This window comes from Pongo abelii, chromosome 1, assembly GCF_028885655.2.
Source record: "Pongo abelii isolate AG06213 chromosome 1, NHGRI_mPonAbe1-v2.0_pri, whole genome shotgun sequence".
NCBI lineage: Eukaryota > Metazoa > Chordata > Mammalia > Primates > Hominidae > Pongo > Pongo abelii.
In genome coordinates this window covers 36,965,261-37,109,074 of record NC_071985.2, presented here as the reverse complement: position 1 = coordinate 37,109,074, position 143,814 = coordinate 36,965,261, and the positions used below count along the sequence as shown (strand labels likewise).

Below are 143,814 nucleotides of genomic sequence, written 5' to 3'. Positions count from 1 at the left end.
TGTGTGCTTAACTCACCTGGAATTCTTTTGTTTCATACTAAAAGTTTACGTTTTACCTTTAGCTTATGAGATCCTAGATGCTAGAAATTAATTTATTAGGGTGGAAAATAAACATTAGTTGTTAATGAGGGAGAGTAATTACAAGTAATCTCACAACCTTTCAAGCCTTTGTTTCCCCACCCTTTTCATGAATTTTCTAAACATGTGCTAATAAAAGTTTATCTCTTTTTATTTATTCTTACACTGTAATGGAAATACTAATGAGCAGTGGAATAATGGAATAAAAAGATATAAAAGAAAGGAACACAAGGAAGGTCATTTCAGTATTAGGGGATAGGTTGTTATCTTCTAATTTATTAAGTGTAGTATTACACAGTAACTTAATGTACAACAGTTTTAAATTATTTTCTCATTTCTTTCCTAAGTATTATTGCTTTCTATTTATTGAAGACTAACAATATATTAATTTTCTGCACTTTTAGATAAATAATTAGGACACTTGGCTGCTGTACTAGCCTGGAATACAGGCAGATTGTGTATTTTCACTTTCTTTTATTAATTACTTTAGTGGCACAGATAATTAAGATTTAATTATGTAGGATAGTGCCTAGCACATAGACCTTTTTAGGAATAAGTTGTATTTTAGGGATTAGAAGGCTTTTTTCTCTGGGCAATATAATTAGAAATTTAAACTAGCAACATACATATTTTACAACGTACACCTTTACATTGAAATAAGTCTTGGCCATATACTATATTTTAAATATTTTCATGGGCTAAGAAGAATCCAAAATGGTAGGAATCATAGCCTAATGCACTAACTTTATAGCCACAAAAATAAAAAGGAATATCTTTTATATAAGGTTGAGAAATACTTTTATTGCTTTGGCCTTTTTAATTGTGAATAGTTATTATCTTTTTAGTTCTTACGGATAAAAGAGCAGAGGGAAAAAACCTAGGCTAACTGTATTTAAACTATTCAAGGTTTATGCACAATCTATTGTTTTCACAAGGATTACAGAGAAAAACAGATTCTTAAAAAACTATGATTTTGTTAATGTTTACCTTATCCCAGGCAATGTTCTTTTTGGGTGCTTAATATATAATATCTCATATAGTTGACTATGCATTACTTTTTATATGAATTCTTTTATATATTAAATCAATTAAAAACCTTATTTACGAAAGTTTCCTCTTAATAGAGGTTGGAAAACACTGGTCACCTGTATTACTTGAAAGCAGCCTTTTAGGTACTTGTAGATCTTTAAAGTTTGCTTCTCAGTCTTTGCCTCTCTGACCCAAACATTTCTATTCCTTTAGCTTTTTGTATAGGTCTTATTTTTCAGATACTTTAATCATCCATGCTGTTTTCTGTTGGAACTTCTCCCAAGTCTTTTTAATGGTGAAGACCAGAATTTTATATGTTTTATTTTAACTCTCTTAGGAAAGACATGGTCAGAACTGAGTAGAATAGTAAGATTACACTCCTCAGTTCCCTATACTTTTTAGTTATCTTTCACTTTTTAGGGTATGTTTGGTGTACAGAAGTAGAAGGACTAGCCATACATTGAACATAGGTAAAGTTTGTCATTTTATTAGTGAACTGAATTCATTGGTGAAGTGCCTGTTTTTCTTTGCAACACTATTTCTTAGATTCTTGGAGCAAGTTATTTGTATAGAAGGCTGGGTGCAGTGGCTCACACCTGTAATCCCAGCACTTTGGGAGGCTGAGGCAGGTGGATCATGAGGTCAGAAGGATCATGAGGTCAGGAGTTCGAGACCAGCCTGAACAACATGGTGAAACCCTGTCTCTACTAAGAATACAAAAATTAGCCAGGTATGGTGGCACACGCCTCTAATCCCAGCTACTCAGGAGGCTGAGGCAGGAGAATGGCGTGAACCCAGGAGGCAGAGGTTGCAGTGAGCCGACATTGCACCATTGCACTCCAGTCTGGGCGACAAAGCAAGACTCTGTCTCAAAAAAAAAAAAAAAGAAAGAAAACAAGACCATAGAAAAACTTCAGTCACTACATAGAAACACAACCTCTTAACAAATGTGATTTTCATTCATTCAGTAAGCATCTATTGTGTGTCAAGCATTTTTGTAAACATTGAGGGTAATGAACTAAGCAAAATCCCTTACATCCTAGCAGAGAAGAACAAAATAATAATAAAATAATTGGCATATATTCTATGTTAGGGTGTGATACATTTTTTAAAATGTAGGATGGAGTATATAGAGAGTGACACTGGGACAGGATAAATTTTATAGAAGCATAATCTCGATTATTCCATTTTGAAGATTTCCAGCTCTGTAGATCACTAGTGTTTCTTCTGCCTCTATTTGGGATAACTATTCATCATTGTTATTTATTTATTTATTTTTCTGAGACAGAGTTTTTGCTCTTGTTGCCCAGGCTGGAATGCAATGGAGTGATCTCGGCTTACTGCAACCTCTGCCTCTCAGGTTCAAGCGATTCTCCTGCCTCAGCCTCCCAAGTAGCTAGGATTACAGGCATGCGCCACCATGTCTGGCTAATTTTGTATTTTTAGTAGAGACGGGATTTCTCCATGTTGGCCAGGCTGGTCTGGAACTCCCGACCTCAGGTGATCCGCCCGCCTCAGGCTTCCAAAGTGCTGGGATTACAGGTGTGAGCCACTGCACCCGGCCCTCAATATGTATTTAAGTAACTTTTTGTCATCATCTCTTTAGTGGTGCTAAGTTGGCGGTGTAACAGCACTTTGCTGCTAATTTTGATTGATCACCTAATGTTTACTGTGTCAGGTAAATGATGTAGATGAAAACTATGAAAGAATTTATATGTGGTATTTGTGAATGGCACAGGTTTCAATTATATATATGGTTCAATTATATATATGGTTTAGAGAATTCAGTTTGAGAGAATTAGAGAATTCAGTTTGATTTGTAGCTTGATGCATAAAAGTCTCCCATAGGACAGGCTATTACTCTGAAAACTGTTAAGCCTTAAACTCTATATTTCTGATGAAGATCTTAAGAAGGGAGAGTAGATAGGCTAATGCATGCCACATTTGGCTCATGTTTAATGTTTAACCTGATCCCACCTTATGATGGAATCTCCAGGGATTTGCATAAAGATTTGGAGTCTATAATTCCATACCATCAACCTATACTCTGCATTCTCTTCATCTCAAGACATGCTGCTTAAAAAAAAAAAAAAAAAGCCAGGCATGGTGGCTTACACCTTACCAGCACGTTAGGATGCTGAGGTGGGTGCATAGCTTGAGCCTGGGAGTTCGAGACCAGCCTGGGCAACGTGGTGAAACTCTGTCTCTAAAAATAAATAAATATATATATTTTTTAATCAAGACATGCTGCTACCTTTCTATAAAATAAAAGCCATCCTCTTCCTGAGGATCCAGAATCAAAACAAAGGATCCAGAATCAAAACAAATGCAGGGCTCAAGTTGCATATCCTCCTTAAAGCTTTTCCTACCTATTCCACAGTGGTACAGCCCTTTTCTAAATAGCTCCTGCACTTACAGTCTGTGCCACATAATATAATTTTTGTGTAGTGAATGGGCTTTTTGAGCCATACCATCCCTAATGTCTGTTCATATTATACATAGCCCAGTACTGGACATGAAAATAGGCACTGAATGAATTAAGTTGTGCCATTAATGAAACTGCATAGCAGTCCATGAGACTGTGCTGACTTTTCAGAGCACTCTGTGATCAGTTTTGTATATCTTTTTGTGTGTGTATACCCCAAAGCAAAATTATCTTTTATCTCTATTGTTGTTTGATTAGAAAATTATCTATGAATAAAAACTTAAATTGCTATCAAGTTTTATTTCTTGTTATATCCTTAATTTATGATAAACACAAAATGTTAGGTAACATTAGACCAGATAAGCATCACTCCTTTTCCACAGTTGGGCAGAGACACATCAAGCAAAATTGTATTTGCTCAGATCCCCGAACTGTTGTTAGCCATAGACTGTTACTGAACTCACAGTAATAAAAATGTGTTGTTACTTGGTGAACGATAAGGCCTAGATCTGGTAGTGCTTTTGTTTGCTATAAGGTCTATTAATTTAATGTAGCAATCTTTCTTTTCCCTTTTTCTTTTTTTCCTTCTACATCTAACCTAACTGGCTACCTAAATGTTCATTGAATGACTGTTTTTGCTTTGGGATAGAATCCTCCTTTTTTATTTTTAGGGTGTTAAATTGATATAGTATTGTTTAATAGCTAATAAGATACATTTTGGGCTAAGTTTCTGCCTTTTTATAGCTATTAGGTTACAATAAAAAAAACTTTAGTCATATTTGCCTTTCTCCTTGAAAGCAGGTGTGATAGTGACAAGCTGAACCAAATATTTAATTCTGATTTGTGGTAGCAAGTGAACATTTGCTATTACTTGTAGGTTGCTTGGCACTTTTATAGAAGGCCTGCTATGACTTCTAGTTTATTTGCTGTGGCTGGTACACAGACATTTCTTCCCTAGCCCTGTATTTATGTAATTTGGTTCATTATTTCTCAAGTGCGGATAGGATATGCTGGTTTTGATTTAATTAGTTTTCCCACTGTAGTTTTATAGAAAGACCGGAAGTTTTTCTTTTCCTTTCTTTTTAAAAATTAATGATACACTGCCTGTTTTATCTGGAGGTTGTTGACTCTGCATTTAAGAAACTCTGTAGTGATTAAATTGAGGTAGGTAGTAGTCCACTGGGAAGGAACATGTTCCTAGTGAGTATGGATTACAAAATAGGAATATATTTAATTAAGAAATATTTAATTTTATAGGCATTGTCCTTATTTTCTAGCTTCTGTAATTTAACGTTTTGCATCAAGTTATGTAAAGCAATAAATAAATCTCAAAGTTTATCAGCTTAGGAAACCAAATGGTGAATATATAGTTTCTGGGTTTGTTTATTTATTTTTGAGACAGAGTCTCACTCTGTTGCCCAGGCTGGAGTGCAATGGTATGGCACAATCACAGCTCACTGCAGTGTTGACCTCCAGACTCAAGCAATCTTCTACCTCAGCCTCCCAGTAGCTGGGACAACAGACACACGCCACCATGCCTGGCTAATTTTTTGATTATTTGTATAGACAGGGGTCTCACCATGTTGTTCAGGGTGGTCTCAAACTCCTGGGCTCAAGGGATTCTCCCACCTCAGCCTCCTAAAGTGTATTGGGAGTACAGGTGTGAATTAAAAGAAAAAAAATTTTTTATCAACTCATTACATTTTATAATGAGATCTGAAATCTCTCTACTAAGTTGGTAAGAAAAGGTGTGTTTTTAATACGAAGTGATAATTTAGGGTAATATTCTGTAGCCATCATCTTAGCCTTTATTTGACTTTCTCTCATAGTTGGTATATGAATTCTTCTTGAGATTTTTGGAGAGCCCTGATTTCCAGCCTAGCATTGCAAAGCGATACATTGATCAGAAATTCGTACAACAGGTAAGGAACTCTTTTGTCTTAGATTCTCTTATATTGATCTTAGCAATGATTTATTAACTTATGATTAAAATAGTGTAGTCTTTCAAAACTTTAATGGTTTAATTTGACAGCACTTAATATTACTGCCAAACCATTAGAATAAAAATGAAGTTAGCTCTGAGAGTACAAGAGTATTTTTATAAGGGTGAGAGTCTAATGAAGTCAATCAAATTATCCTATTTAATCCTAAATTATCATAGTTATTTTATAAATACCAGAAAAACAAGCCTTTCTGCAGTATCTGAGATAATTTGGTATGACCATTCAATCCAAAGGCAAATCTTTGTTTTACATTTGTAAGTCTTTGAACTTGACATATATTTTAAGCATTGGGACTTTGAAATGACAGGGGAAAAAAAGGAATAGAATCATTGTGAGGAATTTGGGCTTTAGGCTCCTTTCCTGTCATTAAGTATCAATTACCTTTTCCTTTTTTTTCCCTTTTTGCACCTAAGCATCCCACCACCCAATTCCTAAACCACAGATAAAATGGAATCATTAAGAACGTAAGGAGGTAGAGTTAATTGTGATGCCTTCTTTCTTTTTATAAACTGCTTATTAGCTGTTATTTTTGGAAACTACATATTCACAATTTCTAAGAATATATTCATTTTTATTTTCAAAACCTTTTCAAAAATTTAAAGACCTCTTTTTTTTTGAGAGGGAGTCTTGCTCTGTTGCCCAGACTGGAGCGCAGTGGTGCAACCTCAGCTCACTTCATCCTCCGCCTCCTGGGTTCAAGCGATTCTCCTGCCTCAGCCTCCCAAGTAGCTGGGACTACAGGCACGTGCCACCATGCCCGGCAGATTTTTTTTTTTCTATTTCTAGTGGAGACGGGGTTTCATCATGTTGGCCAGGCTGGTCTTGAACTCCTGGCCTCAAGGGATCCTCCCGCCTCAGCCTCCTAAAGTGCTAGGATTATAGGTGTGAGCCACTGCACTGGCCTAAAGGCCCCTTTTTAACAATATGGAATTGGCTGGCCCCAAAGAAAATTGTGAAGTAGACCAAACCTTTCTAGGCCTGAGTATGCAGGCCTCTTTAGGAATTTGATGCTGAGGCCAGGATTAAAATCATTGCAAAGACCTTTCCTACCCTTCAGACCACTTTGTATGTGCCCTATGATAAAGATTCTACGAATGTGAGTTTGGTGTATTTAGAGCTGATTTTTGGTCATTCGTAACTACCCTTGATCTCATATAAAGTATTCTGACCTGTTGCTGTGAAGGATTGATAAATGAAGAACATTGTCAGCCTAAAATATTTCCTTCAACCATTGAAGTAGCTCTTCATAAACTATAAAGAAATATTAGGTGTGTATTAACAGTAACATATACATTTTAATCATGACTAAAAATTAGATTAAATGGAGTTATGTTATTTTGGTAATTGCAAATGAATGCCTGTTTATTTCCTTGTGCAGCTCTTGTGTGGGATACATTAGGGAGCTCTAGTAATGCCGTATGAAATTGTATTTAATACAGTAACAGGTTGAGGGGAACAATTGCCTTAGTACTTTGTTAGTCTAGAGCTTGAGGTATTTAGGCTGTTGTATTATTTTGTGGTGTGAGGGGAGCAAAAAGAAAACTGGTGGGGCAGGATCTATTTTCTACCTTCTACTTTAAATGCCTGAATTATCTGAGAAGCTAGGGCCCAGTAATTGCTTTTAGCAGTTTATATGGCTGTTTTGCTCTTGTTGCTCAGGCTGGAGTGCAGTGGCTGGATCTCAGCTTACTGTAACCTCGGCCTCCCAGGTTCAAGCGATTCTTCTGGCTCAGCCTCCCAAGTAGCTGGGACTGCAAATGTGCCGACATGCCTGGCTAATTTTTGTTTGTACTTTTAGTAGAGACAGGGTTTTACTGTGTTGGCCAGGCTGGTATCAAATCCCTGACCTCAAGTGATCCACCCGCCTTGGCCTCCCAAAGTGCTGGGATTACAGTTGAGAGCCACTTTGCCCGGCTGCCATTTTTAATTAGAATAATTTGATCTGAACTTATTAGATATATTAACAAAAATTCTCATACTCCATAGATATTTTTTGCTGGAGTCTCATGAGGGCCTTAACAGCCTAGCAAACAAAGAATGGAAACTATAAATATGTCAGTTGTTTTGGGAGATATAAATATGACTTAAGTCATCCACTCTGGTTTCAGATGCATGTGTTAGCAATTGTATATAATTCAAAACAAAATGGAATAAGAACTTGTGATGAGGTTCAGAGCTTGCTGTCTTTATTGCAGTTATAAACATGAAAGTTCAGAACATAAAATTCCTTGACAGCTTTACAGATACTTGTACTCTAGAGAGAGTATTTTATATTTTTCTAAGAAAATCCAATGTTTAAAATACAGTATTTTTTTTGACAGAAATTAAGTTTCTTTACCATTTTAAATGGAAATTTGAGATTTTTGACTTTAACTTTTTCTAAAGTCTCTTCTCTCAGGTTTTGCTGAAACGTTGTGCAGAATATAGGAGTACACTGATTGGGCCAATTGAGGTATAGGAGAGTGCTGATTGTGGAACTGGTTTAAAATTTTTCAGCTATTTGCTAAGCTGAAAAATCTATGGGCTGGGCATAGTGGCTCACGCCTATAATCCTGGCACTTTGGGACACTGAGGAGGGTGGATCGCTTGAACTCAGGAGTTTGAGACCAGCCTGGGCAACATGGTGAAACCCCGTCTCTACCAAAAAATATATAAATTAGCTGGGTGTGGTGGCGTGCGTCTGTAGTCCCAGCTAGTTGGGAGGCTGAGGCAGGAGGATCTTGTGACCCCAGGAGGTCGATCAAGGTTGCAGTGAGTTATGATTGTATCACTACCCTCCAGTCTAGGCTACAGAGCAAGACTCTGTCTTAAAAAAAAAAAAAAAAAAAAATTGGCCTCATCTTTTAGTCCAGTGTTATTTTATATATGATTTCTACTCGATTCGTATGTATCTGCCAATATTTTATCCTAATAACTGAATGTTAATTTTTCAAATGTTGGCATGGTAACTGTCTTGAATTTATTGTAAATTCACAAAAAGAAGTCTTAGTATGTGTACGTCTTTCTAGTAAACTAGAAATATACATTTACACATGGATATTTTTAAGACTATTTGATGACTTGAAATCTAAAAACTTAAACGATTTTCTATGTAGTTTTGACGATCAAAAAGCATTAAAAATCCTAAATTTTAACACTCCAAAATTGTGAGCCTCTTTAGTATTCAAGAGTAGGATTGAATTTTAAAATCAGTGGGAAGGTAAAGAAAAATCCACTTTTTGAAATATTTATATTTATTGTAAATGTCATATTTTGAAGTGAAATAAGTGAGAAGAAATATTTCCTAAGCTTTTCCTCAGCTTCATTACTTAGCAAGAATAAAGTCAGTGTGGTAAGGAAGAACTCTAAAAAATTTTTAAAAGATGTCATGGATAATCTTTAAAATCAAAATTAGAATAAAGCTTTAGCTCGATTATTTTTTAAAAGTAATTTCTCAGATTTCTTTTAAAGCTCCTGGAGCTTTTTGATAGTGAAGATCCCAGAGAACGTGACTTCCTGAAGACTGTTCTGCACCGAATTTATGGGAAATTTCTTGGATTAAGAGCATTCATCAGAAAACAAATTAACAACATTTTCCTCAGGTAAATTAATCATTTATTGTATATTGCACCTTTTCCTCCTACATATCTTCTTGTATTCAAGTTCTTTTATTTTTATTTGTTTTTTGAGACAGGGTCTCACTCTGTCATCCAGGCTGGAGTGCAGTGGTGAGAACATAGCTCATTGTAGCCCCCATCTCCCAGACTCAAGCAATCTTCCTCTCTCAGCCTGCCAAGTAGTGGGGCTATAGGTGTCCACCACCATGCCTGGCTAATTTTTTTGACTTTTAGTAGAGACAAGGTCTATGTACTGTATGTACATAGTATATATGTAACATAGTGTATATGTAACATACTGTGTATGTTGCCCAGGCTGGTCTTGAACTCCTGAACTCAAGCAGTCCTCTTATATGGGGCCTATCATTTGCTTGTAGTCATCCCTCAGTATCTGGGGGGGGATTGATTCCGGGGCCCCTGCTAATACCAAAATCCAAAGTCCCTTATATAAAATGGCATAGTATTTGCATATAATGTCCACACATCCTCCTGTATACTTTATCTCTAGATTACTTAAAATACTTAATACAGTGTGAATGCTATGCAAATAGATGTTATTCTATATTTTAAATTTGTATTTATTTTTCAAAAATATTTTTGATCTGTAGTTGGTTGAATGCACAGATATGGAACCTGTGGATACAGAGGGCCAAGTGTACTTTATAAATATTAATCTGTTAAGTAGTTGCTTCAGATCAGGAGATTTCATAACAACACCCACATTCAAGGTTTGGTTTGTTTTAATTAATTGAAGATCTGGCAAAATTTGGTTACTATTCCCACATTGCAGCAATTAGAGATGAGTAATATCTGCCTCCTCTAGAGTGAATATCTTTCTCCAGTTCTCTGTCATCACTTCCTAAGCCCATTTCAAATATCTGCCCTATTCTATTTATGTCTCCCTGCTTTAAAGGCAACCCTAATCTTGGAAAGCTATGCAGCCTGGTGAGGTTTAAAGAAATTCTGATTAAAAATGGCTTTATTACATATGGGTCTTTTTCTCTTAGATTTCCCTATAATTAGGGGTTTCTTATTTTAAAAAGTATTTCTTTGAGGAAACTTAACTTTCTTATAAATTATTAAGTTGAATATTCCAGGTGAAATGACAATCTGTTATCTTCACATATGGCGAGTTTTGGCAAAGGCATACGTAGATCAGTAGGAAACAGATCTTCTTTTGTAAGATTGATATGAATTAACTGTTTGGGGCAAAAGAGCTTATAAGACCCAAAACATGCTTGTGTGTTTCTAATAGCTGTCCTTTGGATTGATTTCTTCACCCTCCTGCCTGTTTCTCTTAGTTTTCTGAAGTTTGATTTTGATTACATCTGTCTTTATTTTAAATTCAGGTTTATATATGAAACAGAACATTTCAATGGTGTTGCTGAACTTCTTGAAATATTAGGAAGGTAGGTCAGGTTTTTTTGTTCTTTTTAAGAATTAAGTAAGTGAATGTTTTTTGTATTAAAATCTTAGCTGGGGTTGGAGAAATTATGTCATATTTTAGAGTTTAAATGTAGAACACATAGTTTCTCAACAGAATTCTTTTTTTTTTTTTTTTTTTGAGACGGAGTTTCGCTTTTGTTGCCCAGGCTGGAGTGCAGTGGTGCGATCTCGGCTCACTGCAACCTCTGCCTCCCAGGTTCAAGCGATTCTCCAACCTCAGCCTCCTGAGTAGCTGGGATTACAGGTGCCTGCCACCACACCCAACGAATTTTTTAATTTTTATTTTTAGTAGACATGGGGTTTTACCATGTTGGCCAGGCTGGTCTTGAACTCCTGACCTCAGGCAATCCACCCACCTCGACCTCCCACAGTGCTGGGATTACAGGCGTGAGCCACCATGCCCAGCCTCAGCTGAATTCTTATTACCTTTTGCCATAACACTTTGCCTTCCTTATTCACTATGTATTAGTATTAAGAGAATTTTAGACCCTTCTGTTACTATTTAGAGAATGATTTTAGTTTCCTTTATTAATAGTAGAAAATGATTGTGGAGAGAACTATTTCTTCCTTTCACAGTATCCAACAAAGTAAGAAAAACTACCCATTTACTTCAGAAAATATTGAACGTTCTAACAATATTGTGATACTGACTCTCCTGGAGCTTTGGGGGCAAAAATAAAAGCAACAATGCATAAAGTGACAGGTTTGATAGAAAATGAAGATAGAAATTACTTGGGAATTAATTGACAGTCCTAATTTTCTTTTGGAATCATCAAATGACTTAGAGGAACAGACTTCATAGTAATAGTCTTCCTAAAGTAGTTTGAAGATGAATAGTCATACAACACCAGGATTGAAGCAGAGCACTGTTCCTTATGTACTCATGGATATGACAGCTTTTAGAAACAAAGTAGTAACTACTTAACCCTTCCCCTGCCTTTTTTTCCCTCCAGTATTATCAATGGCTTTGCATTGCCACTGAAAGCAGAACATAAACAATTTCTAATGAAGGTTCTTATTCCTATGCATACTGCAAAAGGATTAGCTTTGTTTCATGCTCAGGTAAGTTTCAGAAACATTTCAAATGAAATGAATATTATTTCAAAGGCAAATATAAAGGCAGAGAAATTGAGAAATACTGAGATGACAGTTTTAAGTATAATTAAGCAATTTGCTTACAGAATTACCCAAAGCAAATTTTTCTTATTTTAAAATATTTAGTTGTTAAGTAAGACCAATTATTTAATTTCTATATCTACACTTACACTTTAAGTATAAGATACACACTTTCCTCATATTTTAGTCCAGGTCTTGACCTAATTATGTGACTTGGAATAAATCCCACATATCTATAGAATGTTTCTTCCAGCTGCAATAACCTAGACCTAGTTAGAGAGATTTTGGTCTCTTCTATTAATATTTAGAGAATAATATATCAGCATAGGTGTACATGTAGAAACATGCTGAAAAACTAAATTGTTAGTTCTAGTCTTATTTCAGTTAACTTTACAGTCAGAAATTACTACTAAAAATGTTTTTTAAACTTGAAGTTACTTTCAAGGCTAAAAAGTTACACAATTGTGAGTAGAGTTCCACGATTGAGGTATTTCACAATTTCATTCACAGTTGTGAGTATATTTTTATATATTGAAATAATTTATCAAAATCAGGTAGTCTAAAAAATATTGGCTAAACATAAAAATCCTACATTATTAAATGTTATCTCACTAATATTTATAAACTGTCCCTTACCTTTTAGCTAGCATATTGTGTCGTACAGTTTCTGGAGAAAGATACAACACTAACAGAGCCAGTAAGTGTTCTATTTATTTTCATGTTTTTGGTCTGCATTAATAGCATTTCATTGTAGCTTTCTTTTTATAGCCTTTATAGTTATTAAATAGAATAATGTACCTTAAGCTAAAATCATTTAGAAGAAGAAATGTGAGATTAATCTACATTCAAAGAAGGGGTTAGGAGGGGAGAGTTCTCATGAGTTATGTCTTGAATAACCAAAATATAGACTACTATTAATATGTAGTAGTTAAGATGTACGATGATAGGATCAGATGACAGTGAAATTTTATATGCATACTGTCTTCACCAATAATCTTTTAAATCTTCATTCACCTTTTGGAATTAAAGCATACTTCGAGGGTCCCAAAATTACTACTCCCTTGAATTTTGTTTTGTTTTTAATAATAGAATTTTTGCCACTCATTAACAATAAACCACTTGATGGGGATAGAAAACATTTCCTTGCTTTTGGTGATTAAGATGTAAGATGTAATCTTGGAATAAAAGTTGTTTATGAACCAGCAAGGCAACTTAGTCTTTGAATTCTACTGTTATTTGCCTCTAGAATGAAAATTCAGGAGAGAGTGAAAACATAATTAGTTATGAAAATTTACTGAGGATTCAAGAAAAAAGATGAAGTAGGGTGAAACAGAAAAGTATAAAAGCATAGAAAACATTTTAACCTTGGTGAAGTAAGTATTTTGAGAGAATGCTTTCTAGGCATGTTCAATCTAAATAGTTACCTAGTATTAGGTTGGTGCTAAAGTGATTGTGGCTTTTGCCATTAAAAGTAATGGCAGCAACCTAATAAATATTTAGTAAATAGCAAAGGGTTTGAAAAACTAAAATATATATGTATTTTTACTATATTATGAACCTTCTCAGGCTATCCGTAGGGATGCTTGAAAAAATCGTATACTTAGTATTCTCCCCTTCCACTTGAACTGTGTGTAATGGAACAAAAGACATTTTTCCACTCCTTAATTTTTTTTAGTTTTTTGACTTTTAGATTTACAGTCTTTTCTAGAAACAGCTGTAAACAGTTTTTGAAGACAATTCAGGAGAATTAAACCATATATTTATACATGAAACCACATAAACCTCTGAAGTTGATTAAAACTTGGCTGGGTGTGCAGTGGCTTACAACTGTAATCCTAGCACTTTGGAAGGCTGAGGCAGGCAGATAACTTGAGGCCAGGAGTTTGAGACCAGCCTGGCCAACATGGTGAAACCCTGTCTCTAGTTAAAATACAAAAATTAGCTGGGCATGGTGGCACAGGCCTATGGTCCCAGCTACTCAGATGGCGAGGGCACAAGAATTGCTTGAATCCAGGAGGCGTAGGTTGCAGTGATCTGAGCTCATACTAGTGCACTCCAGCCTGGGCAACAGAGTGAGACTCTGTCTTAAAAAAAAAAAAAAAAAAGAGTAAAACCTTAATACAAATCTATGATAACTCCCATTAGAATTAAGAAAAAGAAAGCCCATAATAACACATACTGAAAAGTCATGATTCATGCTTGGTAAATAGTATACAAATAAAATTTTACTTAATTAATTTGGGGTGGATAAGGAAGACAGGTGATTTATTTTTAAAGAATGGAAGATAGAGGCTGGGCATGGTGGTTCATGCCTGTAATCCCAACACTTTGGGAGGCTGAGGCAGACGGATCACCTGAGGTCAGGAGTTCAAGATCAGCCTGATCAACATGGTGAAATCCCATTTCTACTTATTAAAAAAAAAAAAAAATTAGCTGGGCATGGTGGTGTGTGCCTGTAATCCCAGCTACGAGGGAGGCTGAGGCACAAGAATCACTTGAACCCTGGAGGTGGAGGTTGCAGTGAGCCGAGATGATACCAAAAACAAACAAACAAACAAAAACACTTGACGATTAGGGAGAGGGATGATGGCCAGTTATTCAGCTTTTATCTGGTTTGGCTGAGTTGGGTTAATGAAAATAGGAGCAGGATGAGGAGAGAGAGTAAGATAAATACCCAGGTTAAGAAAGGAAAATATTTTCCAACTCATAAAGATCTCTTGATATAGAGATCTTGCAATTTCTAACATAGGCCATTCCAGCACCAAAATTACGGCCATATTACTTGGGTTTAAGCCTTAATACTAATTTTCTGGAAAGCAGGCATTTCTATCAAAGCTTTCTACAAATTATAACTAGCTCAGAGCTTTTGTTTATTACTCAAGCCTGTAATCCCAGCACTTTGGGAGGCTGAGGCAGGCAGATCACCTGAGATCAGGAGTTCAAGACCAGCCTGGCCAACATGATGAAACCTCGTCCCTACTAAAAATGCAAAAATTAGCCGGGCGTGATGGTAGGCACCTGTAATCCCAGCTACTTGGGAGACTGAGGCAGAATTGCTTGAGGCAGGAGAATGGCTTGAACCCAGGAGGGCAGAGGTTGCAGTGAGCTGAGATCACAGCACTGCACTCCAGTCTGGGCAACAGAGTGAGACTCCATCTAAAAAAAAAAAAGTGCAGAGTGAAAGGATTAACTAAATATTCATTACAGCTAAATTTCCATGTAAAGAGGAAAAAAATGAAGAGTCGGCATGACTTTCAAAACTTTTATTTTTTTGGCAGTGTAAACCTTTCTTTCCACGCAAAGCTGCATTTTTATAAAACAAGCAAAACAAAACAAAACACCGTTCTTATTCCAAGAAAATCTAACTTGAGCCCCAAAATAATTTTTTTCTTTTTCCTTTTCCTTTTATTTTATTTTATTTTATTTTTTTGAGACAGAGACTCACTCTGTTGCCCAGGCTGGAGTGCAGTCAGTGGCACCATCTTGGCTCACTGCAACCTCCACCTTCTGGGTTCAAGCAATTCTCGTGCCTCAGCCTCCTGAGTAGCTGAGGTAACAGGCGCCCGATACCACGCCTGGCTAGTTTTTTTTGTATTTTTAGTAGAGATGGAGTTTCGTCATGTTGCCCAGGCTGGTCTCCAACTCCTGAGATCAGGCAGTGTGCCTTCCTCAGCCTTCCAAAGTGCTAGGATTACAGTTGTAAGCCACTGCACCTGGCCCACATTGACATCTTTTTGGGGACCACTAGTCAACCCAGTGTTCGTTATTCAATACTGCCTGACATTGAAATTTGTGTATGATGAGGGTAAGGAACTACATTTGGGTTTGTTTGTTTGTGTTTTGGGGTTTTTTTTTTTTTTTTTGAGACAGGATCTCACCGCATCACCCAGGATGGAGTGCAGTAGTATGATTGTGGCTCACGGCAGCCCTGACCTCCCAGGCTCAGGTGATCCTCCTGCCTTAGCCTCCCAAGTAGCTGAGACTACAGGCATGCACCACCATGCCCAGCTAATTTTTTTGTATTTTTGGTAGAGATGAGATGGGGTTTCACCATGATGCCCAGGCTGGTATCGATCTCTTGGGCCCAAGCCTGCCTTGGCCTCCCAAAGTGCTGGGATTACAGGCCTGAGCCACCATGCCTGGCCTGCATTCATTTTCAATTACGCATATCAAATGATCACAAAATTTATTGGCTTAAAATAGCAAGCATTTATGGCCTTTATCAAAGCTGCAGCTGCTTCCACGTAGCTGCTGTGGTCAAAAAGAAGCCGAGAGTGACAGTTTTCCTTGATGGTCATAGTTCTGTTTGCTGTAACTGATCTGCAACATTTTGGGAAAATATCGTTCCATTGGGAGGAAAAATGACAAGCATTTGTTGCCTTAGTTGCTGTGAATCAAGAATCTGGTCATGGCTTAGGTGGGCCCTCTGCTTCAGGGTCTCTTAAAAAGCTGCAATTGGAGTGTTGGCCAGAAGTTGAGTCTCATATAAAGTGTCAGATGGGGAAGGATCTGCTTCTAAGTTTACATGTATGTTGGCAGAATTCAGTTTGTCAAGTTATGTTGGACTGAGAGCCTCAGTTCCTGGCTGGCTGTTGGCCAGAGCCCACCCTCAGATCCTTGTCACCCAGGCTTCTCCAGCATGGCACCTTACTTCATCAAAGCCAAGACAGCGAGTCTACTAGTAAGACAGAAGTCACAATCTTTTGTATCTTACTCATGAAGTGACATTCTGCCACTTTTGCCACAGTCTGTTCATTAGAAGCAAGTCACTAGGACAGCTCACACTTAAGGAAAGGGGATTACACAAGGGTGTGAGGACAGTTAACAAGCTCATGAGATCATCATAGAAGTCTGCCAACCAAAGGAGCCTGCTACATTTTTCCTTTCTAAATAGTGAGCTACCTGTCCCAGTACCACCACTGTTTCCCATGGAACTGAAAGGCCACCTTTGTCATATATTAAAATCCATATATACATGAGTATGTCTAGATACTCATATATTATCTTTTCTCTCCATTTCTTTGCTAATATAATCTTGTTTTAGTTGCCAATATCCATAATACAGGTTCTGTTCCATTAACTCCCCCTACCAAAAAAACAATTCTTATCTATTTGCTTATATGTATGGATTTTAGAATAAATGTTTCTAGTTCCAAAAAATAATTCAATTGGCATTTGATTGAAATTATATTAAATTTACTTATAAATTAAGTACAGGAAAAATATCTCTGCACAATATTGAACCACCTCACTTATTTACAGTCATGTGCTGCATAATGATGTTTCATTTAATAACAGGCTACGGGCCGGGCACGGTGGCTCAAGCCTGTAATCCCAGCACTTTGGGAGGCTGAGGCGGGTAGATCATGAGGTCAGGAGATCGAGACCATCCTGGCTAACACAGTGAAACCCCGTCTCTACTAAAAATACAAAAAATTAGCTGAGCCTGGTGGCGGGCGCCTGTAGTCCCAGCTACTCAGGAGGCTGAGGCAGGAGAATGGCATGAACCTGGGAGGCAGAGGTTGCAGTGAGCCGAGATCGTGCCACTGCACTCCAGCCTGGATGACAGAGCAAGACTCCGTCTCAAAAATAAATAAATAAATAAAAATAACAGGCTACATATAAAATGTCAGTCCCAGACAGGCATGGTGGCTCAGGACTGTAATCCCAGCTACTTGGGAGGCTGAGGTAGGGGGATCTCTTGAGCCTAGGGGGTTGCAGTGAACTGTGATCACACCAGTGCACCCCAGCCTGGCCGACAGTGCAAGACTGGCCTGTCTCTTAAAAAAGAAAAATGGAACTGGGCATGGTTGCTCATGCCTGTAATCCCAACACTTTGGGAGGCCAAGGTAGGAGGATTGGTTGAAGCCAGGACTTTAAGACCGGCCTGGGCAACAGACCAAGACCTCGTTTCTACAAAAAGTAAAAAATTAAAATTAGCCAGGTGCAGTGGCATACACCCATAGTCCCAGCTACTTGGGAGGCTGAGGCAGGAGGGTCACTTAAGCCTAGGAGTTCAAGGTTACAGTGACCTCTGATCATGTCACTACACTCCAGCCTAGGCAACAGAGTGAGGCCTCATCAAAAAGAGAGAGAAATGTTGAGAGAGAGAGAGAGAGAAATGTGATTCCAGGAGAAGGAGAAAGAAAAATGGTGATCCCATAAGATTATAATGCTATATTTTTACCGTACCTTTTGTGTTTAGATACACAAATACTATTGTTACAACTGCCTACAGTGCCTACAGTATTCAGTACAAGAACATCCTGTACAGGTTTGTAGCCTAGGAGCAAAAGGCTACACCATACAGCCTAGGTGTGTAGTAGGCCATACCATCTAGGTTTAAGTACACCCTGTGATGTTTAAATGATGAAGTCGCCTAATGACACATTTCTTAGAACGTATCCCTATCATTAAATGACATATAACTGTATTTGTAGTCTTCTATGATCTTCAGTAAAGTTTTATACTTTTCTCCATATGTCTTAAGTATTTCTTGCAAATTTATTCTTTATGCACATTATAGTTCTTGTGAAAAGTACCTTTTTATTATTCATCTGATTTTTACTGATGTTTTATAAAGGTATTGATTTTTATATATATATTTTTTAATGTGGCCACATACTGAATTTTCCTGCTCACTCTAGTAACTTGCAGGGTTTTTTTTTTTTTTTAAGTTTTAGGGGATATATAAATATATATTTACACAAATAAGTGTAATTCTGGTATTCCTTTCCAACATTATTCATCACATTGTTATCTTACTGGATTGTCTCCAAAACAGTATTCTTCCCAAATTTAATTTGAATTAGTGTTCCACATTACTGGACCAGACAGACTATAAAGTAACCTAAAAAGCTGTCAAAGATCTATTTCCACAAAACCACCAGGCCTAGATGGTTTTACAGCCTGTCTCTAATAAATCATAATGTAGAATGATTGCTGGTGGTTTCTGATAAATTATTTTAGTTCTAGTTTACTAAATTTTTTTATCAGAATATGTAGTCAATTAAAAATGTCAAATAACTTGAAAATCTTTTAAAATGATGTTCCCCCCCAACTTTTAACCTATGAATCGAACCATCCTGGCATTTCTGGAATAAGTTACAATTAGGCATATAGCATTCTTCTATTGTGATTCAGTTTAATGCAAGTGTTTTCAACTATGTTTATTTAAATAAATAGTCTCCACTTTGGGAGGCCGAGGCTGGTGGATCACGAGGTCAGGAGCTTAAGACCAGCCTGGCCAAGATGGTGAAACCTGTCTCTACCAAAAATACAAAAATTAGCTGGGCGTGGTGGCGGGCGCCTATAATCCCAGCTACTCGAGAGGCTGAGGCAGAGAACTGCTTGAACTTGGGAGGCCAAGGTTGCAGTGAGCCAAGATCACACCACTGCACTCCAACCTGGGCGACAAAGTGAGACTCCATCTCAAAATAAATAAATAAAAAGTCTCTCTTGTTTCATTGTATTCTGGTTATAAAGATTGTGCTAGCCATGAAATAGACTGAGAAGCTGTCCGGGTTTTTTTTGTGCTTCATAATGGTTTAAATAACAGGAATCATCTGTTCCTTAAGGTTTCTCCCTAAAATAACCTCCCTCTCTCACCCCACCAACTTATATTTTCCTTTATTTTCTTAGAAGTAGCACATACTGTTAAATTGTTTTATTTATGTGTTTAATTGATCACTTGCATTGGTCTTCCTCCATTAGATGTAAGCTCTATGAAAACCAGAGACCTCATCTGTCTTGTACATCAGTGTGTCCCTAGCATCTAGAACAGTATCTGGTACATAATAGGCACTCAGTAAATATTTGTCGAATTAATAAAATTCTAAAGCTGAGCAGAAAGTCTACTTATACACTTATATATTAAGCAATATTGATTTACTTCAGAATGAGTGTTGATATAATCACAGCTATGGAAAATACGCTGGGATTAACTAGCTTCATTGTTAAATTCATGCTAAACTTTTTCTTTTTCGCAGGTGATCAGAGGACTGCTGAAATTTTGGCCAAAAACCTGCAGTCAGAAAGAGGTGGGTTTTGTTCACTAAATGTTAGTGCATTTTACTAGAACTTGTCAATTCCAGGGCTATAAACCATGCTTCTTTGGGCTGGCTGTATTGCTGTTGCTGAAGAGCAGGAGATGTACACAGACTTGGTAGAAGACCTGTGCTATAGTAAACTCTGTGCCATCCAGACATTTTTTTTGCCTGTTGTATACTATGCAGATTAACCTTCGCATTTGTATGGTTTCTATATTAGTTTCACATAATTTATCATGTTTCTTAAAATAAAATTTTTTTAACCTAGGTGATGTTTTTAGGAGAAATTGAAGAAATCTTAGATGTCATTGAACCAACACAGTTCAAAAAAATTGAAGAGCCACTTTTTAAGCAGATATCCAAGTGTGTATCCAGTTCTCATTTTCAGGTATGATGTTTTCAGTGAAGTCCTTACTTTACACTAGTATTTGTTTCCTATTTTAGTTTTGGCATTTCTCTAAATGTCTTTTTTTAGGTTGCAGAAAGGGCATTGTACTTCTGGAATAATGAATATATTCTTAGTTTGATTGAGGAGAACATTGATAAAATTCTGCCAATTATGTTTGCCAGTTTGTACAAAATTTCCAAAGAACACTGGAATCCGTAAGTATCTTTTATATAGGTCGTATTTTTTTCTTTTCTTTTCTTTTTTTTTTTTTTTAAATCTTTTTGTTATTGATTTCCTAACTCATACCTGAAACCTGTTACAGATTTGGAAGTCACTCCAAGGTTAACATCAGTTGTATTCTATTCTGTATTTTATATACATATACCTTTATCAAGTTATAAATGTGTGTGTTTGTTCTTCAGTATGTGGTCTTAATGTCAATTTACTTTTAAAAGTTTTTTAGAGACAGAGTCTTGCTCTGTTGCTCAGACCAGAGTGCAATGGTGCGATCATAGCTCACCGTAGCCTCAAACTCCTGGGTTCACGCAATCCTACTGCCTCAGCCTCCCGAGTAGCTACGACTACAGGTGTGCACCACCATACCCAGCGAATTTTTATTTTTATTTTTTCTGGACAGTTGACGTCTCACTATATTGCCCAGGCTGGACTGAAACTCCTGGGCTCAAGTGATCATCTCACCTTGGCCTCCCAAAGTGCTGAGATGATAGGCGTGTACCACTGTGCCCAGCCTTCATGTCGATTTAAAATTGCAAGTCTCCCTGGAGGTTGTGGTCAAACCCTCTTGGGGAGACCAACTGAACACTTGCAGAGGATACACAAACTACTCCGCTAATGCAGAGTTGTGTTGGTCTACTCTCAGTGTATAGTCTCATCTCTATAAATGGCACTGTCCCAGGGGAAAGCCGAAGTGCTAAGGGTAATATGTTCTAACTTCTTTAACATCCTTATCCGGCTTTCTACTTTTCTTATAAGTTTTGGTAATTGGATCTTTTTCATCTTCTTTTAATGGTGTTACTCAGGATTTCAGACATGAGACTGTAAAGCAGAAATGAAGATAACTATAGTGAACATTTTTAACTAGAGTTTAATGTAGGCATGATTAAGGGGAAAAGATTTAAGTTTTCTTAGACTGTCTCTACTACTACTTGCTGTATGACCTTGAGCATATTATAAACCTCTTGAGCCTCAGTTTTATCATCTCTAAAATGGATTAAATGAATCAGCCAACCTTTAACCCATTTTAGAGACCATAGTGTTACATTTCCTCTCTGTTAGCAGTATTATAACTCAGGACTGGCTCATTTTCATTTCAGGACCATTGTAGCACTGGTATACAATGTGCTGAAAACTCTAATGGAAATGAATGGCAAGCTTTTCGATGACCTTACTAGCTCATACAAAGCTGAAAGACAGAGGTATTTGATATTTTGAATTACAAAATTATCTATACATTTTATGTTAGTTGAATGTGATTCAGTTCAGGAAGGTATCTTCTCTCAGTTCAGATTTTCATATTTAAGAAGTTAATTATCTTATAGTAAACATTACAATGTGAAAGTCTCTTAACAAACATATAAGTCATTTCCAGATAAACTAGCCCCAGTATTTTTATAAATTTGTTAAAGCAGAAAAAGCAGTAACATTTATTTTTGAGGGTAGTTACATAATTTACTTCCTCTGATGGTTAGATTATGATTTTAATGTGGATCATAAATCCTGTTTCTCATTCTGAGCCTTAGATTTCCTCAGTCTGTTAGCATCTGCATATGAAATATAATTTATGCTGAATTTTAAATATCAATTTGTACAATTTGATTTTTTATCCATGCATTTACGAAAATCCTTTTTGTCCACGTGGGCTTCCAGAGTGAGCTTTACTTTTCAAGTGTTCTTTGTTAGCAGTAGGTAATTCTTATGCTGTGGATTATCAGAAGGTGGTATTTTAAAGTCAGCATAGTTCTCCTTTGGGAAGAGGGAAGTCACATAATGATATGACTTAGGGTACTATTAATATGTTGTTCCTTGCAATAATATGTATTTTAGAGTATAAATGTTAGCACATATCAGCCTTTAGGAACATGGCTTAGTGATTACCTCTTTTTGAGAATTTCATAAATTACTATAAAATAATCTTTCAAGAATTACTTTCTTCTCATATGTTTATTTCAAACTCAAGAAGTGCTTTCTTAAACTTAAGTAGTTAGTAACCAGTGTACCTGAGCCCACCCATTATTTGAGGATAATAGTTACCATTTACTTCTAATAAGCATATTACCTGTTCTGTTTAGAAAAGCTGATCTATTTTGACAAGTTCCTAGTTATGGTTATCTTAAAGTAGAAAATGGATAGCCTTTCTTCAAAGCCATCCAGCCCATTAATAACTAACTCAATGCATTATTTCCTTTAAATAGCAGCATTCAGGCAGGAATAGAAATTAAGTACATGTTTTGAGCCTCAGGAAGCAATGGGAAGAAAATAAGATGACTAGGATCATAGGAAACTTGTATTTGAAAAATATGTATTTCACATGACTAAGAATATACTCATCATTTCTTATCTGCATAAATCAGCAAATCCTTTAAAAGGATTTGTCCTTTTAACTCATAACTGCAGAATTATAAGCCTATGTTTTACATGTTCATGGAGCCTTTCAGAATAGACAGGTCCAAGTTATTCAGAAATGTTTTCCTTAGAACTGAAATTAAGTAGTCGAAACGACATATGAAATATTTTGACTTTCATTTTGTTCTAGAGAGAGATTACTGAACCTAAAGTTTTCATTTGACATGTAAAAGAGGAGCTAGTAAGATACAAACTGGTTAGTGGCTAGAGATGTGGCTGTTTGTTAGTGGCAAAAACGATGTGGCTTCTGTCTGGTGTGGTGAAGGAAGTGCTTCCTACTGACTTAGTGGCCAGCCCCTTCAGCCTTTGTAATAGTGATTAGTAGACTACTACAACTGCAAGATGTTTATGTGAGAAAATTAACGTGTAAGTACTTTGTTGACTATAAAGTACAGTGTCATGGTTGTGATAATGTGTAGGGGACAGAAATCAAGTAGTAACGTCTAGCTGGTACAGGAGATGCACAGACTCAGTACATTTAGGAGAGTGACAAGAAGAAATTAGGTGCTCCAGGTAAGTGGACTCCAAAGCTTTAGCAGAGGGATTTAAGTGAAATGTGGGTAAGTAATGTGTTCTCCAGTAAGCTGTCAAACAGCACCTCTCTTTGGGTTCTGAAATAATTTCTGATTACAAAAATTTTGGTTTATCTACAGAGAGAAAAAGAAGGAATTGGAACGTGAAGAATTATGGAAAAAATTAGAGGAGCTAAAGCTAAAGAAAGCTCTAGAGAAACAGAATAGTGCTTACAACATGCACAGTATTCTCAGCAATACAAGTGCCGAATAAAAAAAAAGCCTCCCACCTCTGCCGGATAGGCACAGTTTTGTATGCTTTTTTGAAATATGTAAAAATTACAAAACAAACCTCACCAGTATAATATAATTAAAAGGCCAATTTTTTCTGGCAACTGTAAATGGAAAAATATATGGACTAAACGTAGCCCTATGCTGTATCATGGCCACAGTATATTGTAACCTTTGTCTAATCATTGGATTTATTGTGTCACTTCTGAAGTTTCACAGAAATGAATGAATTTTATCATCTATGATATGAGTGAGATAATTATGGGAGTGGTAAGAATTATGACTTGAATTCTTCTTTGATTGTGTTGCACATAGATATGGTAGTCTGCTCTGTATATTTTTTCCTTTTATAATGTGCTTTTCACACTGCTGCAAACCTTAGTTACATCCTAGGAAAAAATACTTCCTAAAATAAAACTAAGGTATCATCCTTACCCTTCTCTTTGTCTCACCCAGAAATATGATGGGGGGAATTACCTGCCCTAACCCCTCCCTCAATAAATATATTACTGTACTCTGGAATTTAGGCAAAACCTTAAATCTCCAGGCTTTTTAAAGCACAAAATATAAATAAAGCTGGGAAAGTAAACCAAAATTCTTCAGATTGTTCCTCATGAATATCCCCCTTCCTCTGCAATTCTCCAGAGTGGTAACAGATGGGTAGAGGCAGCTCAGGTGAATTACCCAGCTTGCCTCTCAATTCATTCCTCCTCTTCCTCTCAAAGGCTGAAGGCAGGGCCTTTCCAGTCCTCACGACCTGTCCTTCACCTAGTCCCTCCTGACCCAGGGATGGAGGCTTTGAGTCCCACAGTGTGGTGATACAGAGCACTAGTTGTCACTGCCTGGCTTTATTTAAAGGAACTGCAGTAGGCTTCCTCTGTAGAGCTCTGAAAAGGCTGACTATATAGAGGTCTTGTATGTTTTTACTTGGTCAAGTATTTCTCACATCTTTTGTTATCAGAGTACCATTCCAATCTCTTAACTTGCAGTTGTGTGGAAAACTGTTTTGTAATGAAAGATCTTCATTGGGGGATTGAGCAGCATTTAATAAAGTCTATGTTTGTATTTTGCCTTATGTCATCTTTGCTTCTTTTAGCTCTAAGCTTAGACATACAGGAGAAGTCTGCCCCCCTTTTTACATACATATGTGTATTTATAGAAACTTTTAAGACAAATTGTGGGACGAAGTCTAATTTAAAAATAGGAAGATTGTGTGCCAAGGTTGAGTGTTCTAGCCCTTTACCAAAATATGTTTTACAGAATATTTGCATAAAATTCTAAGTTCTAGGATATCCCTTCCATCATCTTTCACATCCTTGTATGTTAAGAGGATGGGTTTAATTTACTTTGAAGCTAATTTTTCATAATCCATAATAAATAGCACTTTTAGTGAAGAGCAGGGAGCCTGTGGCACAGTTAGAAATCAGGTATTATTGGCTGGGTGCGGTAGCTCGCGCCTGTAATCCCAGCACTTTGGGAGGCTGAGGCGGGCCAATCACCTGAGGTCAGGAGTTCAAGACCAGCCTGGCCAACATGGTGAAACTCTCTGTCTCTACTAAAAATATAAAAATTAGCCATGCGTGCTGGTGGGCGTCTACAATCCCAGCTACTCGGGAGGCTGAGGCAAGAGAATCGCTTGAGCCCACAATGACCCAAGATGCACTCCAGCATGGGCAACAGAACAAGACTCTGTCTCAAAAAAAGAGAAAGAAATCAGACATTATTGTAATAAAGTGTTATCTGCTACTGATGTTTACTTCTGCTTTAATATTAAAAACTCTAGCACAGGGAACGCACACTATTCCCAGGTCATCATGAAAGCAGTGTACCAAAAGGAAGAGCACTAAAATTCTTTTACAACAATAGTTCATGTTTTAGTTTTCTCAAGTAGTAGGTATTGTAGTCATCTTGTCATGGCCATCAGGTTAAGGTGTTCCTTCTAGATTCTCTACACTCACCCAGGGTCAGCTAGTATTGCTGACAGCTGGGGGACGGCGCAGTTAAAAATGATGATCCTACACAAAACAGAAGGAAAAGGCAAGCACCTGCCTTTCCAGAAAGTGAAGGTTATGTCTAAATGTCTATTCTGTAGAAGGTTTAGGTATATTTCTGTTACTGAAGAGCAACCAGAGTAGATTTTGACAAGTTACAGCTAATAAAGGTTTTTCTCTTTGAAAAGGTAAAATCGTTCACTTCCTAATTATGTGCTTACATGAAAGCACATTTAATAGGTCTCTCAACTTTATTTTATTTATTTCTTTTTCTTTTTTTGAGACAGAGTCTCGCTGTGTTGCCCAGGCTGGGGTGCAGTGGCATGATCTTAGCTCACTACAACCTCTGCCTCCTAGGTTCAGGTGATACTCCTGCCTCAGCCTCCCAAGTAGCTGGGATTATAGGCACGTACCACCACACCCGGCTATTTTTTGTATTTTTAGTAGAGATGGGGTTTCACCATGTTAGTCAGGCTGATCTCGAACTCCTGACCTCAGGTGATCCACCCGCCTCAGCCTCCCAAAGTGGTGGGATTACAGGCGTGAGCCACCATGCCCAGTCTCAGCTTTCTACAATATAGAGAATATAGCATGTTCATTGAAACAAATTTTATTAGATATTTAAGTAATATTAAAGTGACTGGCTGGGCACAGTGGCTCACGTCTGTAATCACAGCACTTTGGGAGGCTGAGGCGGGTGGATTGCTTGAGCTCAGGAATTCCAGACCAGCTTGGCCAATATGGTGAAACCCTATCTCTACTAAAAATACAAAAATTAGCCAGGCATGGTGGCACATGCCTGTAATCCCAGCTTCCCAGCTACTTGGGAGGCTGAGGCAGGAGAATCACCTGAACCTGCGAGTCAGAGGTTGCAATGAGCCGAGATAGCGCCACTGCACTCCAGCCTGGCAACAGAGTGAGTGAGATTCTGTCTCCAAAGAAAAAGAAAAAAAAAAAAAAAAAAGAGAAAGTGACATATTGTCAGACATGCTTTAAAAAAACACACCCCCCTTTTTATCAGTACTGTTAATGTAAGCTTTTATGCCTGGCTTTGCATTTGCCCTGCAATAAAATAAGATTTTATAAAGAGACCTAGGCTAAAACTTGAATTCTCATGCTTCTGTGGAGCAGAAATGTGGCAGGGAATATTTCTTTATACAGTTCACTTTTAATCATTCATCCAAAACACAGTTTCTTCCCATTTAAAATGCCTATTCATACATTTGAGTTATTCCCTTTGGATTATCGGAAGCCAGATTACAAAATTTAGGAAATGCTACCAAGTCCTCTTTGAAGCAACAGGCACATAAATAATTTAAAACTCTGGAAACAATTTTTAGAACCTTAATGTGAAAAATAGACTTTTTTTTTAATGCATACTCATCTCTGTCAAAGGCTAGGCTAAAAGCTTTTTGAGGGTCATACTGCGTATGCCCCTTCCTCAGATGATGGGTAGTTTTGTGGACACAGTAAAGAGTTAACCCAGCTTCCTCGGGGACACCAGGTCACTCTTCCTGGACACCTGTCATCAGTCGCCATGCCTAACAAACCCTTCCCTGGAAGCAGTTAGAACATACCTTGGGAGTCAGATCCATCTTGGGAGTCCAGACTCATACTACCTTTTTGTCCTTGAAAGTCACCAAATGAAAGTAATTGTGCCCGATGATTGAGCAGATATTCATATTGTCACACTTGTTCCTTTTGTATTAACTTTTATTTACCTGTTAATGAAATCATCAAAATACAATGAGTAGGCACCTACTATTTACATCTGTCCTAGTGCTTTTGAGTGTTAATCTAAACTCATCAACAAACATTCTAGCCAGACAAGTAGGTGGTTAGTCAGTCCATTAAGAAACTTAATTACTAGATTCTAGTAGCTTTAAAGTCTCATTTAACATTTAACAAATCAAAGAGCAGGTCAGAGGCTGGACATCAATGGCAGATGACGCCAAAGTCATAGGGTTTTGCCTTTGTGTACAGTGCATAGGCTCCAAAGCATGACCCACACGTCTTGATAGTCAGGAATTTTTGGAAAAAGAAAATCACACTCTTTTGTCCACTTTTAAAAAGTGAAAAGCAGAGCCTTCATTACCCTAGTAGAGCTTGACCTAATACAATACAATGAACCAAACAGGAAGAAAGGCATCTTCTACAAACCCTATTCAAAAGTCATTGGCCAGCTCTTTAAAAAGTTTATTAATAATTTAAATATTTAAATAACTTGTAGGTTATCCATTAGCTCTCTTCTATTAGGCTCTACACGGCCTCTCTTGGGGTGAGGTTAGAAGTTCCAGTTTGACATGCTGTTCCTCCCAGCAAGGCCCCATTTCTTCAAGTGAGTACAGGATTGTTGATAGCTCCGTTTACAAAGTGGAAGTGATGACAACTCCCATTGATGTGGACAGTTCTCTAAACAACGCGCGGTGACTTCAGCTTATGTGGCTCGTTGCCTGACCTCTTCTTTTAAGGTATCTCTTTCTAATTTTGATCATCCATTTTATACTCAGTTTGGCAAACTCTGCTGCTTTAAATAATGCCAAGAAGGCGCCACAGAGAAGAGCAATTGTGTTCCAAGGATTGGCAGTGATTATCTGTGAAGCAAACAGAAACAAACAGGATTACTGGTTTGCTTCAGTCTTGATTCTTTTTTTTTTTTTTTTTTTTTTTGAGATAGAGTTTCGCTCTTGTCGCCCAGGCTGGTGTGCAGTGGTGCGATCTTGGCTCACTTCAAGCTCTGCTTCCCGGGTTCAAGCAATTCTCCTGCCTCAGCCTCCCGAGTAGCTGGGATTACAGGCACCCGCCACCACGGCCCGGCTAATTTTTTGTATGTTTAGTAGTGTTATTATCAAGATCCCTTCCCAAATTATTGGGACTATAAGAAAAATACCTGGGTTCTGAAACTGTCATAACTCTATATACTTCATTCAGACTATACTTTTAATGTCCATAGCTCAGTTTGAGGAGAAAAATACTGACTCCTCCCTATAATAAAGTGATTCTGAAAGAAAGCTGTTTTTCAAAAAAGCTCTGCACAAATAAGATAGGCAATATTTAATTTTGTGGCCTAATCCAACCATAAGTGACCTTGCTTTGAGACGAATTTCCCTAAAACTATACCCAATCCATAAGAAGGTGAGCTCCTCTTGTTCCCATCTCATAGTTACCATAGTTTCAAGTGTTTCCTCATTTCTAGTCCAGTGGCTGTCTTTCCTCCCAAACTCAGAGAAGGATTCCTGCCTCCAGTCCTCTGCTCTTTTCCCCATCTGCGATGCTTTCCTCCTGTCTAGGTTTACTCACCCTTCAAAGTCTCAGAGCTTTCCCTGACCACTAAGCTAAAACCCTTTCTGGACTTCAGCAGAGCTATTTATCCTATGAATGCCTTTCACAGTTACTTGTGGCCTGGAATCAATAATTTAAAACAATAGGATTGTTCTCTCACTAACTCTTTAAGGCAGAGTTGTAACTCTTTAAGGCAGAGTTCTTATCTTGGATTTCTGACTTCCACAACCTGGTAAGAATAAAATACTTTTTTTTTTTTAGATGGAGTCTCACTCTGTCGCCAGGCTGGAGTGCAGTGGCGCGACCTCAGCTCACTGCAACCTCCGCCTCCCCGGTTCAATCTATTCTCCTGCCTCAGCCTCCCAAGTAGCTGGGACTACAGGCACATGCCACCACGGCCAGCTAATTTTTTGTATTTTTAGTAGAGATGGGGTTTCACCATGTTGGCCAGGATGGTCTCGATCTTATGACCTCATGATCCGCCTGCCTCAGCCTCCCAAATAAAATACTTTTAAGCTCAATTTAGCAGGGTGACCTTAGTATGCATTTCATTGTTCACATATGAAAATGGTGATACCACCCCACTAGACTGTTGTGAAGCTGAGTAAAGCATGCCTCGGGTACTGGGCTCCACTTGGCCCATAATAGGTACCTCATACTGAATATAGTAGGTTAAAAAATGTTTTATCACACATTACACAACGAGCTGCAAGCCCTTCTCCCCAATCTTGATTCAATAAGCCTCTGCACATCCCTCTTCATACAAAGCCTTGCCAGTCTATAATTAATAGTGGTAGTGGGTGATAGCAGAGCAAGCACATCCATATCACAGAATCCCCACCTGGGGTTGGAAGCTTACACATTTGGGTCTCAGCTATGAAACTGTTTCCTGTAAGCCGTGATCACATCAGGATATATTATGATGACCTGAATGCCAATCAATACTACATTTAGGCCTGGCTCTGGTGGATGGTGTGTCTTAAATGTTCCTTTAGCAAAGCTGTCCAATTATTCCTCCCCTTCCAAGATCATGAGTCAGAATTTGACATTAGAGGAGGTGGAGCCAGATGGCTAAAGAGAACCCTCCAGCGATAGTCCTCTGCAGCAACACCAAACTGAGCTATCCATGTAAGAAAGTATCTACACAAGAGCCAAAAAATCAGGTGACAGATCACAGTATCTGGTTGAGTATACTAACAGGAAAAGACACACTGAAGAAGAGTGGAAAGGAGGGTCTCACGTTGCCTACACACCCCTCCCCCAACCTTAGGCAGTGCAGCAGAGAGAATCTGTGAGCTTGGCAGAGGGAAGTGAGTCTGGGACTTTTTTGCATTGGAACTTCACAAGGGAAAACAGCACCAGGCAGAACTCTGAGGCCTTGATTCCAGGCTAGAGCCCGTGAAAAGAGTATTAGGCCCACCCCAGATCAGAGGGGCATCTGCCACCCCAATGGGAGGAAACCAAGTCTGGGCCCACTTTACAAGAGACTAAAGTGGCCTTAGGCCCCAAATAATTTCAGTGGCAGCCAGGCCATAGCAACCACAGCCCTGGTACTACACTGGTCTGGGAGTCTGTGGGTTTGGGGTGTGATCCAGCATGACACCAGCTGCCTCAACTCCAGGCAGTGCAGCATGGTGGAACACTCCTGCTTGGGCAAAGGAGAGGGAAGAGTATAAGGGACTTTGCCTTGGAACCTAGTACCAGCCCTGCCACAGCACCAGAAAGAATCCCGAATCCCCTAATTATAGGCTATTGCTCCCAAATGGCACTTCTGAACCCACACTGGCCAAAAGGCAATCTGCCACCCTAGCAGGATGGACCCAAACCCCAGCCAGCTTCACCACTGGCTGACTAAAGTGGCCTTAGGCAAACCCCAGTATTGCATTGGTTTAGGAGGGACCCAGGGTGGTGCCAGCTGTGACAGCCATGGAAGTACCTGCCTTACCCCTCCCCAACTCCAGGCAACTCAGAGCACAGAGACTCCTTCCCCTTGAGGGAAAGATAAGGGACGTTGCCTGGGAACCCCCAGGGCATTCTCTCTGATCCTCCCCAAGTACATTAGGGCTGGATATCTAGAAGTCTACAAGATAGTCACGGTGTAACTTAGCTTAGACTGCCCTCTAGTGCTGAAACAGCTGCAGTGACTGACTACACGCTTAGGGAACTCATCATCAGTCACCTTTCAATTTGTAGAAAATCTCCTGAAGATAGATGGGTATAAACAAGGGCAGACTGTGAAGACTGAAATAAACACCTAAGTCTTCAATGCCCATAGACAGACGTCCACAAGCACCAGAAAAGTTCAGAGAAATACAACCTCATCAAACAGACTAAATAAGGTGCCAGTGACCAATCTGGGAAAGACAGAGATGTGTGACCACTCAGGGAATTCAAAATAGATGTTCTGAGGGAACTTCAATGAAACAAAAAGACTCAATTCAGAAATCTATCAAAGAAATTCAACAGAGATTAAAATGATTTTTAAAAATTCAAATAGAAATCCTAGAGCTGAAGAGTACAATTAACAGACTGAAAAATGCATCAGAGTGCCTCAAACACAGAATTCATCAAGCAGAAGAATTAGCTTAAAGCCAAATTATATGAAAATACACAAATAAAAAAAGAAAATAATGAAGAACACTCACAAGGTCTAGAAAATAGCCTCAAAAGGGTAAATCAAGAGTCAATGGCCTTGGCTGGGTGTGGTGGCTCATGCCTGTAATCCCAGCACTTTGGGAGGCTGAGGTGGGTAGATCACGAGGTCAGGAGATCGAAACCATCCTGGCTAACATGGTGAAACCCCATCTCTACTAACAATACAAAAAATTAGCTGGGCGTGGTGGCGGGCGCCTGTAGTCCCAGCTACTTGGGAGGCTGAGGCAGGAGAATGGCGTGAACCCAGGAGGCAGAGCTTGCAGTGAGCTGAGATCACACCACTTCACTCCAACCTGGGTGACAGAGCGAGACTCCAAAAAAAAAGAGTCAATGGCCTTAAAAGGGGGGTAGAGAAAGAGATAGAGGTAGAAAGTTTATTCAAAGAACTACTAGTAGAGAACTTTCCAAACCTAGAGAAAGATATGAATATCCAGGTACATGAAGGTCTAGAGAAGGATATGAATATCCAGGTACAAGAAGGTTAAAGAACACTTAAGTAGATTCAACCCAAGTAAGAATACTACACTAAAATATATAATAAACTCTCAAAGGTCAAAGCAAGGAGAGGATTCTAAAAGCAGTAAAAAAAAAACAGCAGACAAGATAAAGGAGCTCTGATACATCTGGCAGCAGACTTCTTAGTGGAAACCTTACACGTCACGAGGAAGTGGGACGACATATTCAAAGTGCTTAAGGGGTAAGAAAAAAAAAGAACTGCCAACCGAGAATACTGTACCCAGCAAAGCTACTGATGCCTTCAAACATGAAGTAGAAATACTTTCCCAGAAAAAATCTGAGGAAATTCATCACCACTAGAACTCTCTTATGAGAAAATCTAAAGGAAGTTCTTTAACTCGGTAACATGCAACAAGAAATCAACTGAACGTATAAAACTCACTAGTAAAAGTAAGCATACAGACAAATTCAGAATCCTGTAATACTGTAACTGTGGTGTGTAAACCATTCATATCTTTAGTACGAAGACTAAAAGATAAATCAAAAATAAGAACTACAACAATTTGTTAAGAGACAGGCAATACAGGCCGGGCACGGTGGCTCATGCCTGTAATCCCAGCACTTTGGGAGGCCGAGGCAGGCGGATCACAAGGTCATGAGATCGAGACCATCCTGGCTAACACGGTGAAACCCCGTCTCTACTAAAAATACAAAAAATTAGCTGGGCGTGGTGGCAGGCGCCTGTAGTCCCAGCTACTCGGGAGGCTGAGGCAGGAGAATGGCGTGAACCCGGGAGCTCGCAGTGAGCTGAGATTGGGCCACTGCACTCCAGCCTGGGTGACAGGGTGAGACTCCATCTCAAAAAAAAAAAAAAGAGACAGGCAAAACAAAAATATAAATAGATATAATAAAAAGTCAAAATGTGAGGAGTACGGAGTTGAAGTGTAGTTTTAAAAGTTTTTTGTTTCTTTGTGATCAAAGTTAAGTTGTCCTCAATTTAAAATAACTTGTTTTAACTGCAAGATGTTTTTTTATAAGCCTTATGGTAACCATAAAGCAAAAACCTACAATGGATATAATAAAAATAAAAAGTAAGGAATTTAAAGAGATAATCATTTATCCACAAAGACAGTAAGAAGAAAGAATGAAGTTACAAAAACAAAAAACGAAATAGCCATAGTAAGTCCTTCTCTATCAGCAATAATATTGAATGTAAATGGACCAAATTCTTAAGACACAGTTGCTGAATTTATTAAAAAACAAGACCCAACAGTATGCTGCCATACAGCATATAGTTCACCTGTAAAGACACACAGATTGAAAGTGAAGAGATAGGCCAGGCATGATGGCTTATGCCTATAATCCCAGCACTTTGGGAGGCCAAGGTGGGCAGATTGCTTGAGGTCAGGAGTTTGAGACCAGCCTGGTCAACATGGCGAAACCCTGTCTCTACTAAAAATACAAAAATGAGCCAGGTGTGGTGGCACATGTCTGTAATCTCAGCTACTCGGGAGCCTGAGGCAGCAGAATCACTTGAACCCGGGAGGTGGAGGTTGCAGTGAGCCAAGATCATGCCACTGCACTCCAGCCTGGGCGAGAGAGCAAGACTCCATCTCAGAAAAAAAAAAAAAAAAAAAAAAAGTGAAGGGATAGAAGAAGACATCCCACACAAATGTAAATTAAAAAACAGGTTTAACTATACCTGTAACAGATAAAATAGACTTCAAGTCAAAAACTGGAAAAAGAGACAAAGATCATTATGTAATAATGAGGGAGTCAATTTAACAAGAAGATACAACAACTGTAAATATGTATGCATCCAGTATCATCAGAGAAACCAAATATATAAAGCAAATATTAATAGATCTAAAGGGAGAGAGAGACTGCAATACAATAATAGTAGGGGACATCAACGTCCCACTCACAAAAATGGACAGATTATCTAGACAGAAAATCAACAAACGAACATGGGATTTAAACTATACTCTAGACCAAATGGACCTAACTGACATTTACAAAACATTTCATCTGGCCGGGCGCAGTGGCTCACGCCTGTAATCCCAGCACTTTGGGAGACCGAGGCGGGCAGATCAGGAGGTCAGGTGATTGAGACCATCCTGGCTAACACAGTGAAACCCCGTCTCTACTAAAAAATACAAAAAAAATTAGCCGGGCGTGGTGGCAGGCGCCTGTAGTCCCAGCTACTCGGAAGGCTGAGGCAGGAGAATGGCGTGAACCCGGGAGGCGGAGCTTGCAGTGAGCCGAGTTCGCGCCACTGCACTCCAGCCTGGGCGACAGAGTGAGGCTCCGTCTCAAAACTCCAGCTGCTACAGAATATACATTTTTCTCATCAGCACATGGAACATTCTCCAGGGGAGACCACATGTTGGGCCACAAAACAAATCTCAACTAATTCAGAAAAATTAATCATATTAAGTATCTTGTCTGACCACAGTGGAATAAAACTAGAAATCAATAATGAGGAATTTTGGAAACTGTACAAATACATGGAAATTAACATGATGCTCCTTAGTGACCAAAGGTCAATGAAGAAATTAAGAAGGAAATTTTAACATTTATTGAACAAATGAAAATGGAAACAATATACTAAAGCCTATGAGATACAGCAAAAGCAGTACTAAGAGGGAAGTTTATAATAAATGCCTACATCAAAAAAAGTAGAGATTTCAAATAAGCTAACGATCACCTCAAAGAACTAGAAAAGAACAAACCCAAATTTATCAGAATAATAATGATCAGAGCAGAAATAAATGAAACCGAAACTTAAATGAAAAGTTAGTTGCTTGAGGCCGGGCGTGGTGGCTCACACCTGTAATCCTAACACTTTGGGAGGCTGAGGCAGGCAGATCACAAGGTCAAGAGATCAAGACCATCCTGGCCAAAATGGTGAAACCCATCTCTACTAAAAATACAAAAATTGGCCAGGCATGGTGGCGGGCGCCTGTAATCCCAACTACCTGGGAGGCTGAGGCAGGAGAATCCTTTGAACCCAGGAGCCGTAGGCTGCAGTGAGCCAAGATCACAACTGCACTCCAGCCTTGTGATAGAGCAGGACTCCGTTTCAAAAAAAAAAAAAGAAAGAAAAGTTAGTTGTTTGAAAAGTTAAACAAAATCTAAGTTAAACAAAATCTATCTAAGAAAAATAGAATGAAGACCCAAATAAATAAAATCACACCAAAATAAAAGATATTACAATTGATGCCACAGTAATATAAAGGATCATTAGAGACTTAATGAAAAACTATATGCCAATAAAGGAAAACCTAAAAGAAGTGGAAAAATTCCTGGATAACTAGTCTACAAAGATTGAACCATGAAGAAACAGAAAACCTGAATAGACCAATATGAGTAACAAGATACAGGCAGTAATAAAAGAAAAGCCCAGCACCTGATGGCTTCATTGCTAAATTCTATCTAACATTAAAAAAAAATTAATAGCAATTCTACTCAAACTATTCCAAAAAATTGAAGAATATTTCCAAACTCGGTTCTGCAAGGCCAGCATTACCCTGATACCAAAACAAGACAAAGACACAACAAAAAATGAAAACTGCAGGCCAATATCTCTGATGAACACAGATGCAAAAGTCCTCAACAAAATATCAGCCAACCAAATTCAATAATATATTAAAAAGATCATTCACCGTGATCAAGTGGGATCCATCCCAGAGATGCAAGGATGATTCAACATATGCAAATCAATAAATGTAATACATCACATTAACAGAATCAAGAACAAAAATCATGTAATCATTTCAACAGATAGTAAAAAAGCATTTAATAAAATTCAACATACTATCATGATAAAAACTCTCAATGTGCCGGATGTGGTGGCTCACTCCTGTAATCCCAACACTTTGGGAGACCAAGGTGGGCAGATCACTTGAGGTCAGGAGTTTGAGACCAGCCTGGCCAACATGGCGAAACCCCATCTCCACTAAAAATACAAAAATTAGCTGGGCATGGTGATGTGCACCTGTAATCCCAGCTACTCAGGTGGCTGAAGCACAAGAATCACTTGAACCTGGGAGGCAGGGGTTGTAGTGAGCTAAGATCATGCCACTGCACTCCAGCCTGGGAGACAGAATGAAACTCTGTCAAAAAAACAAAAAACAAAAAAAACTCAACAAACTGAGTATAGAAGAAACATACCTAAAAACAATAAAGGCCATACATGACAAACCCACAGCTAACATCATATGGGGAAAAATTGAAAGTCTTTCTTCTAAGATCTGGAACAAGACAAGGATGCCTACTTTCATTATTTTTGTTCAACATAATACTGGAAGTCCTAGCCAGAGCAATTAGACAAGAGAAAGAAATAAAGGGCATCCGAATTGAAAAGAAGTCAAACTGTCTTTGTTTGCAGATGATATGATCTTATATTTTGAAAAACCTAAACACTCCACCAAAAACCTGGTAAACTGATAAATTCAGTAAAGTCACAGGATACAAAATCAACACATCCAAATCAGGAATATTTCTATATGCTAACAGCGAACAATCTAAAAAACTTATAGCAATGCAAGAATAAAATAAAAAAGAGAGCAATCCCATTTACAATAGCTATAAAAATATAAAATACCTAGGAATAAATTTAACCAAAGTAGTAAAAAATCTCTATAATGAAAACTGTAAAATAGGGATGAAAAAATTGAACAGGACACAAAAAATGGAAAAATATCCTATGGTTCATGGATTGGAAGAACTAGCATAATGTCCGCACTACCCAAAGCAATCTACAGATTGAATGCAATTCCTATGAAATACCAATGACATTCTTTACAGAAGTAAAAAAAAAATCCTAAATTTTGTATGGAACTACAAAAAACCCCGGATAGCCAAACCAATCCTGGGCAAAAAGAACAAAGCTGAAGGCATCACACTACCTGACTTCGAAATATACTACAAAGTTATAGTAAACAAAGCAGCATGGTATTGGCATAAAAACAGACACATAGACCAATGGAACAGAACAGAGAATCTAGAAATAAATCCATGTATATGCAACCAACTCATTTTTGACAAAGGCACCAAGAAAATACAATTGGGAAAGGACAATCTCTTCAATAAATGGTGCTGGGAAAATTGGATATCCATATGCAGAAGAATGAAACTAGACCCCTTATCTCTTACTATATAGAAAAATCCACTCAAAATAGATTAAAGACTCAAATCTAAGACTTGAAATTATAAAACTAGAAGAAAACACTGGGATAATGCTTTAGGACATTGGTCTGGACAAAGATCTTTTTGGTAAGACCTCAAAAGCAGAGTCAACAAAGGCGAAAACAGAAAAATGGGATTACATTAAGCTAAAAAGCTTCTGTACAGCAAAGGAAACAATCAACAAAGTTAAGAGACAACCTACAGAATGAGAGAAATTATTTGCAAACTATGCATCCAACAAGGGATTAGTAACCAGAATATATAAGGAATTCAAACAACTCAATAGCAAAAAAAGCCAAATAATCCAATTTTAAAATGGGCAAGAAATCTGAATAGAGATTTATCCCAAAAGATGACATTCAAATGGCCAAAAGGCATATGAAAATATGCTCAACAACGCTAATCAATCAGGGAAATGCAAACCAAATCCAAAATAAGGTTATCACCTCCCCTCAGTTAAAATGACCACTATCAAAAAGACAGTAAGTAACAGATGCTGGTGAAGATGTGGAAAAAGGGGAATGCTTGTATACTGTTGGTGGGAATGTAATAATTTACATTATTAAACTCACTATGAAAAAACAGTATGGAGGTTCCTCAAAAAGCTAAAACTAGAACTACCATATGATCCAGCAATCTCATTGCTGGGTGCATATCCAAAAGAAAGGAAATCAAAAAAGAAAAGAAAAAAAAAAAAGAAAGAAAGGAAATCAGTGTATCAAAGAGATATCCGCACTCCCATGTTTACTGCAGCACTATTCACAACAGCCAAGATATGGAATCAACTCAAGTGTCTATCAACACTTAGGATGAATGGATAAGGAAAATGTGGTATATATATATATAACACAATGGAGTATTAGTCAGCCATTAAAGAATGAAATCCTGTCATTTGCAGCAAAACGAATGAAACTGGAGAACATTACGTTACGTGAAATAAGCCAGGCACAGAAAAACAAATATCACACCTTCTCACTCATGTGGGAGCTAAAAAAAATGAGTCTCATGGAGGTAGTGAGTAAAATGGTGGTTACCAGAGGCTGGGAAGGGTTGGGGGAAGCAGGAGATGAAGAGAAATTGGTTAATGGGTACAAAAATACAGTAAGATAGATGACATGATAGTACAGTAGAGCAATTATAGTTAACAAGAATGTATTATATATTTCAAAATAGCTAGAAGAATGTTCCCAATGCAAGGAAATTATAAATGTTTGAGATGATGGATAACCCAACTACCCTAATTTTTGATCATTAGACTTTGTCTGCATGTATCAAAATATTACATGTACCACATAAATATGTACATTATGTATCAATTTTTAAAAAAATATGGCATTAATTAATGCTTTGTTAATATTTTATTTGTACCATTCTGTTCTTACTACAAGTAGTATTTATCCTACAGGGAACCATTAAGAAAAAGAATAACTTGCAACTGCAGTAACCTGTATAGTGGTAACTTAATGCTTTCTACTCAATTTATTCAACGAACATTACTACTAAGCAGCTACTTTGCACTAAGCACTCCACTATATCCCAGATAAATTATGGTGAGCAAAATGAAAGTCCCCCTCCTTTACAGAGAAAGTCTAGTGATGAAGACAAGACCAAACACAAAGAATATATAACACTGATGTCATAAATATAAATTACAAGCTGATTTGTGCTATGAAAAAAGATGAGGACAGGTAGGTAGACTTATCAGTCTACAAGAATAAGCCAAAATGCTTCAGGGCAGCATCATAATCTTAAATAATACATCTATCATAATCTTAAATAATACTATCATAATCTTAAATACTCACATCTTGGACTTTCTGGATGAAAGGATCTTTCCATTCAAAGACCACAAAAAACAACTGAGCACTTTTTTCGGCAGCTGGCCTCTGGTCAATGTAGTTAACCACACTTGTCTAGATATGGAGGAGAGAAAGCAGTGTTACCACCTCTGTGTGCTCTTCCCTCGCCTGTGCCCAGGGAAAGGAGAGAGAGTAGGCAGGGGATCATAGTCTGTGGTTCTCCTCACACTATCTTTTGGAGAGAGAGTGGCAAAAATCTCATATATACAAGATCCTGACATTGGTAGCAAAGCCAAGGCTTTACCTTGGTTTCCACAGTTCTCTGGGGAAATGGGATCTGTGATTTACAATAGGTGTTTTGGATTGTCACTGAAATTTGTCACTAGGTATCTGTACTCACAATTAAACCATATTCAGGCCAGGCATGTTGGCTCACGTCTGTAATCCCAACACTTTGGGAGGCCGAGCCAGGCAGATCACCTGAGGTCAGGAGTTTGAGACCAGCCTGGTCAACATGGTTAAGCCCCGTCTCTACTGAAAATACAAAAATTAGCCAGGTGTGGTGGTGGGCGCCTATAATCCCAGCTACTCAGGAGGCTGAGGCAGGAGAATTGCTTGAATCTGGGAGGCAGAGGTTGCAGTGAGCCAAAATAGCGCCACTGCACTCCAGCCTGGGGGACAGAGCAAGACTCTGTCTCCAAAAAAAATAAAATATTAAAAATAAACCATATTCAAACTACCATGTAAGACTCACAATTAAAAGCAATAAAAATTCCAAATTTCAAAGTACTTGGTTTTCAGATCAAGTATTTGTCTGAACTTTCAACCCTTGTTTCAACCCTTCAAGTTTACAGGGACAAAGCACAGCTGCATAGATCCACACAGCTGAGCATTCCCTGTAAATACTTAGTAGGTGTGCTTGGTGAGATCTGGTTGTCAATTACTAAAGAGGCTGTGTGGTGTAACGGACAGCAGACAGGTAACAAAGGCAGAAACCAGCTCCACTCAGAGGCTCGGATCCATCATCGAAGCTGAGCCTCAGCTTTGCCATCCGCAAAGTTGAACAAAATGCCTACATCACTACAGTATAGGGGCATACCTATGTGAGAGCACTCTAAAATGTGATTTTAAAACATTTTTTAGTTTTGTTCAAAAGAGCTCATAAGGCCAACAAAGGACTTCCAATTTAGACAGTAATAAAAGATGCTAAAATTTCTTAAATGTACAGGTTCACTAGAGTTTTCACCTTTGGTTTCGGATCACAGTGGGAGCTATCAGAAGAGCCAGGGTAGATGGGGTTGAACTTGAACTTAATTGTAAGGTAAGTGAACAGTCTCCTTCCTCAGAGCTGCTGTGGGGCCAGATAAGAAAGGACTTGAATTTCTTGGAGCAAATTTGGAGGTAAAAATCTGAGAGATGACAGTTATCTTACAAAACAGGAAGATTTTAAGGTCCAATCACCAGGAGGGGTTGTCACTTCCCAAGGCAGGAAAAACAGCCTTGCTTCCTTGAAGAAAACTGGCTTTGAGCCTCTTCCAAGTATCCAGGCTGGACTCGTCTGAGGAGCCAGGGCTCATGAAAGGGCCCTGTTTAAGACCAACCCAAGACAGTCCTCTCCAGCCTAACTTCTGGCCAGTGATAGCCTAGTTGGCTGGAATGTGTCTTTCTGCTCCAGATGAGCATCCCGAGCCACTGGGATACAGGAGGAAAAGACTAGCTTTTTTTGGTATTTATTTTTATCTCATCCTTTTAACATTTCTATTTTTGAATGTTTAAAGTGTATATAACACTAAGACAATAATAGGATGTTATATCACCTGCAAAGTTATATGTATATGGAGTATATGATCAAAAAGTTTTTACCAATGGGAAATCTGATCAAAAAGCTTTCAGCCCACTGTCCTAGCAGCCAGGAGATACACCTGGCATCTCTCGCTGTGACACCTGTGAGAGCTGAAGAGGACCTTAGGAAAAGGATCAACATGTACACTTGGGACCACTGTGTCTAGTCTCTCTTCCCTGCAAGTAATGAATCTGCTAGGCCACTGCCAGCCCCTCACAGTGCTGCTAGAGGCAGGACATCAGACATGGCTGGGCAAGTTACTGACCTCTCTGCAAGCCACAATGATCTCTGCCCCACACATGCATTCCGTGAGGACTGGCCAGTATGTGTGCTGCCTGCAGAAGCACACACAGACTCCCTGGCACAGCATATTAAGCCCTCCATGGGGGTTCCTTCTCATCCTGACCAAGGCCTACTCACCCTTAGGCCCTGCTCAAAGGACCCTTCTCTGCAAAGCTTCCCTTCACCTCAGACTCGAACGTGGAAAAGTCACCAGCAGTTTCGAGCAAAGCCAGAGCCACCTACCTCCTGCCGGAACTCCACTGCTTCCCGCCCATCCTCCTCCTTGGTCTTCACCAGTGACATCTTGACCCAGGTGCGGAAGCCCCCAGAGAACTTCCAGCTGGAATAGGCACTCTCACAGGCTTGCATGAAGCCTACCCTGTTTGGGCTTGGAGGAAGGAAGGAAGAAGAAGGAAGATCCAGGTCAATCCAGGTCTGGCAGCAGGAGTTGAAGCGCCCACTGCAAGCTGGTTTCTTTGCTGGCACAACCAGGATGCTGCCCACTCCCTGCCTCCTCTTGCGGTTGCCTCAAGAGGGCTGTCAGTCACCAGCAACAGCAAGGTCCATCCCTCTTTTCTCTCCATTTGGTTTCCAAATGGAGGGGTAGTCACTGGCCTCAAGGCAAGAATATGATCCTTGAAGCTCCCAATGGGAGAAATCCTCCTCCCATCATTCCTATAGACTGCTACCAAAGCTATCGGCAATGAAGTTGGCAGAAGCTCCCCAGAACATGGCGCTCACGGCTCCTCAGAGAACTCTGGACTTGAGCAGAGCCTGAGGAAGCCCTCACTGGCCTGTCAACTCCCATGGAAAGCCCAAAGAGGGGAAGAGGGTTCCTTGGGGAGCTCTCAGCCAGATAGGTCACCTACAGCATCAGCCCCAAGACAGTGCAGATGCAGCAAAATCAAAGCGAACATAAAAACAAGTAAAAACTGCAGCAGCGTACCGAGGAAGCTCACGAAAGGAGCGTGGAGTGGGGGCAGGATCCCAGGGAAAGTCTTCCAGGAGGAAGGCAAGACGGCCAGCTTGAAGCAGGGAAGGGAGAGAGAATTCTAGGTGGCAGAAAGGGTGGAAAATGCTAAGGCAGAGGCTCTGAGCTCTGGGGTGGAAGAACAAAGCAGTGGTGGTGTGGAACGGAGGCAGCTCGCTGCATGTTCCAGCTGGGGAGCAGCCTCCCTGCCCCTGTAGCTGCCTCCCTGCTTGCTCTGAATGGAGCCTCTGGGCTCAGCAGGACCTGGTAGGAACTGAGTCCCTCTCAGCTCAGGCACATGAAGAAAATTCTCCTGCCCTCTAGGCTCCACAGTGTGACCCCAAAGCAGTGTGTGTGGAGCAGACAAGAACTTTCTGATGGTCAGGGGACATTCAATCACTGTAAATCAAAGACTAAGAGAGGTGGCAGAACTTATATCCTCATACTAGAGATGCAGTAGACCCTTGAACAACACAGGTTTGAACTGGGCAGGTCCACTCACATGAGGATTTTCTTCTGCCTCTGCCACTCCTGAGACAGCAAGACCAAACTCCCTCCTCCTCAGCCTACTCAACATGAAGGCGATGAGGATGAAGGCCTTTACAATGATCACTTCCACTTAATGAATAGTAAGTATATTTTGTCTTCCTTATGATTTCCTTTTTTTGTGTGAGATGGAGTCTCGCTCTGTTGCCCAGGCTGGAGTGCAGTGGCGCAATCTCAGCTCACTGCAACCTCCGCCTCCTGGGTTCAATCGATTCTCCTGCCTCAGCCTCTTGAGAAGCTGGGAGTACAGGTAGTGCCCACTACCATGCCTGGCTAATTTTTTGTATTTTTAGTAGAGATGGGGTTTCACCATGTTAGCCAGGATGGTCTCAATCTCTTGACCTCATGATCCGCCCACCTCGGCCTCCCAAAGTGCTAGGATTACAGGTGTGAGCCACCACACCCGGCCATGATTTTCTTAATAACATTTTTTTTCTCTAGTTTACTTTATCGTAAGAATACAGTCTATGATATATATAACCACAAAATATGTGTTGTTTATGTTATTGGTAAAGCTTCTGTCAACAGCAGTCTGTTAGTAGTTAAGTTTTGGGGGAATCAAAAGTTATACACAAATTTTTGGCTGCATAGGCAGGAGTGGTTAAGTTTGGTAACCCCAAACCCCAAGTTGTTCAAGGACCAACTGTGTTTCAGGCAAACACACATTGAGCCCGCACTAAGGGCAAGACGTGGTTCCTGTGTGCACTGTGGGGGAAACCAAGGAACCACACAAGAACTTGCCCTCAAAGGGACTTACAAATCAAAGGCAACTTCCCCTACTCCTCAGCAGCCCCAGGCAATGGCGAAACCAAATGATCTCTCTAGAACCAGCCAGCACTATGTGCATGGAGAGCCAGCGTGCTCCTCTACACCAGATTTGCTTAACTTTGTGATAAGATGTTGAGTGGACCGGCCGAGCTCATGGGGTCCCTTTCTGGGCCAGTGGGTCATCTGGGAATGCCCCTTCCCTTCCCTGCCCTCACCCCTCCGTCTCTAGCCCAGGGATATACACAGCTGGAATGAGATAAAAAGTAGACAGTAAGCCCACTGTGAACTCTAAAAGGCCACCTTTGCAGGAACTCCTGGAAAGAAGAGAAGAGGAGGTAATCAATGGCGCTGAAGTCCTCACTACTCTTGTTCAGGCGGAACTGGAGGAAGACCAGCTCCCGCTTTTTCACCTCCCGGGGCCCCTGGACAATCAGGGCAGATTTCTGCAGAGAGACAAAGGACAGAGTCTCAGTCCTGGGAGAGCACACAGAGGCCTCTGGGTCTGAGGGCAGAAGTACTGACTGGAAAGCCCATAGCTCCTTGCCCAGTGGTCTCCAAAGGGACCACTAGCCAGACCCTCCTGTTCAGGCAAGAACAGGCCTGGGCTGGGACTCATGCTCATTCCTGGGGAGTTCTCCTCGTACGATGCCCAACCAGAGCTGAATGCAGCTCATCCTCTGTCCACTTTTCTTATTGGTTGAGTTATGGAAGCTCTTAATGTAGCAAGGATGATCACTTTCATCTGTTATGTGTGCCAATCTTTTCTTCCAGTCTGTCATTTTTCTTTTAACTTTGTTTCCAATGTCATTTGTCCTATGGAAACTTTAAATTTAATGTAGTAAAACCTATAAATCCTTTTCTTTATGGCTTTGGGTTTTGCTTGCTGAGGAAAGCCAAAATTATATCAATATTCTCCTCTATTTCTTTATAGCACTTTTTAATCTTTTTTACATTTAGATACTTTATATACCTGGCTTTAAGCTCTGTATATAGTGTGAAATAGGGCTCTAACTCCTACTTCCCAAACAATGCATAGAGACAGGTTTCAAAGCCTCTTCCCCTCCCTCCTTTATCCTATACTAAATTCAATACAGAACCAATATCTATGTCTCCTCCTGGCCCTAGCAGAGCCCACACATTTGTCTGTCTCTGTCCAGTACTGTGCTGCTTTGATTCCTGTGGTTTTTCCACTGTTCTGAGATCTGGGAAGGTGCCCTCCCTACTACTCTTCCCCATCCCCAAACTTGTCTTGGTTATTTTTGAACGTGTTCTAAGTATGCTTTAAGATTAGCTTGCTTAGTTCCACAAAAAAATTCATTGGGACTTTTAACTGTGATAGAAACTGAATTTATAGATTAATTTTAGAAAAAAATGTCTTTTATATCAACTTTTATAAATAAATGCTCTACAGATATTTGAAAAAGAGTGAGTACACTGTCAGTTACAAAGTTTTGTGCCCCCCCATGTATACACACACATACATACTCTAAATTTATTAAATGCACTATTCAATTCTTATCCTTTCTAGTTTTTGTCTATTTGATCTGTGAATTTCTGAGAGGGGTGTTTAAATTGTGCTCTAAAGTGATGGTATTTTTTACTTCTAACAGGTTTTGCTTAAAATATATAAATGTCATGCTGTTTTGTATATAAAATTTTGGAACTGTTCAGTCGTCTTAGTGGAGAGTATGGAGTTGAACCTCTTATCAATATTAAACATCCTTCTTGCAACCTTTTGCACTTGGAATTTCACACTGACTATTAATATTGCCACTTCTGGTTTTCATTGCATTTTCCCAAGACAGCTTTGTCCATCTATTTATTTTTCAACCTTTCTGTACCATTTTGTTTTAAGTGTGCAACAGAAAGCACTGTCCCCAGTTTCTATTATCCATTTCTTACTTTAGTACTAGAACGGCTTTTCCAACCCAGATTTCAGCAGAATCCACTCCCCCTGCTGGAGCCTCATCTCTGCCCTCAAATGTAGCCATGTGATAAAGTTCCTAATGTGCGAAAGAAAAGGGGACTCATTCAACTCCACCCCATTTCCTGTAAAAGGAACTGCTTGCCCTCCACTTCTCACCTTCCCAGGCCTGGGCATGTGCGCGTGCGTGCGCGCACACACACACACACCCCCCTCCATTTCTCACCTTCCCAGGCCTGGGTATGTGCGTGTGCGTGCACGCACGCACACACACACACACACACACACACACAGCCCACATGGACCAGAACAATGCCCAGGGGACAGCACAGTGACAAGACATATGTCATGGCTAGACCATCCTATGAGGCAGCACTGCCCACTACGCCACACGGCCTGCATGCCAGGACTGTTCTCAGAGAGAGAAGGAGGCTTCTCCCTCATCTCAGCCATCGTATTTGCGGGTTTTGTTTTTATTTGGTAGCTCAGCCTATACTCTGACTAATACACAATTTCTTAGCTGACACTGGAGTGTTGTTTTTTTTTTTTTTGAGACGGAGTCTCGCTCTGTTGCCCAAGCTGGAGTGCACTGACGTGATCTCGGCTCACTGCAAGCTCCGCCTCCCAGGTTCAAGTGATTCTCCTGTCTCGCCCTCCCGAGTAGCTGGGACTACAGGCACGTGCCACTACACCCGCCTGATTTTTTTATTTTTATTTTTAGTAGAGACGGGGTTTCACCATGTTAGCCAGGATGGTCTCAATCTCCTGACCTCGTGATCCACCCGCCTCGGCCTCCCGAAGTGCTGGGATTACAGGCGTGAGCCACCACGCCCGGCTGGAGTGTTTTATGGTTGCAAAAAAAATCAAAATGAGGCAACAGCCAAATATTTGGGCGGTGGGAAAATGGTGGGCAGTAAGGAAATAGATAAGGATCCCGCAGGCTGGAAAGGTGGCAAACCTTATTGTGCCGGAGCAGAGCATTTGGTAAAAAATAACTACCATTAAATTGAGAGCATGAAAGAAAGCACCAGAAAATCAGCAAAATTCCGAAGATTTTACAAATACAACAGGATGAGACCCTCGACTGGGGTCACTTTCACATGGGCTTGATTAGATGCGAACAGCCAGAAGCCTACACATTTCTGAAATCTCACTGCAAACAAAGGCAGTGGCAGGAGGCGGGTAAGAAGCCGCCCTCCAAGTTTGCGATTGTTTAGCCCTAAAGCTGCTCACACAAGCAGGAAGTGAGCGGCACAAGCTGTGCAGCCAGCAGGGAGGGCGTATTTTCTAATGTCCACTTCAGATATGGCCACAGAGCATTATCACCAAGGCAGAAGCTCCCAGGGGACGAGGCCAGAGCACACAGGAGTCTCTTTCTGAGGGCAGCAACAGGTTCAAACCAAGGAGCTTACTTCATGCCAAGAAGGCGTCTCTCCGGTCCCACCGTGCAGCGTTCCACCACTGATTCAGAGCAGAGCTGCGGGCCCTTCCCTTCTTCCTTTTCCAAATGGGAGCTCTACTGCTCTCATCATATTCTTCCTCCACTGCTATATGCTGGTTTAGGTAGCAAACTTGGTGGATAGGGAGGAGATAACTTCTCTGTTAGTTTATAGCTTGTGGACTTCAAGAAATTGATGGAGGAGACGAACCATCACTCCGAGTTGGGGGCAGTAGCTGAAGTCAACTTCATTTCCATAAAAACAACTCTCTCTTTGTGCCCTTATTTCAAGGGTTTTTACACTCTTTAGTCGAATTATGTAACTACTGTAACAAGTGCAACTGGCCTACACAGGTTTGGAAATGACCCTCACTGACTCCTCATAAGCATACCCTTCAACTGGGGGAGGAGAGGAGGGTATCCAGAGAATAGGCACCCGGTGGGACACAAGCAGCCACGAGTTTTCATTACCATGTTTTACAGAGAGAGATGAAGGGAGTTGGGAATCCAGACAAAGAGCTTCTATTATACATATAACTCCACATTGGAATTGTTTAAAAGTTGCTTTCCTTTTTGTTTTAATTAGCTTCCATTTCCCTATTCTAGAGTCCATTCTATTTGTTCATCTTGGTCCTTTTCTGTCGTTGGTTTCATGCAAATGTCTGGTGAGCATTAATTCTCCATTCTTATTTATGAATGAAGGATTAGGTTGACTAGTATAGGTCTGGGTTTTGGTTTCTTCCAAAGTAGTAAATTTCTGTTTCTCTAACAGGCCTCTTTCTTGCATGGGAAAGCTAAGTATGTTCTGTGGAAGCACACTGAGTATTCCAGTGTGTTTTACTCTGGGAAGAGTCCTTTCCTTTAGTTCTCTCTCCTTTTCCATTGTAGAAGTCTGCTCCGTTTCCTATGCCTACAAAAAGAATCTTCCCTTCGCTTCTGTAGAGAATGGTTCCAGGGTCTTTTACGCAGAAGCAACCCTCCCCAGCGGCTCTGCATACCTGGGGAGGGTATAGGGTGTGTCTGGCCCAGCCAACAGGCAGTCCAGTAATGACTACCCTGCTCTCTAACGGTGCTGATTCCAAGCTGGGGGTTTGGAAGGAAAGCTTGTACCTCTACAGCAGGTCTCTCTTTCATCTGTTTTGGGTTAGGGGTTTGCTCTAATTTGTTTGCTCCACCAATCTGGCCCAAGCTGTTTTTTATGCTTTATACCAGTTCCTCAAAATGTCTGGTCCACTGGTGATATCCTTTCTTCATGTGCAAAGCTATTATTGATGTTCTAGTCTGTTCTATCTTGTTCCTTAGAGAATCATTTCAGCAGGATTTTAGGAGGGGGCCTAGCGTTCACATACTAACAAAAAAATATCCGTGTGATTCTTTCATCTTAAAACCCACTAACAGTTCCCTGTTACCCAAGGGAGCAAGTGTGGCTCTACAGCACAATGCATGTTCTTTTCTCATCTGGCCATTACTCCGTCCACAGCTTCACCACCCATCAGTCTTCCAGGGCTCCTGACCCTATGAAACATTTCCCCACCAACTGCAATTGTACCCAGAGGCACAAGTACAACATGTCGTCTCTTCCCTTTAGGCCACGGTGCAATTTCCTCTGCCTAGAAAAACTTTCCTTCCCAATTTCATCTGGAAAACTATTGTAGCCCCTTTCAATGCTTTCTGAAGCAAGGATACGAAATGAAAAAGATGAGATGTAAATCAATACAAAACGCCTACCCTGCCTTTGAAACCCTGTGCAGTGCCACTCCTCCAGGGCGCTCCGAACCCCATCCCTCAGTCATCCTTCCCAGCCGTGCTGTGTTGTGCATGACAGCACGGCCAGCCCAGGGCCCAGGAGTCCTTGTCCCCAGACCAACGCTCTTTTACGCTGGCATATTTCTTTCAAACTATGGATTCTCAGGCCCCACCTAAGGAATTATAATTCAATTGGCTTCACATGGAACCTGGAAATTCATATTTTCAAAAAGTATCCTGGCAATTCTGTCAAGTGGTCAGGTATGGGACCCGCTTCACTATATCACACCAGCCCCACCCTTTAGCCCTGTCATTCTTCCACTGGGGACAGGGTCTCACCGCACTGTCAGGAATCCCTGAGCATTACTCAGCAAAGGCTGAAGGCCTCACTGTCCTCCCTGAATGCAAGTGAGCCAACCACAGCCAAGTGTGCATATGGCACAGCCACATGTCTGCTTGGGGACTAAGGCCCCACACTGACTGAGTGGAAGAAGGACTCCTGGGAAGAAGGAAACTTGGGGCCTCGGGTTGCGGGGCTAACGGAGCAGCTGCCCAGACCCAGCTCAGGCAGGCACGAATTACCACAGTCTGATTGGAGAAGGGGTCCGTGTAGTTGATCCTCTGGGTGGTGCAATTCATGTCACCCGGCTGGCCAGGGCTTGTCAGAGGAGGAATGACCTCGTAATGGTGCTTACAGCTGAGCAACTGGGCCTGACCGGGGTACAGGGCAATACCTGGGGGCACAAACAGGAAAAGCAAGTGTCAGAAATCACACTCCTGACCACATCCCTGAAATCATCTCACACCTACCAACAACCTAACGTTCTGGACTCCCTGGATGACTGCAGGGAAGGGAGAAGAAAAGGGTTTCAGAGGGTAAGGAGCCACATCCCCTGGCCTCAGAAAGCCCCGCTCTAGCAGAGGGCACAAGCCCCTCCTCAGTAAGCCCCTGGCCAACCGGGGATCCAGCTGCTCTGATGCCCACATCAAAACCCGCTCCACCTCAGAGCCCCACTCTACACCCTCCGAAGGAGTGTCTCTTGACTCAGCCCCTGTGCCATCCCTCTGGGCCAACACCCACCTGCAGAATCACTGGGAGGCTCTAAACTGTGGAATTCCTCAGAACTCATTTTGTCTCTTAGACTGGGAGCCCCAAGTGTGCGGGTCACATCCCAAGAGTCCCTCCCTCTTCCCAGCCCAGGCACCTCTACTGACAGTAGCTGTCCAGCCTCAAGGGCAGCAATGCTAAGACAGCAGCCCATGGCATCAGAGACAGACAGACTTCAGAGACACTAAGAGACCAGACAGAGAAAGTAAAACCTACAGATAAAGAAGACTCAAGCAGACACACAGAGAAGAGGGACAAACACAAGACAGGAAGAGATGGGCAGAGGAGCCATGACCAGCACACCTGACTCTGCTGGAGGCTGGCAGGAAGCCCCAGAGAGAGGGCACCCGGACTCTGGCTCTGCCATGTGAGCAGGCCCTCCCACAGGTCACTCAGGAGCATCTGTGGGCAGAACAGGTGGCACACACTGGGTGGACAGGGCCCAATTCACACAGTTTATGCCTCCTCATTTACTCTACGGCCCCCAGAACATCCAGTGCCAGCCCTGCAGCCCAGAGCAGACAGCCTGCTCTATAGCAGAGTGGACTCCCCACTCAGGGACCAGACACCCCAATGGGACAGGTATACCCAGTGTGGCCTGGGAGTCCCTCTCCAGGCAGAGTTGAATGGCCTCGCCTCCCCTGCCACCCTCCCCACCCCACAGTCCAGCTTTCACTCCTGCTTCTCCTCATCCCTGCCCTCTGGCCCCAGCCAAGTTAGTCTCATTCTCTCCAGAGAAGCCCTCTGCCTCCCTAGACACCCCTTCGCTCTGCTGATCCCCATCCCAAAGACACTCTCTTCCCATCTATGTGCTTTTCAAGGCCCAGCTCAAATCCTACCTCTCTGCCAAGCTTTCCCTGACCCCTCCAGTAGCCTGCAGTAGCTACTCCAGGCTCTGTCCATTTCTGTCCTCAGCACGTAACACACTCCCAACAGCAGCTCCTTGGGCGTAGACTCTATACCTAGACTATGCTTGGTTGGACTCCTCTGCCCTGCCCGTAGTACCACAAATACAATGGCAGCTCAGGGAGTATCTGCCAGCTGACACCCTAGATCTGGGGCCCTGATGCCTGGCCCAGGGGCAGGCTCTACCTGGGGCATCATAGCGATCCACTTCCTTGTAAGACACAGACATGACAGGGTGCTTGAGTTTCTCACGAAAGTCTGTGATGGTCTGGTAGACCAGGAAGACGGCCACAGCCATGAGCAGCAGGTAGATGAAGATGAGCAGGACCGAGAAGACGTTCTTCAGGCAGGCCTTGCTGAAGCGGATGCTGCTGGAGGCGGACTCGCTGTCCAGGCCTGACAACAACAAAACACCATGTGACCCAGGACACAGGGACAAGGTACAGACAGAGATGGCCAGCAACCTCCAGGCCCTTGCCTGCCTCACCAAGGAGGTGAAGTCACTTGCACACCCAACCTTTCCACCTCACCCCACAAATCATAACAAAGGGCACCTGTAAACATTTACTACACAGCTTCTCTGCCAGGCAGAGGACACCAAGATGAAGGAGACTTATTCATTGTCTTTAAGGAGTTTACTCTCAAAAGAAAAAAAATAAAAGATAAAAAATGATAAAAATGTTAAAAGAAAAAGCAAAAAACAAAAAGAACAGAAAAAAGGAGTTTACTCTCTAGAGGAATAGGCAGTTACAATCCAACAAGTGAGCTGGCCCCAACCTACCTCTCTGGCCTTATCCCTCACCACTCCACTTCCCCGATTCTCCCAGCTCTAGCTCCACCTCTACTCATCGATTTTCTGTTCTTCTGGAGTGCCCTTCTCAACCCGGGAGCCTCTCACATTTACCATTCCCTCTGCTTGATTTTCTTTTCTTCCACAGGTGATGCTTCACTCACCCTAAGCCCTGAAAGCTTTTTGCTTGGCATCTGGCTTCCAACAGTGACAGAGTAGCTTGGTCACGCCATCCTTCCATGGAAGCATTTTAATTTAGAAAGACATTTTCTTGGCCAGGTGCAGTGGCTCACGCCTGTAATCCCAGCACTTTGGGAGGCCAAGGCGGGAGGATCACCTGACGTCAGGAGTTCGAGACCAGCCTGACCAACATGGTGAAACCCCCGTCTCTACTAAAAATACAAAATTAGCTGGGCATGGTGGCGCATGCCTGTAATCACAGCTACTCAAGAGGCTGAGGCAGGAGAATTGCTTGAACCCAAGAGGCGGAGGTAGCAGTTAGCCAAGATCGCGCCATTGCACTCCAGCCTGGGCAACAAGAGCGAAACTCCATCTCAAAAAAAAAAAAAAAAAAAAAAAGAAAGACATTTTCTTGAGGAAGCCTCTCCTGACCCCTAACCTTTATTTGGGCACCTCTTCCTCAGTGTTCCCAGGGAGCCCTGTATGTCCCCTACTTCATCACTCTGCAATGTCATGTCTATACATCTTTTACCCTCCTAGGCTGTGAGTTCCATGAGGGCAGGGATGGGGCCAGTCTTATCCCTAACTGAATCCTTAGCCCTTCATGCTATGCCTGGAACATTCTGCATTTACATGGTGACTGATTAAACACGTCCTGATGCTATTGGTACAATACAACTCTGTCTCCCCTACCTCCCTCACAAAATCCTGAGGCTAGAAGCTAGATTAATCTCTGTTATGGACGAAACTGTATCCCCCATCCTCAAATTCACGTTGAAGCCCTAACCCTCAATGTGACTATATTTAGAGACAGGGCCTTCAAGGATATAATTAAGGTTAAATGTGGCCACAAGGATGAGGCCTGATCCAATAGGACCAGAATCCTTATAAGAGGAGGAGACACTAGGAGCACATGCAGGAAAAAAGGCCATGTGAGGACACAATGAGAAGGCAGCCATCTGCAAGCCAAAGAGAGAGGCCTCACCAGAAATCAATCCTGCTGGCACCTTGATATTGGATTCTCGCTTCCAGAACTGTGAGAAATAAATTTCTGTTGTTTATGCCACTCAGCTGTGGCATTTTGTTACAGCAGTCTGAGCTGACTAAGATACTCCCACAGGGCCCCCTGTGCCCTCTCTGCTCCTCAGCTGAAAATGGAGCTCGCTGAGAAGAAGCCCTATTTCCTCCACAGCCCAGCTGAGCACAAGGCTGAGAACAAGGGAAGCATCTGAACGTAAGCCCCAAAAGGTATCTGCTTGGCATCTGGCTTCCAACAGTGACAAAGTAGCAGTGTCACATCACCCTTCCACAGAAAACAATTATAAACTTTGGACAACATATTTTAAATTATTTGAAGGCACTGGGAGAATGATCAAAAGCAGGCAGAAATTGAAAGAGAGGCTACCCTTGGAAGAGAAGAACTGTACTTGGTGAGATTTATACATCTGTAGCTTTTTGCCTAAGAATACATGCCAATCCCTATAAGGCATGGTTCAGAGTGACAGCGACAAAGTTCAACGCTGGAAGACCAGCCAGAAAGTTAAGACGAAACCATGAAAGGGAGGGAGCCACACAGGGGGTGAAACTCCCAAATCTACAACTAAATATATGTTCAGATCCTTGGCTGGAGAACCCGGGGGGGCCAGCAAAAAGTAACAACTGGAAATTGAAAGAACTGCATGGAGATTTCAACTACGGCTAATGCAGTGGAGATAGGAGTTTAGAGCTTAAATCTTGCCATATGCCAAGAAAAAAAAATACCCTTCTGAAGATCATAACAGAATCCAGAATCTCTACATCATTCACAATGTCCAGTGTTCAATCAAAAATCACTAGACATGCTAAGAAACAAGAAAATGTGACCTGTACTCAAGAAAAAAGCAATCTACAGAAACCAACACCAAGATGACCCAGTGTTGCAATTTAGTAGAGAGGAACTTTATAGCACTTAAAGGAAAATATCTGAATAAGGAATAAAGACAAGATCAATAGAGAAACAGAAACTAATAACAACGGCCAAATATATAGAATTGCAGTTTTGCAGGATGAGAAAGCATTGTGGAGATGGATGGTGGTGATGGTTGCACAGCAATATGAAAGTGCTTAATATCACTGAACTATACATTTTAATGAGTAAGATGATGAGTTTTACATTATGTGTAGCTAACCACTATAAAAATGTTTCATTAAATTTAAAAAAACAGATGGAAATTCCAGATCTGACAAGAAATAAATGAAATAAAAAGTTCACTGTATAGGCTTAATAGCAAAAGATGGCAGAAAAAGAGTTCGTGAACTCGAAGTTAAATCAACAGAAACTATCCAATCTGAAGAAAATATTGAAGGAAAAAAAAAACTAAATGGAGCCCGGATAATTGTTACAGTATCTAGCAGTGTAATGACATGTAACTGGAGACAGAAAATGGGTCACAAAAAATATCTGAGGTCGGGGGCATGGTGGCTCACCCCTGTAATCCCAGCACTTTGGGAGGCTGAGGCGGGTGGATCACAAGGTCAAGAGATTGAAACCATCCTGGCCAATGTGGTGAAACCCTGTCTCTACTAAAAATACAAAAATTAGCTGGGCGTGGTGGTGCATGCCTATAATCCCAGTTACTCAGGAGGCTGAGGCAGGAGAATCGCTTGAACCCGGGAGGCGGAGGCTGCAGTGAGTTGAGATCACGCCATTGCACTCCAGCCTAGGAAATAAGAGCAAAACTCCATCTCGGAAAAAAAAAACAAAACACTATTGATATTGGGTTCCAAGATGGCCGAACAGGAACAGCTCCAGTCTACAGCTCCCAGTGAGAGAGACGCAGATGATGGGTGATTTCTGCATTTCCAACTGAGATACCGGGTTCATATCACTGGGGCTTGTTGGACAGTGGGTGCAGGACAGTGGGTGCAGTGCACCGAGTGTGAGCCAAAGCAGGGCGAGGCATCGCCTCACCCAGGAAGCACAAAGGGTCAGGGAATTCCCTTTCATAGCCAAGCAAAGCTGTGACAGATGGCACCTGGAAAATCGGGCCACTCCTGCCCTAATACTGCACTTTTCCAATGGTCTTAGCAAACGGCACACCAGGAGATTACATCCCGCGCCTGGCTCGGAGGGTCCCACACCCACGGAGCCTCGCTCATTGCTAGCACAGCAGTCTGAGATCGAACTGCAAGGCGGCAGCGAGGCTGGGGGAGGGCACCCGCCATGGCTGAGGCTTGAGTAGGTAAACAAAGCGGCCGGGAAGCTCGAACTGGGTGGAGTCCACTGCAGCTCAAGGAGGCCTGCCTGCCTCTGTAGGCTCCACCTCTGGGGGCAGGGCATAGCCGAACAAAAGGCAGCAGAAACCTCTGCAGATTTAAATGTCCCTGTCTGACAGCTTTGAAGAGAGTAGTGGTTCTCCCAGCACAGAGTTTGAGATCTGAAAACAGACAGACTGCCTCCTCAAGTGGGTCCCTGACCCCCGAGTAGCCTATCTGGGAGGCACCCCCCAGTAGGGGCAGACTGATATCTCACACGGCCAGGTACCCTTCTGAGACAAAACCTCTAGAGGAACAATCAGACAGCAACATTTGCTGTTCAACAATATTTGCTGTTCTGCAGCCTCTGCTGCTGATACCCAGGCAAACAGGGTCTGGAGTGGACCTCCAGCAAACTCCAACAGACCTGAAGCTGAGGGTCCTGACTATTAGAAGGAAAACTAACAAACAGAAAGGACATCCACACACCAAAACCCCATCTGTACGTCACTATCATCAAAGACCAAAGGTAGATAAAACCACAAAGATGGGGAAAAAAACAGAACAGAAAAACTGAAAATTCTAAAAATCAGAGCACCTCTCCTCCTCCAAAGGAACGCAGCTCCTCACCAGCAATGGAACAAAGCTGGACAGAGAATGACTTTGATGTGTTGAGAGAAGAAGGCTTCAGATGATCAAACTTCTCCAAGCTAAAGGAGGAAGTTCAAACCCATCGCAAAGAAGTTAAAAACCTTGAAAAAAAGATTAGACGAATGGCTAACTAGAATAACCAAGGCAGAGAAGTCCTTAAAGGACCTGATGGAGCTGAGAACCATGGCACGAGAACTACATGACGAATGCACATGCTTCAGTAGCCGATTCGACCAACTGGAAGACAGGGTATCAGTGATTGAAGATCAGATGAATGAAATGAAGAAAGAAGAGAAGTTTAGAGAAAAAAGAATAAAAAAAAAACGAACAAAGCCTCCAAGAAATATGGGACTATGTGAAAAGATCAAATGTACGTCTGATTGGTGTACCTGAAAGTGACAAGGAGAATGGAACCAAGTTGGAAAACACTCTGCAGGATATTATCCAGGAGAACTTCCCCAACCTAGCAAGGCAGGCCAACAACATTCAAATTCACGAAATACAGAGAACGCCACAAAGATACTCCTCGAGAACAGCAACTCTCAGACACATAATTGTCAGATTCACCAAAGTTGAAATGAAGGAAAAAATGTTAAGGGCAACCAGAGAGAAAGGTCGGGTTACCCACAAAGGGAAGCCCATCAGACTAACAGCTGATCTCTCGGCAGAAACTCTACAAGTCAGAAGAGTGGGGGCCAATATTCAACATTCTTAAAGAAAAGAATTTTCAACCCAGAATTTCATATCCAGCCAAACTAAGCTTCGTAAGTGAAGGAGAAATAAAATCCTTTACAGACAAGCAAATGCTGAGAGATTTTATCACCACCAGGCCTGCCTTACAAGAGCTCCTGAAGGAAGCACTAAACATGGAAACGAACAACCGGTACTAGCCACTGCAAAAACATGCCAAATTGTAAATACCATCGATGCTAGGAAGAAACTTTATCAACTAACGAGCAAAATAACCAGCTAACATCAAAATGATAGGATCAAATTCACACATAACAACATTAACCTTATATATAAATGGGCTAAATGCTCCAATTAAAAGACACAGACTGGCAAATTGGATAGTATTAAGTTTCATCAGTGTGCTGTATTCAGGAGACCCATCTCACGTGCAGAGACACACATCGGCTCAAAATAAAGGGATGGAGGAAGATCTACTAAGCAAACGGAAAACAAAAAAAAGCAGGGATTGCAATCCTCGTCTCTGATGAAACAGACTTTAAACCAACAAAGATCAAAAGAGACAAAGAAGGCCATTACATAATGGTAAAGGGATCAATTCAACAAGAAGAGCTAACTATCCTAAATATATATGCACTCAATACAGGAGCACCCAGATTCATAAAGCAAGTCCTTAGAGACTTAGACTCCCACACAATAATAATGGGAGACTTTAACACCCCACTGTCAACATTAGACAGATCAACAAGATAGAAAGTTAACAAGGATATCCAGGAATTGAATTCAGCTCTGCACCAAGCAGACCTAATAGACATCTACAGAACTCTCCACCCCAAATCAACAGAAAATACATTCTTCTTAGTACCACACCACACCTATTCCAAAACTGACCATATAGTTGGAAGTAAAGCACTCCTCAGCAAATGTAAAAGAACAGAAATTATAACAAACTGTCTCTCAGACCACAGTGCAATCAAACTAGAACTCAGGATTGAGAAACTCACTCAAAACTGCTCAACTACATGGAAACTGAACAACTTGCTCCTGAATGACTATTGGGTACATAACGAAATGAAGGCAGAAATAAAGATGTTCTTTGAAACCAACGAGAAAAAAGACACAACATACCAGAATCTCTGGGACACATTTAAAGCAGTGTGTAGAGGGAAATTTATAGCACTAAATGCCCACAAGAGAAAGCAGGAAAGATCTAAGATTGACACCCTAACATCACAATTAAAAGAACTAGAGAAGCAAGAGCAAACAATTCAAAAGCTGGTAGAAGGCAAGAAATAACTAAGATCAGAGCAGAACTGAAGGAGACTGAGAAACAAAAAACCCTTCAAAATATCAATGAATCCAGGAGCTGGTTTTTTGAAAAGATCAACAAAATTGATAGACCGCTAGCAAGACTAATAAAGAAGAAAAGAGAGAAGAATCAAATAGACTCAATAAAAAATGATAAAGGGGATATCACCACCGATCTCACAGAAATACAAACTACCATCAGAGAATACTGTAAACAACTGTACGCAAATAAACTAGAAAATCTAGAAGAAATGGATAAATTCCTCGACACATACACCCTCCCAAGACTAAACCAGGAAGAAGTTGAATCTCTGAATAGACCAATAACAGACTCTGAAATTGAGGCAATAATTAATAGCTTACCAACCAAAAAAACTCCAGGACCAGATGGATTCACAGCCGAATTCTACCAGAGGTACAAGGAGGAGCTGGTACCGTTCCTTCTGAAACTATTCCAATCAATAGAAAAAGAGGGAATCCTCCCTAACTCATTTTATGAGGCCAGCATCATCCTGATACCAAGGCCTGGCAGAGACACAACAACAAAAGAGAATTTTAGACCAATATCCCTGATGAACATTGATGCAAAAATCCTCAATAAAATACTGGCAAACCGAATCCAGCAGCACATCAAAAAGCTTATCCACCATGATCAAGTGGGCTTCATCCCTGGGATGCAAGGCTGGTTCAACATATGCAAATCAATAAACATAATCCAGCATATAAACAGAACCAAAGACAAAAACCAAATGATTATCTCAATAGATGCAGAAAAGGCCTTTGACAAAATTCAACAACGCTTCATGCTAAAAACGCCAATAAATTAGGTATTGATGGGACGTACCTCAAAATCATAAGAGCTATTTATGACAAACCCACAGCCAATATCATACTGAATGGGCAAAAACTGGAAGCATTCCCTTTGAAAACTGGCACAAGACAGGGATGCCCTCTCTCACCACTTGTATTCAACATAGTGTTGGAAGTTCTGGCCAGGGCAATCAGGCAGGAGAAAGAAATAAAGGGTATTCAATTAGGAAAAGAGGAAGTCAAATTGTCCCTGTTTGCAGATGACATGAATGTATATCTAGAAAACCCCATTGTCTCAGCCCAAAATCTCCTTAAGCTGATAAGCAACTTCAGCAAAGTCTCACGATACAAAATCAGTGTGCAAAAATCATAAGCATTCTTATACACCAACAACAGACAAACAGAGAGCCAAATCATGAGTGAACTCCCATTCACAATAGCTTTAAAGAGAATAAAATACCTAGGAATCCAACTTACAAGGGATGTGAAGGACCTCTTCAAGGAGAACTACAAACCACTGCTCAATGAAATAAAAGAGGACACAACAAATGGAAAAACATTCCATGCTCATGGATAGGAAGAACCAATATCATGAAAATGGCCATACTGCCCAAGGTAATATATAGATTCAATGCCATCCCAATCAAGCTACCAATGACTTTCTTCACAGAATTGGAAAAAACTACTTTAAAGTTCATATGGAACCAAAAAAGAGCCTGCATCGCCAAGTCAATCCTAAGCCAAAAGAACAAAGCTGGAGGCATCACGCTACGTGACTTCAAACTATACTACAAGGCTACAGTAACCAAAACAGCATGGTACTGGTACCAAAACAGAGATGTAGATCAATGGAACAGAACAGAGTCCTCAGAATTAATACCACACATCTACAACTATCTGATCTTTGACAAACCTGACAAAAACAAGAAATGGGGAAAGGATTCCCTATTTAACAAATGGTGCTGGGAAAACTGGCTAGCCATATGTAGAAAGCTGAAACTGGATCCCTTCCTTACACCGTATACAAAAATTAATTCAAGATGGATTAAAGACTTAAATGTTAGACCTAAAACCATAAAAATCCTAGAAGAAAACCTAGGCAATACCATTCAGGACACAGGCATGGGCAAGGACTTCATGTCTAAAACACCAAAAGCAATAGCAACAGAAGCCAAAATTGACAAATGGGATCTAATTAAACTAAAGAGCTTCTGCACAGCAAAAGAAACTACCATCAAAGTGAACAGGCAACCTACAGAATGGGAGAAAATCTTTGCAATCTACTCATCTGACAAAGGGCTAATACCCAGAATCTACAAAGAACTGCAACAAATTTACAAGAAAAAAACAAACAACCCCATCAACAAGTGAGTGAAGGATATGAACAGATACTTCTCAAAAGAAGACATTTATGCAGCCAACAGACACATGAAAAAATGCTCATCATCACTTGCCATCAGAGAAATGCAAATCAAAACCACAATGAGTTACCATCTCACACCAGTTAGAATGGTGATCATTAAAAAGTCAGGAAACAACAGGTGCTGGAGAGGATGTGGAGAAACAGGAACACTTTTACACTGTTGGTGGGACTGTAAACTAGTTCAACCATTGTGGAAGACAGTGTGGCGATTCCTCAGGGATCTAGAACTAGAAATACCATTTGACCCAGCCATCCCATTACTGGGTATATACCCAAAGGAATATAAATCATGCTGCTATAAAGACACATGCACACATATGTTTATTGCAGCACTACTCACTATAGCAAAGACTTGGAACCAACCCAAATGTCCAACAATGATAGACTGGATTAAGAAAATGTGGCACATATACACCATGGCATACTATGCAGCCATAAAAAATGATGAGTTCATGTCCTTTGTAGGGACATGGATGAAGCTGGAAACCATCTTCTCAGCAAACTATCGCAAGGACAAAAAACCAAACACCGCATGTTCTCACTCATAGGTGGGAACTGAACAATGAGAACACTCGGACACAGGAAGGGGAACATCACACACCAGAGCCTGTTGCGGGGTGGGGGAGGGGGTAGGGATAGCATCAGGAGATATACCTAATGTAAATGACGAGTTAATTGGTGCAGCACACCAACATGGCACATGTATACATATGTAACAAACCTGCATGTTGTGCACATGTACCCTAGAACTTAAAGTATAATAAAAAAAAATACATATTGGAAAAAAAGAAATCTGAAAAAAACAATGGCCCAAAACTGGAGAAAGACATCAACTTACAGATCCAAGAAGCTCAATAAACACCAACCAGGATAACCAAAAAAAAAAAAAAAACCATCCCAAGGCAATTCATAATCAAAGTGCTAATGTAAAGAAAAGGGAAAAATCTTGAAGGCGGTGAGGGAAAAAAATATCTATCTATCTATCTATATATTACATATAGAGCACTGATACTAACAACAACTAATTTCTGAACAGAAACAATGGAGGCCAGAAGACAATGGAACATCTTCAAATGCTGAAAGAAAAAAAATTTTTTGTCTACCAGTATAATTCTCTATCCAGCAAAACTTCAAAAATGAAGGTGAAATAAAGATATTTTGAAACACAATGGCTGAGAGAATTCATCACTAGCAGACCTGCACTAAAATGCATGCTAAGAAAAATTCTGAAAGCTAAAAGGAATTGACACTAGATGGTAACTCTCAGATGTAAAGAGCACTGAAAATGTTAAATAAGTGAGTAAAAGAAAAAGCTACTTAAAAAAAAATTAAGACTGCCTACAGCAGAAATTACTCAACAATATTATAAGGTTTATAACTTGCAAGAAAGAAAAAACAGAGAAACAAACAAAAAAACCCAGCAAGACAAGTAGAAAACAGCAAAATGGTAGAGCCAAATCCAGCCATATCAATAATTACATCAAATGTAAATGGACTAAACCGTCCAATTAAAAAGCAGAGACTGTCAGTCTGGATTAACAATAAAACCCAACCATATGCTTTGATAGCAGATTTCAAATACAAAGACACAAAAGAATATCTGCTCATAATTATTTAATTTTACTTTATTTAAAGCACAAAAGCAGGTTCAGCACAGAACTATCAAAGTCTCCTGGGCTGGTAAAGACAAGGAAATAATTCATTCTTTACTTCTACAAGATCAAGCACCAACTCTACAAGCATGATTTTGTACTAGGTGCTTCAGGGAGATATCAAATGAAGGACCGATGGTCTCTAATCCAAAGTGCTACAGAATTCAGAAACATGTAAGGATATAAAACATGAGGTTTCCTTCAACTGGAGGAAGAATGGGAAGCATAGGGAGAAGGGGAGTTATCAGCAAAGACTCTGTGGAGGTGGTCATGTTAGTTCTGCACCTAAACCACAAGGAGAATTTTAAGGAAGAAATAATTTGGTTTCCATTATTCATTTATTTTCTGACTGAAAGAGCAGATATACTGTGCAGTGGTTATGAGCATGAGCTTTAGAGTCGGAGTTTTGAGCTCCAGCTGCAGCTTTGCTGCTAAATACTCCATGATCCTAGACAAGTTACTCAATGCTCCTAAAGCCTTACTTTTTTCATGTAAAAAGAAAATACTCATTTCCATTTTACAGGATTTTTGAGAGAAGCAGATGACAGAATGTTGCAAAATGCATTACAGTGCCTGCTCAATGGTAACAATTACTGGTACCAGAGAAACAGAATGTACCCTCTACCCTTCAAAAAATGAAGTGCTCAATTATGAAAATAGCAAAAATAAAGATCATAGAACTATAATCTCTTTTGAAAAATAAATGTGAAAAGATATACACTGAAAATAAAATGGAGTCAGGGCAGAATATAGTGTCTTTCACATAGTAGGCATGTAATGTTTCCATGTTTGTCAAATGAATAAATAACCTAAATAATAGATGAACTAAGTCTTGCCATGCTAACTCAATCCGTCAGAGAATATTAGTGCAATCAAGCATGTAAAACTATAAACCAATGAATGTTCCTTGCTGTTTTTTGGCAAAATACTTTAGGTTTTCACTTTACACAAAAATGCAAATTTCCGAAACAGTCAGTGAGGCCCCTTTAGGTTTTAAGGGACAGGTTACTGTGGGCAGTGGAGGTTTACTCTACAGGTACAAGGATAAGTGAGAACTGGGGAAACCCAATGGGTAGCTGAGAGCTAAGCCACCAAGGTCGACAGCAGCTCTAGTTGTCCAAAAAGAATTAAGGCAATTCTTTCTCATCTCAGCCTCTTTTGTGTTTGATTTCACTTTTGCCTCTACCTATTGCTAATAGACACTACGTCAATTTCTGCTCCTTCATGGCTTTGCTATCTGCCTTCTCTCCATGTTTTTCTCATGACGCTGCTCCACTTTACTAAGTCCTTCTCCGTGAGTCTTGCACTCAAATTCTCCCCCAGAGAGTATCCTGTATAGGGTGTTCCACCAGATACCTCACAAGACACTGACCTCCTTCATGCCCAGCCTATAGATGGCTTCCCTTTCCTGGGTGCTGACCCCTGAGCAGTCAGCTGTAGCTGGGCTGCAGGGCCACAAGATCTACGCACAGGAACCTACCCATAGCTATTTAGCTTGGAAGGTACAACCAACTCCCATGGTCCAAATGGGACCACGAGTATACTTCAAAACCTGGTGGGTGAAAATACATTCACTGTCATGAGCTGCTCATAACTGCAGTGGCAATGAGTACCAGCTTACTACATTCTAACGGAGTTTGAAAAGATCACAAGATAAAACTGAAGGAACTCTGAAGTGACTGATTTGTTGCATAACATTTGAATCTAATTTTTAAGAGTTGATAGGGACCTAAAAGGCCATCTGGCCCAACTCTACTCTTTGTACAACAATCCAGATCCCACAGCCAGTAACTGGCATGATCAGAATGAAAGAGTCTTAGAGTCCTGACTCCTAGCCCAGTGCTCTTTCCCTACACAACTGTGAGCATTTTTACAATTACAGTCATTAATAATAAAAGATGTAATTGAACGAATATAACTTCATAACAAGTAGAGAAGTCTGAAACACTTTTTTTTTTTTTTTGGAAGAGACATGGTCTCACTCTGTCACTCAGGCTGGAGTGCACTGGTGTGATCATAGCTCACCGCAGCCTTGAACTCCTGGACTCAAGTGGGGTCTCACTCTGTCACTCAGGCTGGAGCACAGTAGCATGATTTTTGGCTCACTGCAACCTTCACCTCCCAGCCTCAATCAATCCTCCCATCTCAGCCTCCTGAGTAGCTGGGACTACAGGCACGTGCCACCATGCCCAGCTAATTTTTCTATTTATTGTAAAGATGGGGTTTCACCATGTCGCCTAGGCTGGTCTAGAACTCCTGGACTCAAGCAATCCACCCACCTCAGCCTCCTAAAATGCTGGGATTACAGGCATGAGCCACTGTACCTGACCTGGAAAACTTTTTTTTTGAGACGGAGTTTCACTCTTGTTGCCCAAGCTAGAGTGCAATAGTGCAATCTTGGTTCACCGCAACCTCCGCCTCCTGGGGTCCAGCGATTCTCCTGCCTCAGCCTCCCAAGTAGCTGGAATTACAGGTGTGTGCCACCACACCCGGCTAATTTTTTGTATATTTAGTAGAAACGGGGTTTCACCATTTTAGCCAGGCTGGTCTCGAACTCCTGACCTCAGGTGATCTGCCCACCTCAGCCTCCCAAAGTGCTGGGATTACAGGGATAAGCCACTGCACCTGGCCCGGAAAACTTCTAAGACAAACTCTATACTACATCCAGGCTGAACAATATAATAAAGAGGAACAATGACTGGCATTTGTGGACAGGTGTGTCCACTCTGCATTAAGCCAGATAAACATGATTTGAATGTTTTGCCTTCATGATGGCCTTGGTTAAGGAAAGAGATGAAGTTCTCCCTACATGTTCTTGAAAATTCTAAAAATAGGCATAAAACAAGAAGATCACATGCCAATTCTATCACTGCAATTCATCTGGGAGAGGTACTTGGAACAAATTACTCTCATGGGAACATTGACCAAAAGTCTTCTCTTCTGTTTTACTCACAGAAGCCAAGTTTAGCTTCTTTACAGGCCTCTTCTTGATCCACAAATAGGAGTGTGATCTAAATAAAAACTGTAAAACTATTTACTTATCCTCCACACTTGCTATAAGTAACACTCCAATTCTGAAACTAGACACCATTACACTTTATCATAAAAAAAAAAAGTGCTGGTTATTTGATAAAATGTCCCACGCACTACGTAGTGAGAAAACTAACACTGGCTTTTTGTGGCAAACTGGATGAATGTGCTTTAAAAGTATACATCCTTTAAATAAACGCAAACTCAGGGTAGTAGGAAGACAAAAATAATGCACAAGATGTTCCTGGGAAAGGTAGTTTATATGCTTTGTAAAATCCATGACAGAATTCCTTCAAAACCCCAAACTTGCCCCAGAATGCAAGTTCATCCACTAAGGTGATCTGTGATGGGTAATTCAGTAGAAAATATCATAGAACCTCTATTTAGAGGAAGGGGGCTTGGTTGTCTGCCATAATCCTGTGAAACTCCACCTTGCAGGGAGCACTAGGCTAAGAGGCATTCTGAATTTTTTGCCTACTTTTTTTTCTGTTTAGTGTGGTCAATTTTGTTTCTCTTTTTTAGATATAATTTACATACCATACAATTTACCGTTTTAAAGTAAATATATTCAGCAGTTTTTAGCATATCCACAAGATGTATAACCACCACTACTATCTACAGAAAATTTTCATTACCCAAAAAGAAACTCCATACCCAAGAGCGGTTACTTCCCCTTTCCTGGCAACCGCTAATCTAATTTCTGTCCCTATGGATCTGCCTGTTCTGAACATTTCACATAAAGGGCATCATATGTGTGGCTGTGTCTGACTTCTCTCACTTACTATGTTTTCGAAATACAGCCAGGGGCGGTGGCTCACACCTGTAATCCCAACACTTTGGGACGCTGAGGTGGGAGGATCACCTGAGGTCAGGAGTTCAAGAACAGCCTGGCCAACATGGCAAAACCTCGTCTCTACTAAAAATACAAAAAGCAGCTGGTCGTGGTGGCACATGCTTGTAATCCCAGCTACTCAAGAGGCTGAGGCACGAGAATCACTTGAACCCAGGAGGCAGAGGTTGCAATGAGCTGAGATGGCGACACTGCACTCCAGCCTGGGCAACAGAGACTCTTATCTCAAAAAAAAAAAAAAAAAAAAAAACTTATCCAAGTTATAGCATGCGTCAGTTTCTCATTCTTTGTTTTTTTGAGACAGAGTCTCCCTCTTGGCTCACTGCAACCTCCACCTCCCGGGTTCAAGCGATTCTCCTGCCCCAGCCTCCCAAGTAACTGGGATTACAGGTGCGCACCACCATACTTGGCTAATTTTTCATATTTTTGTTAGAGACGGGGTTTCACCATGTTGGCCAGGCTGGTCTTGAACTCCTGACCTAAAGTGATCCACCCGCCTCAGCCTCCCAAAGTGCCGGGACTACAGGCATGAGCCACCGCACCCAGCCAGTTCCTCATTCTTTAATTGTCAAATAATATTCTATTGTGTGAATGTACCATTTTACTTATCCATTCATCAGTTGATAGTCATTTGGCTTATTTCCACTTTTTGGCTATTACAAATAAAGCTGCTATGAACAATCATGTACACACTTTTTGGAGATGTAAGTTTTCATGTGGACGTAGTTTTCACTTCTCATGAATATACACCTAAGAATGGAATTGCTGGCCCATATAGTAACTCTGTAGTTAACCTTTTGAGGAACTGCCAGACTATCTTCCACAGCAGCTGCACCATTTTACATTCCCATCAGCAATGTATGGAGATTCCAATCTCTCTACATCCTTGCCAAAACTTATTATCCACTTTTTTAAAATTATAACCATCCTAGTAGGTGTGAAGTGCTATCTCATCGTGATTTAGAGTTGCATTTCCTTGATGACTAATGATGTTGGCATTATTTCATGTGTTTACTAGTCATTTGTATATCTTCTTTGGAAAAATGTCTATTCAGATTCTTTGCCCATTTTTAAACTGAGTTGTCTTTATTGTTGAATTGTTGGCGTTCTTTATATATTCTAAATACCAGTCCCTTATCAGATGTATGATTTGCAAATACTTTTTCCCATTCTGTGGGCTGTCTTTTCACTTTCTTGATAGTGTCCTTTGATACACAAAAGGTCTTCTTTTGAGGGGGAGGGGAATGGAATCTCACTCTGTCACCCAGGCTGGAGTGCAATGGCATGATCTCGGCTCACTACAACCTCTGCCTCCTAGGTTCAAGCAATTCTCCTGCCTCAGCCTTCTGAGTAGCTGGAATTACAGGCATGAGCCACCACGCCTGGCTAACTTTGCATTTTTAGTAGAGGTGGAGTTTCACTATGTTGGTCAGGCTGGTCTCAAAATCCTGACCTTAGGTGATCCACCCACCTCGACCTCCCTAAGTGCTGGAATTACAGGCATGATCCACCATGCCCGGCCAAGGTTTTCATCTTGATAAGGTCTAATCTATTAATTTTTTCTTTGTCTATCCCATTATATACAGTTGTTTCCATGGAGAACTGATTGTAATGACTGATTAACCAAGGGTTTTCCTCAGTTTGATTACATCTCTGATGTAAGAAAGTGCTTATTCTATTAGCACGTCTGATGTCATTTCTCCCTTTGAGCAGAATACTAATTGGTTCTGATTCACTTGATAGACAGGAAATGAATAGACTAAAGATTTTAGTGCATTATGGTATGGAATTATGTGTTCCAGAGAATAAAACTGATCTACAACCCTGCATGTTTGGGTGCTTAACTTGAATCTCTGCTACACTGTCCTCCTTTCTTGTAGCTCCTACCTCCAGGCCCTCCATTCAACTCCTTTTCCAGCCCCGGCTCCTCTTTTGGCCCCCAGACAGGGATGTTTGTGAGGTTCAGTCTTCATGGCCCCCCTGCTCATTTTTCATCTATCCCTGTGACCTTGCCCCCATGGGATTTCTCCAGGTTGCACAACTCCAGCCCTCCCCTCTCTCCTGTCCATCCTGTAACTGTCATTGCCTCTGGGCCATCTCGACTTCAACTGACCGTATGCCAACAACAAATAGGCTTTTTTTTTTTTTTTTGAGACAGGGTCTGTCATTCTGTTGCCCAGGCTGGTGTGCAGCAGTGCAATCTCAGCTCACTGCAACCTCTGCCTCCTGGTTTCAAGCGATTCTCTCATCTCAGCCTCCCAAGTAGCTGGGATTACAGGTGCATGCCATCATGCCCAGCTAATTTTTGTGTTTTTTGTAGAGACAGAGTTTTGCCATATTGCCCAGGCTGGTCTTGAACTCCTGGCCTCAAGTGACTCACCTGCCTCAGCCTCCCAAAGTGCTGGGATTACAGGCGTGCCACTACACCTGGCCATCTTCTTTTCTAAGCCATTTGCCTCTCTAGGCTCCATCTCTATGTAGTAGCATTCTCCCATTTGCCTGGCTTCAAAATTAAGAATCCTTTTTGATTCCTCCTTCTCCCCCTCTGCTACAGCAAAGCACCCTCTCACATCAGCCTTTGCCGCAGCATGGTTGTCTCCCTTTGCCTTAATCCAGCCACATTCATCTCCTGAATCCTCACTTTACTCCTCTTACTGTCCTGTTCCAATCCTTTTATTTTTTATTTATTTATTTTTTTGAGACGGAATCTCGCTTTGTCACCCAGGCTGGAGTGCAGTGGCGCGATCTGGGCTCACTGCAAGCTCCGCCTCCCGGGTTCACGCCATTCTCCTGCCTCAGCCTCCCGAGTAGCTGGGACTACAGGCACCCACCACCACTCCCGGCTAATTTTTTGTATTTTTAGTAGAGACGGGGTTTCATTGTGTTAGCCAGGGTGGTGTCGATCTCCTGACCTCGTGATCCACCCACGTCGGCCTCCCAAAGTGCTGGGATCACAGGCATGAGCCACCGCGCCTGGCTGCAATCCTTTTAAATACTCCCTGCTCCCTACTAGATAATGTACAGATCCTGACACTCAGACCCCTCCACAATCTGACCAAGTCTATCTTTCCTACCTCATCTCCCTCTACTTTGCTCACCAGCCCTCTGCACCAACCATACCATGCTATACATGATCTCTGACATGTCCTATTTTATTCCCATCTCTATACAGTTGGTCATGTCATCTCCCTTCCCTAGCCAGCCCCTTCTTTTTAACCTACATGTTACCTTTCCTTCAGAGTAGTCCCACTTTCTCAAACCAGCCACACTTCCTTCCTTTTTTTTTTTTTTTTTTCCAAGTAGCTGGGATTACAGGCGTGCACCATTCCTGGCTAATTTTTGTATTTTTATTTTTATTTTTTGAGATGGAGTCTTGCTCTGTCACCCAGTCTGGAGTGCAGTGGCACAATCTCGGCTCACTGCAACCTCCGCCTCCCGGCTTCAAGTGATTCTCCTGCTTCAGCCTCCCGAGTAGCTGGGATTACAGGCATCTGCCACCATGCCCCGGCTAGTTTTTTTGATATTTTTAGTAGAGATGGGGTTTCGCCACGCTGGCCAGGCTGGTCTTGAACTCCTGACCTCAGATGATCTGCTCGCTTTGGCCTCCCAAAGTGCTGGGATGAGCCACAGCGTGAGCCCCTTCAGGTGTGAGCCACCACGCCAGGCCCCTTCATTCATTTTGAAGCACCTGACTCTATCATTTCTTTGGCCCTCATTCATTCATTCCAGTTAGCTCAGTTGCTCCTAGATGAGAGGCCGTCCTGCTCTAAATCCCCACTGCTCTCCCCCAGAGGACAAATAGGTACTGAGTACCTACAGTACTCATACTTCTATGGAGTCATACTACCATACTACACTCCACCCTAAGCACTGGAGTTACAGTAAAGGAGGAGAAGACAAAATCTGTGTGCCTCACAGAACTTGTGGGGCAGTGCCAAGGGGTGGATAACAATTAACTGAATAATTCAACTCAATAAATGTGACCTATCAACTGTGTTAACTGTTACAAAGGAAAGCATATCACAGGGAGAAAGGGACCTCATCAGGGAAGTCAAGGAAGGCTCAGAAGGAGGGAAAAGTTCTTCCTTGGGTAACCGGCCTTCTGTCTCTATATATCTGAGTTCCTGGAGGAACTTACTCACCCTCTTTGTGGTGTCGGCACTTGGCATAACAAGTGAAGCAGTCCTTAATTGATCTGCTACAGGGAGGGGAGAATTTGGAGCAGGAAAGCTCTCATCTAGGAACAACTGAGCCAGAGTCAGAACACCTTGCAAGATAGCCCTGGGTACGGATTTGAGCCCTGCCACTCATGAGCTCTGAGCATATTCCTTAATGTCTGTGCCTTGGGTTCCTCATCTATAAACTAGGACTAGCCATTCACCTCACAGAGTGGCTGTGAAGATTACAGGATAAAGTGTATATAAAAAGCCCTATAAGCTCGGAGCAGTGGCTCACACCTGTGATTCCAGCACTTTGGGAGGTCAAGGCAGGAGGATCACTTGAGCCCAGGAGTTTGAGACCAGCCTGGGCAACACTGCATGACCTTGTCTCTAAAAAAAATTTAAAAATTAGCCAGGTATGGTGGCGCATGCCTGGAGTCTCAACTACTTGGGAGGCTGAAATGAGCCATGATCACACCACTGTACTGTAGCCCAGTCCACAAAGCAAGGTCCCATCTCTAAAAAAAAAAAAAAAAAAAAAAAAGCCCTACACAGGCCTAGTATATGAAAGCACCCCCAAAATGGCAACCACTATCATCATTACCATTATTATTATTATTATTATTAGAAGACACAAAGGGGCCGAGCATGGTGGCTCATGCCTGTAATCCCAGCACTTTGGGAAGCTGAGGCAGGTGGATCACTTGAAGTCAGGAGTTCGAGACCAGCCTGGCCAACACTGCAAAACCTCGTCTCTACTAAAAATACAAAAATTAGCCAGGAATGATTGCAAGTGCCTATAATCCAGCTACTCCAGAGGCTGAGGCATGAGGACTGCTTGAACTCAGGAGGTGGGGTGGTTGCAGTGAGCCAAGATCGTGCCACTGTACTGCAGCCTGGTTGACACGGCGAGACTGTCTCAAAAAAAAAAGAAGACTCAGAGGCAAGAAATGAGCTCTGAGAGTTGTGTATCAGTCCATCAAATTTGAGCCAACTCACTATTGACCCAGCCAAGTGGACTCCTGAGATCTGAATCTCCTGTGATTTAGAAAGGAGATGAGCCCAGCTCATCTGGTTTCCTCAAAGCAACTGGGAAGGCTACCCCAAAGCAAGTGGGAATGCTCTTGCCAGTTGATGGAACTACCCAAAATTTGCTCTGCCTGAGGCCTGGCTTCCTATTCTGATTGACCCCAGGCTTTGCAGCCCCAGGAATCTGAGGCAAAAGAGAAGCTGCTAAGGTCCGAGGTCATTAGGGCCACCTCCTGATTTACCTGGGCACTTCTCTATGAAAGGAAACACAAAGACAAGCCTCATCTTTCCAAGTCTGGCCTCCCTCCCCTTCTTCCTCCTGCCTCCATCTATGCACTTCTGGTTGGGGGCAAGAGGGTAGTGCAAGTGGTTGGGGGCAAGAGTGTGGTAGGCAGAATAAAGGCTCCCAAAGATGTCCAAGTGTTAATCCTTAGAACCTGTAAATATGTCAAGTTGCATGGAAAAGGGGAATTAAGGCAGCAAATGGGATTAAGGTTGCTAATCAGCTGACTTTAAAGCAGGGAGATTATCCTGGGTTACCTCGGTGGGCCCAATGTGATCACAAAGGCCCTTTAAACATGGAAAAGAGAGGCAGGAGAGTCAGTGTCAGAGCGATGTGATATGAGAAAGTCTCGACCAGCCACTGCTGGTTTTGAAGCTGGAGGAAGGGGCCACAATCCAAGGCATGCAGGAGGCCTCCAGAAGCTAGAAAAGGCAAAGACCAGGTTCTCTCCTCAAGCCCTTAGAAAGGAATTCAGGCCTGCTGACTTTTTTTTTTTTTTAATTTTAGCCCAGTGAGATCCATTTTGGACTCCTCACCTCCAGAACAGTAAGATAATAAATGTGTGTTTTTTTAAGCCACTAAGTTTGTGGTAATTTGTTATAGAAACAATAGAAAACTAATATACAGGTCTTTCAAGTTGTTCTCCCGGGAGCCTTAGGGCTTTAGTGGCAATGCCTCATGTCAGAGGGAAGGTTAGCCATGCTACTATCTTTTACATATTGGGCTTTAATAAAAGAATGTTTAAAATATTGTTTTGTGTGAGTGTTTTTGGTTTTTGTCTGTTTGGTAGAGGCAGGATCTCATTTTGTTGCTAAGGCTGGTTTCCAACTCCTGGCCTCAAGAGATCCTCCCATCTTGGCCTCCCAAAGTGTTGGGATTACCACCACTTAAAATAGTTTTTATAAACCACTGATGTAGGCCAGGCGCGGTGGCTCATGCCTGTAATCCCAGCACTTTGGCAGGCCGAGGTGGGCGGATCACCTGAGGTCATGAGTTTGAGACCAGCCTGGCCAACATTGTGAAACCCCGTCTCTACTAAAAATAAAAAAGTAGCCAGGTGTGGTGGCACGCACCTATAGTCCCAGCTATTTGGGAGGCTGAGGCAGGAGAATTACTTGAACCTGGAAGGCAGAGGTCGCAGTGAGCTGAGATTGCACCACTGCACTCCAGTCTGGGTGACAGAGTGAGACTCCATCTCAAAAAAAAAAAAGAAAACACCACTGGTGTAGTAGAGAGAGTTTAGGGTCAGGCGGAGTTTGATTCAGTCTGTGTTTACCAGCTATATGACCTCCCCATGCTTTACTCAACCTCCCTGAGGTTGGGGGCCTCATCTGTAAATGGGGGATAACCACTTCACAGGGTTGATGTGAGAATTAAATGGGGCAAATGGGGTAGGACAGATCCTGGCACAGGGGAAGCAGTCAGGAAATGTTAGCTGCCCTTCCAGCCTCCTTCCTTCCAGGCAGTCTTTTTTTTTTTTTGAGGCAGAGTTCTCACTCTTGTCACCCAGACTGGAGTGCAGTGGCATGATCTCGTCTCACTGCAACCTCCGCCTCCTGGGTTCAAGCAATTCTCCTGCCTCAGCCTCCCAAGTAGCTGAGATTACAGGCATGTGCCACCACACCTGGCTAATTTTTGTATTTTTTAGTAGAGACAGGGTTTCACCATGTTGGCCAGGCTGGTCTTGAACTCCTGACCTCAGGTAATCCACCCGCCTCAGCCTCCCAAAGTGCTGGCATTACAGGCATGAGCCAATGTACCCGGTCCCTTCCATGCAGTCTTCTCTAAGGCGCAGGCAGAATCACATTAGTTCCTGTCTTGTTCCCCTCTCCCACAAACAGATGGGATCCATCCAAGAAGTTGAAGTCAGGCTGGGGCTTCATTAATTCACTCAACAAATCTTTACGGCGTGGTCAAGGCTGGGGTGGTAAGCAAAACAGACTGGTTTTTGCCCTCAGGGAGTTTCATTCTAGTAGAACAGGGGGGTCCCCAACCCCCAGGCCACAGACCAATGTGGGTCCACGGCCTGTTAGGAACTGGGCCAATACAGTAGGAGGTGAGCAGTGAGTGAGCATTACCACCTGAGCTCCACCTCCTGTCAGATCAGCTGCAGCATTAGATTCTCATAGGAGTGCAAACCCTATTGTAAGCTGCACATACAAGCGATCTAGGTTGTATGCTCCTTATGAAAATCTAACTATGCCTGATAATCTGAGGTGGAACAGTTTCATCTTGAAACCATCCCCCAACCTCCATCTGTGGAAAAATTGTCTTCCACAAACCGGTCCCTGGTGCCAAAAAGTTGGGGATTGCTGTAGTAGAACAGACAGACATTAGTCAGACAAACAAACACACCATTCCAACAGCAATAGCTGGAAAGGAGAGGCGCGTGGACTATGAGACAGTGCTGGAGGGTGGGAGGTAATCTGGCCAGAAGGTTAGAGAAGGCTCTGTAGAAAAAAATGAGAGAGCTGAAAGCTGAAGAATGATTAGGCATTAACTATGTAATGAAGGAAAGTGAATTCCAGGCAGAGAAATAAACCAACAAAAAGGCCCTGTGGTGAGAGGGAATAAGGCCTAAAATAAAAAAAGATCAGCAGGGCTGAGGGCCAGAGAAAAACGGGACGAGGGGAAGGAAGGAATGGAGAACTACTCTGAAGTTCAGCTGCGTAAGTGGTAGTACCATTCCTGGAAACAGGAAATACTGGGAGAGGACCAAGCTGGGACTGAGATGATCATGAGGTCAATTTTGGACATGTGGAGTTGAGGGAACCTTTGGGAGATCCAAGCAGAACTATGACATGGGCAGTTGGAAATACAGGATATATAAATTTGCAGTTTGTAGGTAACCTCTGGGCTAGAGATGTAAACATGGGAGTCAGGTGTGAGCAAGCAGTGGCTGAAGCAGGGGAGCAGGCCTGGGTAGAACTGCCTATGAGAGTGAGAGAAAGGGGCCTGCAACCAACATTTCATACCCAAGAGCTGGAGAGTGACCGCAATGGAGCCTGGAAGGAGTGACCTGAGAAATGGTGCATTACAGAAGCTAAGGGAGTAGCGTGTATCCGGGCGGAAGTAGTCAGCAGTGTCAAACATTGCCGTAGGGCTCCATAAGATGCCAACTGATTGATGGGACCCTGCTTACCCAACTGAGCAGCATTACTGGATAGGCCTAGTATCTGAAAGGGGGGGCCTATTAGATCTTCTTTGACCTGGATATTAGAGGCTCACCTGCTAGCAGCTTCCAGGGAAAGAGGAACAGAAGAGCAGAGATCCAAAGCATTTGCCATTGTATGCAATAACCTGGCCTCAGGAAATAGCTCAAATTGGAGTTAAGAGCAGATACCAGCCTAGACATATCCTCTATTCCAAGGCTGGTTAAATATGTATGGCTTTAAAACTAGGGCAATACTTGAGACCTGACACCAGGGTGCAGGGAAGGGGGCTCCTCCTCTCCCATAGTTGGCAAGGTGCCTAGACTGGGGTGTCCAGCTGCAGCAACAGCACAGCAAAGCACCAAACGCACTCACCTGGTAAGACACCTGGACCTTGGACTTTGACCGTTTCCTTGTCCTGCTCGTCTGCCAGCTCTGAGTTCTCAACCACCTGGTCCAACTCCTCACTCAGCTAAAGGGAGAAGCAAAGAGAGCAAAGACGAGTCAGCTATGTCAGCCTTGCTTTTCTACACTAGAATAAGAAAGCAGAAGCTGCTTCTCACTTAATTGTCACCAAAAACCACATGACGTAGAGTGTGTTACAGCAGTTTTACAGATGAGGACACCGAAGCTCAGAAAGCTCAATAAACTTTCTGCTCACTGTGTTCCTAGGACTACTGTAGCAAGTACCACAAACCGAACAGCTTAAAACAATGGAAATGTCTTCTCTCACAGTTCTGGAGGCTAGAAGTCTGAAATTGAGGTGTTGGCAGGGTTGGCTCCTTCTATGAGTGGTGAGGGAATCTGTTCCACGCCTCTCTCCCGGCTTCTGGTGACAGCCAGCAATCCTTGGAGTTCGTTGGCTTGTAGAGGCATCCAATCTCCACTCTCCACTGCCATCTTTACAAGGTGTGCTCTCTCTGTGTCTTCACATGGTCATTGTCTTGAAGGATACCAGCCATGTTGGATTAGGGGCCCACCCTACTCCTGTATGACTTCATCTTCACTAACTACACCTGCAATGACCCCATTTCCAAACAAGGTCACAATCTGAGGTACTTGGGGTTAGGACTTCAACATATCTTTTTTAAGGAAACACAATTCAACCCACAATATTTTCCATGGCCATAAAGCCAGGGAAAGATATAGCCAGGAGTCAAATTCAAGTTGGTCTAGTTCCAAAGCCCATGGTCTTAACCACTTCCCAAAGGAAGAGGAAATGTGGCTTAGAGTCTGATGAGAGAAAAGAGGAAGAGTGAAGGTGGTGTCAGAGCTCTCTCTGGCACTCTGGCTGAAGTCCACTGACTTGGGCTGCAAATGGCAGAACACAGCAGGAAGGGCAGGCAGTCCATCACAGGGATAGGTGCTAATTATAATCAGCAGCCTGGTAGCCAGCAACCTCAACCTCACTTCATCAGTGGTCTCACCTGTCAAATGGGGAAAATTATACCACTGAGAAGGGTAGAAGGACGGAAAGGATACCATGATAATCAACAAGTCTCTGTAGGATCAAGGACGAGGACAAGAGAGGTCAAGACCAGAGCTTAGAAGAGAAGCCATCTCTGAATTGGGAGGGAGAGGGGACAGCTTTCCCAAGCACTTTCTCAGGCTCACAGCATCAGTGTTTAAGGTTTCAAGACATTTTCATTAAAAACTCACCTCCGAGAAACAAGTGAAAAACCGCTCTTACGAATCTATTCTTCTATCTCCCTCTCCACGACTCCACTCCTGCCCCTTAGAATCAGGCAAAATCTCCAGTTTAAAGCCCTCGAAGCACAAAAGAAAAGGCCAGGTGCGGAGCCTGACACGGTGGCTCATGCCTGTAATTCCAGCACTTTGGGAGGCCGAGGTGGGCGGATCGCCTGAGGTCAGGAGTTCGAGACTAGCCTGGTCAACATGGTGAAACCCCATCTCTACTAAAAATACAAAAATTAGCCGGGCATGATAGCGCACACCTGTAGTCCCAGCTACTTGGGAGGCTGAAGCAGGAGAATCTCTTGAACCCAGGAGGCGGAGGTTGTAGTGAACCGAGATCGCACCATTGCACTGCAGCCTGAGTGACAAGAGTGAAACTCTGTCTCAAAAAAAAAAAAAAGAAAGAAAGAAAAGAAAAGCAACCAGTGGGAAAGGGCAGGGAGGCTGGTGAAGGCACCAAGAGATATAAGCCACTAGCAGGAGCACAGATAAAGAGGTCCCCAGAGGTCTCACTGGCCAAAGGGAGAGGAGGATGTTAGTCCCGGGAAATCTCAAAGTTCCCTGATCCAAGCCTCACCCAGGTTTACCCTGACCCAGGTGCTAACACCCTCCCACCGAGTTCCCTTCCTGACTACCCGCAGCCATAATGAGCCTGCCTCCTTGCCTGCCCCTGGCCAAATTCTCAGTATATCCCACCCTCCCCAAGGAAAAATCCTCCCTCAGCAAATAAACCTACTCAGAGCTAGGTACACTCACAGAATGGTTCAGGCAAGAAAGATGCCAGCCATTTTCTGGGTGGCCCCTTTCTCTGAAGAAGGGAGAGACAGGGACTCCAGAACAGGCCTCTGAAGAAGGCAAGGGGAGGGCACCCTTCCAGTGCCTTCCTCTTTGGAGATGCCTCCAAAGAGGAACTGAGTCTATCCTGGGCCTTGGCCCTCCAAGTGGGATAAGTGCCTATATTTTAATAAACATTTTATAAGCCCTGCTAGGCTGGCTATGTGTGGATGGTGAGGCACATGTTCCTGCTAAGCCAGGACCCCAAAGCGCCCTGGACGCAGGAGCTGCCCACACCCTGTTAACAAGAGCTGTCATTCACTGTGGGGTCACTATCTGCCAGACACTGAGCCAAGCGCTTTCCACACCAACTTATCTAATCCCCAAACAACCCTGGGAGGTAGGGACTTTTATTATCTTCATCTTTCAGACAAACAAACTGAGGCTCAGAAAGTTATGTGACTTAATAAAAGTCACACAAATGGCAAGAGGCACAGCCAGGCACGAACATGGGCTTTCTTTAACCACTGTGCTCCACACCCTATAAACCTAAAAACTTTCAGACACATCTCATTCCCCAGGATTCCCCCACTGTTTAGGGTACAGAATCTAGGGGTCATGGAATCCACAGCACTGGTTAAAATCCCTCAGACTCCTTTCAGACAAAGGAAACAGATGGAATAAAGAGGATGGGAGGAGAAATATAGAAATCTGTGCAAGGCCAGATTCCAGCCAAGATCCTACACTAAAAAATGGCAAGCCTTAGGCAAATCTCATCTGCCTTCAAGTTGGCTTCTCCCTCCACTGTAAGGCTAAGCCACTTGCTTTATATAGTCCACAAAGCCCTTCTGTGAATCAGTCTTTTACAAAGGGAGATATGTACAGCAGTAACTATTGACTAAGACAGAAGGCAGCAAGTTCATATAAGAAGGACAGACAGAAATGCAGACGGGTCTGGAAACTGGACCCCTATGGAGCACGTGGAACTTGAGGTAGCCCTTGACTTCTGGGGGCATTTTACCCAATGGAGCTTGGCGGAGGGTTGATGAAGAAATGGAGTGAGCACATGCACAGGGGCAGGAGCACATTTTAAAACTGAGTTTCCACTGTGGCCAGACCCTAGGTGGGTGAGGAGACGGCAAAGGTAATGGGAGACATGGCTGCTATGCTGTACAGAGCTTTGGGAGCTTGCTGAGAAGTCTGGACTGTTCTGGGCAGACGAAGGGCAGCGCAGCGTCAGGTCTGAGAAAAAAGGAATGCTCCGAGGTGAAGGCAGGGCCTCAAGGCAAATCTGGAGAGTATAAGAGACTAAAGGGAGCGATGGTAACACAGTATCGCACTCAGAGGTTACAGCAAACACAGAGACACAAACTGGAGGAGGACCGACCTGGAACTGCCTGACTTTGGCCAATGAGGGGGCACGATGGAGGGGCACAGAAGAGGACGGTTGCCAAAGATGACCAAGGTTTGGGGCCCCAGAAGTGGAGGAGGAGGAGGAGAGCAGTTTCACTAATACAGCTGGATAAGTCAGGAGGCAGAGCTTGCCTGAAGGAAGCGCTGGACGCACAGCCTGCAGCGCAGGACAGAGAAGAGACAAAGAACTGGAAAGTGATAAAGTCGCGGGAGGAGGTGAGACTGGAGAGAGAGACGAAGAGGAGCGAGAACCAGCAAAGTCCATGAAGGCACTTTTTCAAAGTTAAGTGGTCACCAAAAAACAGGTAATCAGTCCTGTCACCAGCCGCGGTGACCGCGAGGCCTCGGGCTTGGAGGGGGAGGATGCCGACGATGCCGACCGGGCATCAGCTCTCGCCGGGAGGAGGGCGCGGGCGCTCCACTTGTTGCAAAGAACGCCGGGTTCCTCCGGGCCATTGGGCTGCCGCTCCGGCCGGGAGCGCGGAAGTCTGGGCCTCAGGTAGCCTCAATCATTCACCTGCCGGTTACCGGTCGCGGCGCCGGGGACCCTACTCCGGACCTCGGCCATGCGACCCGCAGCATACGGAGAACGCTGGGCGCCCGCTCCGCTGCCACGCTTCCTTCCTGCCCCTGGGCCGCTCCTCTGCACCCCGGGAGCCCTCGCCCGACTCACCCGCCGGTCCCTCGGAAGAGCCCTCTGCCGCGCAGCCCCGACACCCCCCGCCCCGCATCCGCCCAGGCCCCCGGGACCCTGCTCCTCCGCCTCAAACTTCCCTTCCGTCTCTCACAACCTCGTACCTCCTGGTAGGATGTGGAGCGCTCCTGCCGGATCATGGCACTAACCAGAGCTTCGGCACACCTGAGACCGCCCCAGCCCGCGGCGCAGGTACGCAGCACTGCGACCGCTGCACCTGGACCTACCGGCTCCGCGAGGCGAAACCGGTCCGGAGTGGGGGTCCCAGAGACCAGGCGTGGCGGTACTCGGCGCGTGCGCCTGGCCGCTGCCGCCCGGGAGCCGCGAAAGGGTTGATGGGAAATGTAGTTCTGGGCGGGGGCGCCCCTCACACCAACTCTCACCCCTGAGGCGGTAAAGCTTGCATGTGACCCTAGGCCAGCTAAGCTGGTCCTTAGACGCGTGCCTCTGCGTCTCTCACTTCCTCTCTTTGTTGGAGGGGGAGGGACGGAGAAGAGGAGTGGAAAGTGGAACAAAGTCAGATGAGTAGGAGCTCCTAATCTATAATTGCAAGAGGAAGCTTGGCCTGGCGGTTTAAAACCGTAATAAATGTCTGGAGAGCACTTTGTATGTTAGTTACAAAGCGCTCTCACTCACATTATGCCGTTGATTCTGCAAGGAACGCTGTAAGAAGGACATTTTTCTCCCTAATTTACAAATGAGGAAACTGAGGTACTTTGTTTCAGAAAGGATGCGGGTGGAGCGGTAATCAAATGAAGATTATTTCATCCAGGGGTAGACTGCGGAGCCCATGTTCTCTCCATTATTCCAGGGGCAGGAATACCCCTAGGTTCTTGTCCTGGCTCTGACCCTCCCCTTTAGGTCTGGCAATGCTCTGAGCCCTCCTCTCCTCGCCTTAGAAAGCAACTGCTAAACCCTGCCGTGCCTGACAAGGCCTATGAAAGCAGAAAGAAAGGATCCTGCAGAGAAAGCCCAAAGGCGCTGTTCAGCCGCAGAAGAAGCCTCAAGCGCTAGATATGGCGTAAAATCTGGTGTTGGCTCTGTGACAGGGTGGACCTGAAGACCACATCTTCCTCTCCTCCCACTGCCTGAAACAGCTGTTGTGTGGGGGCCTCTGCTCCTCAGTGGTGAAGCAGATAGAGGCTGCTTGTTGTGCCTTGGTGAATGCTGCTCTGTGTCCCTTGCAGCTGCAGCTTGGTAACCCCTCCACTCAGGCCACTGAGAGCCTCTTCTCTCCTCAGTGATAAGCAGAGTGGCGCCAGCCACATCAAAGAACCCTGGACCTCCTGGAGCATTAGCAATGGGAGGTCCCCATCACCTCTCCTGACCACTCACCCCTATCCCAGGCCCTCTGCTCTTACATCTGTTATATGGGACAATATACATAGTGCCTAACACATCGTAGGCACTCGACAAACGTTTGTTAAATTTATGAATGGAACACTGATTCCAACCATTTCATTTAACAGTTGCTTACCAAAACAAATTAACAATAGCAGACCACTAATTAAATTCCTTACTGTATTAATACAGTGGTACTTGATAGAACAAGTTCACACCATCATAGAATATTAGAGCTGGAAGGAACCAGAGAATTCTATTCCAACCCTGTCATTCCTCTCTAGTCTTTGTTGGTGTGACCAAACTGGAAAATTATGGGCTCCCACATTTGAAGGAGATACTGGCTAATAAAATATAAAATATGGCTTAACAAATACAATGTGCTGGGCACTGGGATACAGAAATGGATAAGATACTCTCGGGTCCTGGCTTTCGTGGCTCTTTCACGCACGTGTGGAGAGACAGATCATAAACATGTAAATAATGTTCTGTCCTTGCGGCCCCCAAGTCCTCTCTCCCATTCCTTCATGAGCACACACCAGTCAGGCTTTACTGCCCTCCACTCCACTGGAACAGTGCTTGTCAAGGTCACAAGTGACCTCAGTGTTGTCGCATCAGATAGCCATTTTCCCATCCTCCTCTTTCTTGATTTATCAGCCACAGTGGACTTGGCTGATCCTCCCTCCTCCTTGATACGCGTTCCTCCCTAGCTTCCAGGACACCACACATTCCCAGCTTGCTCCTACCTCACTTTGAAGCCATCCTCACAGGGTTAACACGAATTCTGTACAGAAATAGAGTTATAATTAAGCATTAATCAGGCTGTACTTTGACCCACCTCCTTGTAGCCAAAAGTCATGTAGCACTAGATACTGACCATTTGCATCTCCACTGCTCCTATAGGTAGGATTTCTGACATTAGAATCATAAGGATTTGCTTAAGAATTGTTTAAGGCCAGGCCCAGGGGCTCACGCCTGTAATCCCAACTCTTTAGAAGGCCGAGGCGGGAGGATTGCCTGAGGTCAGGAGTTCGAGACCAGCCTGGCCAACATGGTGAAACTTCATCTTTACTAAAAATACAAAAATTAACCACACATGGTGGCGGGCACCTATAATCCCAGCCTCCCTATCCTCCCTACTCAGGAGGCTGAGGCAGGAGAATCACTTGAACCTGGGAGGTGGAGGTTGCAGTGAGCCAAGATCGCGCCATTGCACTCCAGCCTGGGCGACAATAGCAAAATTCTGTCTCAAAAATACAAATTGCTTAAGATGTTTTTCAGATCACAAATTCCAGTGAAACAGCTGACACCAACCAGTTTGAAGACACCAACAGAGGAATGGAATCAGCATGAGAATACAGCTGCTTCTCTCTCTGTCCCATGATTTCACCCTGTTCTCTTTGGCCAATCAGCAGTCTCCACACTTCAGCCTACTCCTTAAAAACCCTTAGAAAAGCCCCAAACTCCTTGAGAGAGGGTTTGAGGTTTCCCTCCATCTCCTCGATTGGAGGCCCTATTGGTAAGCCTCTTTTTCTACTGCAACCCCCTGTCTTGGCACATTGGCTTGCTGCACACATCAGGCAACAGGCCTATTACAGTTACAGTTACTGCTCCGTCTCAGCCTCTCTGCTGGCTTCTCCTCATCTCAGCTCTACAGGGCAGCCTTTCCCAAAGCTAGGTTTGTTGTTGTTGTTGTTGTTCTGGTTTTTTTTAGATGGAGTCTCGCTCTGTCACCCAGGGTGGAGTGCAGTGCAGCAATCTTGGTTCACTGCAACCTCTGCCTCCTGGGCTCAAGTGATTCTCCTGCCTCAGCCTTCCAAATAGCTGGGATTACAGGTGCCTGCCACCATGCCTGGCTAAAATTTTTATATTTTTAGCAGAGACAAGGTTTTGTCATGTTGGCCAGGCTGGTCTCGAACTCCTGACCTCAAGTGATCTGTCTGCCTCAGCCTCCCAAAATGTTGGGGGAATTACAGGCGAGAGCCACCATGCCCGGCCCCAAAGCTAGATTTTCCACCTCCTTTCTATTCACTCCATAGGGGTTAGTGAAGTGGTCACCTCTAGCCTCATGGCTTGAATTATCATCTATACCCTAAAGATTCCTGCTATAATTGACTTGTGTTCCCCCAAAATATGTTGAAGACCTAGACCTCAGTACCTCAGAATGTGACCTTAGATGGAAATAGGGTCATTGAAGATGTAATTAGGATGAGGTCATGTTGGAGTAAGGTGATCTCTCAATCCAATGTGACTCGTCCTTATAAAAAGGTGGAAGACATGGGCCAGGGCAGTAGGATGCTAATATATCTGGGGGATGTCAAGAGAGGCCTCCTGATGGCAGTTACTTTTGAGTTGAGACCTAAATGACAAGAAGGGACCAGCACATGATGGTCTGCGTGGGTACAGGCAGAAGGCACAGGTACAGTACACAGGCCCTAGGCTGAAGCACAAGCAGAAGGCAGTGTCAGTGGAGAGGACTACTAGGGGGATGTAGTGTAACCACCTGATGGGTTCTTCCTGCCTGCTGTATAGACAATATCAATTCACTGAGACCATGGCATTGCAGTAAAGAAAGAGTTTAACTGACTGAGGCCACAGGGAGACAGAGTTATTACACAAATCAATCTCCCCAAGCATTTGGGGGCCAGGGGTTTTCAAAGGTAGTTTGTGGGATAGGATGGGGTGGGTGCTTGCTACTGATTGGTTGGGGTTGCAATCACAGGGGTATGGGAAATGGTCCTCCAGTGTGCTTAGTCACTGCTAGCTGGGGGCCACAGGACTGATTGGTGGGTCCAGGTGGAGCCATCAGTGTCAGACATGCAAAAAACCCGAAAAGACATTTCAAAAAGCCAAGCTGAGGTTCCACAATAGTGATGTTATCTGCAGGAGTAATTGGGGAAGTTGCAATGTCTTATGACCTCTAGAATAATGGCTGGCAATCATTTACATCTATACCTTAGCAGGAGGCATTTTTGGGAGTCAGGGCAAGGGAGAAGCCAGGGCTTTTTTTTCCCTGTTCTCTGCCTCTTGCAGTTTCCCTTCCATGGCTCCAGCCCCTGGTACAAAGGCTTTTTGTGGTCCTAGCTTCAGCCAGGTGACTCAGGCCCTTAGACTCTAATAAACACCACTGTTGCCCGGCGTGGTGGCTCACGCCTGTAATCCCAGCACTTTGGGAGGCTGAGGCGGGCGGATCACCTGAGGTCGGGAGTTTGAAGCCAGCCTGACCAACATGGAGAAACCCTGTCTCTACTAAAAATACAAAGAATTAGCCGGGCGTGGTGGCGCATGCCTGTAATCCCAGCTACTTGGGAGGCTGAGGCAGGAGAATCACTTGAACCTGGGAGGTGGAGGTTGCAGTGAGCTGAGATTGCGCCACTGCACTCCAGCCTGGGCAACAAGAGCAAAACTCCATCTCAGAAAAGATAAATAAATAAAAATAAATAAACACCCCTGTTACACTTCCATTGGTTGGAATGGTGACTTCCTACTGTTGATACTCTTGGTTGCCTCAGGGTTATTGTCTCAGCTTCTTTCATCACCTGTGTAACTGGCTCCCTGTATTCAGCCATTCTTTTCTATCCAGAATAGTTTCTATTTTGGGAGAGAGAGCATCAGGATAAATAGCTAATGCATGCGGGGCTTAATACCTAGGTGATGGGTTGATAGATGCAGCAAACCACCATGGCACACGTTTACCTATGTAACAAACCTGAACATTCTGCACATGTATCCCAGAACTTAAAATAAAATAAAATTTTAAAGAAAAGAATACTTTCCATTTTTCTTGCTGGTGACTAACTGATTCCAAGTGCTTTGGAAAAATATGTCTGGGTTCAAGTAGAAAATGACAATCAGAGGGGTGTCTGGAGAAATCCAAGGGCCTATGAGCATATTATTCACATATAGACTTATCCTCAGCATCTCAGGGAGGGGGGAGCTATATGGGATCAGTAGAAATTAGAAGGGTCTTTTGGTTTAAAGATGTTCCTTACAAATAGAACTGTAGAAAGAGAAAGGTCCCAAGCAGAGAGGCAGTACAAGGTATGATAGGGATGTTATCGTGACATGCATCAGAAGGGGATGATATTCTATTCGGGGGTTTTCAAGGGCCTCCTCCATCCCAGAGATCTTGTGACAGAGTGTAATGTAGACACTGCACTTTGAGCTTTACAAGTCCACTACCATTGTTAGTTTTAACACAGTCCTATGAAAGAGGCAGGCTGGCATGTTACTAATGCGGAAATTGAGATTCAGAGTAAAGATAATGGACACAGATCCTGTTTAAGTCACTCTGCACTAGAAGCCCATCCTGTTAAATAAGTAAAAGTATAAACATTTGGTATAGTCGCTGGGGGGAAGGATAGTCTGGTGGTTATGGCAGGCTGTAGGACACATGGCCTGTGCTTGACTTGGCTCTGTCACCTACTGTGAGAGCTACGCGAGGTACTTAAGGTCCCCTGATATAGTAATAGTTATGTCCCAGAGTTAAAGTGAGGATTAAAAGAGCTTATAAACATCAAAGTGCTGAAACCAGTACCTGGCATACAGTGAGCCCTTTTCTGGTCTCCTTTGCCAGTTCTACCAACCACCAAATGTTAGGAGCTCGGTCCCCTCTGTCCACATGCACTTCCTTTGGCGATCTCATCCATTCCTGTGGCTTTACATACAACACCTATGCCAGTGAATTCCAAAATTTCTATCTCCAGCCCAGAACTCTCCCCTCATTCTAGACTTGTATATTTAATTGCCAATTTGATACGTTCAGTTAGATGTCTAACACACATCACAAACTGAACAAGCCTCAAATTGATCTTGATCTTCTCCTCCAAAATCTACTCCTATATCAATAAATGGCAATTCCATCTTTCTAGTTACTCAGGGCAACAACCTCCAACTCACCTCTGACTCGTCTCTGTTTCTTACATCCCAAGTCTCATCTGTCAGCAAATTCTATCAACAACATCCTCAAAACATATCCATAGTCAACCACTTCTCACCACCTCCCCAGGCACCACCCTGGTCCAAGCAGCCATCATCTCCCACCTGGATTATTGCAGTAGCCTTCCAGCTTCAGCCAGAGTTATTCCATTAACATTTAAACTTATTCTGTCACAGGTGTCCTAACCAGAATGACTCCATCTTGAATAAAGGCCATATAAAGCCAAAAAAAAAAAAAAAACCCAAAAAACTGCTGGGTGACTTTCTCAGGAAGTTAGGCACTCTTTATCACAAGATGTCTAAGGTTGAGGAAACAAGTTAACGGAAAAAGGCATTCGTAGTTTAAGAATGGGTTTTACTCTAATGATACTATTAATAGTACACCCATAAATTCTTGCTGAAATCAATAGTTACACAAGAGAACATGAATACTAATATCCTGTCACAAGCTGATCACAGGACTTTATAATAAAGTACACTATTCTTAGCCCTAATATCCTACGTAAGCAAGCATTACATTAAGGTAGAGGCATTCCTCCTCTTGCTTTCTGAGCATGCCCTACTCTGTAATACAGTGGTTTCTAATAAACTATTTAAACTTTACTATACTCTGTGACTTGCCCTGAATTATTTCCCTGCAAGAGCCAAGAACCTGCTCTTGGGGTCTTGGATGAGACCCCTTTTCCGGTAACATTTTCCCATTGCATCTCCACTGGAACCTTAATGAGGTGAGACCCTCCAACCCAGAGGAAATACACTGTGCAGCACCAATTGGCCAACTTTAGGTAAGTGGTGGAATATATTTTTATATTGGTAAAGGACAGGGGTACTTGTCTAAAACTGGGTTAGAGGTCCAACTGGGAAGGGTTGGAGGCCCTCCACATCCTCATAGCTGGATATGGATTCAGTGTGACGAGATATTAACCATTACTCCCTTTAGATTAGCCCTCCTTGCACTCTTGGCTGCTCATTAAAGGCTGCTACCTGCCAGTTTCCTGACTGCTATGTTTTACTGCTGTGTTTTCCTGCTGCTTTTCACAGGCCTCACTTAACCAGTCCTGATATTTTTAACTTTCACTTTCCTCATTTGCCTTCGGATTATCGGCTCTTCACCTGTCTGCTCCGGCATCCTGTTAAGGTACATTGGGGATGAATGGTTCTGCAAGATTTACTTTCCCTATATGTAGCCCATTTACATGAATTATTTATTGCCTCCCCTTCTCTCAAAATTGAAACTTGGTACTTCCAATTTTTATCTATTTATTTATTTATTTGGAGATGAAGTTTTGCTCTGTCGCCCAGGCTGGAGTGCAGTGGCGTGATCTCAGCTCATTGCAACCTCCGTTCCCCAGGTTCAAGTGATTCTTATGCCTCAGCCTCCCGAGTAGCTGGGACTACGGGTGTGTGCCATCATGCCTGGCTAGTTTTTGTATTTTTAGTAGAGACGGGGTTTCAGCATGTTGGTCGGGCTGGTCTTGAACTCCTGACCTCAAGTGATCCACCACCTCGGCCTCCCAAAGTGCTGGGATTACAGGTGTGAGCCACTGCGCCCAGCCAGTACTTACAAATTTTAAATGAAAAATTCCACGGTGTATGATTGAGCCAGGCAGCAATTATGCCAGTCCCATGTAGACAAACAGCTCTAGAATAGGGAATTGGAGATTTGTTTTTAGCAGTTCCTTTTCATCTGCTTACTAATCAAATGACTTTTACTTCTTGGTTACGGACAGCAAGACCATGTAAGTTTCACCCTGCTTGCCATCACTGTCCTGAGCCTGGACATGCCTTCCCGGGTCTGTGTCATTTCCCTTGCTTAGTGAGACATTTCTTTGTCAAGTCCCCTATTGTGGTCTCTCTAGTACAAATGGCTCAACTCATTATTTGGGTAATATGAATATAGCTGCATTAAAGTGACCACAGGGGCTGGGTGTAGTGGCTCACACCTATAATCCTAGCACTTTGAGAGGCTAAGGCAGGAGGACCATTTGAGCTGAGGAGTTCAAGAGCAGCCTGGGCAACATAACAAGACCCCATCTCTATTTTTATTTAAAAAAAAAAAAAGTGATCACAGGATCATTTTCCCTTGCTCATTTGGCTCTGAAAGCTCTTTCATCCTTTTTAGTGGAGCTTGGCCAGTGGCAGTACAACCTCATTCACAATGATCTCTACTTTCACCTTTACCTGCTCCCCTCATGGGTAACACAGCCTTAATCCTAAAAAGCTTGCCACTGGGGTACATATTAGAGCATTGGGACCAATTTAAATTAGGTGGGCTTAAGAAAAATAAATTTTTATTTTTATGTAATATTGTTTGGCCCTAATAGGGCCAAATAATAATGTTATTATTCCAAATAATAATAATGTTATTTGGAAAGTCAACAAAAATGGCCACCTAATGGAACTACAGCCTTTAATAGTTATACTTCAACTTGATTTGTTTTGCAAGCAGGAGGGAAAATGGGGTGAAATACCATATGTTCAAGCATTTTTATTGCTTAGTCAGGATAAAACTTTACAACAAGCATGTGCATATTTAATGAAAACAACAGAGGAAAACTAATTAGATATTCTAGATGATCTTTCAATGCAAGCCTCGGTCAGTTCCAATGCTTCAGGTGCATCTGTCCCTGTCCCTTCTAGCCCTTCTAGTAGTTCTGTTGAGACCTCTTCATCTCCTCCTCCTTACCCGTCTAGCCCTATTTTACATCTACCTCCTTCTGAGATGCTTAGTCCTATTCTGTACCTGTTACTCCCTGAGGAACCCAGCCCCACCTGTACTACCCATAGCAGAGCCTCTTAGCAACTTTCGAAGGAAAATCTTTGCTTAGAGAAGTGGCAGATGGGGAAGAGGGCACTATAAGGGTGTGTGTTCCTTTTTCTATGTCTGATTTGGCATTATGCAAAGAAAAATTTGGTTGTTTCTCTGAAGACCCAGGAAAATTTATAGATGAGTTTGAGAAACTAACTCTGACATAATTTAACCAGGCAGGATTTGCATATTTTGTTATCCACCTGCTGTACAGTGGAAGAAAAACAGTGGATTTTGGAAATAACTAGGACACATGCAGATGAAATGCTATCCCACAATTCTAATCATACTATCTACAGGGCTGGGGGTATTGCAGTTCCTGATCAAAATCCAGGATGGAATGATCAAAGGAATAGTGAAGACTGAGAAGAGAGATCACATGATCACTTGTTTATTAGAAGGGATAAACACATGTACGAAAAAACATGTTAATTATGATAATGTGAAGGAAGTTACCCAAGGTAAAGATGAGAATCTGGCTTTGTTTCAGGGACAATTGAGGCAATTAGGAAATATACTGATCCCACTTCAAAAGGACAAACCTGATTGGGGATACATTGTATAATCCAGTCTGCCCTTGATATCCATTGGAAACTGCAAAAAAAGCAGCCTTGGGTCCCCAGACTACTATGAACCAGTTTTGGGACATGGCATTTATGGTTTTTAATAACAAGGACAACACAGAGAAAGCAGAAAAACTTAAGACAGCTTCTCAAAAGGGACAGCTCTTAGCTGTGGCCTTAAGCTTGCTACCCACATGGGGGTTGCCCTTACACTTCTCAGCCTTGGCAAGGGAAGCTAGAAGGCAGAAAGCCCCAATCTGGGCTTCCAGATCACCGCAACTTGAGTATGAATTAATGTGCTTGCTGTAAGAAAACTGGCCATTAGGAAGAGGGAATGCGCACCACTCACTCTTGGGTTTGCTCAGACATCCTTGGTTTAGGTGCTGAAGGTCAAGAGTGATGGGGCTCAAGACCTTCTGCCACAGCTCTCATTGGGCAACAAAACCATATATCTGGATGATCCTGGGGTAACCCTTGAAGTGGCAGGTAAGAATATTAATTTCCTTCTCTATACAGGGGCTGCTTGCTCTGTTTTGACGCATTATGAAGAGGCTTTATCATCCCGAGACTGTATGGTCACAAGGATAAATGGACAAGCTCATAGATGCTGTTTTAGCATCCTCTAAGCTGCTCTTCTTTTTTTTTCTTTTTTTGAGACAGAGTCTCACTCTGTCACCAGGCTGAAGTGCAGTGGCACGATCTCGTCTCACGGCTTTGTATGCTTTTCTTTTAATGCCTGAATGCCCTGCCTCTCTGTTGGGAAGAAATGTATTAACTCAGCTTCAAACTGTAGACTCTTTCAGAGATTACAAGGTGGATGAGGAATTGCTTTTACTTCTCTCCAAGACAATAGAGAAAAATTAATAGAGATTCAGCTAGCTTGCATGTTGTAGTAACCTCCCAAATAGATCCTATGGTTTGGAACATTTAAGTTCTGGGGAGGGCATTAAATACCCCTCCAGTTTGTATTCAACTTAAACCTGGTGTCTCATATTCCTTGGAAAAGACAATACCCTCTGAGACCAGAGGCACAAAGAGGAATCCAGCCATTAATGAATAAGTTTCTGCAATTTGGTTTGCTGAGACTCTGAGTCTCCCTGTAATACTCCAATCTTGTCAGTTAAAAAGACAAATGGAGACTATAGATTTGTTCAAGACCTCCTGGTTGTCAATGAGGCTGTTGTTCTCATACATCCTATAGTATGCAATCCTTACAGGCTGTTAGCCCAGGTCCCTGGGGGTGCTAATTGGCTTACAATCTTAGATCTTAAAGAAGCCTTTTTCTGTATTTTGGTGCACCCTGATTCGCAATCCATCTTTGCTTTTGAATGGACTGACCCACATAGTCATTTAGTTTCTCAATTAACTTGGACAGTTCTTCCCTAGGGGTTTGGAGATACCCCTCATTTATTTGAAAATGCGTTGGCTAAAGAATTTAAATGTTATGATCGGATAAGGGCACCATTACTCAGTACTTAATCATCTGCTTGTTGCTAGCCAACCAAAAGGGACTCAGACAATAACACCATTTCGCTGTTAAATTTTCTGAGAACTAATGGGTATATAAAGTCTTGCTGTACAAGGCCTAGATTTCTTTTCTTTTTATTTTTTTGAGACAGGGTTTGGCTCTGTCGCCCAGGCTGGAGTGCAGTGGTGTGACCTCAGCTCAATGCAACCTCCATCTCCTGGGGTCAAACAGTCCTCCCACCTCAGCCTCCCAAGTAGCTGGGACCACAGGTGCACACCACTACACCCAGCTAATTAAAAAGAAAATTTTTTTTAGAGACGGTTTTGCTGTGTTGCCCAGGCTGGTCTTGAATTCCTGAGCTCAAATGATCCTCCCACCTCGGCCTCCCAGAGTGTTGAGATTACAGGTGTGAGCCACTACGCCAAGCCAAGGCCCAGATTTCAACTCAAAAAGTTAAGTATTTGGGATACGTCTTAACTCCTGGCACCCGGGCAATAGCCCTGGTACAAAAAGAAGCTATTTTGGGTGTTCCAGAACACCAAACTAGAAAACAATTACGGGCTTTCCTAGGGATGGCAGGATTCTGCCATTTATGGGTACCCAGATTTGGGATATGGCCAAGCCTTTAGATGAGGCTCTGTGAGGAGCAGACTCAGATCCTTCTAAATGGGATAACAATTATAAACACGCTTTTAATACTCTCTAAGAGTACATCTCCAGCCTTAGGAATCCCCAGTCTTGACAAACCAGTCTTTGTTTACGTGGCTGAAAAACAACAAACAGCCCTGTGCATTCTTGTCCAGAAACTAGGAGATATCCCTTAACTGGTGGCATACTTTTCTAAGCAATTGTACCATGTGGCTTCAGGATGGCCCAGATGTCTCAGAGCAGTTGCAGCAACTGCTTTTCTGGTAGATGAAGCTAACAAATTAACTTTGTGGCAACATCTGGAGTTTTTGACCCCACACCAAGTACAAGAGGTTGTAGAAGCTAACGGATACCTATAGATAACCAAGATATGCTTATTAAAGTACCAGGCTTTATTGTTTAGACACTCCTGATATTACTCTTAAAGGATGCCAAACCTTAAGCCTAGCTACTTATCTGCCTGAGGCTATGGACCCTCTAGATCATTCTTGCATGCAAGTTATGGAGCAAATTTATTCCAGCTGGGCAGACTTAAAAGCTGAGCCACTAGATAATCCTGAAATAGAATGGTTTACAAATGGGGGCAGTTTTATATATCAGGGAAAATGGAGAGCCAGGTAGGCTGTTGCCAGTCAGCATGAGGTAATCAAAGCCCAGGCTCTAACAGCTTCTAGCTCAGCTCAAAAAGGAGTTAATGGGCTGGGTGTGGTGGCTCACACCTGTAATCCCAGCACTTTGGGAGGCTGAGGCGAGTGAATCACCTGAGGTCAGGAATTTGAGACCAGCCTGACCAACAGGACGAAACCCCGTCTCTACTAAAAATACAAAAATTAGCTGGGCATGGTGGTGGGCACCTGTAATCCCAGCTACTCGGGAGGCTGAGGAATCACTTGAACCCAGGAGACGGAGGTTGCAGTGAGCCAAGATTGCATCATTGTACTCCAGCCTGGGTGACAGAGCAAGACCCCATCTCTGTCTTAAAAAAAAAAAAGCAGTTAATGGCTCCTACCATACATAGCCCTTCAATTGGGAAATGATTTAAGAATGAACATTTACACTGACACTGACTCCAAGTATGCCTTTCTGGTCTTCATGCTCATGTTATCATTTGGAAGGAACAGAGATTCCTAACTGCTGCTAAGGGTTCCCGTATAAAATACCATTTGGAAATTTTAAATCTACTAGATGCTGTCCTGCTATCAAGGGAAGTTGCTGTGAGTCACTGTAGGGGGCATCAGAAAGGAGACTCCACTATAATAAAAGGAAATTCTTTTGCAGGTGCTATACCCAAGGCAGCTGCATTAAGGGAGCCAGTCAACTTTGTGGGCATGTTGGTACCCACTGCCCTGGTGATGATAAAGCCAGAGTATACTAAAGGAGAACAGGAATGAGCTAAAACCCATGGATTAACTTTAAACCCTTCCAGATGGCTAATTGATGAAAATGGCAAGCTATATGTACCAAAGGCTGATCAATGCAAAGTAGTTAAGCATGTGCATGACTCCACTCATTTGGGAAGGATTCCCTATTTCAATTGATGCCTTTTTATAGGAAAAACCCTTCTTAAAACAGCAAAACAAGGGACTTGGGCCTGTGAACTGTGTGTCCAAAATAACCCAAATAATCATCCTTTACCTCCTCCTTTAGTAAAGTCTGTTCAGCACAGGGGAACATACCCAGGTGAAGACTGGCAAATAGACTACACTCAAATACCCCCATGGAAAGGATTCAAATATTTATTAGTATTCATCGATACCTTTACTTGTTGGATTGAAGCTTTTCCTACCTGGTCTGAAAAGGCAACTGACATTTCTAAATTTTTATTAAAGGAAATAATCCCTAAGTACCTTTACCTCTTCCTTTAGTAAAGCCTGTTCAGCACAGGGGAACATACCCAGGTGAAGATTGGCAAATAGACTACACTCAAATACCCCCATGGGAAGGATTCAAATATTGATTAGTATTCATTGATACCTTTACCTGTTGGATTGAGGCTTTTCCTACCTGGTCTGAAAAGGCAACTGACATTTCTAAATTTTTATTAAAGGAAATAATCCCTAAGTTTGGGCTGCCTAAAAGCTTACAGAGTGGCTCATTTTTCACAGCAACAAGAACCCAAAATATATCACTGGCTCTAGGAATTCAGTATCGCCTTTATTCAGCATGGAGGCCACAGTTTGCAGGAAAAGTAGAAAGGGCCAAACTTCAAAGAGGACTCTTGCCAAGTTATGCCAGGAAACATCAGAAACCTATTTGTCTCTATTGCCTGTGGCCTTGTTGCTAGTTTTGGCTGCCCCTAAGGGAAACTTGCAGCTCAGCTCTTTCGAAATAATGTATGGAAGTCCTTTCTTAACTGCAGATTTCCTAGTAGATATAGATACTTTCAAATTACAGAACTACGTTATTAACTTAGGTCGGGTGCAAAAAGCTCTTCTTGAATATGGAAATCAGAGACTTCCTCCCTCCACTAAGGAAGAAAATGCTATAATCCAGCCAGGAAACTGGGTTCTATTAAAAACTTGGAAGGAAGGGTCTCCATTAGATCAACTTTCCCCAAAGTACTTGTACAAAGTACCCTACCAAGTACCCCTTAGTACCCCAACTGCAATTAAACTTCAAGGAATAAGCAGCTGGGTTCATTTATCTCGAATTAAACCCATTTCTTATGAAGTCCCACAGGCTGCTGGAACTTAGGAGACTGATCTCACTTATTCCTGTGTACCAACCACTGATCTCTGGCGCCTGCTCAGAAGAAACAAGAAGGATGAATAACTTAAAGATTTGGATTAACATCTTAATTCTGTGCATGTATTGGAACCAGCTAAGAAGCAATGTCTTTGCCAAATGGGCACAAACTTTAGCCTCCCTACACAACAACACTAATTGCTGGGTATGCACAGAACTAATGCCTCCTCCACCTCAGGCTGCCCTGGCACATCCTGCCAGCCACTATGAGCATATGGGGAAGTTATTATGATTGGGGTAAATGGACCACCCTTTTTCCCTTCTACTATAGAAACACAGGGCCCAGCCTTTTCCCTTCCCACCGTGAAACAAGCCTCTTTTTTGTTTGATCAGAAAATTAAACTCCACTCTGACGTAAGGTTATACTGTACACGATGAATGGATGACAGCTGTCTAAGTTCAGGTATTAGGCAGAGTGCCCCTATGCTTTGAAAGACAATAGCAGTGATCACCACACTGAAACCTGTAACATGGAATGGTTACTACCCCAACACTATAATTGCACCCTTCTTGTAACTAGCCAAATGTGGATGGGATGGCAAAATGAGTCTTTATGGCTAGGTGCTTGTATTTCTCCCTGGGGTTGGTTATGGGCATGTGGGTCACATGGCTGGCCATATATGCCTTATAATTGGACTGGAAGATGTACATAGGGTCATCCTCATCTCCCAGGATGTATCCTCACTAGATTATAATCTCTCCCATCTAACTGGGAAACTGTAAGAGCTCGTCATAAGTGACAAAAGCAGGCTTCTTGGTTGTTTTACCCATTGGCTATCTGTCACCCGTGTCTGTATAGAAGACCACCTAAACAGGCTTTGTGTGAGCAACAAGGCTGTTTATTCACTTGGGTGCAAGTGGGCTGAGTCTGAAAAGAGAGTCAGCGAAAGGAGATAGGAGAGGGGCAGCTTTCTAGGACTGAGGTAGGCAGTGGAATGTTACAGTTAGAGGTGGTTATCTATTGTCAGCAGAGGAGGGGGTCACAAGGTCCATGATGGGGAGATCATAAGATTCATTGTCCAGAAGAAGAATGTCACAAGGTCAATTGATCAGTTGGAGCAGGGCAGGAACAAGTCATAATGGTGGAACGTCGTAAGGCTGGTCAATCAGTTAAGGCAGGAGCTTCTTTTTTTATTTTTTTTAATTTTATTATTATTATTATTATTATTATACTTTAGGCTCTATGGTACATGTGCGCAACGTGCAGGTAAGTTACATATGTATACATGTGCCATGCTGGTGCGCTGCACCCACCAACTCGTCATCTAGCATTAGATATATCTCCCAATGCTATCCCTCCCCCCTCCCCCCACCCCACAACAGTCCCCGAAGTGTGATGTTCCCCTTCCTGTGTCCATGTGTTCTCATTGTTCAATTCCCACCTATGAGTGAGAATATGCGGTGTTTGGTTTTTTGTTCTTGCGATAGTTTACTGAGAATGATGATTTCCAATTTCATCCATGTCCCTACAAAGGATGTGAACTCATCATTTTTTATGGCTGCATAGTATTCCATGGTGTATATGTGCCACATTTTCTCAGGGATCTAGAACTAGAAATTCCATTTGACCCAGCCATCTCATTACTGGGTATATACCCAAAGGACTATAAATCATGCTGCTATAAAGACACATGCACACGTATGTTTATTGCGGCATTATTCACAATAGCAAAGTCTTGGAACCAACCCAAATGTCCAACAATGATAGACTGGATTAAGGCAGGAGCTTCTTTTGTTTCACTTCTTTTGTGTTTTTTTTGGCTGCTCCAGACTTCTTGACTCCTGCAGGCCATCTGGACTTGTATATGCAGGTCACAGGGGTTACAATGGCTGAGCTTCAGCTCAGAGGCCTGACACTATCTTCTCCCCACAGGCAGCCACAATTGACATTGAGCTTCAAGCCAAAGCTGTAGCTAAACACAGCTGCAGTTTTCAATAATACACGCAATGCCCTTACCCTCTTGACTGAAGAAACATCTCAAATTAGACAGATAGCCTTATGAAACTATGGCTCTGGACGTGTTAACAGCAGCTCAAAGGGGGAACTTAGGCTATAAGCAAAACAGAATGTTATGCATACATTCCAGACTATTCACGTAATATTACTCAGGCCACGAAAGACTTAGACACCCACATCTCTGCCATTGACACGCTGTCAGTTGACCCCATATCTGCTTGGTTCTAACAACTGCCTAGTCCTTGGGAAACTTTTTTTGTTTAGCATGCTTGGGATAATTCTATTCATTCTGTTTTGTGCTGTGGAATATACTGCATTGTACTTTTTATGTAGGAATAAAAGTTAAGCTTACTCAATGCTTCTTTAAATTTAACACATTAATTTTCTAGACTTCACCTTTTTCTGGGACTTAGAATTATATATGATTGGTCCTTACTATACAGATGCTTTCTGACTGGCTAGCTCTCTACTTTAGGCAAAGGGATCCTAATGGTTAGGCAGGAATATCATTGCTTCTGTTCAGCTTGAAGAAGTTACTGAAGATGGATCTTTGTCCCCCTGCACCCCTTAGGATTAAAGGTCTCCTGGTAAAAAGGAGGAGGGAATTATGTCTGAAGTGTCCTAACCAGAGCGACTCCATCTTGAATAAAGGTCAGATAAAGCCAAACCTGCTGGGCGACTTTCCCAGGAAGACAGGCACTCTTCACAAGATGTTTATGGTTGAGGAAATGAGATAATGGAGAAAGGCATTCTTAGTTTAAAAATGAGTTTCACTTTAAAGATAACAGTACACCCATAAATTCTCCCTGAAATCAATAGTTACACAAGAGAATAACAATAGTAATAGCCTGTAACAAGCTGATCATAGGCTTTTGTAATAAAGTACACTAGTTTTAGCCCTATAAAAGCAAGCATCACATTGAAGGCAGGGGTGCTCCTATATAAGCAATACTTGCTTAGTACTACTTGCAAGCAACAATACTACCAGAAATAGAGTAGTACTATTAGCAGAAATGGAGTAGTTTCTAATAAACTATTTTAACTACTATACTCTGCGACTTGCCCTGATTCTTTGCTGCGGATGTCTAAGAACCTGCTCTTGGGTCTGGAATGAGACCCCTTTTCTGTTAATTCCTCTATTCCATTTACTCAGAGTAAAAGCCAGTCTTGAAAAGAACCTGTGAAGCCCCCAAGATCCACCCCAACTCCCTTACCCCCTTCCTTCCTGACTTCACCTACCCCTCTTACCTTCCCTTGATCCTCCAGCAAGCCGGGCATCCTCATTCCTCCGCATTTATGCGCCTGATCCTTTGACCACAGTGCTCTTCCCTCTAGACCCCTCCTTCGCCTCCTGTAGATTTTAATGCAAATACCATGTTCTCAGTGAGGCCTTCCCTAACCTGCCTATTTAAAATAACCATCGCAAAAGCGGACACCTTTCCTCACACCTATAATCCCAGCACTTTGGGAGGATGAGGTGGATGGTTCACTTGAGGTCAGGAGTTCGAGACCAGCCTGGCCAGCATATAGTGAAACCCCATCTCGACTAAAAATTAAAAAAAAAAAAAAAAAATTAGCCAGGCGTGGTGGTGGGTGCCTGTAATCCCAACTACTCTGGAGGCTGAGGCAGGAGAATTGCAGTGGGCCGAGATGGCGCCACTGCACTCCAGCCTGGGCGACAGACTCCGTCTCAAAAACAAATAAATACATAACCATAAAATAAAATAAAATGTCCATCCCAGTGCTCCCTATCTCTTTGCCCCGCTTTTTCTCCCTAGTATTTACCACCATCTAACATACTACTTAGCATCTTATTGTCTATCTGCCCACACAATGTAAGCTTCACGTGGGCATGGATCTGTCTTGTTCAGTGATGAGTCCCCAGTGACCTGGTACGTGGAGGTACTCAAAAAATATTTGTTGCATAAAGTAATGAGCAAAGTTTGGCACAAATGTTAGCTATTATTATTTCAGGGCATATCGGTGACAGCACCCTACCCTTTGCAAAAATCTCCTTGGGAACCAGAAACTTAAACACAACTAGGAAGAAAAAAAATCAGCCAAAAATAAAAGCAAATTAAGACAGTTGGGGTCTTATTTTAGAAATATACCTTTCTAGGTCCTGGTATGTCGGGCTCTGTCATCTTTCTACCTGATCAAGGAACTACTGTGACATTTTTTGGTAACTGCCAGTCTGTAGTTTGAATTTAGGAGTTCAAGATTCCAATCCTAGTTTCCAGGTTCCAGCTGCGCGGCCCGAGTAGGCCGGCTAGCCCCACCCCGGGGCGCAGGAGGCGCGCGGAGGGCGGGGGTTCTCGGTTCCCCGCCCTCGGGGAGGCTCTGGGGGCGGGGCCGGACTCCGGGACGCGGGGCGGGCGTGCTAGGGCCCCGCCGCCCTGGCCGGCCTTGCCTTGGGCTGCGCGCTCACCATGGCGGGCCCCGCGCCGCAGCGGCAGCTGCGGCCGCTGGCAGCGCTGGCCCTGGTCCTGGCGCTGGCCCCGGGGCTGCCGACAACCCGGGCCGGGCAGACGCCGCGCCCTGCCGAGCGGGGGCCCCCAGTGCGGCTTTTCACTGAGGAGGAGCTGGCCCGCTATGGCGGGGAGGAGGTAGGCGGGGGCGGCGCGGGCCGAGGGACCCGGGGTCCCATCTGGTCTGCGGCGAGCCGAGCGGGGACCCAGGAGGCGCCGGCGGCCCAGGAAGCTCTGGGGGACGCGCGGCCTGCGGCGGGCGCCCTGGGCTGGCGGGGGCCCTCCTCTCTCTAGGCCCAGACGGATGGCCGAGGGGTGAGGGCGAGTCCTCAACAGTCGGAGCGCCCCGCTTTGCCCGCACACCCCACCCTGAACTTCCCCCTCGGTCCCCGGGAGATTTCCCCTCTGGCTGCCTTTTCGTTGATGATCTGCGTACAGACCTCAGAACTTTTTGGTTTTCGTGTTAGCATCGGCCGAGGCGTTTACTGTGCCCACGCATAGTGGGGAGTGGCGGGGGACGGAGGGAGGGAAGCAGAGCCTGCTCCCTGGGTTAGGTGGGAATTGAGACAGGTCCTGGGATAAGCCAGTCTTTGCCTGCACTTCCTTTTCCTGCCCCTGTATCCGAGGCCTCTGCATCGGACTCCTCAAACCCACTTTTAGGTCATGTACCCCTGGGGCTCAGCCAAAGCTGGAAGCGAGTGCAGAGGGTGGACTGGAGGTTAGAGACCCCCACCCCCCCACACACACGTCAATAGAGACCCCCTACACACACACACACACACCCCCACACACGTCAATAGTCTAGAGGCGTCCAGAAAACTTACAACCACCTGTCCACCTGGGTTGATTGGGACTGGTGCGATGGCTGTGTCGTGCGGCAGCATCTTGCTGCCGCACGACAAGGACCACCAGGGGGCTGATATTAGATGCGGAGCGGGGGAACGGCATTGGGGGGAGGTCATAGTACCATAGTATTTCAGAGCTGGCAGGAACCCATCTCCTGCTTTTACACATAAGGAAACTGAGGCCTGCCACCTGTTAGTGGTAGAGCAGGAAGGGGCCTGATGTTTTTCAAAACCCTCCGGCCTGTTCTCCCTAATTCCTGAGTTAATTGGCCTTATAAGGACTGGGATTGCATGGGGGTCAGAAACCTGGCCCTTAGGCAGTGATGCCAGTTTGGGCATCATTTGTGAAGGGGCCGTTTAGAACCATGAGTCAGTGAGGACACCGAGGGAGGGAGACATGGCTGGGATGTGAGGATGTTAAGGGATGCCTTTTTGCTGGTAGCAGAGGGAACCAGATGGTTCAGAGTCCAGGCATCTGTGCAGAAAAGAGTTAACATGGCAGGCCTGCTCTCCTTAGAAAAGCCTGCTTGCAAGGGTGGGACTTGTCTAGTCTCTGGATTTCTCACCCTTCTCTACCCAATAACGGTGGACTCACTTGCCTAGGCCGTATATACAGATGGTGTGGTTAGTATTGAACACTGTATATGCTAGGCAGAGGGTGCCCTATGTGACCAGCCCCCAGTGAAAACCTTGGGTGCTGAGTCTAATGGGCATCTCTAGCAGAGGAATGTTCTGCCGGAAGAATGGCACATACTGTCAAGTTTTGTTGCTGGGGGAAGAGTGTGCTCTTCCTCATGGGAGGGAGAGAGCATAGGAAACCTGCACATAAATTCCCCTAGATTCTCCCTCGTGTTTTTCCTTCCCAGCTGTGAGTAGAACTATATGCTGAATTCTTGGAATCTTCCTTCTAGGGACTCTCCAACTGACCCGATGATCTTTGGGACCGCTGGCACAAAATCTAAGGAAAGAGAGAGTTCACCACTGAGGTTACAGCAAGAGTGCCAGAACTGCAAGATGAGGACTGAGAAAAGACCCTTGGTTTTTTGATGTTGATGTTATAGATTGAAATTTAACTGAGAGAAACAGAGAGAGGACCTTGAGATGGAAACAGGGGTAGGAAACAATTGTTTTGGGAGTGGAGCCTGAGGATCTCTGTAGGTGGAAGGAAGGAGCCAGAGAGAGGAGGGGAGTGAGGGACGAGAGAGGCAGTTGAGTGCAGTGGGTTCAGGCTGTGCTGTGCTGTTGTTTGACCTAGATTGTTCTGGTCTATGCCTGTTATCCAGGGATAATTATTAATAACACCGTTTCACTCGGAAGTGTCACAATTTGTATAATACATTGGATCGTACCTGGTTTTGAGTCCCTGTTCTGCTGTGTGATTTGGGGCAAATTACTAAACCTCTCTGAGTCTCTACTTTGTTCATCTGTAAGATACTTGGATTAGTCAAGGTTTCACCAGGGAACAGAACCATTTGGATATCTGTATCTATACAGTTGATCCTTGAGCAACACAGGAGTTCGGGGTACTGACCCCCATGCAGTCAAAAATCTGCATATCTTTCTTTTCTTTTAGAGGCAGGGTCTTGCTATATCGCCCAGAATGGAGTGAGTGTCTTTTCACAGGCACAGTCATGGTGCACTACAGCCTGGCACTCCTGGGCCCAAGCGATCCTCCTGCCCCAGCCTCCCAAGTAGCTAGTATTACAGGTGTGCACCCAGCCATGTATGACTTTTGACTACCCCCAAAGCTACAATTTTTTTTCTTTTTTCTTTTTTTTTTTCTGAGACAGGATCTCACTCTATTGCTAAGCCTGGAGTGCAGTGGCAGGAACACAGCTCACTACAGCCTCCTGGGTTCAAGCATTCCTTTACCTCAGCCTCCCTGGTTACTGGCATTACAGGTATGCACCACCACACCCGGCTATCGTTTTAATTTTCCGTAGAGATGGGGTCTTCCTGTGTTGCCCAGGCTGGTGTCGAACTCCTGGGCTCAAGCAACTCTTCCACCTCTGTTTCCCCAAGTGCTGGGAATACAGGTGTGAGCCTCCATGACTGGCTCAAAACTTAATTACTAATAGCCTACTGTTGGCCACAAGACCCAAGAACATAGTCAGTTACCACATATTTTGTATATGTATTATATACTGAATTCTTACAGTAATGTAAGCTAGAGAAAAGAAAATGTTACTAAGAAAATCATAAAGAAGAGAAAATATATTTACTATTAAGTGAAAGTGGATCATTATAAAGGTCTGCATCCTGAGAAGGAAGAGGAGTGGTTGGTGTTGCTATCTCAGGGGTGGCAGAGGTGGAAGAAAACCCACATGTAAGTGGACCCATGCAGTTCAAACCTGTGTTGTTCGAGGGTCAACTATATATAGATAGAGAAATGGTTTATCATAAGGATTGGTTTACACGATCGCGGGGACTGGCTGGGCAAGTTGGAAATACATAGAGCAGGCTATCAGAAGGAGCAGGCTGGAAGCCCTCAGGCAGGAGCAGATGCTGTAGCCCACGAGTCTTGGTTTTTTTTTTTTTTTTTTTTTTGAGACAGAGTCTTGCTCTGTTTCCCAGGCTGGAGTGCAGTGGTGTGATCTCAGCTCACTGCAACCTCCGCCTCCCATGTTCAAGCAGTTCTCTACCTCAGCCTCCCGAGTAGCTGGGATTACAGGCGCCTACCACCACGCCCAGCTACTTTTGGTATTTTTAGTAGAGACAGGGTTTCACCATCTTGGCCAAGCTGGTCTTGGACTCCTGACCTGGTGATCCACCCGCCTCAGCCTTCCAAAGTGCTGGGATTACAGGCGTGAGCCACTGCACCTGGCCTTGTTAAGGTCTTTCAACTAGGAGATTAGGCCCACCCAGATCATCTGGGATAATTTCCTTATATAAAGCCAATTGATTGTAGATGTTAAATACTTCTGAATACCTGCACAGCAATACCTAGGTGAGTATTTGATTGAATAACTGGGTACAGTAACCTATGCAAATTGACACATAAAGTAAATCATCACAATGGTTATAATAAGAGTTCCTACTTGGCTGAGTGTGGTGGCTCACACCTGTAATCCCAGCACTCTGGGAGGTCGAGGCAGGAGGATTGCTTGAAGCCAAGAGTTTGAGACCAGCCTGGGCAACATAGCAAGACCTCACCTCTACCAAAAAAAAAAAAGAGTTCCCACTCTAAGCAGGTGTTTTGTGAATGCCTGCATTAAATGAGATGGTGGTGTGCACAGGCTTAGCATAGGCCTGGAATAGGGCTTAGCACCGTAAGTCTTAATAAATGTTAGCTACTATTATTTTTATTACCTTATTAAAGATACAAGCAAGAGGCATTATAACAGGTCCACGGTCCTTTCATGCACTACAGAAATCTAATAAGCTCTGAAACCTAGACATTTTTGTTTTTCACAAGTCATTTGACAGCAAAACCCAACTTGATCTGAAATCACTTGATGACAGAACCTTGTTGGAGCTGCTATGAGTCTATGTTATTCTTTATCCCATTTACTGTGAATGTTTCACTGGAGAAATACTAACATATTTGATTATGGGTGTTGCCTTGGACCTCCCTAGAGGTATTGCATAATATATGGTATGTTTCCCATAACACCTTTCTAAAATCTGACATATTCTCATATTGAAAACATGTCTGACCCCCAAGAGTTTCTGCTGTGGGATTGTGGACCTGTGTAACAAGTCTTTCTGAAACATCTAGCAATGAGTGACTTGCTTCTACTATATATAAAACCTTCTTTCTTGGATGAGAGCCAAGGCAGACCCGCCTCTATCAGTCACACATCCCACTGTGTGGTTCAAGGTGAGAGAGCTCAGACACCCATGCAGGGATTTGCGTGGTTTCTCCAGTGGCAGCTTCAAATGGGAAATCCGTGAAGCATGGGTGTCCTGGCTGCCGGTGTCTTTCACAGAACCATGCTGTGTTCTGGGTCTACTGCACCAAGAGCCAGTTCTTTCCTTTGAGGCATTGTAGGGCCTCAGAGTGATCCATAGCATGGCTCCCTAAATCATTCACATATGGGAATAGAAAAATCTTTGGTATACATTAGTCCTCTTCGAATGCTTGCTGAAAATCTGGGCGGGGTGTGGTGGCTCACACCTGTAGTCCCAGCAGTTTGGGAGGCCGAGCTGGAAAGATCACTTAAGCCCAGGAGTTTGAGACCAGCCTGGGCAACATAGTGAGAACTTGTCTCTATTTTAAAAAAGAAAAAAAATCTGGACAGCATCTCCTTGGTGCTTCTTTAAAACTCCATTCTCCCAGTAATTCTAGTAAGGGTTGTATAGAGGAGGTGATTTTGAGGACCTCTTATGTAGATAACAGGTTACAGAGTGAGCGTGTTGAACAAAAATGAAAATAGAGAAAAAAAGGTAGTGTGCTCCAGAGTGCCTTTCTTTGGCGCTTGTTTTCTTCAACTCTTGTCAAAATTGCCCTGATAGGTAGAGATATTGCTTGCACATGTTCACCGGTAGCTTTTGCCTTGTCACACACCTGTTGTGATAGCAGGGTTTCACTGTCTACAAATTGCAGGCCAGAGATTGGCATTCAAGTTTTCAATAAGGAAGAATTCCCTAGGAAGGGAAAAGGCTTAGAATCAGACAGATATGAGTCTGAATCCTGACTTTTTATTTACCAGCAGAGAAACCGTTGACAGGTTATGTAAACTCTAAGCCTCAGTTTCTTCACCTACAAAATGGGTATAGTAATAACTTCCTCAAAACGTTATTTTATTTTAGTTTAGTTTTTGAGACAAAGTCTCGCTCTGTCACCCAGGCTGGAGTGCAGTGGCTGATTTTGTTTTGTTTTGTGTGTGTCTGTGTGTGTGTTTTTTTTTTTTTTTTTGGAGACAGGGTCTTCCTCTGTCATCAAGGCTGGAGTGCAGTAGTGTGATCTTGGCTCACTGCAACCTCCGCCTCCCGGGTTCAAGCAATTCTGCCTCAGCCTCCCCAGTAGCTGGGATTACAGGCACCTGCCACCACACTCGGCTAATTTTTGTATTTTTAATAGAGACAGGTTTTCACCATGTTGGCCAGGCTGGTCTCAAACTCCTGACCTCAAGTCATCTGCCCACCTCAGCCTCCCAAAGTGCTGGGAGCCACCGTGCCTGGCTGTTTCTGTGTCACTTCTATTCCTGTGTCTGCATTTATACTCCCAAGCCTTCCACCCACCCTCCACCTTCTCAGTTGTCATTTCCCAGGCCTGAGAGTCTGTGCCTGGGGGCTGTGTTATCCATGGATGTCCAGCTACACTGGGTCAGAACTCACCACCACAGCGCGCTGTGTTTACTGATAAGACCATTCCTCTGCATGGCATATGAGATATCTATGTCACTCTGAGGCCTCAAAAACGCTAAACATTCTTTTCTTCCCCTATAATATGACTTCCTTTTAGCACTTACACCTTCAAGTAAGTAGTTTAAGGAGGAGATAAAAATTTTACTGTTAAAAAAAAGGAGATTGCTGGGCGCAGTGGCTCACATCTGTAATCCCAGCACTTTGGGAGGCCGAGGTGGGTAGATCACCTCACATTGGGAGTTCAAGACCAGCCTGACCAACATGGAAAAACCTCATCTCTACTAAAAATACAAAAAAAAAAAAAAATCAGCCAGGAATGGTGGCACATGTCTGTAATCCCAGCTACTCGGGATGCTGAGGCAGGAGAATCGCTTGAACCCGGGAGGCGGAGGTTGTGATGAGCCAAGATTGTGACATTGCACTCCAGCCTGGGCAACAAGAGTGAAACTCCGTCTCATAAAAAAAAAAAAGATTGTTGGCCGGGTGTGGTGGTTCATGCCTATAATCCCAACACATTGAGAGGTCAAGGCAGGCAGATTACCTGAGTTCAGGAGTTCTAGACCAGCCTGGCTAACATGGTGAAACCTGTCTCTACTAAATATACAAAAAAAAAAAAAATTAGCCAGGCGTGGTGACACATGTCTGTAATCCCAGCTACCCTGGAGGCTGAGGCAGGAGAATAGCTTGAACCTGGGAGGCGGAGGTTGCAGTGAGCCGAGATTGTGCCACTGCACTCCAGCCTGGGCAACTGAGCTAGACTCCATCCCCCACTGCAAAAAAAGAAAAGAGTGTTAGTGATAAGATGCATGTTTTTGTTTATCTTATGTATATTTATATATACATATATATAAATATTTATGTTATATTTATATGGCTGTTTGCCCATAGAAAATAAGTGTCGGCTGGGCGTGGTGGCTTATGCCTATAATCGCAGCCCTTTGGGAGGCCGAGGCGGGCACATCACTTGAGGTCAGGAGTTTGAGACCAGCCTGGCCAACATGGTGAAACCCTGTCTCTGCTAAAAATGAAAAAATTAGCTGGGCATGTTGGCGTGTGCCTGTAGTCCCAGCTACTCAGGAGACTGAGGCAGGAGAATCGCTTGAACTGGGGAGGCGGAGGTTGCAGTGAGCTGAGATTGTGCCATTGCACTCCAGTCTGGGTGACAGAGTGAGACTCTGTCTCAAAAAAAAAAAAAAAGAAAAAAGGAAAAATCAAAGAAGTATCAAGGAAAAAGCCACAGAATGGAAGATATGACAAAATACTGAGGTTAATTGATAGCTGTAATATATTTTTAAAATTGATGTAAATACATAATCCCACTTGATAAATAATCAAAACTGAGGAATAAGGAATCCTGGTAAAGGAAAGGCAGTAAATCATCACAGAAAAATGCCGTCTGCTGGCTTGGAAATCCAGGCCATTTCAAATGACCGTTGTTAGATGAGATGGAGCAAGTGTCCACAGAGTCAATGGCAGTCCTCTAGGGCCTGTCTTTAGGAGCCGGTTTGGAGTAATAAAAGGCAACCCTCTACTGAGCTCTTGTGTCGTGCCTGCTAGGTGTTACATACGCTCTTTTCCTTAGCATTCCCGAGGCAAGTGGGCGTTACCCTCATATGACAGGTAGAGAAGCAGGCCCGAGTGGTTATGAGGCAATGAGGTGTGTTTCCTTGGGCAAGTTGCTTAGCTTCTCTGAGCCTCAGTAGTTCCTCTGTCTGTTAAATGGGGTCATGAAAACCCTTCACCATAAGCTCCACAAGCGCAAGAACACTAAGGCCCACCCCAAAGAGAAGGCCAAGCAGCAGGTGCTTGCAGAGCCTGAGATTCCTATGGACCCAGCAGCGACTCCCACCCTTGCCTGGGCTGTGAGCCACCTGGCTGATGCCCTTGCACCTCTGAGGGCACTGAGATAAAGGAGAGATCTGGTCTTGGGTGTCTTGGGACTGTACTCATCGTCCCAGCCTGAGCCCAACTTGATGGAAGTTAGAAAAGTCATGCCATCCTTTTTTGTGTAATTCTCTCTTGGTGGGGAAATTCTGAGGTAACATTTTATGCCTGCTAATAGAGCCAAAAAAAAGTCTAAAGCCCATTGTTAGTAGAATGGTGGGGAAACAGCATTGCTTACATATCTCTAGCACTATAAATGTTGTTACAGGACAAACTAATAAAATATAAACAGTGTCTAAGTTTTCATACACTTAGGCCCAGGAATTCCATATTTTGAAATAGGGCACTTTCCTATGCATTCACTGGGTGGAGAGAAATTTTTAAATAAAGGCCTCAATGAAATAAGTCACCAAATTAGAAAGTAATTGATAGAAACATGTATTTATAATGCTGCCATTTATAGTTCTAAGGATTGGAAACCACCCAAATACCCAAAATAGAAAGCTAGCTAAACAAATAGATACACAAGATCACTAATATAAGATGGGGCCCTTGGCCAGGCATGGTGGCTCACGCCAGTAATCCCAGCACTTTGGGAGGCCTACGTGGGTGGATCACCTGAGGTCAGGAGTTTGAGACCAGCCTGGCCAACATGGTGAAACCCCATCTTTACTAAAAAGACAAAAAATTAGCCGGGCCTGGTGGCGGGTGCCTGTAATCTCAGCTACTCAGGAGGCTGAGTCAGGAGAATCACTTGAACCCAGAAGGTGGAGGTTGCAGTGAGCTGACATCGTGCCATTGGACTCCAGCCTGGGCAACAAGAGCAAAACTCTGTCTCAAAAAAAAAAAAAAAAAAGATGGGGCCCCATGGAGCTGTTTAAATGACAGTCATTTTGGTGGAAATGTTTATATGAAGGAATGTTACCTGTAAGAAGCAAAATATAAAATAGATTGCTCATATCAGTTACATCCGTGTATGTCTCTTGATGAAGAGGAAAGGAAATTTGGACTGATAAGTAATTCATCATTTACTATTCTTTTGAATTTTCATCTCCATGAAGTTGCTTCTGTTCCTGATTTTCTTTTTTTTGAGATGGAGTCTCACTGTGTCGCCCAGGCTGGAGTGCAGTGGCATGGTCTTGGTTCACTGCGACCTCTGCCTCCAGGGTTCAAGCGATTCTTCAGCCTCAGACTCCCGAGCAGCTGGGATTACAGGCATGTGCCACCATGCCCAGCTAATTTTTGTATTTTTAGTAGAGATAGGGTTTCGCCATATTGACCAGGCTGGTCTTGAACTCCTGACCTCAGGTGATCCGCCCGCCTTGGTCTCCCACAGTGCTGGGATTACAGGCATGAGTCACTGTGCCTGGCCCCTGATTTCCTCTATAAAGGAGAGAATTGCCACATTCTTGTCATGAGACTTTATGACTTTTCCAAATTTCTGTGTGTGGGCATGACGCTGCCCAGGCAGGTGGCAAGCTCGCCAAGGACCAGGCTTAACAGAAGGCCGTTGGGACTTGACCCACTGCTCTTTGCTCAGCTTGTGATGGGAGAAGATTTTACTAAGTTGCACTAGAAGAGCCGGCTCTTCCCCTCCTCTTCACAGCTTCTCCCCTGCTTTCTAGGAAGATCAGCCCATCTACTTGGCAGTGAAGGGAGTGGTGTTTGATGTCACCTCCGGAAAGGGTAAGTGGTGTGGCATTTTGAATCTTCATTTCCAGGGAGCACAGAAGCCAGAGTGAGCAGCACTTGGAGGTGTGAGGAAAGGGAGGGAACATTAGGCAAGTCCTTTTCATTCCATTTTATTTTATTTTATTTTTTGAGATGGAGTTTCACTCTGTCACCCAGGCTGGAGTATGGTGGCACGATCTTGGCTCACTGCAACCTCTGCCTTCTGGGTTCAAGCAGTTCTCTGCCTCAGCCTCCCGAGTAGCTGGGATTACAGGCACCACCACCACCCCTGGCTAATTTTTTTGTATTTTTAGTAGAGACGGGGTTTCACCATCTTGGCGAGGCTGGTCTTGAACTTCTGACCTCGTGATCCACCCACTTTGGCCTCCCAAAGTGCTAGTATTACAGGCATGAGCCACTGCGCCCGGCCTTCCTTCCATTTTAAATGAGCAGATTGAGTTAATCTTTGTCAGTGTTTTACTTCAGCAGGGGCTTTTTTCCCCCGATAATGACATGCTTCTACTCAAAAGCCTTCCATGACTTTCCATTGCCTGTAGAATTAAATTCAAACTTGATGATTTACCCTAGTTGAAGCAATGAGAGAAGTGTTCTTTAGTAAAGAGTTGGCATTATAGAACATTACAGAACATTTTAGTGCCATTTAACGTAACTAATGATATCTTGGAGGTGGTTTTGTATTGGTTCATCTATTATTTGATAACAAACACTGCTGAATGGAAATAGATTTGGCTTCCACCAACATTTAAGAAGAGGGAACATTTTTCTTGTTTGCATCTTTAATTTTTTTTTTGGAGACAGAATCTCGCTCTGTTACCCAGGTTAGAGTGCAGTGATGCTACCTTCTCCACCTGCCAGGTTCAAATGATTCTCCTGCCTCAGCCTCCTGAGTAACTGGAATTACAGGTGCATGCCACCATGCCCAGCTAATTTTTTGTATTTTTAGTAGGGATGGGGTTTCACCATGTTGGCCAGGCTGATCTTGATCTCCTGACCTCAAATGATCCGCCCATCTTGGCTTCTCAGAGTGCTGGGATTACAGGCGTGAGTTACCGCACCCAGCCTGCATCTCTAATATTTTTAAGAGACCGTTTTCTCAGTATTAATACTTAGGTGAAAAAAAAGAATGAGAGGTGGGCCAGGCACAGTGGCTCATGCTTGTAATCCCAGCACTTTAGGAGGCCAAGGTGGGCGGATCATGTGAGCTCCGGAGTTCAAGACTAGCCTGGGCAACATGGTGAAACCCTATCTCTTCAAAAAAAAAAATACAAAAATTAGCTGGGCATGGTGGTGCATGCCTGTAGTCCCAGCTGCTCTGGAGGCTGAGGTGGGAGAATTGCTTGAACCCGGGAGGTGGAGATTGCAGTGAGCCAAGATTGTGCCACTGCACTCCAGCCTGTCAAAAAAAAAAAAAAAAAAAAAGAGGTTGTAGGGGGACTATTCTCATTTTGTATTTTCTGAATCCCTGCTCAGCCTGCATGTGTGACTTACTTCACATTTAGAGTGAGTGGAATCCAACCTGATGGCTGGGGTGGCTTACTGGACTTTGTATCGCCATTGTTTGGCCTCCCTGTGAGCCTGGAGCCTTTTTTAGGATTGGGTGGGGGCCTTGGGAGCACCCCCATGTGCAGGCTCCTGGTTACTCTGCATGTAAACCCACGCTTATGTCTCTTCCTTCCTTCCCACTACAGAGTTTTATGGACGAGGAGCCCCCTACAATGCCTTGACGGGGAAGGACTCCACTAGAGGGGTAGCCAAGATGTCCTTGGATCCTGCAGACCTCACCCATGACACTGTGAGCCAGATTATAAGCCTTTGGAAAATCCTCTACCTCCTTATCCATGCCTTTTTCTCTTTTTCTTTTCTTTTCTTCTTCTTTTTTTTTTTTTTTTTTTTTTTGCATCTGGGCAAGAGCAAGGCTTCCTAACTAGCTTATTTACCCTTCGGTCCGCTTGGTGTGGTGGCCAGGCATTTTCTTGAAATAGATTATCCTACCGTGTCACCTTGACTCAGAAACCTTCTGTGGCTGGCTGTTGCCTGGAGTCAAGTCCAAACTCTTATGAACTTGTGATCCAACTCAGTGATCATCACAATTTGGCCCCAACCTGCTTTGGCAACCTAATGCTCCTTATGGTCTGTACCTGCCACCCTGTCCCCTCAGCCCCTTACAGCCTTGCTATTAGTCTCTGAGACCCACTCCCCAGGCCATGCTTGGTAGCTTTGTGGATGAACTGGGTTGGGAAGAAAGGTCTCCCTCTATGCTCATATTTCTGTGAAGGAGAAGATAGTATTAAAATATTTTTTAGGCCAGGAGTGGTGGATCATGCCTGTAATCCCAGCACTTTGGGAGGCCAAGGCAGGTGGATCACCTGGGGTCAGGAGTTTGAGACTAGCCAGGCCAACATGGAGAAACCCCGTCTCTACTAAAAATACAAAAATTAGCTGAGTGTGGTGGTGCATGCCTGTAATCCCAGCTACTTGGGAGGTTGAGGCAGGAGAATCGCTCAAATCCAGGAGGTGGAGGTTACAGTGAGTTGAGATCGTGCCACTGTGCTCCAGCCTGGGCAACAGAGTGAGACTCCATCTCAAAAAAAAAAATTTTTTTTTTTCTTAAACCTATTCAAGGTCTAAATAATCCCAACAGTAAGGCTGGAATTTCCTCTAACTGTGCTCAACATCAAACTGACATTAAGATAAATTGAGATAAGCCAAACTCATAACAAAATGAATGTAACAATATTACAAAAATGAATGAAGAACTTAAGAAAGGGGAAGGTGCCAAATGTATAATGGAATGAGTGCAGAGAGAGGGAGGATTAATCGGGGGGAGGAAGGGGATGCAGATGCAATAGGGCACGCCCTGCCCTACCCCAGCATGCTCTCTGGAGTCTTTCATCCCTGCCATCAGTCAAACCACAAAGTGTGATGAAGCATTGCTCCCTGTATGTTATACCCTCCCACCACCCCCACCCCCACACACAGCAGTGTCTCTTAAGCCATTTGTCCATTATTTGGTTTGTTGAGATATCTTTTCTCTTGCATTAGCGATGTGGGAGGCAAGGCAGGGATGGAGAAAGGCCAGTACCAAACACCATCCACTTAACCCATCTCCTGTCTTTCTTGGGCTTTTCTCCCCAAGACGGGTCTCACGGCCAAGGAACTGGAGGCCCTGGATGAGGTCTTCACCAAAGTGTACAAAGCCAAATACCCCATCGTCGGCTACACGGCCCGGAGAATTCTCAATGAGGATGGCAGCCCTAACCTGGACTTCAAGCCTGAAGACCAGCCCCATTTTGACATCAAGGACGAGTTCTGATGTTCCCCCTGCAGGAGCAGGTTCTTGGGAGCAAGAGGCAGGAAGACACTAGGTACTGAATCTCCTGCAAACCTGGCTGCCTGGAGGCCCTGAGCCACCCAGATCCGAATAAAACAGATGCTTACCCTGGAAGAGCCAATGCCTCCTGTTGTCCTTGGTCAGGGGTTCTGTCTACCTGGGGACCCCCGTCCACACACCAGGGATCAATAAGAGCCAAAGTGGGACACCTCCTAGATGTTGGTGTCAGCTGGCTGAGCAGTGAAATTTTGAGCGACCTTTACTTTATGCTTTCCTGTGCTTGCCAAATTTTCAACCATGACCATGTTCACTTTATAATCAAAACAAAAATAAAGGTCCCGTTGTTACAAAAGGAGAATTCTTCCCCAGAGGCCATTTCCTTGGAGCCCCGTCAGCACCCCACGTAAGCAGGTGGGCTGTGTTGTTCTTCCGTAGTCCTGCGGGGCCGGATGGTGGGGCGTTTAGGCAGTGGAGCAGGAAAAGTGAGTGGTGAGGTGGGAGGGTGGGCGATGGGAAGGGAGCCCGGAAACCCGGCTGGAGTGAGGGTGGGAACTGGCGTCAATGCATGTGCAGCTGGAGATTGGTGAGGAGGGCCGGGGTCAGCATGAGCAGAGTCTGGTGGAGGTCATTCCAAGAATGGGAGGCATATTCCTTATGCTGGACTGAGGTCAGATTTTAAGAGGAAGCCCCTTTTGTTAGAGGGGGCAGATTTTTCCCTCTGGGGACATTGGGTGATGTCTGCAACATTTTTTTTTTTAATTTTTGTTTGTCATGACTGCAGGATGCTACTGGCATCTCGAGGCCAGGGATGCTGGTCAACATTCTGTAATGCACCTGACAAAGCATTATCTGGTCCGAAATTTCACTCATACTGAGGCTGAGAAATACTGTGTTAGATGGATCCTGAACATTTTACAGTGGAGATGAATTTCCTTGACATAAAACTTGTATTTTATTAAAATAAATAGCAACTGCCCCCAAGAGAGAATTTTCACATTAAGCAGAATAATCTGTTAAGGTGATTGTTCAAAATGTTGATTCCTGGGCCCCACCCCCCAGCGCTTATGGTTCAGTATTTCTAGAACATGGCCTGGAACAGTGCCTGTAGTGAGCTGCTCAGGAAGTTGTGATACAAACGGGCCCAGGCACACTTTGAGACACCACCTTATTGCCTTATCAGTCATCGCAAGGAGAACTCAGATCCTTTTTGAGGAAAAGCTTCGACCTTTAATGTGTTCCAGGGCTGGGAGTCTAATGGTAAACCTCTGGGTTGCACTCAAGAAGATGGGAGCTTGATGGCCATCCAAGAGTAACACGCCTGGATCTTATCAGATAGGACTTTTTGGTCTAGAATTCTAGAAGTTGCTCATGCAGCCAAGGTTGTCTGTATCAGGACATTTTGCCCCAAAACAGGATGTACAAATAAATACAAATGGTGTACAAGTCCTTGGGAATAGTCGAGAGATGACTTCTTTTACTTATGTGCCCACCATTCCCTACATCACTATGTAATGTGGGGGCGGGAGGGTGGGTACAATTCCACTCCTTAGATGCAGGTTTCTGCAGTGGATCAAGGTCTCCAAATTCAGGCTCTGGGAACTTCCCAACACCACTGTTTGCCCTACTCCCCACCTTTGCCCCCATGAAGGCAGTTTTCCCTCATGGTCTCAGGCTCACCACCCCTCCCGGGATTACCCTGCCCAGTTCCCTGAGTGCACATCAAAGGCTGCCACCCAGCCAGGACAGTGTGCAAGAAATCGGCGCCTGTGTGGGCTCCAGAAAGGGTGGGTGCAACCCCAGGGGAGGAGGCATAGGCCGGCCTGAGAATTCTGCATCATTGAGGTCTGCAGGGCCTAAAAGTCTCGCACAGATCCTGGGAGGCCTGAAGTCTCTGCCTCATGTGCCCCCTGCTCCTATGTCTATTTATAATGTTTTTTTCTCTGAAGGCTCATATCCTCCTTTTAAGACTCAGCCTAGGTGCACCTGTACCAGGAAGCCTTCCCCCTCCTGTGTGATCCCGTTAGCCTAGACTCACATGCTTTGCTGTGATTGCCTGTTTGTGAGCCTGTCTCCTTCAAACAGGGGCATCTTACAGGCACACTCTCCTACAGTGACCAAACTTTTTTCACTTTTCATTATCTTATCTCATTGGAAATTATACATAATGTAAACAGAACGTGATTCACTGATTTTTTTTCCTTAGTTTAATAACAAGTGTGCCTCACTTTAAGCAAAATATACTAAATGTTTTCTGAGACAAGAGTTTCCTTACTTTTTCAGTTAAAAAGATTTGCTTACAGAATTTCTTTAAATAACAAGGCTTCTTTGGCCTGTTTATTCAGATCACAGAAATTGATTTCACACACAACTTCTTTGAAATACCTACATTGCATAAAATGAGGCACACAGATACATGTGCCCATTCCATCGAGATTGCCTCATTATTTTGTGTTATTTTATATTTTTCATTTTGTCATTATTAACACTTCAGCATACCAGGTTCATTCACTCTCTATTTTAGTTGAGATGAGTTAGTGTTTCTAAGGAGTGTTTCGTAATCTCTTGTCCCAAACTAGGCTGGTTTGGGAATCCAGTGAGAGTGACTGAAAACTGAAATTCAAGTCCTGAACATCCTTCCAGAACAGCCTATCACCCTGTGGAAATAACACACAAACTATCTCAGAGGACCCCCACCTGTGGAAGTGAAAGTCATATGAGAGTCATAGTTCAAAAGAAAAAAGTGCTGGGCACCGTGACTCATACCTGTAATCTCAGCACTTTGGGAGGCCGAGGTGGGAGGATCACTTGGGCCTGGGTGTTTGAGACCAGTCTGGGCAACAGAGGGAAACCCTGTCTGTACAAAAAATTGGGCAGGTGTGGTGGCTCACGCCTGTAATCCCAGCACTTTGGGAGGCCGAGGCGGGCAGATCAGCTGAGGTCAGGAGTTCGAGACCAGCCTGGCTAACATACAGTGACCAAACTTTCTGATTTGCCTGGGACTTTCCTGGTTTTAGCACTGAAAGTCCTGCATCCCAGAAAACAAAACCCCTCTGTCCTGGGCAAACCTGAGGACTGACTGGCACCAGCAACAGAGTCAAGGCCTCCTCCCAGCTGGGGGACTCCAGGGCGACCACGTGCCACCCTGGGATGAAGAAGGAGGGAAGACATTGGGAGAGCGCAGGGGGCTGGGTTCTTAGCCAGTCCCTACAAGTTCCAATTCAACATCTCCAACAGGAAGCTCAATGCCTGGTCTGCAGAAGGTGCTCTGTGCACGGAGTGTTGTTGATATTGGTGTAATTTGTGAAGTTCTCCATATTTAAATTCCTTCTGCTGAGTTATAGCCCCTCCCCGCCCTCTCAGAGGAAACATGTTTCCTTGCACCCCAGAATGCTGATCAGTACCCTTCCCTCTCTGAGCTCCTGGGGCCTGGGGCACAGAGCCTTACCCCCTTGCAGATGGCTGGGGGTCAGCCCCCATGCCATGTAACGGGAGAAAAGGAAACAAGGTTTTGCTGTGTGGAGCCCGCTTCTGTATTTCAAACTATTGAAATAAGACTGCTAAGGGTCAGGCGTGGTGGCCCACGCCTGTAATCCCAGCACTTTGGGAGGCTGAGGCAGGCGGATCACCTGAGGTCAGGAGTTCGAGACCAGCCTGGCCAATATGACGAAACCCTGTCTCTACTAAAAAATACAAAAATTAGCCGGGCATGATGGCAGGTGCCTGTAATCCCAGCTACTCGGGAGGCTGAGGCATGAGAATCACTTGAACCCGGGAACCGGAGGTTGCAGTGAGCTGAGATTGTACCACTGCACTCTAGCCTGGATGACAGACGAGATTCTGTCTCAAACAAACAAACAAAGAAACAAAAAAGACTGCTAAGAATTAAATGCCCCAGAGGGTAAGTGATGGAGTTGATTGTCCCAAAGAAGAGCAGGGCAGAGGGGTCTGACCAGCAGACCTGGTCCCTAGAGATGGAGGCTGTGCAGAGGTCACCTGGCCTAAGGTCTGGCCCAGTCCCCAGCCCTATCTTGGACCCAAGATGCTCACCCCATACCTTAGGCACCTGCTCCAGGGGGTTTCCTCACCACCACTACCCAAGGGCCTGAACAAAGCAAACTCATCCTCTACATTGGCTTCCTTCAGAAGGCTGCTTTTCAAGCCCCAATCTCCAAAAAGCATGGTCCAGGGCACTGCCAGCCTCCCAAGATGCTGCTGTGAGGGGCTGAAGCTGGAAATCCATGGCTGGAACCTGGCCCCTGAGAGGCAATGAGTGCCCTGGCTCCAGGCCCTCCCTTGGATCACTGTGATGACCAGAGATCACCTGCAGGGCCCAGAGAATGCAGCTGGCCCTTATGATGGATGGTGGCTTCCAGCACACTAGGGCCACACTAGGGCCTTGCTCAAGCAGGCCTGGAACTCCACAGGCTTGACTGGAGAGGCCTGAGCAAGCCAGTGGGCAAAGTGACCAACCAGGCAGAAGTTAGCCCTGTGGGCCTCTGTCCAGGACATTAAATGCAATCATTGCCTGGAGGATTATTTAATGCCATGTTGTGTCGGTCATCTTTTATGCTCCATTTCACAGCCTGTCAGCCCAGCTGTAATCTCTCAGTGCCTGATTTAGCTTTCTTGCCTGGGCTTCTCTGCCAGGCAGAGCTGCTTAAGCTGTTCTGGGACATCTGCAAACCAGCAGGTGCAAGGAATTAACATCCTCTGGGGGCAACCTGCAGCTGATAGGGGATGAGTAGACACATTCTCCCCACAGCCCTGAGGCTCACTCTACAGCTTCCTCAGAAGGCCTCCAGTGATATTGAGCCTCAGCTGCCCACAGTGGTATCAGCTTAACACACAGCCATGGACTGGCCAAGCCTCCTTCCCAGTTTCATTCTTCCCAGTCCCCGATGCCTGAGCCCATGGATCACTTCCTAAATGTGTGTTCCTGCATGCAAACCTTTGTTGCAGTTTCTGCTTTTGGGAAGAACTCAACCTGAGACACAAGTTTACTTCCTCAGATACCGACACATCCTGTTGTGCCAAACTCAGGTTTACTAATAATGTTTTACACATGTATAGTACTTTACAGCTTACAAAGTTCTCATTCCAGCTACAACAGCTGTGTAACCAGTTGCCCTAGAACTTAGTGGCATCACTATGATGACATCACTCAGGATGGAGCCGCTCATGATGCTCAGAGATTTTGTGTGCTGGGGACTGAGAGGGTGCAGTGGGCATAGCCTTTCTGCCCCTGATGTCTGTGGTGGGTGTCACATGGCATGATGAGGGCTCACTCACATTTCTGGCGAGTGGTGCTGGCTGCCAGAAGCTCTACTCCTCTCCATGGGTAACTTCTCACAGCATGGTGGCAGGACTGTCCCTTCTCAGCCTCTGAAGTCAGGCGGCATCATTTCTGTTCACCAAGGCAGGCAAGCACAAAGTCTCACCTAAGGTCAGGGAGCATGGGGCCATTTTGGGAAAATACAATCCCCCATGGTTACATCCCACATTATCTCCTTTGATTCTCACAAAAGAGACTGTATCTAATCTTTGAATCTGCAGTGATGAGGTCAAGTAGCAGGTGTGCATGCAGTAAATCACATTTGCCTTGTGGACAGACAGGTTTTAGAGTCAGACTGATCTGCCTTTGAATCCTGGTTTCATCACTTAGTACCTGTATGATCGTGGAGAAGTAATTTAGCTTCTCTGAGCCTCAGTTTCCCGATCTTTACAATGAGGGCCAAAATACTCATTTCCCTTGCTGGTGCTAGAATTTGATGCAGTTGTGTGTGTAACATGCCCAGCAGGCTCCTGACACCTGCGGGATGTTCAGCTTCTCTCTCTTTCTTCCTCTTCTACTTCATCCTACCTCCCACCTCCCACCTCTTGCACTGATGAGCATCTTGGACTTCCCAGCAGGTGCAGGGACATAGGTGAGCAGAAAGCATTTAGGCACGCGTCCAGGGTCTTGACAACAGGCTGGAGTTTGGAAGAAGTCCGGATAAGCAGCTACAGTGCCCTCTTCCTCATCCCTGGACACATCCCGCCCAGCCCAGAACTGAGAGCATTAACTCAGCTCCTCTGATGGAAGACTCCCTCGTACAGCCTCAGAGTCTCAGGTTTCCCAGATGCCCTATAGATTGTCCCAGAGTCCCAAGGGCAATGGGAAAGCCTGCTCCTCTCTCCCAGGGGCCTTGCCCAGACTGCAGTCTTGCTGCCAGAGGCCTAATAGCAGGTGTGCCTGGGTGTACCACTGTGGTGTAGTTTGTCTCACCCCCAACCCCTGATGGTTTGGGTCTCTACAGCTTTCCACTTCCCACTGGGTTGGGCCCTAGCCCTGACTCCAGAAGTGAAGTGACTTTTGTTCCAGAAGGTGCTGTATTCACAGTCTCCCCTAGGCCTTTGCACATGGTGGTGTTCCTCTGCCTGGAATGTTCTTCCTACTTGCCCACATTGCATGTAAAACCCTATCTTGGCTTAGATATTACTTCCTCAAGGAAGCTTTCTCAGACCTCTCCCTGCCAAGGTGGGCACACAGTACCCAACTTGCCCCAGTGGTATCAGATCTCACTGAACTGTAATTGTATTTACTTTGTGTTTTTCTCCCCACCAGGCTGGGACGCACTTGCCCCATTCACAGCTGTATCATGTAGCACAAGCCCAGCACCTTTGATGTGAGATAAAAATGAATGGATGGGCAAATGGACAAGTGGTGAATGAATGAATGAGTCAATGGATTGGTGCTCCCTCACCCAGGGCACATGCCTTCCTTGTAGCCCTCTTTCACCCCTTACTCAGGGATGTGCATCTGATTCCTGGAGCATCAGAGTGGCTCCGCACCCTCCAGCCAAGTTTCCAGCAGAGCCTGCCTGGGCATCGCTTCCAGGATTACTCCTGGACCAACTTTGCCTGAGCATTTCTGCAGCCTCATCATCTGGGGAATATATAAAAATAGTAAGTGGTTCCCCTGGCAACCACCACAGCAAATGGTAACTAGGGTGGGCGGTCCAGGAAAGCCTCGAGGCTGGGAGGAAAACAAACGCCGCCCTCACTGCTCACTCTCCAAATCTTGGCTGGCCAGCGTGCCCTCTGAGCTGCCTCTCCTAGTCTCATGGCTTCCTGGAGACCACCTGCTCTGAAGCCTAAAGGGAAATAACGGGCTGGAGGAGCTGCCCCATCAGCCCAGACCATCCGCCCCATCAGTCCCTGGGCTGCTGCCCCTGCGCCCTCTCTGTAGGGTCACCAAGGTCCTCTTCTGGCTGCCCTGCTCTGTCCAGTACCTTATCTGGGTAGTCAGAGGACTTCAGAAGCTGCCAGCGAGAGACTCAGCCTTGCTGCCAGGATCTAATATCATGTGTGCATGTGTGGACCCCTTGTGCTGGGCTGACCAAGCCCCTTCATGACAGTTTGGTCTCTGCCCAGGTCTTCAGCTTCCCTGCCCTCCAGCCAGGCTCATGGCCTAGCTCTTGCAAGTTTACCCCTCCACCAAGGTTTAGTCTAGGTGCTGCCCAAGGCTCAGATCTTGTCACCACCACCTCCTCTCTGGGATGATTAGAGGGCATGGGGCTTCTGCATGCTAAACCCTTGGGGTGAGAGTTGGGAGCACGGGCTGGGAGGGTACTTGGAAAGCATTGCCAAGCTGGCTGCAAACTGTCCACAGGAAGCCAGGCTCTAAGAGATCCTGAGAGAGGGAAAATCCAGCAGCTGAGACACTAAGCGGGGCTGGAGGCAGAACCTGGAGTGAATGTGACCCTGAGGTGTCAGGGAGCGGAAGCCTAAGGTCTCCAGTGGGTGGCTGGTAGGTGCAGCTATTTCAGAGTAGCCCGATCAGCCAGGCTGCTGCTGTCTTTTCCCTGTACGTGAGCAAGGCTTTTGCTCCCTTGCCATCCCCCCACGCCTTTGGCTGTAGTTACCTCTACCCTGTCCTTGCCTCTCCCAGCTGAAGCCTACTTCCTGCCTCACTGCCCCTGCCCCTGCCTCTCGTCTAAGTCGGTGCTGATGGTCATTGCAATAGCGGCACTGGGCTAGCATGAGCCAGGTGCTGGCATGCCATGTTTGCGGCTTAATTTGATTATCTTCAAGGAGGTACTAACATTTGGTTGGGTCTTAGGAAGCATAAGTAACTTGCGAGGGAAGCTACACCCCTGACAACTGAGAAGTGCTGGAGCTGAGATTCCAAGGCAAGTCTTCCTTCCAGCCTGGGCACTTTCCATTCTGCCCTGTTGTGCCTGAAGATCGAGCCTTCCAGGGAGCCCCACCCCAGGGCCATTGGAATTAGGATGTGGCATGCTGAGCTGGTGGCAGAGACTCTAAAATCACAGCCAGGGAAGGCACCTGGAGGTCCTGTGGAGAGAGACTCTACGTGTGTGTGTGTGTGTGTGTGTGTGTGTGTGTGTCTCTGTCTCCCAGGCTGGAGTGCAATGGCGCAATCTGCAACTTCTGCCTCCCGGGTTCAAGTGATTCTCCTGCCTCAGCCTCCCAAGTAGCTGGGATTACAGACACCCGCCACCACACCCGGCTAATTTTTGTATTTTTAGTAAAGACAGGGTTTCACTATGTTGGCCAGGGTGGTCTTGAACTCCTGATCTCAAGTAATCCTCCTGCCTCAGCCTGCCGAAGTGCTGGGATTACAGGCATGTGCCACTGCACCTGGCCTTGTTTTTTTTTTTTTTTTTTTAGCACATAGTTTAATCCTTCAGTTAACAGGTATTTCTGTGCTCTAGTCTTCACAGAATTCTGTGGTGAAGAAGACCTGTGGTCATTTGAGAGAGGCTTTCTCGGACTAAGGATGTGTGATACAGGCTCAGGGAACTGAGCCCCACGGCATCACCTAGAGGGAGGTCGTGGGACCCAGGCCCATCTGTGGGAGCTCAGAGCCTGCTGGTGGCAGCTGCAAGCCACCCCAAAGATAGGAGAGGTCATAGTGGCTGTGGTGGCCGGTGATGCCCACCTGGAGGCTATGTGAGCTGTGGTTGGGACTCCTTTGTCTAATCTCCCCCATATTTCTGGATTTGGCCTCCGCATTGAGGAATCTCTTACTACTCAGGATCCCTGAAATACATCTGTTGCCTTCCTGCTTGAGCCCTCTCACTTCTTCCCCTTTCCCATTTATCCATGACCCTCCCCTTAACTGTCACTCATAACCCCTGTCTGATTCACACCACTGCACTGTCTCTGCCATTCCTTCGAACATCAAGCAGTTTCCTTCTGTTAAACAAAATGTATGGGAGGCCATTATTTGGACTGACCTCCTGCATTAGGCTCCACCAGACCCATCCAAAATGGAGTCACTCGTGCTAAGGTTCTGCACCACAAAACCAAAAACGAAGCTGTTTACTTGTGAGATCTGAGCTTCTGAGAAATCAGGAGAGAGTTGATAGTCATATCCCATTAAGCTAACAAGATCCTCAATAAGGAAAGTAACTTTGAAACAGCCAATCTGCATCTTATTTCTTGTTTTGGCTTTCCTCAGCCTTTTCTGCCTATAAAGCTCAGCCCGTAGCTCAGCTCATGGGAGTTCCTTTTTATTTTGTAGACTGGATGCTGCCCAGTTCATGAATTGCTAATAAAGGCAAACTAGACCTTTACAGCTCAATTTATTGAAATTTTGTTATTTGATACGTCCCACAATTTATCAATCACACCTGATTTCACATATCCATTAATCAACAAAGGAGATGCATATTTCTTGCTTATTATATGTCCAGCACTGCCCTAGGTCCTGGTTTTGGGGTGAGGTGGGAGGAAGGATTGATTAAAATAAATGCAGGAACCTGCTCTGCTCTTAAGGGTCCTCAAAGAGGAGAGCAGTGGGCTGAGTTGCAAAGTGGTTTCTCTAGGACCAGGAGCTGTGGAGATCTACAGGGATCCTAGCCACAGAGTCCTGGGCAAGGCAGGCTGGGGTAGGAGCTTGCTGAAGAGTGTTGGTTTTTTCTTGGAAACTTCTGTCCTGGTCCGACCCACCAGCAGTTGCCTGCATGGAACGACAGTGCCCTCTGGTGGTCAATTCCGGGAACTCTCCAGCAGCTGTTTTGTAAAGCCCAGAGGATTAAGCTCCCTCAAGAACTTCTATTTTTGGTTCCCAGTATTTCCATAATGAAATGCTAACAGAAGCAGCCAAATGGCTTCCCAAAGGACCTGAAAGCTGCACTGCCAAACTCCCGTGTTCTCCAGCTTTCTGCTTCCCAGGGGTCAGATCTGCTTTTGGTTCTCAGGGGCAGTTCTCTGTTCCATACGGTTTAATTAAAGGGTCCCAGGGATTGCAACTATATGTTCGCCTTGCCGAGTCTGACCTCAGGCTGTGTGCACATTCAGAGTGACGTGTTGGAAAGAACACTGGATCCAGGATCAGGAGGCTCGTCCCACGCCAGACGCTAAGTAGCTGTGAGATAATAATTTCAATAATAGCTACGTTTATTCAGTATTTACTCTGAGCCAGACATTGCACCAAGAGCTTCACATACATTGTTGACTTTGATTCTCACAACAAGCCTATGAGATTGATACTGCTGTCATCTCCACTTTACAGAAATCAAGGCAGACAGAAGTCAAGTAACTTGGCCAAGATCATACAGTGTGTGGTAGAGTTAGGACTTGAGTTCATGTTTCTCAGCATCCACTATGCTACACTGAACTGTGGACCTCAAAGAATCGGAAACTAGTGGTAGTGTCCAGACACTGATGTTTTTAAATGTTCCCCAGGTGATGGTGATGTGGAGCCACCTTTGAAATCTATGGGGTCCCACCAGCTATAACACTCAATGAGCCCCATGCCTTCCAAGAAGCAGAGGTGAAGTTGTGATGAGGGGAGAAGCCTGGGTTCAGGCCCTAATATCCATGGATGTACAGGGCTGAACAGGGCCACAAGCACAGCAGAAACACCATGATGGCAGAGCAGCATCCTGCCTGCTGTCCTCTTTATCTGGAGATGGTTTGTAGGACAGGAGAGCAATTGCCTTCCACAACATTCCTCAGAGTTCGTTATGTCACATACACCCCAATCTACAGATCCATCACCTGTCCATTTATCTCAATGCCTCTAGAGCCATTTTCTATTTTTTAATAGATTCATTTGACAAATACTGGAGACTTATGACATGCCAGGCCCTGAGTCTGCAGGGGTGGAAGAAGCTGGCATGGCCCCACTCTTGTGAGTTGGCAATCTAGAGGAGGAGATAGGCAGTCAGCACATTATGAAAAAAAAAAAGCACACTGTGACACATGCTCTGAAAGACACAGCAATGCACAGTGGTGGAAAACAATAGGACAGCAGAGGGACCTAATAAGACAGAATGAGCTGGGATTAAACAGAGACCAGAAGAATGTTTTTAGTGTGTGCCTCCTGTTGGTAAACGAGCTCTGTTGTGTTCACTACACGCTGGGCAGTTTGGTGCAGAGCTTGCTTTTCCCTGGGCCTCTGCTGGAGTCCCCTCCAGGACATGGGGTGGCTGCTGTTGACATTTTCTCCCTGAAAGCCCAGGTATCTCTCCAGAGATGGAGAACTCTGAGCTTCCTTTTTACAGAAAGGACTCAAACTGGTGGCTGTTTGGGGATGGGGCGATGATGGGTGATGTTTGAGGCTGGAGTTTCAGAATCGGAAAAGTCTCTGCAGTCAGGGCCTTGAGGTTTGCTGACTTTGTGTGACACTCAAGGCATAGGACCCACAATCAAATCTGTGGGGAGGGTGCTTGTGGTCCAGGTGTAGGTGTATACCTATGAGCATAGGCAAGTGTGCGCACACACATGTGCATGAGAGCAGGCTCAGGCTTCAGCTCCCAGTCACACTCATCCTTCTTCTATTCTCTCTTCTGTGATGGTGGGGCTGGGACTTGGCAAACCACTTTTGGCTTTGGCAGCTGCTTCCTGTTGGATTCAGCCAGTAGGGGGTGTTAGAAGGACACTGGAAAGCTGGAGGGAAGCCCTCTTTTTGTTGTTTACTTCTATTCTTGTAAGCGGCTCCGGTAGTACTTCTTCACCCCGGCAGCAGCAGTTCCTTACCATAGCAGCAGCTAAATTCAGTTTACAATCTTTCTAACACTTGTAGAACTAACTTCACCCCTAACTCAGAGGCCAACACCAGCCGGCAGGCACCCCCCACCTCACCAGATGTCTGGTTCCAGCCCCACAAGGTGCTCCTGTTTCTAAGTTTTAATCATTCCAAATGCACCTCTTTGCTGCCTCGTCCTTGGGGTAGTAGTGCTTCCTCCGTGATACCTTCTTAGCATTCTCTGACATTAGTGTTAAGGGGTCCCAACCCCTAACATGAGTTTCCTGGACTATGGGGGGCCTTTTGTGCCCTTGTGAGCCCTGAGGAGATCAAAAGCAGTTGTCTAACCCCTCGGTGGTTAGTAACTGCTCTACTCTGAGAAAGAAGGGCTGGCTTATCCTTGGAGAGGCCAGTAACTCTGTTCTCAGCTCTTCCCTGTGCGGGCCTCCATATCTCAGGAAGAAAGGACAGGTGCCATCTCAGTTCCAGTCATCTTAGCACACGCCTCCTACTCTGCCTCCCAGCTGATCTGCACCTTACCTGTGGCCTGGCCTGGCCTCAAAATGCTCCCAGGAGGAGAGGCCATGGCCTTCTCCATGCCCACCCACCCCTCCAAGTGTGAGCAGAACTGATGGAGAAGCTGGGCTGAGGGAGGAGGGAAACTCAAGTGGGAGACCTTGGGGCCGTTGGGAGAGGGTACAGAGACGGTGGCTGCCTCGGATACAGTGGGTTTCTGTTTCCTTCCCCATTGTCTTTCTCACGGAGAAAATCTCTTTTCCCTGAAGTAACTTGACTGAGTCTTTGACTGATTCCCCTTTGCAAGGTGAACCCAAGAAAGAAAAGAAAAGAAAGGACAAGAAATCCAACATCCACAGAGGACCTGCTATGTGGCAGGAAGTGCTGGGAGCCCTGTACACATGTATGGCCCTTGAGGACTGATTGAGCAGCTCTGGCTGATGGGGGCGCGGCTGAGGGGGAGGAGGGGAGGGGCCAGGAGGACAGTCTCAGAAGAAAGAATAATGAACACTAGATGTGAAAATTTCCACAAAGCAGGTGGCCCACCAGGTAGGATCAGAGCAGTTCCCTGCCATTATAGATTTTCCTTTTGCCTAGCTCTTCTGTGTTTGTGTTGGGGTGGTGTGTGTAGGGGGAACAGTTTCGTTTTGTTTTGATCATTTTTAAAGCTTTACTGAGGTATAATAGATACACAAAAAATCTCATACATACAAAGAGTACATCTTGATGAGTTTGGACATATGCATACACCTGTGATACCATCACCAAAATTTAGGCACTAAACATCTCTATCACCTCCAAAAATTTCCTTGTATTCTTTTGTGTTTTGGTTTGTTTTTTTGGTAGTAGGAACAATAAACATGAGATCTATCCTCTTAACATATTTTAAAGGGTGCAATTCTGAATCGTTATCTATAGGCACCATGTTGTACAGCAGATCTCCGGAACTTACTCATCTTGCATCACTAAACTTTATACCCATTGAGCAACATTTCTCCATTTGCCCTTCCCCCAGCCCCTGGAAACTGCCCTTCTATTCTCTGCTTCTATGAGTCTGACTATTTTAGATACCCATTTAAGTGGAATCATGCAGTATTTGTCGTTCCGTGTCTGGCTTTTTTCACTTAGTATAATACCGTCTTGGTTCCTCATGCTGTTGCAATTGGCAGGATTTCCTTCTTTTTTAAGGCTGAATAATATTCCATTGTATGTATTTGTCACATTTTCTTTATCTATTCATCTGTTGATGGACATTTGGGTTGTTTCCCTATCTTGGCTATTGTGAATAAGAAAAAAATACAGTTTCTCAACCCAAAGCAAACAAAGAAACATTGTGCAAAATATAAGTGTTGACAGAAAGGCAGGCTGGGAGGGTAAACAATGGCTGGCGTACAGCACAGATCAGGCTTCTGAGAGAACCGTGATGCCCCGGGCATACCTCCTCTGCCAGGACTAGCCTCACTGGGGGAATTTGTCAGTGCTTTGCAGACCCATAGGTCTCACCTGGTTCTGGTTTGTAGAGGGAGGCAGTGGGACCCAGGCCCACCAGTGGGAGTTCAGAGCCTGCTGTCAATTCTGCCTTTTCTGCCACGGCTGTGTCGGAAAGGACTGATATAAAATGCTCCTGTGTTTGACTCTCTCTGCACCATTTTAAAACTCTTTGGTAGTGATCAGCACAGCTGTTAAAGGTATCAGGTGGAAATCAGCCACTCAGGGCTGACAGGTGGCTGATTCTGATCCCCACTCCCCAGCCATACATGTCTGGGGTAGGAACCACTCACACAAACAGGAACTACAGTCTTTCTCAGGCTTTGCACTTGTCCCAGCCTCTAAGCAGGGCCTCTGGGTCTCCCTTTTGGCCTTGTCCCAGCAAGCATCCTACCTGAGCTCACTCCTCACCTGCCCAACTCCAGCAATCTGGGGTGATATCTGCAGCAGCTGCCCTCAGTGCCTCCAAAGCTCGAGAAGGTGCTACATCACAGGTGGAGGGAGGGATGCTGCCCGTGAAGATTTCCTCCCCCACAGAGTGTCCCGGACTGCCGTGGTGCATGTCGCCCTCTTTGGAGGGGAGACAGCTGCATCTGCCCTAGGCCACATGTCAGTTCTGACGCTGCGTGGCCATGTGCTCCCTGGGTCTCACCAAGATTCTTGGGCGAGCAGCCTTCCCTCTAGTCTCCTTAGGCTCAAGCCTTCATGGACCAGGCTAGAGGCTGACCTGAGTGACCAGCACCAAGCGGTCCTCCAAGCTGTTCGTCCTCCTGGACCTCCCCAGCGAGGTGCTCATCACTCTCAGACCAAGACCTCTAGTCTTTCTCTTGGGATGAGTTATTTCTCATCCTTAGTCTGTCATACCAGTGTACTCTTGGGGTCCCAGCCCATAAGACATGTCTGAATCTCCCCTATGCAAACACCCCACTGTGCACAGGTGTTGTTATCCTCATGTTGTGGGTGGGGAAACTGAGGCCCTGAATGTTGGATGACTTGCCTGAGGTCACTCACAGTCTCCAGATCCCTAACACTGAGTCAGCCCTATGCTCACCACACAACATTGTGTTACCCACCACCTCACAGTTGTGGCCAAAAGTTATGCTTTGAGATTGTCACCTGGCTCTGTCCAGGGACCTGCAGGCTGTTCTGAGGTTGGGATTGTCACCTGGCTCTGTCCAGGGACCCGCAGGCTGGTCTGAGGTTGGACTGTGGTGGTTCCCATGTAGGCCCAGCGTCAGAATTGCCTGTGAAACTTTGAAAAACTCAGGTGCCGGGGCCTAAGCCCAGCGAATTCTGACTCACTAATCCAGGTGGGCTCAGGTGCACAGGTATCTGTAGAGTCAATTCTCATTCTTCATGGTAGTTATGTTTTATAAAGTCTCTGTGAACACTGAATGAGCAGATACTGAACCTTTGCACCTAGGGGAAACACAGGGTTAGATTTCTGCCTGCCTCTGGTTACAACCAATACATAGCCTTGTTTTATGTGTGTTCTATTAAAGACACCTTCTTTACTCTCTATGGTTGATTCATTGACACTGAATTCATGGCCAACAGCACCATAACTTGTGTCTGAAAGAAGCTTGTCTGATACATGTGTTTTCTCTGTAAGGGACATCACGGCCTTCTTGTGCTTAGGAGCAAACACCAACCCTCTGCTTGGGGACATTAAATTTTTTTTTTATTTTCATAGGTTATTGGGGAACAGGTGGCATTTGGTTACATGAGTCAGTTGTTCTTTAGTGGTGATTTGTGAGATTTTGGTGCACTCATCACCTGGGAAGCATACACTGAACCCAATTTGTAGTCTTTTATCCCTCATCTCCTTCCCACCCTTTCTCCCTGAGTCCCCAAAGTCCATTGTGTCGTTCTTATGCCTTTGCATCCTCATAGCTTAGCTCTCACTTATGAGTGAGAACAGACAATGTTTGGTTTTCCATTCCTGAGTTACTTCACTTAGAATAATAGTCTCCAGTCTCATCTAGGTTGCTTCGAATATGCTTAGGGGACATTTTAAACAGTGAAATCACCAATACAAAGCACAAAAACATGAAAAATATGGCACCAAATAGCCTGCAAAAAGGACACTGGTTTGTTTGCATTGTGGGAGCTGAAGCCAGCAGGCTGAGTGGGCCTTGTTCCATCCCCGCTGGGAATATGCGTGTTGAGCAGCCCTCATTCTTCCCCACTCTGTGTGTGTCCGAGAATGACCCCAAAAGTGCAGCCAGTATTGATTTTGGGGTTACAGATACAATTTTGCAAGTAGGTGAATTTGTATATATGGAATCCATGAATGGTGAGCATGGGCTGCATTTTGCAAGCTCTGTTTGCCCAGTGGTGTGCTGGGTCTCACAGCAACTGGCAGCAAGAGTTGGCCAGGCATGAGGATGGTGCAGGGGAGCCATGGAGTGGGGGCGTGAGTTGCTGTGGAGGGTCGAGAGGGCAGGTTGGCTGGTGCCCATCGAGGACTGGGGACCCAGCAGTGCAGCTGCTGCAGGCTCTGGGCTGTGACTTTTGCCCTTGCATCAGCACCCAAATCACCGCAGATCTTGGACTTCCACCCTCAGTGGGCTGATGATTCAAAATTCAGAACTTGGTTTTCCCATACAAACCGTGTTATGAGCGGTGGGTTGGTCCTCAGCTTAAAAGAGACAGAAGGGAGAATTCTGGAGAGATGAGTTCAGGGAGCTTCCGTTTTGGTGTCAGTTCCCTGCAGCTTCTGAGTAAACACCTCACCCTCCCCAGAGGATAACCATAACCCAGTGACAAGGGCTTCCCAGATGAGCCACCCCTCTCCTCCCACACAGGTAGTTGGGGGCCCAGGAAACTGGAAAGGTAGACAGGAATCCGAGCTTCCTAGGAGGACAGGCTGCAGATGTCCCTGGAGGCACTGACTGTCAGAGCTGGTATGTCAGAGCTGGTGGGTTACAGAGACCCATGTCACACCTGGTTAGACGAAAGGGGTCAGTGAGGCATTGTGGGACCCCCCACACCTGAAGCCACCCCAGCAAGCCTCCCCGCAGGGCTCAGGGCTCAGGCTGTGAGAAGGAGGGGCTCCTTCTGCTCCTTCTGGGGTCCTGAGACTGAGGGGTTCCTCCAGGAATCTCTAGGGAAAGGTGAGGGCAGGAGTACCAGACAGGCAGTGGAAGATGGGGTGGCAGCCAAAGTCAGGGTTTCAGTGGGGAGGGGTTACAGGCATCTAGGGCAGGGCGGTGGGGAGTGGATAGGAATGTGTGAGGAGGAGCCAAAGAAAGGAAGGTTTCTGCAGCCACAAGCCTCTCTCCGCCTGCTGCCCTGCTTGGCCGTGCGCATCGTCTAAAGTCATGGCACGGGCAGAGGAGCCCCAGCCTCAGGGCAGCTCTGTAGGAGTTTCCCAGGTTGCAAAGCTGGATCCATGTGAGACCTGAAGCTGAGGCCAAACTCTGCACGGCCTTGCTAGCTCTTGCCACTGGAGCTGGACACTATATCGTTGGGATGCCCTCTCCCACCCAGAGCTGACAGGTGGCTGAACACCCTGCCTCTGCCTCAGACACTCTTGTTTGCCCTGTCCCCACAGGTCTAGCTGCAGTGAGGATGGGGAGTGGCTCAGAAGGAGCATGATGCACAGCCTGTGGGGTGGGGCCCAGAAGATACTGACTGCTCATCAATACCTAACCTTGCTTTGTGCGTATCCACGTAAAGACATCTCATTTACTCTCTGTTGTTGGCTGATGAGCGTTGGACTATAACTCATGCCTGATCGAAGCTTACGTAACCCACGGACGCTCTCTGTAAGGTGCAATGCAGCCTTCTTGCCCTTAGGAACACCCCAAGTTTGACTTGACTCCTCATCCTCTACCTGACCCAGCCTGTTCTAAAGTAGATGAATAGAGCTCATAGGGAACATTCTTTCTCCAGGAAACTCAAAGGAGGATGTGGGTCCCGGCCAGGCAGTGCTGAGGACTGGCTCCCAGGACTAGGGCCTTCCCAGCACTGGGGAGGAAGGAGGTGTGAGGGTAAGAAGGCCCCAGATCTGAGCTGGGGAAGGGGAATTCTGAGCCACTCTATGCATACCAGCTCTGACAGTCGGTGCTTCCGGGGACATCTGCGGCCTGTCCTCCTAGGAAGCTTGGATTCCTGTCTACCTTTCCAGTTTCCTGGGCCCCCAGCTACCTGTGTGGGAGGAAAGGGGTGGCTCATCTGGGAAGCCCTTGTCACTGGGTTATGGTTATCCTCTGGGGAGGGTGAGGTGTTTACTCAGAAGCTGCAGGGCACTGACACCAAAACGGAAGCTCCCTGAACTCATCTCTCCAGAATTCTCCCTTCTGTCTCTTTTAAAGGGTTTAATCTTTACAAGCTCCAAACAGCTTATTCAGTAAAGTCATTCAGCAAAAAATAAATCCTCATCGATAATGGTTTAATTTCCTCCTTCCCTCCCTCAAGGACAAGGATTATCTGGCTAAGGGATCCATTCCCTCCCTCCCTCTCTGCTTTCCCGCATTCAAGCATCATTTCATTTACATTTGCTACATGGCAGGGGCTGGGTGCAAGCGGGTTTCTCCCCCAGATAATTGCCTTGGCTTGTGGGTCCCTTCTGCCTAGCTGCCCTGTCTCCCACTGCTGCCCCTCGCACATCCCAACTGGGATCATCTTGGACACCTCCCGGAAAGTGCTCCACCCCACTTCCGGCACAGGGCACGCTCTGCCTGGCACTCTCTGGCCCTGGCCATGTGTAGCACCCGCCTTCCTGGTAGCCTGGGCGGCTTCAGGCATTTTTTTTTTCTCTCACCGCATGCCACTTCCTTGAAGACTTTTCTCCGATTGCCTCACCTGGCTCAGCCCCTGCCTTTGTGTCAGCAGCCCACTCAGAGGCCTGTTGCCCTGCAGGCTCTGGAGTCTGGGCTTGCTTCTGTGGGATTTCTTGTTTGAACTGGCTTGTGTGTGTGTGTGTGTGTGTGCGCGTGTGTGCCTGTGCGTGTGCATACTCTCCATCAGTCCTCACTGGAGCTTCCTAGGGGCAAGGATCAGTTCTTTTTCTCCGTCTGGACCTTTGATCTATGGTCCTGACTGACTGTCCTGAACTCAAGGGTGAAGGGACACCTTGGGCCCCAGGCAGGATTTCTAGGGGAGAAGAATTAGAGAGCTGCCCCCCTCCGTACTCCCTGACTTTCTATCATTCTCCCACTGCGGCCTGGCTTGCCCAAGGAGGCCACCCCAAATGGGGTTTTAAGGACTCTGATTGGCAGAGAGGGGCTGCTGAACCTAAACAAAACACGACTCCCCCAGGATAGGAAGCTCTCAGCCAGGAGGACTCTGGGATGGTTTTCAAACTATGAAATGACATGGCCTAGGGATTCCTTGCAGGTGACTGCAGGGCCTGGGGAGTGAGGGGTTGCCTTGTTGGGGTGGGGAAGGCAGGGCCCAGCCCCAAACCTAGATCAGTCAAGCAGCGTCTCCAATTTTATTAGGCTGTTGTGCTTAGTTGAACTTGAAAAATGTGCTTCTGTGGCCTCAAAGCTTAGAAAACTTTCACCCTATCCTAAACCTACAGCCTTCGATTCCTGCCATACTCGCAGCTGTCAACCAGGGGCTGGAGGGTTGGAGGGAGGAGCCCACGCTCGCCTTCTGGAAGCTGGGACCCCAGTGGCCATGTCTCTGCAGGAATCCAGCCTTGAGCCTCTGCTTGCTGCTAGTTGGAGAAGGCAGTGCCCAGGGCTAGCTCAAGGCTGCAAGCACTCACGGGGGCCACACTGGGTGTGGAGAGATGGGACCCTGGCGCTTCCCTGACCTCAGACCCAGGGGGCTAGGGATCCCAGATGCATGACATACACCAGGAAGTGCCACTTTCTGAAGGAAAGAGCCTTTACCTAGGAGTCCAAAGGCACGGACTCGAGTCTGGCTCCCACTCACCAGCCAAGGGGCCCAGTTTACTCACTCACTGTGTAGATGGAGGTGACAGCCCTGCTCCTCCTTCCTCACTGGTTCATACTGTGAAGCTGCCAGTGTGCTCTGAAAACTGTTGAGTGCTGTTGACATGCAAGGTGCTGCTGTGGCTCTGGTCACAGTCCCCAGGTGAGGAGGAGGGCCAGGGCTCTCCTGGGGTATTTGGGGTAGCCCTTGGCCTGGTGCTTCTGGGCTGAGCTTGAGAAGAATGGAAGAGTCACCAGCTTAGTTGTGGGCAGGGTTCGCTTGGGAGATCCCAGCCTGTCTTGGTCCGTATTGTGTTGCTATAACAGAGCTCCTGAGGCTGGGCAATTCATAAAAAAAAAAAAAAAAAAAAAAAAAAAAGAGGCTGGGCGCAGTGCCTCATGCCTGTAATTCCAGCACTTTGGGAGGCAAAGGTGGGCAGATTGCCTGAGCTTAGGAGTTTGCGACCAGCCTGGGCAACACGGTGAAACCCCATCTCTACTAACATACAAAAAATTAGCTGGGCGTGGTGGCGCGTACCTGTAGTCCCAGCTACTTGGGAGGCTGAGGCGGGAGAATCGCTTGAACCTGGGAAGCAGAGGTTGCAGTGAACCGAGATCGCACCATTGCATTCCGGCCTGGGCAACGGAGTGAGACTCTATCTCAAAAAAAAAAAAAAAAAAAAAAAAAAAAAAGAGGCTCATTTGGCTCACAATTCTGGTGGCTGGAAGGCTCAAGATTGGGCAGCTGCACTGGGAAAAGACTCAGGCTGCTTCAACTCATGGAGAAAAGAAAGGGGAGTGAGTGTGTGCACGGAGATCACACGGAGAGAGAGGAAGCAAGAGAGAGAAACTGAGGAAGCAAGACTCTTTTTGGCAACCCTGCTTTTGGGAACTAATCTATTCTCTTGAGAGCCAGAATGCACCAATGAATCTATTCACAAAGGATCTGCCCCATGACCCAAACACCTCCCACTACACCACCACACTGGGGATCAAATTTCAACATGGGTTTTGGCGGGGACAACCCACATCCAAATGGTAGCATGGCCAGACCCACCAACCTGGGCAGTATGTGGGCATCTAGGGTTTTGTCAGGAATGGAATAGGTGGCCCTGGGCCTCCTGAGATGGCTCCAGGGGCTTTGGAGGAAGGTGAGCTTTTCTGTTAGGCATAACATTGGACTTTTCAGAGTCAGCCCCAAGACACAAGTCTGTTTATTGCCATTCTTCTAGTCCTGGATGAACTAATTTGCCCACCCTAATCCAGGGCAGGCACAAGACCCAGGTGTCTTCCCAGGGGAAGTGGAATGAGGGTGGCCTGCCTGGTCCAGGACGTCAGCTGAGCAGGAGGCCTAGAAAAGGGGAACCTTTGACTCAGGAGGGCTCACATTAGTGGTAGGCTGGGAAACGCCCCACAAGTGATGGAAAAGAAGCAGATGGCAGATCAGGAACTGGATGTGGCAGTTAGGGTGACCTGCAAAGGAATGCAAAAGAACGGGTTTGCAGGTCCCAGGAGGGAGTTGCGGACGTGCAGCTTCCTTCTTAGGCTGCTTTTTCTCCCATCCTCCCTACAGAAGGCCTGTCAGCTTTGCCAAGATCCAGGGATCTGGAGATCAGTGAGCCGCAAGCCGCACATGCACCCAGGGCTGCTGTCTCTGTCAGGCATCTTTGAAATATCTTTGCATTATACAAGTCATAGGTGCTTGCAGGGGAAAAAAATGCAAACAACAAATGTACGAAGAAAATGAAAGTTCTCCTCCCTGCTCACCAACAGCCTCTGGCCCCTTCTGAAACCAGGCCCAGTAAAAGAATTCCTAACTTGGGAAAGCCAAGGACTCGTGTTGAAGTGTCATTCTACCTGCAGGCATGCCTGTTAACGTGCATTGCCAGGTGACAGTCCAAATCACACACTCAGCAGTTAATTTTCCACGAACGTGGGCATCAATAACAGAGATAACCCGAGCAGCAGGTAATCTCAAGCCAGCTCTCTTCATGTGGGTTGCATTATTTGGTTGCATACATTTTTGTTTGCTGCGAAGTTACCTTTCTAGAGATGCCTGGTTCTGGCTGAAATGGAGTCGAGTTTGGATTAAATGAGCCTAAATCCATCAGTGGAGTTGGGTGGGTGACCTGAACCCAGAGGTGATCTTTTGGTGTAGGGGTAGGATTGGTGAGAAAGCTGGAGTGAGGACTCTGCAGCAGGAAGTGACCTGAAAGACAAAAGACCTTGCTGTCCCGAGGCATCTCTCCCCTGCCGGAAGTCTTTTCCTCTGGGTTAATAAGAACTGGGTCTGGCACTGGCTCCATGACCTCTAGGAAGCATTTGAGGAGTGCTCCCCATGTGCTCCTCCAGCCAGCCCTCCATCCCTCTCCTCCTTGCTGGGGAGGCTGCCTGAAGCCACCCCCGTGGGCTGCCAGCTGGTTCAGGCAATGTGTGGGAGGAGCGTGAGGTCCTTTTGTCAGCAGCCTGACTGCCTCCTAAAGGACTGGGGTGTGGCAGTGGCTGATTTCTCTCCTGAAGGCTTCCTTGTTCTCACGGACGCAGGCAGCCCTCTCCTACAGCTACAGCACACGCCAGGCCATGGAAACCAACCAAGTGGCCATTACTACTCAGTCAAACTCCAACTAATCCAAACCACAGGTGAGGGGGTGGAGGACTCAGAAGAGAGAAACACCATCCCAGAAAGTGACAAGAACACATGCTGTGGTGAAGATCACGGACTTTACCTGAGTTGGGTGAGACTCCACATCACCGCTTACTAGCTGGTGGCTTTGGGCAACATACTTAACCTCTTGGAACTTCAGTTTTCTCCTTTTCTCCCCTCCCCTCCCCTCCCCTCCCCTCCCCTCCCCTCTCCTCTCCTCCCCTCTCCTTTCCTTTCCTTTCCTGAGTCTCCCTCTGTTGCCCAGGCTGGAGTGCAGTGCCACGATCTCGGCTCACTGCAACCTCCACCTCCCAGGTTCAAGTGATTCTTCTACCTCAGCCTCCCGAGTAGCTAGGATTACTGGAGGCGTGTGCCTCCAGGCCCAGATAATTTTTGTATTTTTAGTAGAGATGGGGTTTCGCCATGTTGGTCAGGCTGGTCTTGAACTCCTAACCTCAGGTGATCCACCCCTGCTTAGCTTCCCAAAGTGCTGGGATTACAGGCATGAGCCACTGCACCCGGCCTGAATTTCAGTTTTCTTATCTTTAAAATGGGATGGCCGGGCACGGTGGCTCACACCTGTAATCCCAACACTTTGGGAGGCTGAGACAGGTGGATCACCTGAGGTCAGGAGTTTGAGGCCAGACTGGCCAACATGGTGAAACCCCATCTGTACTAAAAAATGCAAAAAAATTAGTTGGGCATGGTGGCAGGCACCTGTAGTCCCAGCTACTCGGGAGGCTGAGGCAGGAGAATCTCTTGAACCCGGGAGGTAGAGGTTGCAGTGAACTGAGATGGCACCATTGCACTCCAGCCTGGGTGACAGAGTGAGACTCCATCTCAAAAACAAATACACAAAAATTAAAATAAAATAAATAAATAAAAAATAAAATGGGGCAATAATACTTTGATTGCATTGTGGCTGTGAGGATTAAATCAGTAATGTATGTGAAGGACAGTGTCTGGCCCACAGTAGGAGCTCTCTAGGTGGCATTGTGGAGGGGCATTGTGTTTAAAGCACAGACTCTGGAGCCAGATGATTTGGGTTATAATTTTCTTTAGTAGCTGTGTGACCTTGGGCAAGTTATTTTGTGTTTCTGGATAGAATTTTCTCATCAGCAAAATGGGTTCACTGATGTTTTCACAGGGCTGTTAGGATGATCAAGTGGGATAGCACAGGTCAAGGACTTAGATAGTGACTGGCCTTTGTATTAAAAATAAATCAATTGGCCGGGTGTGGTGGCTCACGCCTGTAATCCCAGCACTTTGGGAGGCCAAGGCGGGCGGAACATGAGGTCAGGAGATCGAGACCATCCTGGCCAACATGGTGAAACCCGTCTCTACTAAAACCCACAAAAAAATTAGCCAGGCCTGATGGTGCACGCCTGTAGTCCCAACTACTCAGGAGGCTGAGGCAGGGGAATCGCTTGAACCAGGGAGGCAGAGGTTGCAGTGAGCCAAAATCACGCCACTGCATTCCAGCCTGGTGACAGAGTGAGACTCCATCTCAATAAATAAATAAATAAATAAATAAATAAATAAAATAATAATAAATACATCAATGTTTTATTAGAACCTTTCCGACGACGGCGAGCATGTGTCTGCTGTACCTGGTGGGCCTGGGGTGTGGTGTGGAGAAGTCAGAGCCTGTGTCCTGGTCTGCAGGAGAGTTTGATCCTATTCTGCCCACACCTGTCTGACTACTTTCTTCCTCAAATTTTCCCAACCTGGATCTTCTAACTTTTTCATCTTCCATCTCCAGCCACTGTCTGCAATCTCCTCAGACACCTCTCGGTTAGCCCATGGCAGCCCCAGACCCTTGCGGGCAGAGCTGCTGGACTCATTGGTCTGTGTGGGAGGGGCCTGGGCCTGAGAAGCTCAGTGCTGCGCTGCCCTTGCCCTGCGAGCACGTGCACTCGCCAGGCAGTCTCAGATGAATCACGTCCCACACCGAGTAGTTAGCCCAACTCGCAACAGAGGCCCTGTGTGCTGCTTTTGTGTGTAGTGTTTATTTCCATTCTGTGAGTCAGAAAACACCATCACTCAGCCATGTGATCCCCCTATCTTCTGCCAAGGAGCTGTGTGCAAAGGATTGCTGGAAAACCCTCGACGGATGAGGGAGGGCAGCCGTGACTGTCAAGAGGGAGGCTGAGCTGAGAGAACTGGAGGTTGGAAGTCATCTCACGAAAAGAGCGTTCCGGGCGGCTCTGGGATGGTGAGACCGGAAACCCGCCCACAGGGGCAGCTGCTGGTGGGTGAAGGGCCCCACCTTGGCCACGTGTGGGTGAGATCTCCACCCCCTCGACCCCTGGAGTATAATCTGATTATTTTGTCTGATTGTAAATGGAAAGCTTGCTTATACAAAATTCCAGATTGATACAGAAAACTATAAAAAAGAAAGGACATATCTCCCACCTGCCACCACCAGATGCTGTATTAATCCAGTGAGACATTTTCCATTTGCCTTTGGGCACGGACCTGCCAGGCTCCGGTCCATTGAACTCCATTGAGCTCCTAGCTGCAGTTCAGGTCTGTTCCTGCCCCGGTCCTGGGACTCTGTCCTTCCAAACACCACGGGGAGAGGTTCTCGTCCCAACTTGGCCATTAGCTTTCTGTGTGCCCTTAGGCAAATCACTCTGTCTCAATCTTATTTGTCTCTTCAGTTAGAAATGAGATAATAGGGCTGGGCACCGTGGCTCACGCCTGTAATCCCAGCACTTTGGGAGGCCAAGGCGGGCGAATCACCTGAGGTCAGGAGTTTGAGACCAGCCTGGCCAACATGGCGAAACCCCGTCTCTACTAAAAATACAAAAATTAGCCAGCCATGGTGGTGGACACCTGTAATCCCAGCTACTCGGGAGGCGGAGGTGTGAGAATTGCTTGAACCCGGGAGGTGGAGGTTGCAGTGAGCCAAGATGGTGCCACTGCATTCCAGCCCGGGCGACAGAGTGAAACTGTCGCAAATGAAATAATAAAAAAATGAGATAATAATTGGGCAGACTTGTTGAGAGAGTGGAAGGCATGGGGAGATATGAAAATAACTGCAACATCGCAAAAATCTCTTCAACGTATGAGAAGTTGCTGGCTTGATGCCCTTTTCCCTGCCTCAGCTCATTTATCCCCAAGGGTGGTGTTGAGCCCAGCTCCCCTGCTCCACCATTGACTTGCCCATGTTGGCCTAAGGCCTTCCCCAGACACCCTAGGATTGGCTTAGGGCAGGGAGGTCTCAGGCTGTGGTTCTGACTGACCACTGAGACCCCATCTCTGAACACTGGCCAAGCCCTGGGCCAGCAGTCACCTGGTTCAGAAGAACTCAAAGCCCTGTTTTGTTGCCAGTTTGGAACCAAAATAACTGTGCCCCCTGCTCCCCCATGCAGGCACTCATCCCCACCATGGCTGGAGTAATAATCAATGCTGTTCTTGCTCAGAAGCCTTTTCTGATTTCAGAAACCTTTGTAACTTTCCCAATTTGTTGTGTTATCTTTAGATTGTAGTGATTCCTGTAAAATCCTTAACATGAAAAGGGTTTGTGTACTTACCCCAAGGATAATTAATGACACTATAAGAACATTAGTTTAGCTGTTTGCAAACCTTACTCCTTGTGTTCATTTCAGTAACACGCCTATGAACTTATATATTGGAAATCATCGCCATTCCCACCTTCTAGAAGAGTAAAAGGGGGCTCAGGGGACAAACGTCTCTTAGTATACAGTGAGTATTCTGTGAGCCTATTTCCCATGCCCGCCTCCTGGCTCCGGGATTGCAGAGCCAGCTGCAGGCTCTGTTCCCACTGGCCCACACCCGTCTTCAGGCAGGAAGACCCCAGGACCAGCACAGCCCCTCCCCACACAGCAGCCTTAGCAGGGAGGGGTTCAGCCCCTCCAGGCTGACCCAGGGCTCAGGGCTCAGGGCCCAGGTGGGTCGCTGCAGCGAATCCCCGCATTGGGCTCATCATCACCTGTGCTCATAGACTGTCCCCATGTGGATTCCGCAGATGGTGAACCTTCAGCTACCAGTGTGTGCGTCCAAGACTTTTCCACAAAAACAAGACATCACAGAAACTCTCCCCGCCCAGGTTGTGTGTCTGGGCTCCAGCCTCAGTTCCCTCAATCTGAGGTCCTGCTACCATTGTGTGTCCCTTGAACTCTGTCCAGCAGATGGACAGAGGCTGCCTGCCTGCTCCCGGTTCCACGCCCTGGCCCCAACATGCATCCTTCTGCCTGCTGGACACTAGCTGCTACTTCCACCTGCAGCAAGGAGCCATGGTCACAAACCTTAGGCCCTGGGCCTGAGGATGGGTGAGACCATCCTCGTTGGTGGGGTCTCAGACTCGGTACCCGTCTCCGGTCCATCCTGTTTTACTTGAAGGACACAGCCATGCCTCCCTACAGGCAGCAGCCGAGCAAGGACTCTAATCCGGGTCCTTTCATGCCAGACCCCACGTTATCTTGTTCATACTGTGGCAAGGACTGTGGAGCTAGCGTCCCTCAAAGCCAGCCTTGGGGTAGAGAAGAGAGGTGAGCTACGAAGAGGTGAGACAGCAGGCAGGTCCTGTGGAAGGCAGAAGGCCTCACAGTGGGAGAAAGTCAGTGAGGGTGATGGAGAAGTGGATTTGGGGAATCAACCAGGAGGGGCCCTGTGGGGCTCTCAGACCTATGGCAACTCTGGGGCTGCCTGGAGACTGTCATAATAACCACAGTCTTTACGATGATGGTAGGTAGTATTTAGTGAACACTTACTATATGCTGAGTATTGGATTACCTGCCTTCCTGTATTACCTCATTTTATTCTCATGGTAACCTGCTGAAATAGGAGCTATTATTATCTTCCACTTTACAGGGGAGGCTGCTGACCCTTGGGGAGGCTAAACAACCTGCCCACAGGCATTCTCTCATAAGCAGATCTGCGATGAGAGTCCAGGCTGTCTGATTCTGGGCCCCACTCTCTCTGACTTCTAGAATATTTGCTTCTTGGAAAAAAACAAAACCACCCTGCCCAGATGGTGGGGAGTTGGGGGTGTCAGGAGCTTCGGTTTTGTGGAGGAAAGATGAGTGCATTTATGTGGTTTCCACACAGAGGCATACCTTTGATTGTAGGATCTGGAGATGGGCCCTTTTGGAGAAGGTCATCTTCCCTGAATGAAGATGCAGCTCTGGTTGGAGGGGCCTCTGAGAAGCAGCCAAATCAGTCCTGCTAACCCACAGGCCAGTGAGCCATGGCCAGACCACTCTCCCATTCACAGAAAGTAGGTCCATGCCTGGGATACACGGAAGAATAAGTTCAATGCATTCAAGGCCAGGCGTGGTGGCTCATGCCTATAATCCCAGCACTTCAGCAGGCCGAGGCAGGAGGATTGCTTGGGGTATACCTGTGGGCTGCCAGCTGGTCCAAGCAATGGGTGAGAAGGTTCAAGACCAGCCTAGGCAACAAAGCAAGACCTCCAGCTCTAAAATAATAATAATAATGATAAATAAATAAATTCAATACATATGCCAGGCCTTGTTGGTTAGAGACGAATGCTTAAGAGCCTGTGGAAGAACAGCTTACGACCACTCCGTGGTTTTTCCTCTCCATTTGGCGGCCTGAGCGGTGCAGTGGGAGCTTCAGTAGGCAACAGCTGAATAGGCAAGAGGGCATCTGCACGCCTTCTGGCCAGTCTTGACCTCGGGTTGGGTAGCAGCGAGCCTTGGGGTTTTCACGAACAGGTGACTGGGCCAGGTGCAGTGACTCATGCCTGTAATCCCAGCACTTTGGTTGGCTGAGGTGAGAGGATCGCTTGAGGTCAGGAGTTTTGAGACCAACCTGGGCAACATAGAGAGACGCCATGTCTATTTAAAAAAAGAGAGAGAGAGAGAGAGAACAAGTGGCTTAAGATAGGCAGGTGAGGAGCGGGGCCCTCATTGTGAGCTGGTTATTGTCCATGCAGCCCTTTGGCCAGCCCTGGCTCTGCTGCAGTGTCTGGAGCCAAGGGCTTCCCTCGTGTGCTGGCTCAGCCTGGCTCCTCTGCTCCTTCACAGGTCCGCGGATAAAAACTCTTTTTTCGTATTTCCTTGAACAAACCATAGGTTGTAAAACTGCTGCAAACAATTATTGTGAAGCCAGAGGGAGAAAATATTAAGATATGTGGTGCTTTAACTTTTTGACTGGACTCACAGTAAGAAATGTATTTTATATTGTAATCAAGTGTGTACACACACACACACACACATACACTCAGATACACACAACTAAAACAGAAATTTTCTTGAAACAGTTATTAATTGTACTATATGCAATACACTTCATGTTTTGTATTTCATTCAATTTCATTTAAATAAAATGTGATTTGAGATGCTAGTTAGTGGGTCATGAAATCAATTTAGAGACTCTCAAACTACATTAAAAAACACCAGGTTAGCCGAAGATGCTGATAGCTAGAATAAGGAACAGACTGAATAGTTCATCTGTCTTGATTCCCCCTGGGACCTAAATTTTCTGAGGTCAGAGGCTGAGCCCTCCCTGTGAGTCCTAATGTGGGATCCCGCACCCATTGACCTTCTGAAAATACAGACACTGTGGCAAACACCAGGACTCCAAGCAGAAAGGGGGGTCCAGGGGAGAAGGCAGGAGGTGCCTGTCTTCAGAGTTAACATTTCGTTGGGATTTATTTAGCCATAAAATGACTTCCAGGGAACAGGAAACAGGTTGAATGAGGCTAGAGAACAAGATGAGGACATTTGGAGGCAAAACACTCCCCAAAGCTGTTCTGAGCATTGTGAGCATTGCTGTGTGATCAGCACAAAGAGGCAGGAATAGCAAATGGTTAAGAGGATAGACTCAGGAGCCAGCTGGCCTTGGGTGGAACCTGCCTTGCTATGCCTCAATTTCCTTATTCCTATAAAATGACGATGTAGTAGTATTCAATTCTTAAGAGTTGTTACCTAATCAGTATGCCAGTTATCAATGCTAAAAAAATAAAGCAGCTGAACTTCCCACACAAATCAGGCTCCAACTCTTGCCAGTGATGGTCAAGATTTTGGGGCTCCAAGTATGTGGGCAGGTCCGTGGCTTTCTTCCACATTGTGCAGAAAGGGGAGAACATGGGTTTCTGGGTGCAGCTTTGCAATTCCAGCATGTCTGGCATATGTCTTAGATGAATGAATAAAGGATGAATGGGTTCTCTTTTCTCTGTCCCCACTGACATTGCTTAGGGCAGGGCCTCAGCTACTAGACTCTCTATTCCATACTCCACACTCTTGCTAAAATGATCTTTCTAAAGTGCAAATTTGATAATGTTTCTTTCTAGGAGGAATCCCTATATTATGCCCCTGCTTAAACCCTTGGAAGGTTTTCAATGGTCTATGATGCATTCCAAACTCCCTTCTAGGCAAAGCCTCAGGCCATGTCTCAAATCCATTCTTCTTCTTTTTTATTTATTTATTTTTTATTATACTTTAAGTTCTAAGGTACATGTGCACAACGTGCAGGTTTGCTACATAGGTATACATGTACCATGTTGGTTTGCTGACCGAGGTTGCGTCATTTACATTAGGTATATCTCCTAATGCTATCCCTCCCCCAGTCCCCAAACCCCTGACAGGCCCCAGTGTGTGATGTTCTCCGCCTTGTGTCCAAATGTTCTCATTGTTGAGTTCCCACCTATGAGTGAGAACATGCGGTGTTTGGTTTTCTGTCCTTGTGATAGTTTGCTCAGAATGATGGTTTCCAGCTTCATCCATGTCCCTGCAAAGGACATGAATTCATTCTTTTTTATGGCTGCATAGTATTCCATGGTGTATATGTGCCACATTTTCTTTATCCAGTCTATCATTGATGGACATTTGGGTTGGCTCCAAGTCTTTGCTATTGTGAATAGTGCCACAATAAACATACGTGTGCATGTGTCTTTATAGTAGCATGATTTATAATCCTTTGGGTATATACCCAGTAATGAGATCGCTGGGTCAAATGGTCTTTCAAGTTCTAGATCCTTGAGGAATTGCCACACTGTCTTCCACAATGGTTGAACTAATTTACACCAACAGTGTAAAAGCATTCCTATTTCTCCACATCCTCTCCAGCATCTCATCTGTTGTTTCCTGACTTTTTAATGATTGCCATACTAACTGGCGTGAGATGGTATCTCATTGTGGTTTTGATTTGCATTTCTCTAATGACCAGTGATGATGAGCATTTTTTCATGTGTGTTGGCAACATAAATGTCTTCTTTTGAGAAGTATCTGTTCCATATCCTTTGCCCACTTTTTGATGGGGTTGTTTCTTTTCTCATAAATTTGTTTAAGTTCTTTGTAGATTCTGGATATTAGCCCTTTGTCAGATGGGTAGATTGCAAAAATTTTCTCCCATTCTATAGGTTGCCTGTTCACTCAGATGGTAGTTTCTTTTGCTGTGCAGAAGCTCTTTAGTTTAATTAGATCCCATTTGTCTATTTTGGCTTTTGTTACCATTGCTTTTGGTGTTTTAGTCATGAAGTCCTTGCCCATGCCTATGTCCTGAATGGTATTGCCTAGGTTTTCTTCTAGGGTTTTTATGGTTTTAGGTCTTACATTTAAGTCTTTAATCCATCTTGAATTAATTTTTGTATAAGGTGTAAGGAAAGGATCCAGTTTCAGCTTTCTACATATGGCTAGCCAGTTTTCCCAGTACCATTTATTAAATAGGGAATCCTTTCCCCATTTCTTGTTTTTTTCAGGTTTGTTAAAGATCAGATGGTTGTAGATGTGTGGTGTTATTTCTGAGGCTTCTGTTCTGTTCCACTGGTCTCAGACCCATTCTTCACCACCCTCTCCACACCCTACCTTCTGGTCCTACCAAATAATTTGCATTCTCTGATGGTGCAATATAATCTCAAGTCTCCATGCTTTTGCCCATGTCATTCCCTGCACCTTGCCTGTCACGGCCCTGCCAGCTGGTCTGGCCCCATTATAAAGAATTATGATGCTCAGTGGAAGCACTGTGTCCTCTGACCTGTAGAGCCGGGAGCTTCTCCTCTGTGCTCCCACTTGCTCTGACATTATTCTAAGGAGGAAAGCTGAAAGGTTTGCCCAGCTTCCCGACTCTGGCCACTAGAGAGCAGTAAAGGGTAGACAAGCATCTGGCCTGGGAAACCCCAGACCTGCTCTTCTTGCTCTGTCCTTCCTGACACCCGCACATCTCACTCCCGGAATGTGCACAGCCCCTTTGTGGGTCTCTTGGCATCTGCCACGCCATCTTCACTTTTATGCACAGAGCTGGCCAACCAAGGGCACTGTTAAAAAATAAAATTTCAACATAGTGAAACAAGTAATTGGCTTTCCTCTTTTTTTTTTTTTTTTTTTTTTTGAGATAGGGTCTTGCCCTGTCATCCAGGCTGGAGTGCAGTGGTGTGATCTCGGCTCACTGCAGCCTTGACCTCCCGGGCTCAAGCGATCCTCCCACCTTAGCCTCCAGAGTAGCTGGGACTACAGGTGTGCACCATAAAGCTGACCTATTTCTTTTGTAAAAGAAGGGGTTTCACCATGTTGCCCAGGCTGGTCTTGTGCTCAAGTGATCTGCCAGCCTTGGCTTCTCAAAGTGCTGGAATTACAGGCATGAGCCACCACACCCAACCTTTTTTTCTTTTTTAATTGAGACAAAGTCTCACTTTGTTGTCCAGGCTGCAGTCCAATGGGGCAATCATAGCTCACTACAATCTTGAACTCCTGGGCTTAAGTGATCCTCTTGCCTCAGCCTCCTGAGTAGCTGGGACTGCGGGCATGCACCACTGTGCCTAGACCTACTTGGCTTTTATTAGTGATCCAGGAATCAGACAGCATATCTTCCAAAATGGAGTTCCACTTGGCAAGACAGATCCATTGTAAGGTAGCTTGAGCAGGAACAAGGAAACAGAATACCACAAAAAAGCAGATGAGTTAACATCAGGTTGCTTTCCTTATAAGGGTTAAAGGAAAGAGGACTGTCTTATCGTGCCAGCTCAGGTTGACTGGGCCCTTTCCAATTGGTTGCCATAAATCTCCTATTTTTAGGAAAACATGATCTGTTAGGGGATTTTCCTGCTCCATAAAGTTTCAGTTTGATTATGCAGCACTTAGCACCACTGACTCCATTTTGGCTTGGTCTGTTGGGGCCTAGTGTAGGACCTCAGTCCAAAACAATGGGCTCCTATAAATTTTATTTAACATCACCACGGAGTGGGGCAGTGAGTGAGAGGGGTGAAGTGTGACAACCTGTGGATCATATCTGTGAGTCCTCTTGCTGCAAACGGCAGAAACTCACTCTGGCTAACTCAAGCTAAGAACGAGCTGATAAGAAAGGATATTGGATGGTTTACAGAATTGATTCGTGTCTGGCAAACCAGGTTCGGGAAAATAGGCAGGGAACATCCTGAAGGCCAGGTAGCTAAGAACCTAGTCACAGCCACTCAGCCTCGGGGTCAGGATGCCTGTGTGAGCTCTGCTACCAGTTACCATGGACTGCTGGACTCTCGACCCCACTGCCATGGCTTGACCTCCCAGGCTCAAGCAATCCTTCCACCTTAGTGTTCTGAGTAGCTGGGACTACAGGTGTGCACCATCTCTAATTACCTGTCTCTCCCTCGAGAGTCAAAGCCCCCAGCCTGAGCATCCCACGGGCTAAGCCTGGGTCAAACATGGGCCCTAGAAGACTGTATGCTTCCTGTTGAGACCACCCCCTGGAGGACTCCTCCATATAGGAAGGACTCAAATGTAGGCAGACAAAAATCAACAGATGTCCTCTGCGGGATTCACCGGTTCCCTCTCTAGAATGAGCTCGTTCTAGAAGGCACTCAGGAGTTCATCTGAGTATCCAAGAAGTCCTTTTGCTGCTTTGTTGGGGTGAGGGGAGTGAAGACAGAGAGGCGTGTCAGTTGCCCCGTCATCTCTAGCACTGGTTCCCACAGAAGTCACCAGTATCCACCCAACAGAACCAGGATGAATGGTTTGAGTGTGGTCATTCCTCACAGAAGGAATGGGCTGGGGAGCAGGAAGGGGAAAGCAAGGCAGCTGCA

General features: G+C 44.6%; 3 protein-coding genes and 1 non-coding gene across 12 annotated transcripts in view; 3 read left to right on the top strand and 1 right to left on the bottom strand.

Moving 5' to 3' along the window:
• PPP2R5A (protein phosphatase 2 regulatory subunit B'alpha) overlaps positions 1 to 24,645 on the top strand; it is a 145,332-nt gene extending 120,687 nt beyond the window's left edge. For all 4 annotated transcript variants that reach the window (XM_054520883.2, XM_054520875.1, XM_002809482.6 and 1 more), the window contains 10 exons: positions 5,362 to 5,454; positions 8,986 to 9,116; positions 10,481 to 10,540; positions 11,531 to 11,639; positions 12,337 to 12,390; positions 19,682 to 19,732; positions 20,010 to 20,129; positions 20,217 to 20,344; positions 21,464 to 21,565; positions 23,426 to 24,645. In XM_054520883.2, the coding sequence (XP_054376858.1) occupies positions 5,362 to 5,454; positions 8,986 to 9,116; positions 10,481 to 10,540; positions 11,531 to 11,639; positions 12,337 to 12,390; positions 19,682 to 19,732; positions 20,010 to 20,129; positions 20,217 to 20,344; positions 21,464 to 21,565; positions 23,426 to 23,558 (981 nt within the window). In that variant the 3' untranslated portion in view covers positions 23,559 to 24,645. The remainder of the gene's footprint in view (positions 1 to 5,361; positions 5,455 to 8,985; positions 9,117 to 10,480; positions 10,541 to 11,530; positions 11,640 to 12,336; positions 12,391 to 19,681; positions 19,733 to 20,009; positions 20,130 to 20,216; positions 20,345 to 21,463; positions 21,566 to 23,425) is intronic.
• LOC112131333 (small nucleolar RNA SNORA16B/SNORA16A family) lies at positions 15,905 to 16,039 on the top strand. Its single transcript, XR_002913428.1, has one exon. It is a non-coding gene; the product is annotated as a small nucleolar RNA SNORA16B/SNORA16A family (small nucleolar RNA).
• A 2,616-nt stretch (positions 24,646 to 27,261) lies between the features above and the next one.
• PACC1 (proton activated chloride channel 1) lies at positions 27,262 to 78,616 on the bottom strand. Of its 5 annotated transcripts, none has more exons than XM_054546571.2 (8): positions 78,525 to 78,616; positions 74,097 to 74,193; positions 50,666 to 50,875; positions 49,048 to 49,199; positions 43,658 to 43,800; positions 41,317 to 41,461; positions 38,955 to 39,062; positions 27,262 to 28,160 (listed from the first exon to the last, which is right to left on the bottom strand). In XM_054546571.2, exons 3-8 carry the CDS (start codon positions 50,775 to 50,777, stop codon positions 27,999 to 28,001), a joined length of 822 nt encoding a protein of 273 aa, XP_054402546.1. In that variant the 5' UTR covers positions 50,778 to 50,875; positions 74,097 to 74,193; positions 78,525 to 78,616; the 3' UTR covers positions 27,262 to 27,998.
• An 18,508-nt stretch (positions 78,617 to 97,124) lies between these two features.
• On the top strand, positions 97,125 to 110,410 carry NENF (neudesin neurotrophic factor). 2 transcript variants are annotated; one of them, XM_054520857.2, is made up of 5 exons: positions 97,125 to 97,372; positions 99,870 to 99,980; positions 106,899 to 106,959; positions 108,654 to 108,757; positions 110,102 to 110,410. In XM_054520857.2, exons 1-5 carry the CDS (start codon positions 97,196 to 97,198, stop codon positions 110,276 to 110,278), a joined length of 630 nt encoding a protein of 209 aa, XP_054376832.1. In that variant the 5' UTR covers positions 97,125 to 97,195; the 3' UTR covers positions 110,279 to 110,410. The 2 variants fall into 2 exon arrangements, with proteins under 2 accessions (XP_054376832.1, XP_002809527.1); XM_002809481.5 differs by lacking the exon at positions 99,870 to 99,980 and having other exon boundaries at positions 97,132 to 97,372.
• Positions 110,411 to 143,814: the final 33,404 nt, after the last annotated feature.

Bases quoted from the DNA above. Each gene is read 5' to 3' on its own strand.
- PACC1 (XM_054546689.2), bottom strand. From the start codon at position 77,868: ATGGACTTTGCTGGTTCTCGCTCCTCTTCGTCTCTCTCTCCAGTCTCA. The intron at 43,801-49,047 runs GTAATTCGTGCC...GTCTCTCTGCAG, and splicing joins CCTTCTCCAATCAGACTGTG to AAATCTGCCCTGATTGTCCA. The intron at 41,462-43,657 runs GTGGCCTTTTAG...CCTTCCTCCAAG, and splicing joins TTCCAGGAGTTCCTGCAAAG to CCCAAACAGGGTAGGCTTCA.
- NENF (XM_054520857.2), top strand. From the start codon at position 97,196: ATGGCGGGCCCCGCGCCGCAGCGGCAGCTGCGGCCGCTGGCAGCGCTG. The intron at 97,373-99,869 runs GTAGGCGGGGGC...TTTCTGAGACAG, and splicing joins CCCGCTATGGCGGGGAGGAG to GATCTCACTCTATTGCTAAG. The intron at 99,981-106,898 runs GTATGCACCACC...CCTGCTTTCTAG, and splicing joins CCTGGTTACTGGCATTACAG to GAAGATCAGCCCATCTACTT.